This window comes from Arachis stenosperma, chromosome 9, assembly GCF_014773155.1.
Source record: "Arachis stenosperma cultivar V10309 chromosome 9, arast.V10309.gnm1.PFL2, whole genome shotgun sequence".
Lineage (NCBI taxonomy): Eukaryota > Viridiplantae > Streptophyta > Magnoliopsida > Fabales > Fabaceae > Arachis > Arachis stenosperma.
This window is the reverse complement of record NC_080385.1, coordinates 151,260,912-151,405,090: the sequence shown is the minus strand read 5'-3', so window position 1 is coordinate 151,405,090 and position 144,179 is coordinate 151,260,912. Positions and strand designations below refer to the sequence as shown.

General features: G+C 37.7%; 2 protein-coding genes and 1 pseudogene across 2 annotated transcripts in view; all 3 read left to right on the top strand.

Moving 5' to 3' along the window:
- Window positions 1–2,399, top strand: part of LOC130947354 (uncharacterized) — a 17,292-nt gene extending 14,893 nt beyond the window's left edge. The window contains exon 6 of the mRNA XM_057876032.1: window positions 2,309–2,399. Coding sequence (XP_057732015.1) covers window positions 2,309–2,323 — 15 coding nt within the window. The 3' untranslated portion in view covers window positions 2,324–2,399. The remainder of the gene's footprint in view (window positions 1–2,308) is intronic.
- A 27,344-nt stretch (window positions 2,400–29,743) lies between these two features.
- On the top strand, window positions 29,744–118,269 carry LOC130950103 (uncharacterized; annotated as a pseudogene).
- A 22,500-nt stretch (window positions 118,270–140,769) lies between these two features.
- Window positions 140,770–144,179, top strand: part of LOC130950102 (ankyrin repeat-containing protein ITN1-like) — a 4,189-nt gene continuing 779 nt past the window's right edge. Inside the window, exons 1-3 of the mRNA XM_057878652.1 lie at window positions 140,770–140,899; window positions 141,307–141,456; window positions 142,204–142,625. Coding sequence (XP_057734635.1) covers window positions 140,770–140,899; window positions 141,307–141,456; window positions 142,204–142,625 — 702 coding nt within the window. The remainder of the gene's footprint in view (window positions 140,900–141,306; window positions 141,457–142,203; window positions 142,626–144,179) is intronic.

The following is a 144,179-nucleotide window of genomic DNA, read 5'->3' as shown; positions in this document are numbered from 1 at the left end:
AGAGCCGCATACTCCCATCTTTCTTCTTTACTAGTAGCACTGGAGCACCCCACGGAGAGACACTTGGCCGTATAAAATTCTTTCCCAACAAATCCTCTAACTGAGACTTTAGCTCGTTCATCTCTAACGGTGACATCCTATAAGGAGCACTTGAGATTGGTCCCGCCCCGGGCACCAATTCAATAGCAAACTCAACCTCTCGGTTAGGTGGAAACTCATCAATATCATCGGGAAACACTTCCGGAAACTCACACACAACTGGAATCTGTTCCAACCTTTGATCATCACCCGAAACGCCCGCGGTTAACAACATGATACCCTGACATTCGGTTCCGGAACAGTTCACCATCATCGAATTCAAGTAATAATTATTCACCACGACCGGCCCTTCTGTATCTTCCGACATAAAGTACACCGACTTTGTAGAACAGTCTAGCAGAACATGGTTCTTAGATAACCAGTCCAATCCCAAGATAAGATCAAGACCAATCATCGGCAAGCAGACTAAATTATGAACAAAATCACGCTGCTTGAACTTAAAGGAAACTTCCGGGCATCCTAGCCTAGTTACCATGGCTTCATGGGTAGCATTGTACACTCTTAGATCATAACCTAAAGTTACAATCTTCAGTCCTAACTCATGGGCTTTCTCAAATGCAATGAATGAATGTGATGCTCCCGAATCAAATAAAGCATTTAAAGTTTGACCAGCCATTTCACAGTTACCTCGAATAAGTGTCTCGGATCCCTCAGCTCCTACAGCTGAAGTGGTGAACACCCGACCAGTCTGTTGTGCCTTCCCAGCACCTTGTTTCTGCCTCTCCGGACAACTTGCGGCTTTATGCCCCGCCTTTCCACAATTGTAGCACAAACCCCATCCGGCCTTGCATGGTGCTCCCGGATGGTGACTTCCACACCTAGTACAAGCTTGATCATTCTGAGGTTGCTTCCCAAACTTCTTCCCTTGGAAATTGTTGTTGTTATTGGGCCTCCTGAAAGAGCTTCCTCTCTTGAAAGACGGACCTCTAGGTGCAAAGCTCTTCCCTCGGTTCTGTGGGAATGATCCTTTGTGACTCCCTTTCTCGGCGGCTGCCCTCTTCACACACTCTTCAGCAACTCTACACTTCTTCACCAATTCGGAGAAAGTCCTGATCTCCATTGGTCCCACTGAACTGAAGATATCACTCCGGAGTCCTCCTTCATACTTAACACACTTCCATTCCTCATATTCCACCGGAGTCCCTTGGCACATACGAGAGAACCTGAACAGCTCCTCAAACTTGTCAGTATATTCTGATATGGACATAGTACCCTGCTTCAGCTGTAACAATTCAAGTTCCTTAGCCGTCCTAACAGAAGTCGGAAAGTACTTCTTATAGAACTCTTCTTGAAAAACATTCCAGGCGATATAGTCATCACCCTGCTGCAGAAGACGTCGGATACCCTGCCACCAATGGGACGCTTCACCTGTGAGCATATAGGTAGCAAACTCGACACACTGCCCTTCAGGTACCACTTGTGCTTGCAGTGCTCGCTCTATAGCCTGAAACCATGTATCAGCCTCAGTCGGGCTAGTAGTTCCCTTGAACTTAGGCGGATTAACCTTCAAAAAGTTTGCCAAGGTCATCGGACCCTGAACTCCACCTCCATCATTACCATGGTTGTTCATCTGTTGACCAAGAGCCTCAGCAGTGGCTTGCATAGCAGCAGCCATGTTCTCCAACGCAGCCATAAAGTTCACCGGGTCATTAGGGTTATTCTCCGGTGCACGAGCATTCGTACGACCTCTCCCACTACCTCTACCGCGTCCACGAGGCGCCACCTGGTTCCTATACACACCCAACAATCGATATTAAGTTGATCAGTCTCAATATCGGAAGTCTAGTGCTTCAAAGTCCCAAATGCATGCTCATGAACGTTTATGCCAATTATATCAAGCAGATATACTAATAGCACATAACACACACACAGAGAATGCACAGAAGCATAGTCAGTCCATCCCTCAGGCTCTACAGGAATGAACTGCTCTGATACCATAATGTAACACCCTACCATACAGAGTCTTATGCTTAAGTCATAATTCAGAGATGGCAAGGTATTACGACCTCTAAAATAAAAATTTTTAGGTACGTATAGTAGAATGAATGATTGATTATTGATGAGCGGATAATTTGTATACTTTTTGGCATTGTTTTTAGTATGTTTTTAGTATCTTTTAGTTAGTTTTTAGTATATTTTTATTAGTTTTTAATTAAAATTCACTTTTCTGGACTTTACTATGAGTTTGTGTGTTTTTCTGTGATTTCAGGTATTTTCTGACTGAAATTGAAGGTTCTGAGCAAAAATCTGATCCAGAGACTGAAAAGGACTGCAGATGCTGTTGGATTCTGACCTCCCTGCACTCGAAGTGGATTTTCTGGAGCTACAGAAGCCCAATTGGCGCGCTCTCAACGGCATTGGAAAGTAGACATCCAGGGCTTTCCAGCAATATATAATAGTCCATATTTTGTCCAAGATTTGATGGCCCAAACCCGCGTTGCAATCCGGCCTCAGAAATTCCAGCGTTAAACGCCGGAACAGGATTAAAAGTTGGAGTTAAACGCCCAAACTGGCACCAAAGCTGGCGTTTAACTCCAGAAAAGGTCTCTACACGAATTTCCTTGATTGCTCAGCCCAAGCACACACCAAGTGGGCCAGGAAGAGGATTTTTCTGTCATTTACTCATGTCTGTAAACCTTAGGAGACTAGTTTACTACATATAGGACCTTTTGACTTTGTAATCAGTACGGAATACTACTCTAAGACATTGTACACGTTTCTTCCACAGTATGAGTCTCTAAACCCATGGTTGGGGGTGAGGAGCTCTGCTGTGTCTTGATGGATTAATGCAATTACTACTGTTTCTTATTCAATCATGCTTGCTTCCATTCTAAGATAACACTTGTTCTTAATCCGGATGAATGTGATGATCCGTGACAATCATCATCATTCTCAACCATGAACACGTGCCTGACAAGCACCTCTGTTCTATCTTAGATTGAGTAGTTATCTCTTGGATTCTTCTGAGTCTTCGTGGTATAGGCAGGATCTGATGGCAGCATTCAAGAGAATCCGGAAGGTCTAAACCTTGTCTGTGGTATTCTGAGTAGGATTCAATGATTGAATGACTGTGACGTGCTTCAAACCTGTAATCTACTGGGCGTTAGTGACAGACGCAAAAGAGTGATTCTATTCCGGTAGAGGAGGGAACCAAACCGGTGATTGGCGGCACTGTGACAGAGTGCTCTGCATTAGCTTTCACTGCGCGGATGGGAGGTAGCTGCTGACAACAGTGAGACCCTACACGAGCTTGCCATGGAAGGAGACATGCGTGTTTGATGAAGAAGACAGTAGGAAAGCAGAGATTCGGAAGATGGAGCATCTCCAAACCTCAACCTATTCTCCATTACTGCAATACAAGTAATCATTACATGTTCTTTTGCTTTTCACAAACAATCCTGATAATTTCTGATCTCCTGACTAAGATTTACAAAATAACCATAGCTTGCTCCAAGCCGACAATCTCCGTGGGATCGACCCTTGCTCACGCAAGGTATTACTTGGACGACCCAGTGCACTTGCTGGTTAGTTGTGCGGGATTGCAAAAAGTGTTATTGCAATTTCGTGCACCAAGTTTTTGGCGCCGTTGCCGGGGATTGTTCGAGTTTGGACAACTAACGGTTTATTTTGTTGCTTAGATTAGGACTGTTTTCTTTTTGGTGGTTTAGAGTCTTTTAGTTGAGTCTAGTTCATATTCTAAGTTTGGTGTCAATTGCATGCTTTTTGTTTTTCTTTTAAATTTTCGGAATTTTCTTGTTCTTAGTCCCTTTTTGATTCTTAAAAGTTCTAAGTTTGGTGTCCTCTTTGTGTTTTTCTCTTTAAAATTTTCGAAAAAAAATTGTGTTTGATCTTCTAAAATTTTAAGTTTGGTGTTCTTTTGTGTTTTTCTCTTTCCTCTTTTTAAAAATCAAATCTTATTCATAAAAATTTTTCAATCATATCTCCTTAATTGCTGTTTTCAAAATCTTTTTCTTTACTAATTGATCCAGTTTTTAATTTGCTTTGATCTTATTTTATTTTTAAATTTTCGAAATTTATTCTATTTTTCTTTTATCTTATTTTATTTTATTTTTAAATTTTCTTTTTTTCGGTAATTTTAAAAAAAAAAAAAAAATTTATCTCTTTGCAATTATTCTCATTTCCCTTTTGTCCATGATGGACCTAAGTGGAATTAACCAGTCCAGAAGGACTCTGGGGTCCTATGCCAACCCCAGTACAGCTGCATATGGGAGTAGCATCTGTATACCTCCCATCAAAGCAAGCAGCTTTGAGCTAAACCCTCAACTCATTATCATAGTGCAGCAAAATTGCCAGTATTCCGGTCTTCCAGAGGAAGAACCTACTGAGTTTCTGGCACAGTTCTTACAAATTGCTGACACAATACATGATAAAGAGGTGGATCAGGATGTCTACAGACTGTTACTGTTTCCATTTGCTGTAAAAGATCAAGCAAAAAGGTGGTTAAATAACCAACCTACAGCAAGCATAAAGACATGGAAACAGTTATCAGAAAAATTCCTGAATCATTTTTACCCTCCAAAAAGGATGACACAGCTAAGGCTGGACATCCAAGGCTTTAAACAAGAGGATAATGAATCTCTTTATGATGCCTGGGAGAGGTATAGAGGTATGCTAAGAAAATGTCCCTCTGAAATGTTTTCAGAGTGGGTACAGTTAGACATTTTCTACTATGGGCTTACAGAAAAAGCTCAGATGTCTTTAGACCACTCAGCTGGTGGATCTATACACATGAGAAAGACAATTGAAGAAGCTCAAGAGCTTATAGACACTGTTGCTAGAAACCAATACTTGTATTCTAGCAATGAGTTTGTTCCAAAGGAGGAGGCCATGGCATTAGTCACTGATCCTAATCCTCAGGAACAGATGAATGAGCTCAATCAACAATTGCTCCTGATGACAGAACAGTTAGCAGAATTTAAAGAAATGCTCCATGATACTAAGGTTGCTAACAAGAGCATAGAACTGCAGTTGAATCAAGCAAAACAGCAAATATCTAAACAAATAACAGAAGAATGTCAAGCAGTTCAACTGAGGAGTGGGAAAACACTGAAAGCCACTGCTCAAAAGAGCAAGAAGTCAATTAAGGAACAGTTGACAGAGGATGACCAAGCCACTGTTCAAAATCCCTCTGAGGACATTGAGAGCCCAGAGAGGAATATTGGCGTTCAAACGCCAAAAAGGGAAGGGAACTTGGCGTTAAACGCCCATTCCTTGCCCAGTTCTGGCGTTCAAACGCCAGAAAAGGGGGAAAAGCTGGCGTTTAACGCCCAAATTCCTCCCAATCCTGGCGTTCAAACGCCCAAGGAGAATCAGGCACCTGAGGGTCCTGATGATTACTCCCCTAACAAGGCTTCTTCAACCATTTCTGTAAGGAATAAACCTACAGCATCTAAGGTTGAAGAATATCAAGCCAAGATGCCTTATCCTCAGAAACTCCGCAAAGCGGAACAGGATAAGCAATTTGCCCGCTTTGCAGACTATTTAAGGACTCTTGAAATAAAGATTCCTTTTGCAGAGGCACTTGAGCAAATACCTTCTTATGCTAAGTTCATGAAAGAGATCTTAAGTCATAAGAAGGATTGGAGAGAAACTGAAAAAGTGTTTCTCACTGAAGAATGCAGTGCAGTCATTCTAAAAAGCTTACCAGAAAAGCTTCAAGATCCTGGAAGCTTTCTGATACCATGCACATTGGAAGGCACTTACACCAGGGTGGCCTTATGTGATCTTGGAGCAAGTATTAATTTAATACCTGCATCCACTATCAGAAAGCTTGGGTTGATTGGAGAAGTCAAACCAACCAGGATATGCCTCCAACTTGCTGATGGCTCCATTAAACACCCATCAGGCATAATAGAGGACATGATTGTCAAGGTTGGGCCATTTGCCTTTCCAACTGACTTTGTGGTGCTGGAAATGGAGGAGCATAAAAATGCAACTCTCATTCTAGGAAGACCTTTCCTAGCAACTGGACGAACTCTCATTGATGTACAAAAGGGGGAAGTAACCTTGAGAGTCAATGAGGATGAGTTCAAGTTGAATGCTGTAAAAGCAATGCAGCATCCAGACACACCAGAGGACTGCATGGGCGCTGACATTATTGACTCTCTGGTAGAAGAGATCAATATGGCTGAAAGCCTAGAATCAGAGCTTGAGGACATCTTTAAAGATGCTCAAACTGATCAGGAAGCGCCAGAGGAGGCAATGGAATTTTCGAAAATTCCTCAGGAGGAAGATAAGCCTCCTAAGCCTGAACTCAAACCATTACCATCATCCCTGAAATATGCATTTCTGGGAGAGGATGACACTTTTCCAGTGATTATAAGCTCTGCCTTAAATTCACAGGAAGAGGAAGCACTAATTAAAGTGCTAAGGACACACAAGACAGCTCTTGGGTGGTCCATAAGTGATCTTAAGGGCATTAGCCCAGCCAGATGCATGCACAAGATCCTATTGGAGGATAATGCCAAACCAGTGGTTCAACCACAAAGGAGGCTAAATCCTGCCATGAAGGAGGTGGTGCAGAAAGAGGTCACTAAATTACTGGAGGCTGGGATTATTTATCCTATTTCTGATAGCCCCTGGGTGAGCCCTGTCCAAGTTGTTCCCAAAAAGGGAGGCATGACAGTGGTTCATAATGAAAAAAATGAACTGGTTCCTACAAGGACAGTCACAGGGTGGCGCATGTGTATTGACTACAGAAGACTCAATACAGCCACCAGAAAGGATCATTTTCCTTTACCATTCATAGACCAAATGCTAGAAAGACTAGCTGGTCATGATTACTACTGCTTTTTGGATGGCTATTCAGGCTACAACCAAATTGCAGTAGACCCTCAGGACCAAGAGAAAACAGCATTCACCTGCCCTTCAGGCGTGTTTGCCTACAGGAGAATGCCTTTTGGTCTGTGCAATGCACCTGCAACCTTTCAGAGGTGCATGCTCTCTATCTTCTCAGATATGGTAGAGAAATTTCTGGAAGTCTTCATGGATGACTTTTCAGTATATGGAGACTCATTTGGCTCCTGTCTTAACCACTTATCACTTGTCCTGAAAAGATGCCAAGAGACTAACCTGGTTTTAAACTGGGAGAAATGTCACTTTATGGTGACTGAAGGAATTGTCCTTGGGCACAAAATTTCAAGCAAGGGAATAGAGGTGGATAAGGCAAAGGTAGAGGTAATTGAAAAATTACCACCACCTGCCAATGTTAAGGCAATCAGAAGCTTTCTGGGGCATGCAGGATTCTACAGAAGGTTTATTAAGGATTTTTCGAAAATTGCTAAACCTCTGAGTAACCTGTTAGCTGCTGACACACCATTTGTGTTTGATACACAGTGTCTGCAGGCATTTGAGACCCTGAAAGCTAAGTTGGTCACAGCACCAGTAATCTCTGCACCAGATTGGGCATTACCATTTGAACTAATGTGTGATGCCAGTGATCATGCCATTGGTGCAGTGTTGGGGCAGAGGCATAATAAACTTCTGCATGTCATTTATTATGCTAGTCGTGTTCTAAATGATGCACAGAAGAACTACACAACCACAGAAAAAGAATTACTTGCAGTGGTCTATGCCATTGACAAGTTTAGATCCTACTTAGTGGGGTCAAAGGTGATTGTGTACACTGACCATGCTGCTCTTAAATACTTACTCACAAAGCAGGATTCAAAACCCAGGCTTATCAGATGGGTGTTGCTTCTGCAAGAGTTTGATATAGAAATAAGAGACAGAAAAGGGACAGAGAATCAGGTAGCTGATCATCTGTCCAGAATAGAGCCAGTAGTTGGGGCGTCCCTCCCTTCTACTGAGATCTCTGAGACTTTCCCAGATGAGCAACTCTTTGCCATTCAGGAAGCTCCATGGTTTGCAGATATTGCAAACTATAAAGCTGTGAGGTTCATACCCAAAGAGTACAGTCATGTGCAGAGAAAGAAACTAATTTCAGATGCCAAGTACTACCTTTGGGATGAGCCATATCTCTTTAAGAGATGTGCTGACGGAGTGATCCGCAGGTGTATACCCAGAGAGGAAGCACGAAAGATCCTATGGCACTGCCATGGATCACAGTATGGAGGACACTTTGGAAGTGAGCGAACAGCCACTAAAGTTCTCCAGTGCGGCTTCTACTGGCCTACTCTCTATAAAGATTCCCGAGAGTTTGTGCGTAACTGTGACAGTTGCCAAAGAGCTGGTAACCTGCCTCATGGATATGCCATGCCTCAACAAGGGATATTAGAGATAGAGCTGTTTGATGTATGGGGAATTGACTTCATGGGGCCATTCCCACCATCATACTCAAACACTTACATTCTGGTGGCAGTGGACTATGTATCTAAGTGGGTAGAAGCAATTGCTACACCCACTAATGATACCAAAACTGTGCTGAAATTCCTCCAGAAAAACATTTTCAGCAGGTTTGGCGTCCCCAGAGTGCTAATCAGTGATGGAGGCACTCATTTCATCAATAAACAGCTATACTCTGCTATGGTTAGATATGGAATCAGCCATAAAGTGGCAACTCCGTATCATCCACAGACAAATGGGCAAGCTGAAGTCTCTAACAGAGAGCTGAAACGAATCCTGGAACGGACTGTAATGTCCCGAAGAAAGGATTGGGCAAAGAGCTTGGATGATGCTCTGTGGGCATACAGAACAGCATTCAAGACTCCTATAGGCACCTCTCCATACCAATTGGTGTATGGGAAGGCCTGCCATTTGCCTGTGGAACTGGAACATAAAGCCTACTGGGCAACCAGATTCCTAAACATGGATGCACAGTTAGCTGGTGAGAAAAGACTGCTCCAGCTAAATGAGCTAGAGGAGTTCAGACTCAATGCCTTTGAAAATGCTAAAATCTATAAGGAAAAGGCAAAGAAATGGCATGACAAGAGATTGTCAACCAGAGTCTTTGAACCAGGACAAAAAGTTCTGCTCTTCAACTCTAGGCTCAGACTGTTTCCAGGAAAACTCAAATCCCGTTGGAGGGGTCCATATGTGATTACAAAAGTGTCACCATATGGATATGTTGAGCTTCAGGATATTGATTCTGACAGTAAGTTCATTGTTAATGGACAGAGGATCAAGCACTATCTTGAAGGAAATTTTGAGCAGGAATGCTCAACACTGAGACTTGAGTGATTCTCAGTGAAAGTCCAGCTAAAGACAGTAAAGAAGCGCTTGCTGGGAGGCAACCCAGTCATTAGGAAGGTGTATGAATTGTTCTTACAGAGGCAAGTATCAAAAATGAAGGAATTCACAGAGTTACAGAAGGATTCAGCTCAAAAAGCAGAGAAAATGAGCTTACTGGCGAAAAAACGCCAGTAAGGGGCATTTTGGGCGTTAAACGCCAGAATGGGCACCATTCTGGGCGTTTAACGCCAGGAATGGTACCTTTCTGGGCGTTAAACGCCAGAATGGGCACCATTCTGGGCGTTTAACGCCAGGTGTGCAGCATCACTGGGCGTTCAGAAAAACGCCCAGTGAGGAAGGTTTTCTGGCGTTTAACGCCAGCCAGGGTACCTGGCTGGGCGTTAAACGCCCAAAAGGGGTGCCAAGTGGGCGTTAAACGCCAGAATGGGTGCCATTCTGGGCGTTTAACGCCAGAAAGGTGGGGGACCACACTTTTGTTTTCAACTCAATTTTTTTTCAAACTTTCCTCTTTTTAACCATGCTCTTCTACATAAATGCACTTTAACCTTTCATCAATCAATTTCAAATCTTCACAAATCAAAACCTTTCTTCAAATCTATTTCAAAATAATCTCAAATCTTCTTCAAAAACTCACCCTTTTCTCAATTTCTTTTCATATTTTCAAATTTCCTTTCAAATCTCTCTTTTTTTTCGAAAATCTCTCCCCCCACTCTATAAAGGAACGTCCCTCACCCTTCCTTCCTCACACCATTCGAATTTTCTCTCTCTCTCTCTTCTCTTCTTTCTTTTCTTTTTGCTTGAGGACAAGCAAAACCTCTAAGTTTGGTGTGCTTTTCCGTGATCACTAAGCCAAGATCATGGCTCCTAAGGGAAAACAAACCAACTCAAGAGGAAAGAAAGAGACTAATCCAAAGAATATTTGGAATGAAGAGAAGTTCTTAACCAAAGAACATGAAGACCATTATCACAAAATAATGGGTCTGAGATCAGTGATCCCGGAAGTTAAATTTGATCTGAAGGAAGATGAATATCCGGAGATCCAAGAGCAAATTCGAAACAGGGGTTGGGAAGTTCTGACCAATCCTGAGACAAAGGTTGGAAGGAACATGGTTCAGGAATTCTACTCAAATCTGTGGCTGACAGATAAGCAAAGAATGACTGGAACCGCTTACCATACCCACAAAACCATGGTCAGAGGGAAAGTTATGTACTTCCATCTGGACCAAATAAGAGAAATCTTCAAACTACCTCAACTACAAGATGATCCTGACTCCTTCAAAAGGAGGATGGTGAGAGTAGATAAAGGGTTGGATCAAATCCTAGAGGACATATGCCTCCCTGGGACTAAGTGGATAACCAATTCAAAGGGTGTCCCAAACCAACTCAAGAGGGGAGACCTCAAGCCAATTGCAAGAGGTTGGCTAGATTTTATTGGGCGTTCCATATTGCCCACTAGCAACCGTTCTGAGGTCACCATCAAGAGAGCAGTGATGATTCATTGCATCATGCTTGGAAAAGAAGTGGAGGTTCATCATGTGATTGCTTGTGAGATCTACACAATAGCAAATAAGAACTCCACTGAGGCCAAACTAGCCTACCCAAGCTTGATTTCCAAGCTCTGTAAAGAGGCTGGGGTGAAGATGGGGGTAGATGAGTTCATACCCATTGAACACCCAATCACCAAGAAGTCAATGGAAGGACAAGTGCAAGACAACTCCATCAAGAGGAGGGCGCAGGAATTCCTCCCTGAATTCCCAAGAATTGACTACTGGTCCAGCCTAGAAGCATCTATTAACAAGCTGCAAGAGACTATGGAGCAACTGAAGGAAGAACAGCAGAATCAGAACTGCATGCTCTGCAAATTGCTAAAGGAGCAAGAGAAGCAGGGGCGTGAGATCCAAGAGATGAAACGCCAAAAGCTCTCCTCTCAAGCTGAGGGAGCATCCACTTCTCAAAATCAAGGTTGTTGAGTCCTAACTCTGTGAACACCTCTATCATTAGAAGCCTCTGTTTTTCGTTTTTCTTATTTTGTTTTCCATTCTTATTTTTATTTTTTTTATATATCTATATTTGAGTCTTGTTCTTAGTTAATAATTAATAAAATTTAATTTTATGTCTTAAAGTTATGAATGTCCTATGAATCCATCACCTCTCTTAAAAGAAAAATGCTTTAATCACAAAAGAACAAGAAGTACAGGATTTCGAAATTTATCTCTGAAACTAGTTGAATTAGTTTGATGTGGTGACAATACTTTTTGTTTTCTGAATGAATGCTTGAACAGTGCATATGTCTTTTGAATTTGTTGTTCTAAGAATGTTAAATTTGTTGGCTCTTGAAAGAATGAGGAGAAAGAGAACTGTTATTGAGGATCTGAAAAATCATCAATTTGATTCTTGAAGCAAGAAAAAGCAGTGAAAAAAAAAAAAAAAAATTTCGAAAAAAAAAAGAGAGAAAAAGAAAAAGAAAAGGAATAAAGTGGTGATCCAAAGCAATAAGAGTGTGCTTAAGAACCCTGGACACCTCTAATTGGGGACTTTAGCAAAGCTGAGTCACAATCCAAAAAGGTTCACCCAATTATGTGTCTGTGGCATGTATGTATCCGGTGGTAATACTGGAAGACAGAGTGCTTTGGGCCACAGCCAAGACTCATACACTGGCTATGTTCAAGAATCAATATACTTAACTAGGAGAATCAATAACATTATCTGAGTTCTGAGTTCTTATAGATGCTAATCATTCTGAACTTCAAAGGATAGAGTGAGATGCCAAAACTGTTCGGAGGCAAAAAGCTACTAGTCCCGCTCATCTAATTGGAGCTGTGTTTCTTTGATATTTTGGAGTCTATAGTATATTCTCTTCTTTTTATCCTATTTTGATTTTCAGTTGCTTGGGGACAAGCAACAATTTAAGTTTGGTGTTGTGATGAGCGGATAATTTGTATACTTTTTGGCATTGTTTTTAGTATGTTTTTAGTATCTTTTAGTTAGTTTTTAGTATATTTTTATTAGTTTTTAATTAAAATTCACTTTTCTGGACTTTACTATGAGTTTGTGTGTTTTTCTGGGATTTCAGGTATTTTCTGACTGAAATTGAAGGTTCTGAGCAAAAATCTGATCCAGAGACTGAAAAGGACTGCAGATGCTGTTGGATTCTGACCTCCCTGCACTCGAAGTGGATTTTCTGGAGCTACAGAAGCCCAATTGGCGCGCTCTCAACGGCATTGGAAAGTAGACATCCAGGGCTTTCCAGCAATATATAATAGTCCATATTTTGTCCAAGATTTGATGGCCCAAACCCGCGTTGCAATCCGGCCTCAGAAATTCCAGCGTTAAACGCCGGAACAGGATTAAAAGTTGGAGTTAAACGCCCAAACTGGCACCAAAGCTGGCGTTTAACTCCAGAAAAGGTCTCTACACGAATTTCCTTGATTGCTCAGCCCAAGCACACACCAAGTGGGCCAGGAAGAGGATTTTTCTGTCATTTACTCATGTCTGTAAACCTTAGGAGACTAGTTTACTACATATAGGACCTTTTGACTTTGTAATCAGTACGGAATACTACTCTAAGACATTGTACACATTTCTTCCACAGTATGAGTCTCTAAACCCCATGGTTGGGGGTGAGGAGCTCTGCTGTGTCTTGATGGATTAATGCAATTACTACTGTTTCTTATTCAATCATGCTTGCTTCCATTCTAAGATAACACTTGTTCTTAATCCGGATGAATGTGATGATCCGTGACAATCATCATCATTCTCAACCATGAACACGTGCCTGACAAGCACCTCTGTTCTATCTTAGATTGAGTAGTTATCTCTTGGATTCTTCTGAGTCTTCGTGGTATAGGCAGGATCTGATGGCAGCATTCAAGAGAATCCGGAAGGTCTAAACCTTGTCTGTGGTATTCTGAGTAGGATTCAATGATTGAATGACTGTGACGTGCTTCAAACCTGTAATCTACTGGGCGTTAGTGACAGACGCAAAAGAGTGATTCTATTCCGGTAGAGGAGGGAACCAAACCGGTGATTGGCGGCACTGTGACAGAGTGCTCTGCATTAGCTTTCACTGCGCGGATGGGAGGTAGCTGCTGACAACAGTGAGACCCTACACGAGCTTGCCATGGAAGGAGACATGCGTGTTTGATGAAGAAGACAGTAGGAAAGCAGAGATTCGGAAGATGGAGCATCTCCAAACCTCAACCTATTCTCCATTACTGCAATACAAGTAATCATTACATGTTCTTTTGCTTTTCACAAACAATCCTGATAATTTCTGATCTCCTGACTAAGATTTACAAAATAACCATAGCTTGCTCCAAGCCGACAATCTCCGTGGGATCGACCCTTGCTCACGCAAGGTATTACTTGGACGACCCAGTGCACTTGCTGGTTAGTTGTGCGGGATTGCAAAAAGTGTTATTGCAATTTCGTGCACCAATTATAACTAGGAGCCTTTGTAGAAAAAGGGGTAAACAGAAATCGCAACTCTAAAGCACAACACTCCGATCGATAACGTAACGAGCAAGGATAAACCAACGCGAGATTATATATATACAAAGGAGTGTCAAAAACAGGAATATCAAGACTCAGAATCCGGCTGCGAAGATAACCGGTCCGAGCATAGTAATATATACATATGATAAAATAATGAAAACCCCAAAGAAAACCCAAAGGGACACAAATACATAAAACCTATTCTCCAAAATCTCCCATAAGAGGAGTCATCACAGTTTGTATTATTTAATGGAGATAAAGGTATCTAAACAAAACGTATAAACCAAAACATAGCCCCGAGAACAAAGGATCTTCGCAAATCTAGAAGTCTCCAGCATGCCTCAGCGGGAAACCTCACGTCCTGCATCTGAAAACCACAAAATTCGCATGGGTGAGAACCAGAGGTCCCCAGCATGGTAACAGCTTCCACATATATAATACATAATAATAGAGGAAAGCCGAAGGCAGTCCTAGAACTTCCTCCAGATAATATCAAAGCTTATAAACAAGCTAAACCATAAAAGGGCATCTGACTAAAGATTCTTCAGTCTAACTAATACTTTCCTTTCCAATTCCTTCAGACCTCCCAACCACCAGCAGGAGTATAAAGTAGCAAACACAGTTATATCAAACAAGGAATATACAAATAGGAGCAGATAAGGCATTTAGACAATTAGCAAGTAATATGCAATTAAACAGGCAATCTCAAACAATTCACATAGTATGCATATGATGAATGCCTGTCCCTAGTGGCTGATGATATCATCTTGTCGGTTATAGAGCCAACCCGACAAGTCCTGGTCGCTAACCATTGGACTGTCCCTCTGTCGCGCATCCCCAACTCGAGTTATACTCGTTATAAACTTGATCATACCCATGATCTATATCCATCACCCTCACTGGTGAATATTTCGGGGGCGAGCTCATCCGGGTCTTTCACAGTGCCCGGCCACACTTACGACATAGGGTCAACAGAGTCTCGAGCCTCCACCTGGAGCACGTGGTGGCTAGCCACTGCTTCCTCCCAGGGATCTCGTGCCTCTGATAGTGGAAGTGCAAATCTCAATTATCAATAATTCAGCATAAACATGCATGAATTCTCATTCATGGATCAACATCCATATCAGCCATCCGGCTCACGGTTCAGTCCAGAACCAGCCAATATTCATATCATACACAGCCTTTCCGGCTCACGGTTAAATCCATAATCAGCCATCCGGCTCACGGTTAAATCCATAACCAGTCGTTTCATTAACAATTATAGCCCTTCGGCCTATGGCACAACAAGCACTTCCACCACCATCATCCGCATCTCACATAATCATCTTTGATCCTCATTGATCATTCATTTTTCCCTTGCTTCACTCGCAAGTTACCTCATTCACTAGCCCCTTTTTAATAGCTAGGCATGTCATAATGATTTAAGACAAAAATGGTGAGATCGGAGGCTTAGAAGTATGAGATTTGGCTTTGAAAACTCAAAAATCAACTTTGGGATGAAAAACAGGTCCACGCGTACGCGCACTCCACGCGCACGCGTGGATGGCCTCAAAAACTTATCGACGCGCAAGCGTCATGCACGCTAACGCGTGGATTAAAGATTTGCCAATCGACGCGCACGCGTCAACTACGCATACGCGTGGTTGTTCTCGTGCCCCATGCACAACACTGGCCCAGTTCTGGCATAACTCTCGGGAAAATGGCTGGGCATTGGGTGCAGCACAATCGGCGCGCCCGCGCACATCACGCGCACGCGTGGATGGCGCTTTCTGGAAGATCGGCGCGTAGGCGCCAGGTGCGCCCACGCGCAAGGGGTTATTCTGCTAAAAATTTTCTAAGTTAAAAGCTGCAGAATTCACAGATTTAAACCCCTATCTTCCAATGGACATAACTTCCTCATTTTAAATCGTTTTTCACCCGTTCTTCGAATGGCATGGACTTCCCGGATCCAATTTCATTTCTAAACAGATTTGGCACAAAACAGAGATCCGTAGTCCAAGTTATATCCCATCAAAGTATGCCCAAAAACCATATTTTCATATAAAACCACAATATGCCATTTTCAAAACAAGCCATTTCCAACTCTTTTCAAAATCTATCAAAACATGCCAATTTCATCCCTTTTCTTTGAAATCAATCAAAATATATCAAATTCAACACCAAGCCTCCTCAACTCACACATTGACACATTACCACAATTACCAAATCACTATCTCATCATTTTAACCCACTTCACCCAAGTGGCTCAAACTCAAACATATTGACATACCATATACTCTTTCTCATACCAATTCTCAACAACACCAATTCCAATAAATCATCATTGTACACAATCAACATCATACTCACCATCAACATGGTTCAACCCACAATTCAACCATAACCAATCATCAAGCATATATCACAACATGCATATTTCTCATACATCATACCACCAAGGCATCAATAATCATCATCACATATATGACCACATCGTATATCTCAATTATTCAACAACATCAACAATTCAATGCCTATCTTAGGGTCTCTAGCCTAAGTATTTCCTACCACATTACATATTAGATACGGGAAACCGAAACCATACCTTAGCCGACTTTTCCAAGCTCCACCGGAGCACTTCCAAACCATTTATCCACAAGCTCTCAAGGCCTCAACACCTCCAAGAACAGATTTTTCACCACCAAATCCCTTTTTCAAGCTTTTCAAAATCACCAATCAAGCTCCAATATCCACACATACACAACCTAAGCCACAATCATCATACCCATACACAACATCTCAATACCCAAACATCATAGAACAACAAAATACACTAGGGTTGAGAATCTTACCACACCCAAGGTCCAAGGAGACAAGATTAACCTTCTCCTTCAAGAGAGTTGGGTCCTATAACATCAAAGAACCCAAAATCTCAACATTTTACCCATGAAACTCGAAAATAAGGGCTGGAATTTCGAACAGAAACTTGTGGCTTACCTCAAGATTGATTGTATGGGTTTTGTAGAGCTCTCCGCGGTGAACGCGTGGCCGCAAACGGAGCAACAATCGGAGTTCTAGATCAAAAGTTATGGTGGTTTGAAGATCAACCAAGGGAGAGAACTTGAGAGAGTGTTCTTCCTCCCTTTCTCTCTAAGTTCAGCGTGTTTTTGAGTGTTGTGAGGAGAGAGAGTGCTGAAAACTAGGGTTTTGGTTAAGTTATGTTGGGCCAAGAGCCCACTTTGGGTTCGATTGGCCCGGTTTGGCCCGTTCGGTCCAATCTTGGTCCGAATTCTATAAAATTGGTACCGAAATTCTCGTCTCAATCTCCTCTATCACATTTAGCCATAAAAATCACATTTTAGGTTTTCTAGAATAAATTCTCATTTGTGGGTTAATTAGCCGTTAATTAACCGGGTTTTACATAGCTACCATCACTTTTGCTGCTGCTTTCACTATTCCAGGTGGCAATGACCAAAGCAAGGGATATCCAATTTTCTTGCATAAAAATTTATTTATGCTGTTTATAATATCAGATGCAGTGTCACTCTTCTCTTCCACAACTTCACTGCTTATGTTTTTGGGTCTCCTCACTTCTCGCTATGCAGAAGATGATTTTCTCAAGTCACTGCCCAAAAAGCTCATCATAGGCCTTTCCGCTATGTTCATCTCTCTTGCAACTATGATGGCAGCCTTTTGTACCGCTCTTTTCCTAATGCTCCAACACCGATCATGGATTGTTATTCCCATAACCTTGCTTGCTTTTATTCCGGTCACTTTATACATTTGGTTGCAGTTTCCATTGCTTGTGCTGATCTTTAAGTCAACTTATGCACCGAGCATATTTGATAGAAATATTAAACCTTGGCTTTGAGAATAAAAGCTAGAGCTAGTTAAGTAGCTATAGTGTACTGTTGAACTTTGATGAATTCTTATTTTGTTTGAGTATTTCAATGTAATTATCATTTGGTTTATAGTTTTCGCTTCTTCTTTACATTGCAATGTAATGGACCATATTCTTTACAAGCATTATGGGACAAAAATAAAAGGTAACCATTTTACTTGCTCTAATTTGTTGCATGTGTGGTTATGAATCGCCGTAATTGGTTGGTTTTTTCTTAGGCTATATATATATATATATATATATATATATATATATATATATAATTGTAGAGGTCAAGATGGTCCTAAATATATGTTGGTCTATTTTTTAGACACTAATCTAACCAAGAAAATTCATATACATTTGAATTACAATGATATCGGATAAAAATTAGATAAATACCAAACTTTTAATAATAATTTATAGAAAGAGATAAAATTTTACTTGGTAGGTGCTACCAAAAATTGGTAGTCAATATTAAACTTAAATCTCTTCATGAATCATAATTTTATGCATCTTTCTATCTTTTGTCTAATTTCACAATTTTTATTAAAAATAAATAAATTAATTTATAATTAATATTATACCATATTAATTAGAAAACACAAGTTCAAGACAAAACGTATTACCTTCTTGAATGTTAATATAGAAGAATCTCCAACAATTATTTCATACGATGAAATTCATTTAAAAAAATATAATACATACTAATCAAATTCTAAAATTAAAATATAACCACGAATTAATATTAATAACACTAAATATTTAAATCACATACAAATAACACAAAATATTATGTATTAGTCTAAAGTCTTAATCATTATTCTATAATTAAATTCATATTATATAGTTATAAAATATTTATTTCCTAATTTTTTTTTGTCTAAAAAAACATAATTATCTTCTATTATATTTTTATCATAATAATAAAGGACAAATAGAATTCACCCAGCTAATTTAAAAAAATATGAAACATTGATGTATAATTTAATTTGTGATTCAGTCTTTATCACTTAAATTTTTTCTTAATTTAGTCCATATAAGTATATATTAGGAAATTTATAAAGACTCATTTAGAAAGTAATAATTAGACTTTAGTTAATATAGTAAATACTTTACACTTCAACCATAAAAATTTTTATTCAAATATTAGAAATAATATATATATATATTGAACTTAGTCATTTGTCTGCAATGCAATCATATTATCTGTTCTCCAGATAATATTGCTAAACATGTTTTAATTGAATTTATGACATAATATTATGAAATATAAATTCGCGATTACGCTTTTGCTATCCTCTTTCATTTGGATTGATTCTAATTATTCTATTCAAACAATTATTGTAGTTAAATAAATCCCTAATTCCTAAATAGAATTTGGAAGAGATCATTATTTAGTTATTAATTTAATAAATATGAATAGAAAAGAAAGCAGAAGGGAGATATAACTAACAAACTGAAGAAAAGAGAAGGTTAGGATTCTTTATTGCTTCCTTAATTGCCTCCGGTAAGACAAAAAGATCGAGATTCTTTAATATACTTTCGTCACGAGTAATTCTATGAATCAAGTTGCTTCTGTAAAGAAAAAAGTGTTGAATAGTTCTTTTCTTATTATGTAAAAACTAGAATGATAAGATGATTTTTTCTCACCTCACTCAAGTGATGATGGAAATGGTAAATAAGAAGAGAGATGCTCTGAAAAATATGGAGGGAGCGAATCCAATTTCAAGTACGCAAGAAAGATCGTCAGAAAATTCAGGTTTATTCTTATCCATATAAATTTTCTTATTATAGCCAAGTTTGATTTGTATATATGTAACTGATCTTGCTAGCAAATGAAAATAAATTGTAGGAACTTGCTTAGCTTGAATGAGAGATAGAGTAACTATTTAGTATTGGTTATTAGTAATTTTGAGTTGACTTATTATTGTTGGTTTGAATTGGTTTTTTTTATTTAAAAAAAGAATTAAAAAAAAATATTATTATTCAATTTTAAATTTATTTAAAAAAAAGATGATCCGGAAGCATTGAATGCAAAGATCACGCCCGATAGGAAAAGACCACTTCATGTTGCAGCTTTATTTGGGCATGTGCACATTGTAGAGCATTTACTGGAATTGAATTCAAAAAATATCTTGAATTGCTAAATAATTTTGGTATGTCAGTATTGCTATTCGCTATTTACAGTTGGGATGTGTTACGGCTTGGCCCAGGCAATTCGCGGGTCGACCCAACCCATTGAGTACCCAACCCGAACGGTCGGCCACGCGTGATCCACTATGCGACCCGGACACGCGTCCTTAACAGCTCTCCATAGCAGCTGCAGGGAAGCTTCGAGGAAAGTGGGCCTGTCTTTGTAGGGCTCACCTCTGACACGATATAAATGGGGAAGGACCTGCCCTTCCCCCAAGGTACGTCACCTTTCCTCTTATCATTTTTCCCGCCTGCACATTATCTGACTAGGGCGTCGGAGTGTCTTTGCAGGTGGCATCCCCCTTTTTCCTTTCACAATGGGAGCTCGTCCACATGGTAAATCCGAGCCCAGTACGACCGCAATCGAGGCGTTCTCACCCCCTCCAATCACCAACCGACCTGTCCGGCAACCGACCACCGAACATTGGCGCCGTCTGTGGGGACGCCTTAATGGACGTTGTGCCGGGTTCCGGAGACCAAGGCCGAGGAGCCGGAGCAGAAGGGGCGGCCTCTGTCGCCTCACTAAGAGGACGACGAAGGTCCCCCCGACAACACATTGAACAGCACACAAGGACGCGACCCTTTGGAGGAACAAGCGGCGACAGCGCCATAATAATGCAAGAGCTACGCCACAGGGTCCAGAACCTGGAACGACAACTGGCCGAACAGGAGCGCGACGGGCGAACCACTGATCCCAGTACTTGAAAAAAGTCAAAAACTTAAGCCAAAAATTTGAGGAGGTCACGGTCCACCACGTTCCTAGAGAAAGGAACACACGGGCAGATCTCCTATCAAAGTTGGCCAGCACTAAACCGAGAGAAGGCAACCGGTCTCTCATCCAAGGCATGACGAAAGAGCCAGCGGTCACTTTGCACGTGTCAACGCTGGGCTCTTCGTGGCTAGACCCCATCACCAGCTTCCTAGAAAATGGCAAACTCCCTGACGACGAAAAGGACGCGGCGAAACTGAGAAGGGAAGCAGCCAAATACGCGGTCATCCAAGGACAGCTATTCAAGAAAGGACTCAACCAGCCCCTGCTGAAGTGCTTACACCCCGACCAGACGGACTACGTCCTTAGGGAAGTCCACGAAGGCTGCTGCGGACACCACATAGGAGGTAAGGCCCTGGCAAGAAAATTAATTCGAGCCGGATACTATTGGCCGTCAATGATGGCAGACTCCAAGGAGTTCGTAAAAAAATGTGTGAAGTGTCAAGAGAACGCCAATTTCCACAGGGCACCGGCCTCCGAGTTAAGCCTGTTAACGTCCTCCCGTCCATTCTCTCAATGGGGAGTTGACCTTTTGGGACCCTTCCCAGTCGGTCCCGGGCAAGTCAAATATCTCATAGTCGCCATTGATTACTACACCAAATGGATAGAAGCCGAACCGCTGGCTAGCATATCCTCATCCAATTGCAAGAAATTCATGTGGAGGCAGGTGATAACACGATTCGGGATTCCAGAAGTCGTCATCTCGGACAACGGCACGCAGTTTACCGACAAGAAGTTCACGGAATTCCTCACCGGCCTGGGTATAAGACAGAGGTTCTCCTCGGTAGAGCACCCCCAGACAAACGGACAGGTGGAGTCCGCGAACAAGATTATCCTTTTAGGGCTGAAGAAGCGATTGGATAATAAAAAGGGTGCTTGGGCCGACGAATTAGCCTCGGTCCTCTGGTCTTACCAAACTACCGAACAGTCCTCCACTAAGAAAACTCATTTCCGACTAACATATGGGTTAGATGCGGTAATACCCGTAGAGATCGGGGAACCGAGCCCCTGGTTACTTTTGAAAGGAGTGGAGGAAGCCATGGAAAAGGACCTGATGGATGAAGCCAGAGAAAGGGCCCATTTGACAGAGATAGCGCTAAAACAAAGAATGGCCCTACGCTACAACACCAAAGTGCTCAAAAGGGAATTCGAGCCGAACGATCTCGTCCTAAGGCGAAACGACATCGGCCCACCGACCCCCGGAACAGGCAAGCTGGCGGCAAACTGGGAAGGCCCTTATAGAATCAAAGAAGCAATGGGTAAAGGCGCTTTCAAGTTAGAGAGGCTAAATGGTAAGGAAGTCCCAAGAACATGGAACGCGAACAACTTGAGAAGGTTCTACTCCTGACACGCGGGGCGACACACCGACCAATCGAGCTAAGTGGTTAAGATGCGGATTTGAACTTTCCATTATGACCTATGGGTCCTTTATGCAATTACCGAATAAGATATACTTGCGCAAATTTTCTCTTTTGTTTTTCTCTTTTCCAGACAACACGCTCTATCACAACCCGACAACGATGCGCGGCCCCGGGACTGATCACCCCGGGAGCCCGTCAAATACCGCGATAACAAACGACTACGCAAAAAGGCCACGACTCGTTAATATAAACGGCAGCTATAAACCAATAACGGTTAATAGAAACGATAGCACAACCAGACGAATAAGAAAGAGTTAACTATGTTAAAACGGGCAAACGACTAAATAGTCAAATTGTTCACAAAAGCCAAAATAAAACGGCTAAACTACAAAAGTTTTAGACAGAGGGTTCATTTCTTGGGGACGTCAACAATTTTGCCGTCTTTAATGACCTTGAAAACACCGATCGCCGACATGTCGAACTCGGGAGCAACAATTTTAACCTGAGCTTTGAGGGCCTCCTCGGTCGCCAAAATCGCACCCTTCCCTTGCTTGACGACGTCTTTATACTTTGCTTTCCGTGTTGCCAGTTCGGCCTCCGCGATTTGCTTCTCTTTCTTGATTTCGGCCACCCGTTTCTGTGCCGCGCCGACCTGACTCTCCAAAGCCATTTCGCGCTCGACAAGGCGTGAAACCGTGGCGTCCGACTCTTCCAATTTCTTCTCAGCGGTAGTGGCCTTCTTTTCGGCAGCAGTAGCTTTCTTCTCGGCGGCGTCAAGCTTCTCTTCAGATTGGGTCAGCTGCTCCCGGAGAGTCTCAACTTCACTTTTAAGCTCGTTATTAGCCTTCCCAGCAGACTCCAACCTCCTGCGGAGGGACTCCATCCCAGACAGTTCGAACTCGGCTTTCCGAGCTATCACCGCGCCGCGTAAAAGGGTACGGTACATCCACCTCGCCTGCCCGGCAAGAGATGACTCATGAAAATACTCTTCAGTACCGGGAATCAGCTGGGAATCTATAAAGTTCCCGGCATCAAAATTCCTCTCCATGACAGTAAGGACCCCCTCAGGACTGGACGACGCCTTCCTCTTCCTCTTGAAGCTAGGGACCTCTTCCACCTCGTCATCGGCATCAGGGTTAGACGTCGAACCCCCAGTGCCGATCACCTCACGGAAAGGGGAAACATGAACCGCCTTGTCGCCTTCGATCGCGGCACCTTGAGCCGAGGTGCCGGTCTCGTCGACCGCAGCCCCTTGCTCGGAAGCAACCTTGTCCTCCGGAGGAGCAGCAGGCTTCTCAGCAGCAGATTTCTCATTACCTTCCTCGTCATCACTTGCACACAGGAAGGTTTGGAACAAGTTAGGGAGACCCGTTACCTCGGCAGACATCCCCACTGTAAAAAAGAGAGAGAGAGGAAGTGAAGTCGGTTAGTCACAACAAATTATTAACAAAAGCAAGAAGATAAGAGGCAAAACAAGCAGAGGCTTCTCACAAATATAATTATGACCGGCCTCCCGATCACACATAAGGAGGTGAGGAATCACATGATTCCTCCCAAAGACTGCCATCAACACGTCGGCAATCTTCCTATCCACCGCAGACATGCCCTTGTAAGTCACCTTGACGAAGGCATTGGACCCTGCCCCGAAGCTCCAATAGGTCGGGATAAGGCGTACCCCCTCCAACGACAACCAAAAGGCATGACGACCTTTGACAGGGCGGACCTTGAAATATTTGTCCTTAAATCCGTGATAGGAGTCCTCAAATAAACCAAAAATCCTCCGACCTTGGGCAGACCGGAAGGACATGAACCCCTTTTTATGTTTCCCCTCCTTCGAAGGGTTTGTAAGATTGAAGAAGAAAAGAAAAACATCTACAGACACCGGCAGATCAAGGTATTCACAAACCATCTAGAAACAGCGGATTGAGGCCCAGCTGTTCGAATGCAATTGCGACGGTGCCACGGAAACCCAACCTAAAAGCGCCATTTGGAAGGCGGAAAACGGAATGCGAACCCCAACTTGAGTAAACATGGATTTGTAGAACCAAATCCAGTCGGCAACTCGGGGATGGTTGAAATTGATCTCGTACAAACGCTCGTGAGGAGCCGGGACAAAGACGTCATAATTGGCTTGCTCATCGGTCCCTCCGCACAAGTACTCGGCTTGTCGGAACTCGGTGAGTTCCTCCTCACCCATTTGGTTAGGCGAGTCCTTCACATCAAAAACGACCCAAGCGTAGGGATCGTACGCCGCGGGAGAAGGGGAAGCCCGGGAGGTCGTGCGAGCCATACCTACATGGGGGACCATCCAATCAGTCTAAGAGATCGGTTGCTCAGGCCGAATGCAGACACTACCCCCACTACCCCCCTAACACATCTAACCACAATTGAAAGGCTACGCAACAACAACAAAAACCAAGCAACAAGCATGCAAGAACGAAGCATAAAAGGAAAAGAGTTCAAGAATTACCTGAATTAGTGGAAGGAGGATGAAACTGCAGATAAGAAAGGATGCAAGGGGGGATGTGCGAGGGCACCACAATGATGTTCTGAAATTTGGGAGCAAGAAAGAGGCAGAAATGGGAGGTATGAAGAAATGCAAAAGTATAAAACTGACTGTTTAAAAACGGTCTCCCAGGAAGCGCGAAAAACCTGGGGGCAGAATGGTCTTTGCAAATAGGGTTTTTCACCCCATTATGAGCATTCAATGCTTGGCGCAAGGAACGATGCGATGAAACGGTTGCTTAGGCAACCAAGGGACACGCGCGTTGGGGGCATATTCTTCCCACGAGCGGCTGACCTGACGAGAACAAATGAGATGCGAGACGACACGCCATTGGTAGCTCCCACGACTACCACTGGCGCGTCGGGGCACTGTTACGGCCTGGCCCAGGCAACTCGCGGGTCGACCCGACCCATTGAGTACCCGACCCGAACGGTCGGCCACGCGTGATCCACTATGCGACCTGGACACGCGTCCTTGACAGCTCTCCATAGCAGCTGCAGGGAAGCTTCGAGGAAAGTGGGCCTGTCTTTGTAGGGCCCACCTCTGACACGGTATAAATGGGGAAGGACCTACCCTTCCCCCAAGGTACGTCACCTTTCCTCCTATCATTTTCCCCGCCTGCACATTATCTGACTAGGGCGTCGGAGTGTCTTTGCAGGTGGCACCCCCCCTTTTTTCTTTCACAACGGGAGCTCGTCCACACGGTAAATCCGAGCCCAGTACGACCGCAATCGAGGCGTTCTCACCCCCTCCAATCACCAACCGACCTGTCCGGCAACCGACCACCGAACAGGATGAGAGTATCAACATTAAGATTACAAAATGCATGGTTGACAAGAACCAGCGGTTGCCTGCTATCGCTGCTGCCGGTGATTGGCTTCCGGTGACATGGGCTCTTCAATTGGGCCAAATTCAAACGTGTAAGTACTTTTACTCAGTCACACCTTTTGAAGCATTGCTGCCTGAAAACGGGGATCACGGTGCTGATCTTCTGGCGTTGTGCTACTACTCCAAGATGTTTGGTAAGTGTTAGATATGTGTCTCTTTATAACAGATTAAACTTTTTAGATAAATACTTTATAAAACTTTTATGATTAAAAAATTTAGAATTCAATCCTTATTCTTTTTTTCACGAATAGATTTGGCTTTGGACTTGGTGAGGCGTTGCCCAAGATTAGTAATGAGGAGCCGGCGGTTATCTGGGGATAACTTTTTGGTGATATTAGCAAAAACACCTTTCTCATATCTCCAGTTACCATTTTGGAAACGATGGTTGTATTCACGTAAGCAATTAACTTTTTCTTTCTTCTCTTCATACTTCACACTCATCAACTAAGCTATATATAATAAATTCATGATAGGTATCCAAGTGCACCTACAACCTCCATCTTCCCTGAATCAAGTTGTCATTCCCGTTTCAGAAACTAATCAAACAACACACCATCATAATAAAGGCAGCCTTGCATCTCTGCCAGGTGAGTAAATTTCTTGTGCTATTGCACAATTTTTTCTAAATTTGTTCTAGTTATATATGTTAAATAAATCCAAAAGTTTTATGGTACAACATTATCTTTTATAAAATGCAAAATAAAGAATTTTGTACTTTTCACTTTTGCACTTTTGAAAAGTACGAAAGACTTTTCAAAAATTTTTGAATAAAAGACAAATAGGTCCCTAATCTTTTTAAATGCGGACATTTTCGTCCCACAAGATTGAAAAATACATTTCGATTCCTCACCATGTAAAACGCGTGACAATTATGTCCTTCCGTCAAATTGATGCTCAAAACAGTAACAGAAATTATTGACATGGAGGAGTGGAGAGTGATGTGTCCGTTACGGTTGCTGAAGTAGATGGGGAACAAATTGTTGGAGGACAATTTGGTCCTTATTGGCCAAAACGACGCCGTATGCTGGAATGAGCCCTATTTCATCGAAATGGATCGACGAAGCAATAGCCATTGATGGAGCGATTGTCAATGATGAGTGAGGGAGGTTCTTCATGCACAAGACTTGGCAGGAGATCTTCATTCGTCGTGCCAGGAGGATACGAGCTCGAGCGTGATGGGGTTGCGCCAAAGTACTTATGCAGCGTATATGCCATTCTGTATAAGTCAAGAACATCAACGAACCCTAACAGAATGTTTTTTGGGTGTCCATTCTTTAAGGTAATTTACTAATTTGGCAATGGTTGGATGATATTATAATGTATTTAATTGGTTGAATTTTTGAAAATTTGCTCTAGGTTAAAGAACGTCACTGCCGGTTCTTTGTCTGACTTGATGAACACCTGAAAAAAATCGGAGCCATAGAGTGTGAAGCATTTGGTGTTGTGGATGATGTTGAGGGAATAGAAGTTGAAGAACAGGTGTTTCGAAGGCAAGCGGTGGAAAAAAACTGGAGGATTTGGAGAGAAAGCTGTCAGCCATGGAAAAGGAAAAATTCATGAATTTGTGGCATGTTACTGTGATTAGTGTAATTGTTGTTATTCTTGCTGTATATTTGTCAAAGGCTTGAAGATGATTGATGTACATGTATATTTGTTATTCTTGCACATTTCTATAGTCCACCTCTTTTTTTACCTCCACTTGACTCTGCCCTGTCCCTTCTTTCACACTACTCTTTTTCTTTGGCAGAACCTTGTCCTTTCTTTTCAGAATATATTTTTTCCTCTTTCCATCATCTTCCTCTTCAAAACTGGAATAATCCTCATCTGAAATAGTTTACGAGCCAGTTGGAGGAGGTTTATATAGTTCATCCTCCCCACTTTCATGCCCATCATCTTCTGTGGATGGTGATGATTGAAACTCCCTCATGATGCTGTCAACATCAATAGGATCATCAAATTCTTTCGTCCCCTTCTCTGCCGCAATATGTTCTTCCATTATCTATGGCTCATCAACGGGATGGTCGAAGTATATGTAAAATTCATCAGTGGTTGAATTCTTGATCTTGTTCTCTCGAAGTTCATTGATCCTTGCATCTTCTCTCAGAATGTGCAGTCCAGCCTCAAGATCACTGCTTGTTGGGTCAAACCAATACACTGTCCTATATGATGCATATCCCAGACCCTTGAATAATGTAACCAAATCCCCAAAATTCACGAAGTCTAAGTCAATCTTCGGAAATTTTTCAACCTTCCCACCAATATACTCAAGAGTTCCACTCGGTATTCTACCAAAATGGCCTCTGTGATGAAAAACAGGTACCACATACATATCATCCATCTGCATTATCCACAAGTACATAAATCGGAGATTAAACCCTAAATCAAGTGCCCAAAATTTTGAAATCAGTTAACTCCCTATAGCTTTTCATCATTCTTTTACCGAAAAAAAATATGCAATCACCCCATATCCCAAACCCATGCATTATATTATCACAAACTTTTAAACAACATACATAGTCTTCATTATTACTCTTACCTCTGTAGATGATGGCAGCTTCCTCTCCATACGAAACTTGCCGTAACCTTCAACAACCACCACGTCGACTGAGCACACCACCACTTTCAACTGTAGGAAGTTGTTTTTTTTTTTGAGGGAGAAGGGCATTTGTGTTCTGATAGGACTTTCTGTAATATATGGAATGACTTTTGGGTGTTATGGGGATTATGAAGCTTGAAATAAGGTGGGGGATGCATACGGCGTTGTTTTGGCCAATAAGGACCAAATTGTCCTCCAACAATTTGTTCTCCATCCACTTCAGCAACCGTAACAGACACATCACTCTCCACCCCTCCAGGTCAGCAATCTTTATTACCGTTTCGAGCACCAATTCGACGGAAGGACATAATTGTCACGCGTTTTACATGGTGAGGGATCGAAATGTATTTTCCAATCTTGAGGGACGAAAATGTCCACGTTTAAAAAGGTCAGGGACCTATTTGTCTTTTATTCAAAAAATTTACTAAATAAGGTTTAAGTGTTTGTTACTTTTTACTATTTCATTAAATTTTTAATTAAATTTTTTTAGTTTAAAAATATGTAATTAAATTTCTATATCAAATAAAAATTTATAATTAAATGTTTACTAGTATTAAAAAATGATAAATTAAACAATATATATTTATATATAAATATATAGTAATTGATTTTTAGTGTGCATATAATATTTTTGAAAGAACAATTATCTTAAAATATTTTGTTTTTTTAAGAGTACTTCACAATTCATCCTCTCTTAAACACAAAAATTCTTATCTTAAAAAATTATTTTTTAACAAAAAGAGTTAAAAAGGACTTAATTAAAAATTTTATTTAATATAAAAATTTAATTATAAATTTTTAAATTATAAAAATTTAATTAAAAATTTAACAAGATTATAGAAACTAATAAAATAATTAACTTTAAATATAATACTGTACAATTCAAGTAACTATTATTTATATTATAATTTTACTGGTGATGTTGCATTGCTTTATGAGAAGTGGTAAGAGTTAGTCGATTTTATGATTTGTAGTTATCAATTAATTATCATTAACAATTTTAATGGTGTGAGATTATATATAATTATGTGGGATTACTCATTTTTTTGTTGGTTAAGTGATGGCTGGGTTTTGTTAGGTAGATAATGATTTTTGTAAACAATGTGAACAATGGGTTTTAGAATGGACTAATAAAGTAAAAAATACTTCATCCCCAAATTACCTCCTAAACCTTAACATTAAGATAACTATATGCATACCAAGTAAATTGAACATCCAGCCATTGTTAACTATGCATGAGTAAATCGAATCAAAAGAAATAACCATCCAATTAAAAAATAGTCAAATTATAATATAAATTTTTTTACTATCTTTTTTTAAAACTTTTAACTTCAATAAAATTGTTCAAAATAATATTTATCAATAGAACCATCTTTATTTTAAAAAATAAGTCACATAATTTACATATATACAAAATTGTAAAATAAAATAAATAAAGTTAATAACTAAAAGAATAATAAAAATAAAAATGTTTAAAAATTATATAATTATTAATTTTGTAGTAGTAATCACTTTTTTATTTAATAAAAAAATAAAAATCATTGGCCCAGTGTAAACCCCGGTTAAATTAGTAGATAATTAGTCAATAAATTAGTTTTTAATAAGGAGGATTAGAAATGTGAATATTATATTAAATTAGGGTAGAGCTCATCGAAACGAGAATTTTGACACTAATTTCGAAGAAAACGGTCCAAAATTGAACTGAACGGGCCGAACCGGTTGAACCGGGCCCAAACCGGACCATCGGTCCAACCGGGCCATCACATTAAATGAGCCCAACAGCTCTTCTCTCCCACATTTCACCCGATAGCAGCGTGAAGCACCCAGGGAAGAGAAGTAGCGCCGAACCTTTACGGCAAACTTCCGTACGCCGTAACTTCTCCGTCCGAGCTCCGATCGCCGCACCGTTTGCAGCCACGCATCCACCGCGTCGAGCTCTACATCTCTACCGGAACAATTTTATAGGTAAGCCCTTAAATGTTCTCAGCCACTCTTTTTCCCCAATTTTCGAAATATAGGAAGGGAAGTTGAATTTCTTTGATTTCTTATGTTTTAGGATCCAATTAGCTTGAGGAAAACGTTCACTCTTGCTTATGTGAAGTTTGGGTAAGGTGAGGATACGATGATTCTATTTTAATTTCATTAAATTTGAGCTTTGAGTATTAAATTGGATATATGTATGTTATAAATATGTATTAGGTTGTGAATAAATAATTGGAGCTTGAAATTGTGAATATTGGAACTTGGGGGAAGCTGATTAGTTGAATTTTGAAGGGGCTGCCTTGGTTTTAAATAATTTGCTTTGGTCGTTACGTGGAAATCGGCCAAGGTATGGTTTAGGTTTCTTGCATTTAATATATAATGTTTTGTGAAAACTTAGGCTAGACGACCATAGGATCAGTTGGAATGCAGGTGTATGTTTAATGTTTAGTAATTTGTCGATGAATATATTTGGTTGAAGTTTATTGGATAATTAGTTATTAATTTTGGATGGTGAATGTTGTTATGTTAATTTGGAGAGAATCATGGTTGAATGTTATTGTTGATGAACATAGTTGGTTAGGTACTTGTTGATTAACTAATAATTTGGTGAATTATTGATTTGAGGTATTTTGTGTTAGAAGCCTAGGATTAGTGAACTATGATTCTTAGTTGAATTTTGGTTGTTGGATTTGAATATTGTATGAGTATAATTGTTGATCTAAGGTAGATTTATTGTGGTAATTGTTATGATGATGAGAAAGGGTATGTTGAATTGAAGAGAATGCAGGTTTGGACCCGAAAAGGGTGGCAAAGTTCGAGTTTTAGAGGAGATGCTGCCGAAATTTTATAAAAATTAGAGATTTTGTTTATATGATTATTTAAAAAGATCTAGATTCAAAGGTTATATGGTTTGATTTAGAGTTATTAAGAAAATGAGCATGCTTTAAATTTGATTCATTTAGAAAAGAATGAATTATGTTTTGAATTCAAACTACTGATGGACGAAATAGGAGGTGTGATAATGAAGGATAAGGATTGAATATGATTGACGTATAATGATGAATGAGATGCGATTGAGAATGATGTGGATGTTGATGAATTATAATTGAATTATTTATATGGCTTATGAATTTGAATAATCTGAGATACGAGATTCCCTGGATTAAGTGCCGTGGCTTGCCACCACGTGTACCAGGTTGAAAACTCAATACTCTGTTGACCCTGTGACGTAAGTGTGACCGGGCACTATATAAATTCCCGGGAATGTCACCCCCATTGAGCAATATTGATTATTTGAGAAAAATCTATGCATAGACTCTTGGGGATGCACGTCGGAGGACAGTCTAAGGACAATTCAGACTTGTCGGATTGGCTGGATAATCGACAGATGAGCCTCATCAGCCATAGGACAGGCATGCATCATATGCATATTACTTGAATTACTTGCATGTGCTTTAATTGGGTGTGCCTACATGTACTTGCCATGTTAAATGTGTATTTGTTACTTGCAATATTTGTAACCTTCTTGTGCTTGCCTTTATCTGTCAATTTGTCTGTAAAAATGCATGATAGAGTTGGAAGTATGGAGGAATGGTAGTATGGGACTTAGATTTAAGGTTAAGTTAAGTTAGGTTTAAATATTCTTAGAAAACCACCCTTTATGGCTTCTGTTTAATACTTTAAGCTCTATAATCTGAGTGTCGGTGTTCTAGGATTGCCTCTGGCATTCCCAGGACCTTATATATTATATGTGTGGCACCTTTACCATACTGAGAACCTCCGGTTCTCATTCCATACTATGTTGTTGTTTTTCAGATGCAGGTCGAGAGGCATCTTGTTAGGTGTCTGGTCTTTTGAAGCGAAGTGATTATTGGGTTACTTTGTTATGCTATGATGTATATATATGTATATATGTACTTGGCTTTCTCTCCGCATAACTTGTTCTTTTTTTTATCCTCTTAGAGGTTTATGGAGAGATAGGATTGTGTATATGTACTTTTGGGTTTTGGATATGTATGTATATATGTGTAAATATTCTCCGACCAGACTTGACTTCGCAAGCTGAGTTAGGAGCTTGTTATTTTGTATCCTTGGCACTCTATTCCTACTTCTGTTATCTGATGTTTAGTAGTTATGGTTTTTCTTAGCACGCAAGTTAACTCGTTCCTTGAGCGTTGCGCTTTTATTTCGCGATTTTTATTTTCCCTATTTTTCAAGGCTCCAAGCATATTATAATTCTTCTACTATTATACGTACTCATTTTATTTTAGAGGTCGTAATACCACACCACCTCTGTTTACGACTTAAGCGTAAAGCTTTGTGTGGTAGGGTGTTACATTATGGTATCAGAGCAGTTCGTTCCTATAGAGCCTGAAAGACGGACTGATTGTACTTCTGTGCATTCTCTGTATATGTGTTTATGTGCTATTAGGATATCTGACTGATATATATGGCATAAACGTCTGTGAGCATGCATTTGGAACTTAAAGCATTAGACCTGCGGTATTGAGGCTGATCAACTTAATATCACTTGTTTGGTGTGTATAAGGACCAGATGTCGACTCGCAGACGCGGTCGCGGTTGAGGTAGAGGTAGGATAGGCATCGTTACTCCTAGCCCGGTAGAGAATGATCCAGTAGACTTTATGGCTGTCCTGGGAAATATGGCTGCAGCTATGCAGGTGACAGCCGAGGCACTTGGTAATAAGATAAACCAGGGTAATCACGAGAACAATAATGATGAGGACGGTCCTATGACACTTGCTACATTTCTGAAAGTTCACCCTCCGACCTTCAGGGGAACCTCAATCCCACTGATACAGATAATTGGATTCAGGCTCTAGAAAAGGCGTTACAGCCACAGCAGGTTCCTGAGGAGTAATGGGTTGAATTTGGAACTTATCAGTTGCAAGGTGAAGTTTAGTATGGGTGACAGGGGACATGATGTATCCTGCAGGCAGGTGACGCTGTGATAGTCGGGAGATTGGTTATTTAAGAACCATGTTTTGCTTGATTGTTCTGAGAAGTCAGTACAGTTTATGCCGGAATGGTCAGAAGTGCCGGTTGTTGTGAATAGTTATTATTTGAATTCTATGATAGTAAACTGTTCTGGAACTGGATGTCAGGGTGTTATGTTATTAACTGTGGGAGTACCAGGTGATGATCAGAGTTTAGAGCAGATTCCGGTTGTATGTGAATTTCCAGATGTATTTCCGGATGATATTAATGAATTTCCATCAAACCTAGAGGTTGAATTTGCAATCGAGTTGGTACCTGGATCTGGTCCAATTTCAATTACTCCTTATAGGATGTCACCTTTAGAAATGGCTGAACTGAAGGCTCAGCTGGAAGATCTGTTAGGTAATCATTTCATCCGACCAAGTGTTTCTCCGTGGGGAGCACCAGTGTTACTAGTAAAGAAGAAGGATGGGAGTATGCGATTGTGTGTCGACTATCGGCAGTTGAATAAGATCACTGTGAAGAACAAATATCCATTGCTTAGAATCGATGATCTAATGGATCAGTTATAGGGTGCCGGTGTGGTTTCTAAGATTGATATGAGATCCGGATATCATCAGATAAGGGTTAGAGATGAGGATATTCCGAAGACTGCTTTCAGGACGCGTTATGGTCATTATGAGTATACAGTGATGTCTTTTGGGTTAACTAATGCCCCGGCAGTATTTATGGATTATATGAACAGAATTTTTCGACCGTATCTGGACAAGTTTGTTATTGTCTTCATTGATAACATTCTTGTTTATTCTAAGACTGAAGAGGAGCATGCTGATCACTTGCGAACTGTGCTGCAAATTCTGAGAGATAGGAAGTTGTAAGGTGAAGTTCGAGTTTTAGAGGAGATGCTGCCGAAATTTTATAAAAATTAGAGATTTTGTTTATATGATTATTTAAAAAGATCTAGATTCAAAGGTTATATGGTTTGATTTAGAGTTATTAAGAAAATGAGCATGCTTTAAATTTGATTCATTTAGAAAAGAATGAATTATGTTTTGAATTCGAACTACTGATGGACGAAATGGGAGGTGTGATAATGAAGGATAAGGATTGAATATGATTGATGTATGATGATGAACGAGATGCGATTGAGAATGATGTGGAGGTTGATGAATTATAATTGAATTATTTGTATGGCTTGAATAATTTAATGATCTGAGATACGAGGTTCTCTGGATTAAGTGCCGTGGCTTGCCACCACGTGTACTAGGTTAAAAACTCGATACTCTGTTGACCCTACGACGTAAGTGTGACCGGGCACTATATAAATTTCCGGGAATGTTACCCCCATTGAGCAATATTGATTATTTGAGAAAAAGCTATGCATGGACTCTTGGGGATGCACGTCGGAGGACAGTCTAAGGACAATTCAGACTTGTCGGGTTGGCTGGATAACCGACAGATGAGCCTCATCAGGCATAGGACAGGCATGCATCATATGCATATTAATTGAATTACTTGCTTGTGCTTTAATTGGGTGTGCCTACATGTACTTGCCATGTTAAATGTGTATTTGTTACTTGCAGTATTTGTAACCTTCTTGTGCTTGCCTTTATCTGTCTATTTGTCTGTGAAAATGCATGATGGAGTTGGAGGTATGGAGGAATGGCAGTATGGGACTTAGATTTAAGGTTAAGTTAAGTTAGGTTTAAATATTCTTAGAAAACCACCCTTTATGGCTTCTGTTTAATACTTTAAGCTCTATAATCTGAGTGTCGGTGTTCTAGGATTGCCTCTGGCATTCCCAGGACCTTATATATTATGTGTGTGGCACCTTTACCATACTGAGAACCTCCGGTTCTCATTCCATACTATGTTGTTGTTTTTCAGATGCAGGTCGAGAGGTATCTCGTTAGGCGTCTGGTCTCTTGAAGCGAAGTGATTATTGGGTTACTTTGTTATGCTATGATGTATATATATGTATATATGTACTTGGCTTTCTCTCCGCATAACTTGTTCTTTTTTTTATCCTCTTAGAGGTTTATGGAGAGATAGGATTGTGTATATGTACTTTTGGATTTTGGATATGTATGTATATATGTGTAAATATTCTTTGACCAGACTTGACTTCGTAGGCGGAGTTAGGAGCTTGTTATTTTGTATCCTTGGCACTCTATTCCTACTTCTATTATCTGATGTTTAGTAGTTATGGTTTTTCTTAGCACGCAAGTTAACTCGTTCCTTGAGCGTTGCGCTTTTATTTCGCGATTTTTATTTTCCCTATTTTTCAAGGCTCCTAGCATATTATAATTCTTCTACTATTATACGTACTCATTTTATTTTAGAGGTCGTAATACCACACCACCTCTGTTTACGACTTAAGCGTAAAGCTTTGTGTGGTAGGGTGTTACACCCGGCGGGTCGACCTGCTCCGCCCCGCCAAAACCTACAAATTTAGCGGTGCAGATTTAACAGATTTTTTTTATTTGACGGATTCCAAAATCTAACCCAATCCGCCTTTTTAGCGGGTTTGACGGGTTAGCCCGACGGGTTCGACCCGTTTTGTCAACCCTAGTTTTAAGTGTTTTGTTTGTCTCTTTATTTATTTATTTTTACTCATTGATACTATATTCTACTATGATAAATGGATAGTTTGTTTGTTTGTAAACCATAGGAATAATGAAGGAAATATATGAAGCAAAGTTAAGTGATGAGCAATCTCGTGTGTTGCTACGTGCTGCGTGCAATGCATTTTCTCTGGAAAATGAAGAAGAAATCTCAAAAAGTAGAATGTCGGAGGCGATACTTATGGCAGCACAACGAGGGAACGCCACATTTATTGTTGAAGCATTAAAGGCGCAATTTAGCCTTTTGTGGACATGGAACAAAGATGAAAGGCGCATATTTTCTGTTGCTGTTCAGTATCGCCAAGCAAGTATTTACAATCTTCTTCATGGTCTTACTCTCAAGCCTTTATTTCCAAGCTCCTATGACGCCTATGGCAATTATATGCTTCATATGGCAGGAATGCTAACTCCACCAGAACAGCTTAATCCTATTCCCGGGGCACTTTTACAAATGCAACGAGAACTTCAATGGTTCAAGGTATACTATAATCATATATTTATTTCAAATAAATGAAATAAAATTACTTCAACTCTCCGCATTATTTTTTTTCTGATTTACATAAAAGAATTTATCAAAATATTATAATAACTCTAAACCATAAAGAATGTTTTTGAAAATTTTAAATGTTTGACAAATATTTTAAAAAAAATCAAAATGATGAAAACATCGTCCTCAAAAAGTTAAAAATTTAAAATCATATTTTGATGTGGCGTTTTGTGATCTTTTATTAATGACTGGAATTTTTTCAAAAAATGAACAAAAAGTCTTGTGATTGAATTTTATTCAAACTTTACATAAATCTTCGAAATAGTTATCGAAATCATCTTACAAAAATAACAAACAAATATATAGATTGTTTTTCAAATATAAATATTATTTGAGACTTATACAAAAAAATATTTTTACTATTTTTTTCATATTTTTAAATTTTTTGAAGATATTTTTGTTCGTTTAATTTGTTTAGGAATAATAATTTTATCAATACCTAAATTTTTTTACAACAGGTTTTTGATAGCCTGCTCTCATAATAAATTTACCAATAATTGAGTAGCTTCCAATATAGCTAATGAATATTAGTTAGAATAAAATCAATTTGATTTATGCAAGTGTACCAAATTATTCCAATTACCCAATAGATTTTATTGAGTAGTTAACAATCGTGAAATAATAAATTTTAATACAAGTTCTTACTTTTGGTATTAAAAATATTTAATAACAAAAAAAAAATTAGTTATAATTTATTTTATTTAATATTTATTAATACAATCAATAATTAATGAAAATTAAATAAAACAAATTTTTACTGTTTTTTTTTTATCAATTTAACATTAGCGTACCTTAATTTCATGGGGTCGTGTATGTGTAGGAAGTGGAGAGTATCACGCCACCTAACGTAAAGCAACAATTGAACATAAGGAGTTAGTGAAAGAAGGTGAGAAATGGACCAAAGGAACGGCAGGTTCTTGTGGTGTTGTAGCAGCTTTTGTAGCTACCATCATTTTTGCTGCTGCTTTCACTGTTCTCGGTGGCAATGACCAAATCAAGGGATATCCAATTTTCTTGCATAAAAATCTATTTATGCTGTTTATAATATCAGATGCTGTGTCACTCTTCTCTTCCACAACTTCACTGCTTATGTTTCTGGGGCTCCTCACTTCTCGCTATGCAGAAGATGATTTTCTCAAGTCACTGCCCACGAAGCTCATTATAGGCCTTTCCGCTATGTTAATCTCTCTTGCAACTATGATGGCAGCCTTCTGTACCGCTCTTTTCCTTATGCTTCAAGAGAAATCAAGGATTGTTATTCCCGTAACCTTGCTTATTGTTTCCATTCCGATTACTTTATACATTTGGTTGCAGTTTTGATGAGCGGATAATTTATACGCTTTTTGGCATAGTTTTTACATAGTTTTTAATAAGTTTAAGCTACTTTTAGGGATGTTTTCCTTAGTTTTTATGATTAATTCATATTTCTGGACTTTACTATGAGTTTGTGTGTTTTTCTGTGATTTCAGGTAAATTCTGGCTGAAATTGAGGGATTTGAGCAAAACTCTGAAAGAGGCTGACAAAAGGACTGCTGATGCTGTTGGATTCTGACCTCCCTGCACTCGAAATGGATTTTCTGGAGCTACAGAACTCCAATTGGCGCGCACTCAACGGCGTTGGAAAGTAGACATCCAGGGCTTTCCAGCAATATATAATAGTCCATACTTTATTCGGAAACTGACGATGTAACTTGGCGTTAAACGCCAAGTTCATGCTGCTGTCTGGAGTTAAACGCCAGAAAAACGTCATGATCCGGAGTTGAACGCCCAAAACACGTCATAACTCAGAGTTCAACTCCAAGAGAAGCCTCAGCTCGTGGATAGATCAAGCTCAGCCCAAGCACACACCAAGTGGACCCCGGAAGTGGATTTATGCATCAATTACTTACTCATGTAAACCCTAGTAGCTAGTCTAGTATATATAGGAGACTTATCTATTGTATTAGACATCTTTGGTCTCAGTTTTATTTTATTCTTCATCCTAAGAGGCTATTGATCACGTTTTAGGGGGCTGGCCATTCGGCCATGCCTGAACCTTTTACTTATGTATTTTCAACGGTGGAGTTTCTGCACACCATAGATTAAGGGTGTGGAGCTCTGCTGTACCTCAAGTATCAATGCAATTCTATCTTCTTTTATTCGGTCTCTATCTTATTCTTATTCCAAGATATTCATTCGTACCCAAGAACATGATGAATGTGATGAGTTAGATAACCCTCATTATCATTCTCACTTATGAACGCGCGTGATTGACAACCACTTCCGTTCTACATGCAACAAGGCTTGAATGTGTATCTCTTAGATTCCCCAACAGAATCTTCGTGGTATAAGCTAGATAGATGGCGGCATTTATGAGGATCCGGAAAGTCCAACCTTGTCTGTGGTGTTCCGAGTAGGATCCTGGGAATCCGGAAAGTCTCACCTTGTCTGTGGTATTCCGAGTAGGATTCCGGTAATGAATGACTGTGACGTGCTTCAAACTTGCAACCTGCTGGGCGTTAGTGACAAACGCAAAAGAATCAAGGGATTCTATTCCAGTAGGAGCGGGAACCAACCGGTGATTAGCCGTACTGTGACAGAGTGCGTGAGCATTAGTTTTCACTGCGAGGATGGGATGTAGCCATCAACCATGGGTGATGCCTCCAGACTGGTTAGCTGTGCGAGTGACAGCCGCATAGGATATTTCCCCGAGAGGATTGAAAGTAGCCACAGCTGATGGTGAACCCCTATACAAAGCTTGCCATGGAAAGGAGTAAGAAGGATTGAGTAGAAGCAGTAGGAGAGCAGGCGTCCTTGGGCTCTACAGCATCTCCATCCGTTTATCTGAAATTCCCACCAATGAATCTGCATAAGTCTTCTATCCCTTTTATTATTTCTATTTTATTATTTGAATCTAATCAAGTATCATGTTTAATCTCCCTAACTGAGATTTACAAGGTGACCATAGCTTGCTTCATACCAACAATCTCTGTGGATTCGACCCTTACTCACGTAAGGTTTATTACTTGGACGACCCAGTACACTTGCTGGCTAGTTGAACGGAGTTGTGAAAATAAACAGTGCCCTAAGAGTAAACTCATCAAAGTATAAAGAACATGTGATCACAATTTCGTCCACCAAGTTTTTGGCGCCGTTGCCGGGGATTGTTCGAGTATGGACAACTGACGGTTCATCTTGTTGCTCAGATTAGGTAATTTTCTTTTCAAAAATCTTTTTCAAAATTTTTCTTTTATTTTTCGTTTTTCTAAATTTTATTTTCGAAAAAAAATTAATAAAAATACAAAACAAAATTAGAAAATCATAAAAAAAAATATTTTGTGTTCTTGATTGAGTCTTGAGTCAATTTTTAAGTTTGGTGTCAATTGCATGCTTTAAAAATTTTTTCTTGCATTTTTCGAAAATCCCATGCATTCATAGTGTTCTTCATGATCTTCAAGTTGTTCTTGATAAGTCCTCTTGTTTTGATCTTGATGTTTTCTTGTTTTGTATTGTTTGTTGTTTTTCATGTGCATTTTTGCATTCATATTTTCCATGCATTAAAGATTTCTAAGTTTGGTGTCTTGCATGTTTTCTTTGCATCAAAAAAAAATTTTTTTTTTCAAAATTGTGTTCTTGATGTTCATCATGATCTTCAAAGTGTTCTTGGTGTTCATCTTGACATTCATAGCATTCTTGCATGCATCTTGAGTCTTGATCCAAAATTTTCATGTTTTGGGTCATTTTTGTGTTTTTCTTTAAAAATTCAAAAATAAAAAAAATATCTTTTCCTTAATTCCCTCCAAAATTTCGAAATTTTGGTTTGACTTGGTCAAACATTTTTAAAATTAGTTGTTTCTTACAAGTCAAGTCAAAATTTCAATTTTAAAAATCTTATCTTTTCAAAATCTTTTTCAAAAATCATATCTTTCTCATTTTTTTTATTATTTTCGAAAATTTTCAAAATATTTTCAAAATCTTTTTCTTATCTTTATATCATATTTTCGAAAATTCACTAATAATTAATGTGATTGGTTCAAAAATTTGAAGTTTGTTACTTTCTTGTTAAGAAAGGTTCAATCTTTAAAGTTCTAGAATCTTATCTTGTAGTTTCTTGTTAGTTAAGTCTTTTTAAAAATTAAATCTTTTTCAAAATATCTTTTTCTTAAAACTTTTATTTTATCTTTATCTTATCTTTTTCAAAAATTTTATCTTTTTCAAAATTTGATTTCAAAATATCTTATCTAACTTCCTATCTTCTTATCTTTTTCAAAATTTGATTTCAAATCTTTTTCAATCAACTAACTAACTTGTTGTTTGTTTCTTATCTTTTTCAAAACCACCTAACCACTTTTTCCTCTCTAATTTTCGAAAATTCTCCCTCTCTTTTTCAAAAATTCTTTTTGTTTTGAATTTTAATTTTAATTATATTTTGTCTTTGATTTTCGAAAATTACTAACCTCTTTTTCAAAAATTATTTTCGAATTTTCTCCCTCTCTTCTCTTTTCTTCTTCTATTTAATTAATTAATTACTAACACTTATCTTCACCTCTCTTCATCTAAAAATCCGAATTCTCCATCTCCATTCTTCTACCCTTTTCTTCTTCTACTAACATAAAGGAATCTCTATACTGTGACATAGAGGATTCCTCCTTCTTTTCTTGTTCTCTTCTCCTTCATATGAGCAGGAACAGGGAAAAAGGCACTCTTGTTGAAATTGATCCAGAACCTGAAAGGACTCTGAAGAGAAAATTAAGAGAAGCTAAATTACAACAATCCAGAAGAGACCTTCTTGAAATTTTCGAACAAGAGAAAGAGATGGCAGCCGAAAATAATAATAATAATGCAAGGAGAATGCTTGGTGACTTCACTAAGCCAACGTCCAAGTTTGATGGAAGAAGCATCTCCATTCCTGCCATTGGAGCCAATAACTTTGAGCTTAAGCCTCAACTAGTTGCTTTAATGCAACAAAACTGCAAGTTTTATGGACTTCCATCTGAAGATCCTTACCAGTTTTTAACTGAGTTCTTGCAGATCTGTGACACTGTAAAGACAAATGGAGTTAATCCTGAAGTCTACAGACTCTTGCTTTTCCCTTTTGCTGTAAGAGACAGAGCTAGAGTATGGTTGGATTCACAACCCAAGGACAGCCTGGACTCATGGGATAAGCTTGTCACTGCATTCTTAGATAAGTTCTTTCCTCCTCAAAAGCTGAGCAAGCTGAGAGTGGATGTTCAAACCTTCAAACAAAAAGATGGTGAATCCCTCTATGAAGCTTGGGAAAGATACAAGCAGCTGACCAAAAGATGTCCATCTGACATGTTTTCAGAATGGACCATATTAGATATATTCTATTATGGTCTCTCTGAATTTTCGAAAATGTCATTGGACCATTCTGCAGGTGGATCTATTCACCTGAAGAAAACGCCTGAAGAGGCTCAAGAACTCATTGACATGGTTGCAAACAACCAATTCATGTACACTTCTGAGAGGAATTCCGTGAATAATGGGGTACCTCAGAAGAAAGGAGTTCTTGAAATTGATGCTCTGAATGCCATATTGGCTCAGAACAAAGTGTTGACTCAACAGGTCAACATGATCTCTGAAAATCTGAATGGATTGCAACATGCATCCAACAGTACTAGAGAGGTAGCTTCTGAAGAAGCTTATGATCCTGAGGACCCTGCCATGGCAGAGGTTAATTACTTAGGTGAACCTTATGGAAACACCTATAACTCATCATGGAGAAATCATCCAAATTTCTCCTGGAAGGATCAACAAAAACCTCAACAAGGTTTTAACAATGGTGGACGTAATAGGCTAGGCAATAGCAAGCCATATCCATCATCTTCTCAGCAACAGACAGAGAATTCTGAACAAAACAATTCTAATTTAGCAAATATAGTCTCTGATCTGTCAAAGGCCACTTTTAGTTTCATGAATGAAACAAGATCCTCTATTAGAAATCTGGAGGCACAAGTGGGCCAGCTAAGTAAGAAAGTCATTGACACTCCTCCCAGTACTCTCCCAAGCAATACAGAAGAAAATCCAAAAGGAGAGTGCAAGGCCATTGATTTAATCAAAGTAGCCGAATGCACAAAGGAGGAGGAGGACGAAAATCCCAGTGAGGAAGACCTCCTGGGACGTTCCTCAAGCAAGAAGGAGTTTCCTATTAAGGATCCAGAGGAATCTGAGGCTCATCTAGAGACCATAGAGATTCCTTTAAATCTCCTTCGGCCATTCATGAGCTCTGAAGAATATTCATCCTCTGAAGAGAATGAAGATGTGACTGGAGAGCAAGTTGCTCAATACTTAGGAGCTATCATGAAGCTGAATGCCAAGCTGTTTGGTAATGAGACCTGGGAAAGTGAACCTCCCTTGCTCATTAGTGAACTAGATACTTGGATTCAGAGGACTCTACCTCAAAAGAAACAAGATCCTGGCAAATTCTTAATACCTTGCACCATTGGAACCATGAGCTTTGAAAAAGCTCTATGTGATCTTGGGTCAGGAATAAATCTTATGCCACTCTCTGTGATGGAGAAGCTGGGAATCATTGAGGTACAACCTGCCTTGTTCTCATTACAATTGGCAGATAAGTCCATAAGACAAGCTTATGGAATAGTAGAGGACGTGCTAGTAAGGGTTGAAGGCCTTTACATCCCTACTGATTTCATAATCCTAGACACTAGGAAGGAAGATGATGAATGCATCATCCTAGGAAGACCTTTCCTAGCCACAGCAGGAGCTGTGATAGATGTCAACAGAGGTGAGTTAGTCCTTCAATTGAATGGGGACTACCTTGTGTTTCAGGCACATGACCATCCCTCTGTGACAAAAGAGAGTAAGCATGAAGAGCTTCTCTCAGTTCAGAGTCAAGAAGAGCCCACACAGTCAAACTCTAAGTTTGGTATTGTGAGGCCACAACCAAACTCTAAGTTTGGTGTACAAACCCCATATCCAAACTCTAAGTTTGGTGTTGGGAATACCACACTTAAGTTGACCTGATCACCTTGTGGCTCCATGAGAGCCACTGTCAAGCTACTGACATTAAAGAAGCGCTTGTTGGGAGGCAACCCAATTTTATTTATCTAATTTTATTTTAGTTTGTTTCTTGATTATTTTTGTGTTTTATTAGGTACATGATCATGAGGAGTCACGAAAAAAATAAAAAAAAAATTAAAAACAGAGTCAAAAACAGAAGAAAAAAAATTTTTCACCCTGGAGGTAGCGCAGACTGGCGTTCAACGCCAGAACAGAGCACCATTCTGGCGCGGAACGCCCAAAACAAGCAACAACCTGGCGTTAAACGCCAAGATGGTGCACGAAGAGGACAAGCTGGCGCTGAACGCCAGGAACAAGCATGAAACTGGCGTTCAACGCCAGAAACATGCATTACATGGGCGTTGAACGCCCAGAACATGCACAAATGGGCGTTTAAACTCCAGGATGATGCATGAAGGCATTTTACATGCCTATAGGGAGAAGGAATGGTATTTCTTTTCACCTCAGGATCTGTGGACCCCACAGGATCCCCACTTCAGGATCTGTGGACCCCACAGGATCCCCACTTACCATATTCCCACCTTACCTTTTAATCCTAATCACACTCTCCTAATCCAAATCTCATTTCACTCTTCCCCATATCACACTACCCAACATCTTCTTCATCAATCACCTCAATTCCTCTTCCCAATTACCCCATTCACCATTCATATCAACCTCCTCTTCCCCATAAACCCCACCTACCCTCATAAAATTCAAATTCAATTTCCCACCCATTCCCACCCAAAATGGCCGAACACTAACCCTCTCCCCTCCCTATAAATAACCTTCCTTTCTTCTTCATTTTCACACAACACAACCCCTTCTTCACCCACATAGCCGAAACCACTTCTCTCCCTCTCCATAATATTCTCTTCTTCTTCTTCTTCTACTTTTCTTTTCTTTTCTTGCTCGAGGACGAGCAAAGTTTAAGTTTGGTGTGGTAAAAGCATAAGCTTTTTTGTTTTTCCATTACCAATGGCACCTAAGGCCGGAGTTTCCTCAAGAAAAGGGAAAGGGAAAGCAAAAGCTTCCACCTCCGAGTCATGGGAGATGGAAAGATTCATCTCCAAGAGCCATCAAGACCACTTCTATGATGTTGTGGTAAAGAAGAAGGTGATCCCTGAGGTCCCTTTCAAGCTCAAAAAGAATGAGTATCCGGAAATCCGACATGAGATCCAAAGAAGAGGGTGGGAAGTCATAACCAACCCCATGCAACAAGTTGGAATTTTAATGGTTCAAGAGTTCTATGCCAATGCATGGATCACTAGGAACCATGACCAAGGTATGAACCCAAACCCGAAGAATTATCTCACAATGGTTAGGGGGAAATACTTGGATTTTAGTCCGGAAAATGTGAGGTTGGCGTTTCACTTACCCATGATGCAAGGTGATGAACGCCCCTACACAAGAAGGGTCAACTTTAATCAAAGGTTGGACCAAGTCCTAAGGGACATTTGTGTGGAAGGTGCCCAATGGAGAATAGACTCCAAAGGCAAGCCAGTCCAACTAAGAAGAGTGGACCTCAAGCCTGTAGCTAGAGGATGGTTGGAGTTCATCCAAAGATCCATCATCCCTACAAGCAACCGATCTGAAGTTACTGTGGATCGGGCCATCATGATTCATAGCATCATGATTGGAGAGGAAGTAGAGGTTCATGAAGTCATCTCCAATGAACTCTACAAAATAGCTGACAAGCCTTCACACATGGCACGGCTAGCCTTCCCCCACCTTATATGCCATCTATGCTACTCAGCTGGAGTTATCATAGAAGGAGATGTCTCCATTGAAGAAGACAAGCCCATCACCAAGAAAAGGATGGAGCAATCAAGAAAAGTTCCTCACGGCCCTCAAGGAGAACATGAGGAAGTTCATCATCAACAAATGCCTCAAGGAATGCACTTTCCTCCCAACAACTATTGGGAGCAACTCAGTACCTCTTTAGAAGATTTGAGCCATAATGTTGAACAATTAAGGGTGGAACATCATGAGCACTCCATCATTCTCCAAGAAATAAGAGAAGATCAAAGAGCAATGAGGGAGGAGCAACAAAGGCAAGGAAGGGACATAGAAGAGTTGAAGAACATCATGGGTCCTTCAAGAAGAAGACGTCACTAAAAGGTGGATTCATTCCTTGTTCTTTATTTTTTTCTGTTTTCGGTTTTTAATATTATGTTTATCTATGTTTTGTGTCTTTATTTCATGATCACTAGTATGTAACCATGCCTTAAAGCTATGAATAAAATCCATTAGTCCTTCACCTCTCTTAAAAGAAAAATGTTTTAATTCAAAAGAACAAGAAGTACATAATTTTCGAAATTATTACTGAATTTAATTTAATTATCTTGATGTGGTGACAATGATTTTTGTTTTCTGAATGAATGCTTGAACAGTGCATATGTCTTTGGATCTTGTTGTTTATGAGTGTTAAAATTGTTGGCTCTTGAAAGAATGATGAACAAAGAGAAATGTTATTGATGATCTGAAAAATCATGAATTTGATTCTTAAAGCAAGAAAAAGCAGTGAAAAAAAAAATAAAATAAAATAAAATTTGGCGAAAATTTTAAGCAAGGATCCAAGGCTTTGAGCATCAATGGATAGGAGGGCCCAAGGAAATTAAATCCAGGCCTAAGCGGCTAAATCAAGCTGTCCCTAACCATGTGCTTGTGTCATGAAGGTCCAAGTAAAAAGCTTGAGACTGAATGGTTAAAGTCGTGATCTAAAGCTAAAGAGTGTGCTTAAGAGCTCTGGACACCACTAACTGGGGACTCTAGCAAAGCTGAGTCACAATCTGAAAAGGTTCACCCAGTTATGTGTCTGTGGCATTTGTGTATCCGGTGGTAATACTGGAAAACAAAGTGCTTAGGGCCACAGCCAAGACTCATAAGTAGTAGCTGTGTTCAAGAATCAACATGCTTAAATTAGGAAATTCAATAACACAATCCAAAATTCTAAGTTCCTAGAGATGCCAATCACTCTGAGCTTCAAAGGAAAAAGTGAGATGCCAAAACTGTTCAGAAGCAAAAAGCTACAAGTCCCGCTCATTTAATTATAATTAATATTCATTGATATTTCAGAATTTATAGTATATTCTCTTCTTTTTATCCTATTTTATTTTCAGTTGCTTGGGGACAAGCAACAATTTAAGTTTGGTGTTGTGATGAGCGGATAATTTATACGCTTTTTGGCATAGTTTTTACATAGTTTTTAATAAGTTTAAGCTACTTTTAGGGATGTTTTCCTTAGTTTTTATGATTAATTCACATTTCTGGACTTTACTATGAGTTTGTGTGTTTTTCTGTGATTTCAGGTAAATTCTGGCTGAAATTGAGGGATTTGAGCAAAACTCTGAAAGAGGCTGACAAAAGGACTGCTGATGCTGTTGGATTCTGATCTCCCTGCACTCGAAATGGATTTTCTGGAGCTACAGAACTCCAATTGGCGCACTCTTAACGGCGTTGGAAAGTAGACATCCAGGGCTTTCCAGCAATATATAATAGTCCATACTTTATTCGGAAATTGATGACGTAACTTGGCGTTAAACGCCAAGTTCATGCTGCTGTCTGGAGTTAAACGCCAGAAAAACGTCATGATCCGGAGTTGAACGCCCAAAACACGTCATAACTCAGAGTTCAACTCCAAGAGAAGCCTCAGCTCGTGGATAGATCAAGCTCAGCCCAAGCACACACCAAGTGGGCCCCGGAAGTGGATTTATGCATCAATTACTTACTCATGTAAACCCTAGTAGCTAGTCTAGTATATATAGGACACTTATCTATTGTATTAGACATCTTTGATCTCAGTTTTATTTTATTCTTCATCCTAAGAGGCTATTGATCACGTTTTAGGGGGCTGGCCATTCGGCCATGCCTGAACCTTTTACTTATGTATTTTCAACGGTGGAGTTTCTGCACACCATAGATTAAGGGTGTGGAGCTCTGCTTTACCTCAAGTATCAATGCAATTCTATCTTCTTTTATTCGGTCTCTATCTTATTCTTATTCCAAGATATTCATTCGTATCCAAGAACATGATGAATGTGATGAGTTAGATAACCCTCATTATCATTCTCACTTATGAACGCGCGTGATTGACAACCACTTCCGTTCTACATGCAACAAGGCTTGAATGTGTATCTCTTAGATTCCCCAACAGAATCTTCGTGGTATAAGCTAGATAGATGGCGGCATTTATGAGGATCCGGAAAGTCCAACCTTGTCTGTGGTGTTCCGAGTAGGATCCTGGAAATCCGGAAAGTCTCACCTTGTCTGTGGTATTCCGAGTAGGATTCCGGTAATGAATGACTGTGACGTGCTTCAAACTTGCAACCTGCTGGGCGTTAGTGACAAACGCAAAAGAATCAAGGGATTCTATTCCAGTAGGAGCGGGAACTAACCGGTGATTAGCCGTACTGTGACAGAGTGCGTGAGCATTAGTTTTCACTGCGAGGATGGGATGTAGCCATCAACCATGGGTGATGCCTCCAGACTGGTTAGCTGTGCGAGTGACAGCCGCATAGGATATTTCCCCGAGAGGATTGAAAGTAGCCACAGCTGATGGTGAACCCCTATACAAAGCTTGCCATGGAAAGGAGTAAGAAGGATTGAGTAGAAGCAGTAGGAGAGCAGGCGTCCTTGGGCTCTACAGCATCTCCATCCGTTTATCTGAAATTCCCACCAATGAATCTGCATAAGTCTTCTATCCCTTTTATTATTTCTATTTTATTATTTGAATCTAATCAAGTATCATGTTTAATCTCCCTAACTGAGATTTACAAGGTGACCATAGCTTGCTTCATACCAACAATCTCTGTGGATTCGACCCTTACTCACGTAAGGTTTATTACTTGGACGACCCAGTACACTTGCTGGCTAGTTGAACGGAGTTGTGAAAATAAACAGTGCCCTAAGAGTAAACTCATCAAAGTATAAAGAACATGTGATCACAATTTCGTCCACCAAGTTTTTGGCGCCGTTGCCGGGGATTGTTCGAGTATGGACAACTGACGGTTCATCTTGTTGCTCAGATTAGGTAATTTTCTTTTCAAAAATCTTTTTCAAAATTTTTCTTTTATTTTTCGTTTTTCTAAATTTTATTTTCGAAAAAAAATTAATAAAAATACAAAACAAAATTAGAAAATCATAAAAAAAAATATTTTGTGTTCTTGATTGAGTCTTGAGTCAATTTTTAAGTTTGGTGTCAATTGCATGCTTTAAAAATTTTTTCTTGCATTTTTCGAAAATCCCATGCATTCATAGTGTTCTTCATGATCTTCAAGTTGTTCTTGATAAGTCCTCTTGTTTGATCTTGATGTTTTCTTGTTTTGTATTGTTTGTTGTTTTTCATGTGCATTTTTGCATTCATATTTTCCATGCATTAAAGATTTCTAAGTTTGGTGTCTTGAATGTTTTCTTTGCATCAAAAAAAATTTTTTTTTTTCAAAATTGTGTTCTTGATGTTCATCATGATCTTCAAAGTGTTCTTGGTGTTCATCTTGACATTCATAGCATTCTTGCATGCATCTTGAGTCTTGATCCAAAATTTTCATGTTTTGGGTCATTTTTGTGTTTTTCTTTAAAAATTCAAAAATAAAAAAAAATATCTTTTCCTTAATTCCCTCCAAAATTTCGAAATTTTGGTTTGACTTGGTCAAACATTTTTAAAATTAGTTGTTTCTTACAAGTCAAGTCAAAATTTCAATTTTAAAAATCTTATCTTTTCAAAATCTTTTTCAAAAATCATATCTTTCTCATTTTTTTTATTATTTTCGAAAATTTTCAAAATTTATTTTCAAAATATTTTCAAAATCTTTTTCTTATCTTTATATCATATTTTCGAAAATTCACTAATAATTAATGTGATTGGTTCAAAAATTTGAAGTTTGTTACTTTCTTGTTAAGAAAGGTTCAATCTTTAAAGTTCTAGAATCTTATCTTGTAGTTTCTTGTTAGTTAAGTCTTTTTAAAAATTAAATCTTTTTCAAAATATCTTTTTCTTAAATGGGGGTAACATTCCCGGGAATTTATATAGTGCCCGGTCACACTTACGTCGTAGGGTCAACAGAGTATCGAGTTTTCAACCTGGTACACGTGGTGGCAAGCCACGGCACTTAATCCAGGGAATCTCGTATCTCAGATTATTCAAATTCATAAGCCATATAAATAATTCAATTATAATTCATCAACATCCACATCATTCTCAATCGCATCTCATTCATCATTATACGTCAATCATATTCAATCCTTATCCTTCATTATCACACCTCCCATTCCGTCCATCAATAGTTCCAATTCAAAACATAATTCATTCTTTTCTAAATGAATCAAACTTAAAACATGCTCATTTTCTTAATAACTCTAAATCAAACCATATACCCTTTGAATCTAAATCTTTTAGATAATCATATAAACAAAATCTCTAATTTTTATAAAATTTCGGCAGCATCTCCTCTAAAACTCGGACTTTGCCACCCTTTTCGGGTCCAAACCTGTATTCTTTTCAATTCAACATACCCTTCGTTATCATCATAACAATCACCACAATAAATCTACCTCAGATCAACAATTAAACTCATACAATATTCAAATCCAACAACCAAAATTCAACTAAGAATCATAGTTCACAAATCCTAGGCTTTTAACACAAAATACCTCATTATCACAACAACCTCAACAATAGTTATACCTCAAATCAATAATTCACCAAATCATTAATTAATCAACAAGCACTAAACCAACCATGTTCATTAACAGTAACATTCAACCATAATTCTCTCCAAATTACATAACAACATTCACCATCCAAAATTAATAACTAATTATCCAATAAACTTCAACCAAATATATATTCATCGACAAATTACTAAACATTATACATACACCTGCATTCCAACTTATCCTATGGTCATCTAGCCTAAGTTTTCACAGAACATTATATATTAAATGCAAGAAACCTAAACCATACCTTGGCCAATTTCCAAGTAACGACCAAAGCTATTTATTCAAAACCAAGACAGCCCCTTAAAACTCAACTAATTCGCTTCCTCCAAGTTCCAGTATTCACAATTTCAAGCTTCAATTATTTATTCACAACCTAATACACATTCATAACACATATATATCCAATTTAATACTCAAAGCTCAAATTCAAAGAAAATAAAATAGAATTATCGTATCCTCACCTTACCCAAGCTTCACATAAGCAAGAGTGAACGTTTTTCTCAAGCTAATTGGATCCTAAAACATCAAAAATTAAAGAAATTCAATACCTCCACTCAAATTCCCAAAAATTGGGGAAGAAGAGGCTGAGAATTAAAAAACAAGTTACCTATGAAATTGTTCTGGTAGAAACGTAGAGCTCGATGCGGTGGTCGCATGGCCACAAACGGTGCGGCGATCGGAGCTCGGACGAAGGAGATACGGCGTTCGGAGTTCACCGTAAGGGTTCGGTGTTTCTTTCTTTCCTTCTCTGGAGCTGAATGCTTTCAACGTGATTCAGCTTAAATGAAGAGAAGAAGGAGCGTGGGTTCACTTATAGGTTGGCCCGGTTGGGCCCACGGCCCGGTTTGGGTCCGGTTCAACCAGTTCGGCCCGTTCGGTCCAATCTTGAACCGTTTTTTTCGAAATTGGTGTCAAAATTCTCGTTTTAATGAGCTCTATCCTAATTTAATATAATATTCACATTTCTAATCCTCCTTATTAAAAACTAATTTATTGACTAATTATTTACTAATTTAATCGGGGTTTACATCCTACCCACCTAATAAAGAATTTTGTCCTCAAAATTCAAATCTAGTTACCTGAAAAGAGATGTGGATAGTTCTTTCGCATATCTGATTCGAGCTCCCAGGTATGTTCCTCGATACCAGCTCGAATCCAATCCACTTTTACCAATGATACTTCCCTTCCTCGTAATCGTTTAACATTGGTGTCATCAATTCTTACTGGAGCTACTGGAAGTGTTAGATCTTCTCTCACTTGGATTGGTTCTGGTTCTAGAACATGACTTGCATCAGGAGTGTACTTCCTAAGCTGAGACACATGAAATACATCGTGCAAATTCGAAAGATATGGCGGTAAGGCAATTCTATAAGCCACTAGTCCAATTCTCTTCAGAATCTCAAACGGTCCAATATAACGGGGATTCAGTTTCTTGGTCTTAATAGCTCTTCCCACTCCAGTGGTTGGTGTAACTTTCAAAAAGACATGTTCTCCTTCTTCGAATTCCAAAGGCTTTCGCCTCTGGTCAGCATAGCTCTTTTGGCGGCTTTGGGCTATAAGCATTCGACTACGAATCTTCTTTATCTGTTCAGTAGTTTCAGCTATCATCTCAGGCCCTAATAAACTCCTTTCTGCAGTTTCATACCAACATAACGGAGACTGACATTTCTTGCCATATAGAGCCTCATATGGTGCCATTCCAATGCTCACATGATAGCTATTATTATAAGCAAATTCTATTAATGGCATATATCGATCCCAGCTCGCTGGCTGGTCCAAAACACAAGCTCTTAGCATATCCTCCAAGGTCTGAATAGTTCTCTCTGACTGACCATCTGTCTGAGGGTGATACGCAGTACTCAAACTTAGCTGAGTTCCAAATGCACACTGAAAAGCTTCTCAGAACCTTGATGTAAAGCGAGGATCCCTGTCAGATATAATGGTAGAAGGCACGCCATGCAACCTGACAATCTCTTTAATATACATTCGAGCTAATTCTTCCATTGTACAACTTATTCGGATAGGAAGAAAGTGAGCTGATTTTGTCAGTCGATCCACAACCACCCAAATAGCGTCACAACCTGATCGAGTTCTAGGCAAACCTATCACAAAATCCATTGCGATACTCTCCCATTTCCATTGTGGAATCTCCAAAGGCTGAAGGGTTCCTGATGGTCTCTGATGCTCAATCTTAACCTTCTGACATGTTAAACATTTAGATACATGTAATGCCACATCATTCTTCATCCCTAGCCACCAGAAAATCGCTTTCAGATCTTGATACATTTTAGTGCTCCCTGGGTGAATTGAAAACCCGCTCTTATGAGCTTCCTTCAAGATTCTCTGTCGCAGGTCTCCAATATCTGGCACAACAATCCGGTTCTTAAACTTCCACAAACCATCCTGTCCTTCTGACACTCTCCATTGTTTTCCCTGTTCAACTGCTGGTAATACCTTACGTAACGCTTCACTGTCTTGATGAGCCTTCAGAAGTTCTGATTTAAAATCACTAGAAATTTGCAACTGACTCAAACACAGGATTCCAGATTCTTCTCTAACTCCCAAATTCAAACCTTGGAATGCCTTCAGTAACTCTTCCTCCCGTAGCATCATCCAAGCTGCATATAAAGACTTCCGACTCAAAGCGTCCGCCACAACGTTCGCTTTTCCTGGATGATAATTCAATTCAAAATCATAATCTTTCAGAAGCTCCATCCACCTCCTCTGACGCATATTCAACTCTTTCTGCTCAAAAAGATACTTCAAACTCTTATGGTCTGAGAAAACAAGAAACTTAACGCCATAGAGGTAGTGCCTCCAAATCTTTAAAGCAAACACAACAGCAGCAAGTTCTAAATCATGTGTCGGGTAGTTCATCTCATGCGGCCTTAACTACCGTGAGGCGTATGCTACAACATTCTGGTGCTGCATCAGAACACACCCCAAACCTTTCAGAGATGCATCAGAATACACTTCAAACGGTTCACTTGGTTCAGGTAATACCAATACAGGTGCAGTGGCCAACCTGTGCTTCAATGCCTGGAAACTCTCTTCACATTCCGGAGTCCAGATAAAAGGTGTATCCTTCCTAGTCAATTTAATTAAAGGTAAGGCGAGCTGTGAAAATCCCTTAATGAATCTGCGATAATACCCCGCCAAACCTAAGAAACTCCTGATCTCTGTCACGGAAGTTGGTCGCTCCTAATTCATCACTGCTTTCACCTTAGCAGGATCCACAGCTATCCCCTGCTTACTCACCACGTGGCCGAGAAACTTCACTTCACTCTTCCAGAACTCGCATTTAGATAGCTTAGCATATAACTTCCTGTCTCTCAGAATTTGCAGCACAGTTCGCAAGTGTTCAGCATGTTCCTCTTCAGACTTAGAATAAACAAGAATGTCATCAATAAAGACAATAACAAACTTGTCCAGATACGATCAGAAAATCCTGTTCATATAATCCATAAATACGGCCGGAGCATTAGTTAATCCAAAAGACATCACCATATACTCATAATGACCATAACGTGTCCTAAAAGCAGTTTTCGGAATATCCTCGTCTCTAACCCTTATCTGATGATATCCGGATCGCAGGTCAATCTTAGAAAACACACCGGCACCCTGTAACTGATCCATTAGATCATCGATTCTAGGCAACGGATATTTATTCTTCCCAGTGATCTTATTCAATTGCCGATAATCGACACACAGCCGCATACTTCCATCCTTCTTCTTTACCAGTAACACTGGTGCTCCCCACGGAGAAACACTTGGTCAGATAAAATGCTTACCCAACAGATCTTCCAGCTAAGCCTTCAGTTCAGCCATTTTTAAAGGCGACATCCTATAAGGGGTAATTGAAATTGGACCGGATCCAGGTACCAATTCAATTGCAAATTCAACCTCTCGGTTAGGTGGGAATTCATTAATATCATCCGGAAACACATCTGGAAATTCACATACAACCGGAATTTGCTCTAAACTCTGATCATCACCTGATACTCCCGTAGTTAATAACATAATACCCTGACATTTAGTTCCAGAACAGTTTACTATCATAGAATTCAAATAGTAACTATTCACCACAACCGGTGCTTCTGACCCTTCCGGCATAAACTGTACTGACTTCTCAGAACAATCAAGCAAAACATAATTCTTGGATAACCAATCCAATCCCAAAATGAGATCAAAATCAATCATAGGCAAACAAATCAAATCATGCACAAATTCACGCTGTTGTACTCGAAAGGGAACTTGTGGACATCCTATCCTAGTCACCAAAGCTTCATGAGTAGCATTATATACTTTTAAATCATAACCTAAGACCACCATTCTCAATCCTAATTCATGGGTCTTTTCAAATGCAATAAATGAATGAGACGCTCCTGAATCAAATAAAGTATTTAAGATTTTACCAGCCATTTCACAATTACCTCTAATCAGTGTCTCAGATCCCTCAGCACCTATGGTAGAAGTAGTGTATACTCTCCCTGTCTGCTGCACCCTACTTGTCTCATATTTCTTCTTCTCCGGGCAACTACTGGCTATATGCCCGGGCTGTCCACAGGAATAGCATACTCCGAGTCCTAATTTGCACGGAACTACAGGATGATACTTTCCGCACCTCTGACAATTCAGATCCTGCTGTGGCTGTTTCCCAAACCTTTTTCCCTGATTGACATTAGTACTCGGCCTTCTGTAATTACCCTGGCCCTGAATCTGCTGCGGAATCGAGCCTCCACGCTTGAAATTCCTACCTCTCGGAGCAAAGTTCCTCCCAGAAGGTCTCTGAAAAGGCACCCTCAAACTTCCTTTCTCTGCTGCCGCCTTCTTCACACAGTCCTCAGCCACCCTACTCTTATTCACCAATTCAGAAAATACCCTGATCTCCATTGGAGCAACGAAGCCCAGAATATCGCTCTGAAGACCTCCCTCATATTTAATACACTTCCATTCAGTAAAATCTTCAGGCGCACCTTGACAGATACGAGAAAAGCGACATAACTCCTCAAATTTACTGGTATACTCAGCAACAGTCATCTGTCCCTGCTTTAACTACATTAATTCAAGTTCCTTGGCATTTCTGGCTGAATTAGGAAAATATTTCTTATAGAACTCTATCCGGAAAACCTCCCAAGGAATCGCAGCACCATCAGGCTGCAGGATACGTCGTGTTCCCTGCCACCAATACTGAGCTTCACCCTGCAACTGATAAGTTCCAAACTCAACCCATTGCTCTTCAGGAACCTGTTGGGCCTGTAACGCCCTTTTCATAGCCTGAATCCAATTATCTGCATCAGTGGGATTTGAGGTTCCCCTGAAAGTCGGAGGGTGAACTTTCAGAAATGTTGCAAGTGTCATTGGACCGCCCTCATCATTATTGTTCCCATGATTACCCTGATTTATCTGATTACCCAATGCCTCGGCTGTCGCCTGCATAGCTGTAGCCATATTTCCCAGGGCAGCCATAAAGTCTACTGGATCAGTCCCTATAGGGGCAGGAGTAACGGTGCCTGTCCTACCTCTACCTCGCCCGCGACCGCGTCCGCGAGTCGACATCTGGTCCCTATACACACCAAACAAGTGATATTAAGTTGATCAGTCTTAATATCGCAGGTCTAATGCTTTAAGTTCCAAATGCATTCTCACAAACGTTTATGCCATATATATCAATCAGATATCCTAATAGCACATAAACACATATACAGAGAATGCACAGAAGTACAATCAGTTCGTCTTTCAGGCTCTATAGGAACGAACTGCTCTGATACCATAATGTAACACCCTACCACACTAAGCTTTACGCTTAAGTCGTAAGACAGAGGTGGTGTGGTATTACGACCTCTAAAATAAAATGAGTACACATAATAGCAGAAGAATTATAATATGCTTGGAGCCTTGAAGAATAGAGGAAATAAAAATCTCGAATATAAAAGCGCAACGCTCGAGAAATGAGTTAACTTGCGTGCTAAGAAAGCTACAGCTGTCAAGTGTAAAGTAACCTAAAAATGGAACAGAGAGTCAAAGATACAAAATAACGAGCTCCTGACTCAGCCTGCGAAGTCAAGACTGGCCGGAGAATATACACACATATATACATATATATACATATCCAAAACCCAAATGTACATAAACAAAATCCTGCCTCTCCATATACCTCTAGGAGGATAAAAAAGAATAAGTTATGTGGAGAGAAAGCTAAGTACATATATATACATCATAGCATAACAAAATAACCCAGTAACCACTCCGCTTCAAGAGTCCAGACGCCTAACGAGATGCCTCTCGACCTGCATCTGAAAAATAACAACATAGTATGGAATGAGAACTGGAGGTTTGGTGGACGAAATTGTGATCCATGTTCTTTGTATTTGTATGAAATCATTATTATGGCACCAGTTGAATTCACAACTCCGTTCAACTAACCAGCAAGTGTACTGGGTCGTCCAAGTAATAAACCTTACGTGAGTAAGGGTCGATCCCACAGAGATTGTTGGTATGAAGCAAGCTATGGTCACCTTGTAAATCTCAGTTAGGCAGATTAAATTTGTTTATGGTTTCGAAAATAGAAATAATAAAAGGGATAGAATACTTATGCAGATTCATTGGTGGGAATTTTAGATAAGCGAATGGAGATACTGTATGGCTCAAGAACGCCTACTTTCCTACTACTTCAACTCAATCCTTCTTACTCCTTTCCATGGCAAGCTGTGGGTTCACCGTTCGACAATGGCTACTTTGTATCCTCTCTGGAAAATAGTCCTCTGCGGCTGTCACTCGCATGGCTAATCGTCTGGAGGCATCACACTGGCCGAAGGCTACATCCCATCCTCGCAGTGAAAACTACGCTCACGCGCTCTGCACAGCACGGCTAATCACTGGTTGGTTCCCGCTCCTGCTGGAATAGAATCCCTTGATTCTTTTGCGTCTATCACTAACGCCCAGCACTTGCGAGTCTGAAGCACGTCACAGTCATTCATTACCGGAATCCTACTCGGAATACCACAGACAAGGTTAGACTTTCCGGATTCCCAGGATCCTACTCGGAATACCACAGACAAGGTTAGACTTTTCGGATCCTCATGAATGCCGCCATCTATCTAGCTTATACCACGAAGATTCTGTTGGGAAATCTAAGAGATACACATTCAAGCTCGGTTGCATGTAGAACGGAGGTGGTTGTCAATCACGCGCGTTCATAGGTGAGAATGATGATGAGCGTCACATAATCATCACATTCATCATGTTTTTGGGTGCGAATGAATATCTTGGAATAAGAATAAGAGAGATTTGAATAAAAAGTAATAGTAATTGTATTGAAACTTGAGGTACAGCAGAGCTCCACACCCTTAATCTAGGGTGTGTAGAAACTCCACCGTTGAAAATACATAAGTAAAAGGTTTAGGCATGGCCGAATGGCCAGCCCTTTGAGTGATCAAGAGACCGAATAATCAAAGGCTAAACAGTCAAGAGATTAAACTGTCAAAAGATGTCTAATACAATAGTTAAATGTTCTATTTATAATAAACTAGCTCCTAGGGTTTACATGAGTAAGTAATTGATGCATAAATCCACTTCCGGGGCCCACTTGGTGTATGCTTGGGCTGAGCTTGATCAATCCACGAGCTGAGGCTTCTCTTGGAGTTGAACTCCGAGTTATGACGTGTTTTGGGCGTTCAACTCCGGATCATGACGTTTTTCTGGCGTTTAACTCCAGACAGCAGCATGTACTTGGCGTTCAACGCCAAGTTACGTCGTCAATTTCCGAATGAAGTATGGACTATTATATATTGCTGGAAAGCCCTGGATGTCTACTTTCCAACGCTGTTGAGAACGCGCCATTTGGAGTTCTGTAGCTCCAGAAAATCCATTTTGAGTGAAGGGAGGTCAGATTCCAACAGCATCAGCAGTCCTTTTGTCAGCCTTTTTCAGAGTTTTGCTCAAGTCCCTCAATTTCAGCCAGAAATTACCTGAAACCACAGAAAAACACAAACTCATAGTAAAGTCCAGAAATGTGAATTTAACATAAAAACTAGTGAAAACATCCCTAAAAGTAGCTTGAACTTACTAAAAACTACCTAAAAACAATGCCAAAAAGCGTATAAATTATCCGCTCATCACAACACCAAACTTAAATTGTTGCTTGTCCCCAAGCAACTGAAAATCAAATAGGATAAAAAGAAGAGAATATACTATAAATTCCAGAATATCAATGAATATTAATTATAATTAGATGAGCGAGACTTGTAGCTTTTTGCTTCTGAACAGTTTTGGCATCTCACTTTTTCCTTTGAAGTTTAGAATGATTGGCTTCTCTAGGAACTTAGAATTTCGGATAGTGTTATTGACTTTCCTAGTTAAGCATGTTGATTCTTGAACACAGCTACTTATGAGTCTTGGCTGTGGCCCCAAGCACTTTGTTTTCCAGTATTACCACCGGATACATAAATGCCACAGACACATAACTGGGTGAACCTTTTCAGATTGTGACTCAGCTTTGCTAGAGTCCCCAGTTAGTGGTGTCCAGAGCTCTTAAGCACACTCTTTTTGCTTTGGATCACGACTTTAACCACTTAGTCTCAAGCTTTTCACTTGGACCTTCATGACACAAGCACATGGTTAGGGACAGCTTGGTTTAGCCGCTTAGGCCTGGATTTTATTTCCTTGGGCCTTCCTATCCATTGATGCTCAAAGCCTTGGATCCTTTTTACCCTTGCCTTTTGGTTTTAAGGGCTATTGGCTTTTTCTGCTTGCTTTTTCTTTTTCTTTCTATAATTTATTTTTTGCCATTTTTTTTTCGCAAGCTTTTTACTTTTTCTTGCTTCAAGAATCAATTTCATGATTTTTCAGATCCTCAATAACATTTCTCTTTTGTTCATCATTCTTTCAAGAGCCAACAGTTTTAACATTCATAAACAACAAGATCAAAAGACATATGCACTGTTCAAGCATTCATTCAGAAAACAAAAATATTGTCACCACATCAATATAATTAAATTAAATTCAAGGATAAATTCGAAATTCATGTACTTCTTGTTCTTTTGAATTAAAACATTTTTCATTTAAGAGAGGTGGAGGATTAATGGATTTTATTCATAGCTTTAAAGCATGGTTACATACTAATGATCATGAAGTAGAGACACAAAACATAGATAAACACAACATTAAAAACCGAAAAACAGAAAGAAATAAAGAACAAGGAATGAATCCACCTCTAGTGGCGTCTTCTTCTTGAAGGTCCAACAATGTCCTTAAGCTCTTCTATGTCCCTTCCTTGCCTTTGTTGCTCCTCCCTCATTGCTCTTTGATCTTCTCTTATTTCTTGGAGAATGATGGAGTGCTCATGATGTTCCACCCTTAATTGTTCAACATTGTGGCTCAAGCCTTCTAAGGAAGTGTTGAGTTGTTCCCAATAGTTGTTTGGAGGAAAGTGCATCCCTTGAGGCATCTCAGGGATTTCTTGATGATGAGCTTCCTCATGCATCTCTTGAGAACCGTGAGGGGTCTCTCTTGCTTGCTCCATCCTCTTCTTGGTGATGGGCTTATCCTCTTTAATGAGGATGTCTCCTTCTATGATAACTCCAGCTGAGTAACATAGATGGCAAATAAGGTGAGGAAAAGCTAGCCTTGCCATGGGTGAGGGCTTGTCGGCTATTTTGTAGATTTCATTGGAGATGACCTCATGAACTTCTACTTCCTCTCCAATCATGATGCCATGAATCATGATGGCCCGATCCACAGTAACTTCAAATCGGTTGCTAGTAGGAATGATGCAGCGTTGAAAGAACTCCAACCATCCTCTAGCTATAGGCTTGAGGTCCAGTCTTCTTAGTTGGACTGGCTTGCCTTTGGAGTCTCTCTTCCATTGAGCTCCTTCCACAAAAATGTCCATAAGGACTTGGTCCAACCTTTGATCAAAGTTGACCCTTCTAGTGTAGGGGCGTTCATCTCCTTGCATCATGGGCAAGTGGAATGCCAACCTCACATTTTCCAGACTAAAATCCAAGTATTTCCCCCGAACCATTGTGAGATAATTCTTTGGACTCGGGTTCATACCTTGATCATGGTTTCTAGTGATCCATGCATTGGCATAGAACTCTTGAACCATTAAGATTCTGACTTGTTGCATGGGGTTGGTTAGGACTTCCCAACCTCTTCTTCGGACTTCATGTCGGATCTCCGGATACTCATTTTTCTTGAGCTTGAAAGGGACCTCAGGGATCACCTTCTTCTTTGCCACAACATCATAGAAGTGGTCTTGATGGCTCTTGGAGATGAATCTTTCCATCTCCCATGACTCGGAGGTGGAAGCTTTTGTCTTCTCTTTTCCTTTTCTAGAGGATACTCCGGCCTTAGGTGCCATTGATGGTAATGGAAAAACAAAAAGCTTATGCTTTTACCACACCAAACTTAAAATATTGCTCGCCCTCGAGTAAGAGAAGAAAGAAGAGAAGAAGAAGAAGAAGAAGAAAATATGGTAGAGAAGGGGAAGTGATGGTTCGGCCAAGGGTGAGAAGAGGGGGTTGTGTTGTGTGAAAATGAAGTAGAATGGAAGGGTATTTATAGGGAGAGTGGGGAAGGTGTGTTCGGCTATTTAGGGTGGGAATGGGAGGGAAATTGGTTTTGAATTTTTGAAGGTAGGTGGGGTTTATGGGGAAGAGTGGATGGATGTGAGTGGTGAATGGGGTAATTGGGAAGAGGAATTGAGGTGATTGGTGAAGAGTGTTGGGAAGTGTGGCATGGGGAATAGGAGAGTGTGATTAGGATTAAAAGGTAAGGTGGGAATATGTTAGGTGGGGATCCTGTGGGGTCCACAGATCCTGTGGGGTCCACAGATCCTGAGGTGATCCTGTAGGGTCCACAGATCCTGAGGTGTCAAGGAATTCCATCCCTGCACCAAATAGGCATGTAAAATGCCTTCGTGCATCATTCTGGCGTTTAAACTCCCATTGGTGCACATTCTGGGCGTTCAACGCCCATGTAAAGCATGTTTCTGGCGTTGAACGCCAGTTTCATGCTTGTTACTGGCGTTGAACGCCAGCCTGTGCGTCCTCCAGGGTGAAAATTTTTTCTTCTGCTGTTTTTGATTCTGTTTTTAATTTTTATGATTTTTTCGTGACTCCTCATGATCATGTACCTAATAAAACACAAAATAACAATAAAATAAAATAAAATAAAATTAGATAATTAAAATTGGGTTGCCTCCCAACAAGCGCTTCTTTAATATCAATAGCTTGACAGTGGCTCTCATCGAGCCACAAGGTGATCAGGTCAATGTTGTATAGTTGCCAACACCAAACTTAGAGTTTGGATATGGGGTCTTAACACCAAACTTAGAGTTTGGTTGTGGCCTCCCAACACCAAACTTAGAGTTTGACTATGGGGGCTCTTCTTGACTCTGAACTGAGAGAAGCTCTTCATGCTTACTCTCTTTTGTCACAGAGGGATGGCCATGTGCCTTAAATACAAGGTATTCCCCATTCAATTGAAGGACTAATTCTCCTCTGTTGACATCTATTACAGCTTCTGCTGTGGCTAGGAAAGGTCTTCCAAGGATGATGCATTCATCCTCTTCCTTCCTAGTGTCTAGGATTATGAAATCAGCAGGGATGTAAAGGCCTTCAACCTTTACTAGCACGTCCTCTACTAATCCATAAGCTTGTCTCAATGACTTGTCTGCCAATTGTAATGAGAACAAGGTAGGCTGTACCTCAATGATCCCCAGCTTCTCCATTACAGAGAGTGGCATAAGATTTATCCCTGACCCCAGATCACACAGAGCTTTTTCAAAGGTCATGGTGCCTATGGTACAAGGTATTAGGAACTTGCCAGGATCTTGTTTCTTTTGAGGTAGAGTTTTCTAAATCCAAGAATCCAGTTCACTAATGAGCAAGGGAGGTTCACTTTCCCAGGTCTCATTACCAAACAACTTGGCATTCAGCTTCATGATAGCTCCTAAGTATTGAGCAACTTACTCTCCAGTCACATCTTCATCCTCTTCAGAGGAAGAATAGTTTTCAGAGCTCATGAATGGCAGAAGGAAATTTAATGGAATCTCTATGGTCTCTATATGAGCCTCAGATTCCTTTGGATCCTTAATAGGAAACTCCTTCTTGCTTGAGGGACGTCCCAGGAGGTCTTCCTCACTAGGATTTTTGTCTTCCTCCTCCCTTGTGCATTCGGCCATATTGACTATGTCAATGGCCTTGCACTCTCCTTTTGGATTCTCTTCTGTATTGCTTGGGAGAATACTGGGAGGAGTTTCAATGATTTTCTTACTCAGCTGGCCCACTTGTGCCTCCAGGTTTCTAATGGAGGATCTTGTTTCACTCATGAAACTGAAAGTGGCCTTTGACAGATCAGAGACTACATTGGCTAAATTAGAGGTGTTTTGTTCAGAATTCTCTGTCTGTTGCTGAGAAGATGATGGATATGGCTTACTATTGCTCAGCCTATTGTGTCCACCATTGTTAAAACCTTGCTGAGGTTTTTGTTGATCCTTCCATGAGAAATTTGGATGATTTCTCCATGATGAGTTATAGGTGTTTCCATAAGGTTCACCCATGTAATCAACCTCTGCCATAGCAGGGTTCTCAGGATCATAAGCTTCTTCAGAAGCTGCCTCTCTAGTACTGTTGGATGCATGTTGCCATCCATTCAAATTTTGAGAGATCATGTTGACTTGTTGAGTCAACACTTTGTTCTGAGCCAATATGGCATTCAGAGCATCAATTTCAAGAACTCCTTTCTTCTGAGGTATCCCATTATTCACGAAATTCCTCTTAGAGGTGTACATAAACTGGTTGTTTGCAACCATGTCAATGAGTTCTTGAGCCTCTTCAGGCGTTTTCTTCAGGTGAATAGATCCACCTGCAGAATGGTCCAATGACATTTTTGAAAATTCAGAGAGACCATAATAGAATATATCTAATATGGTCCATTCTGAAAACATGTCAGATGGACATCTTTTGGTCAGCTGCTTGTATCTTTCCCAAGCTTCATAGAGGGATTCACCATCTTTTTGTTTGAAGGTTTGAACATCCACTCTCAGCTTGCTCAGCTTTTGAGGAGGAAATAATTTATCCAAGAAGGCAGTGACCAGCTTATCCCATGAGTCCAGGCTATCCTTGGGTTGTGAATCCAACCATACTCTAGCTCTGTCTCTTACAGCAAAAGGGAAAAGCATGAGTCTGTAGACTTCAGGATCAACCCCATTCGTCTTTACAGTCTCACAGATCTGCAAGAACTCAGTTAAAAACTGATAAGGATCTTCAGATGGAAGTCCATAAAACTTGCAGTTTTGTTGCATTAAGGCAACTAGCTGAGGTTTCAGCTTAAAGTTGTTGGCTCCAATGGCAGGAATGGAGATGCTTCTTCCATCAAACTTGGACGTTGGCTTTGTGAAGTCACCAAGCATTCTCCTTGCATTATTATTATTTTTGGCTGCCATCTCCTTCTCTTGTTCGAAAATTTCTGAAAGGTTGTTTCTGGATTGTTGTAATTTAGCTTCTCTTAATTTTCTCTTCAGAGTCCTTTCAGGTTCTGGATCAATTTCAACAAGAGTGCCTTTATCCTTGTTCCTGCTCATATGAAAGAGAAGAAAAGAAGAAAAGAAGAGGAATCCTCTATGTCACAGTATAGAGATTCCCTTGTGTTAGTAGAAGAAGAAAGGGGTAGAAGAATGAAGAAGGAGATTCGGATTTTTGGATGAAGAGAGGTGAAGAGAAGTGTTAGTAATCAAATAATTAAATAGAAGAAGAAATGAGAAAGAGAATTTCGAAAATAATTTTAAAAAAAAGGGTTAGAGATTTTCGAAAATTAGAGATAAATGTAATTGAAATTAAAATTTGAAACAATTAATTAATTAAAAAGAATTTTTGAAAAGAGAGAGATATTTTTCGAAAATATAAGAGGGAGAAGTAGTTAGGTGGTTTTGAAAAAGATAAGAAACAAACAAAAAGTTAGTTAGTTTGATTGAAAAAGATTTGAAATCAAATTTTAAAAAGATAAGAAGATAAGAAGTTAGATATTTTTGAAATCAAATTTCGAAAAAGATAAAATTTTGAAAAGGATAAGATGAAAAGATGAGATAAAAGTTTTAAAAAAAAAGATATTTTGAAAAAGGTTTAATTTTTAAAATGACTTAACTAACAAGAAACTACAAGATAAGATTCTAGAATTTAAAGATTGAACCTTTCTGAACAAGAAAGTAACAAACTTCAAATTTTTGAATCAATCACATTAATTGTTAGCATATTTTCAAAAATTTGATATAAAGATAAGAAAAAGATTTTGAAAATAATTTGAAAAGTAATTTTGAAATTTTCAAAAAATAGAAAAAAATGAAAAAGATATGATTTTTGAAAAAGATTTTAAAAAGATAAGATTTTTAAAATTGAAATTTTGACTTGACTTGTAAGAAACAACTAATTTTGAAAATTTTTGACCAAGTCAATCCCAAAATTTCGAAATTTTGGAGGGAAATAAGGAAAAGATATTTTTTTGATTTTTGAATTTTTAATTATGAGAGAGAAAAACAACAAAAATACTCAATGCATGAAATTTTTAGATCAAAACAATGAATGCATGCAAGAATGCTATGAATGTCAAGATGAACACCAAGAACACTTTGAAGATCATGATGAACATCAAGAACATATTTTTGAAAATTTTTTGATGCAAAGAAAACATGCAAGACACCAAACTTAAAAATCTTTAATGCATGGACTCTAACAAACAAAAAATGCATATGAAAAACAATAAACAACACAAAACAAGAAATCATCAAGATCAAACAAGAGGACTTATCAAGAACAACTTGAAGATCATGAAGAACACTATGAATGCATGGGATTTTCGAAAAATGCAAGAAAAATTTTTAAAGCATGCAATTGACACCAAACTTAAAAATTGACTTAATACTCAAACAAGAAACACAACATATTTTTGGTTTTTATGATTTTCTAAATATTTTTGGATTATTATTATTTTTTTTTTCGAAAATAAAGTTTAGAAAAACGAAAAATAAAAGAAAAATTTTGAAAAAGATTTTTGAAAAGAAAATTACCTAATCTGAGCAACAAGATGAACCGTCAGTTGTCCATACTCGAACAATCCCCGGCAACGGCGCCAAAAACTTGGTGTTGTTGCCGGATTAAAAATTTGGCACCATTGTGGGTTGGAAACAATTGTTTGAATTGTTGTTCGAAATTGATTGTTCCCCGGCAACGGCGCCAAAAACTTGGTGGACGAAATTGTGATCCATGTTCTTTGTATTTGTATGAAATCATTATTATGGCACCAGTTGAATTCACAACTCCGTTCAACTAACCAGCAAGTGTACTGGGTCGTCCAAGTAATAAACCTTACGTGAGTAAGGGTCGATCCCACAGAGATTGTTGGTATGAAGCAAGCTATGGTCACCTTGTAAATCTCAGTTAGGCAGATTAAATTTGTTTATGGTTTCGAAAATAGAAATAATAAAATAGAAATAATAAAAGGGATAGAATACTTATGCAGATTCATTGGTGGGAATTTCAGATAAGCGAATGGAGATACTGTATGGCTCAAGAACGCCTACTTTCCTACTGCTTCAACTCAATCCTTCTTACTCCTTTCCATGGCAAGCTGTGTATAGGGGTTCACCGTTCGACGATGGCTACTTTGTATCCTCTCTGGAAAATGGTCCTCTGCGGCTGTCACTCGCATGGCTAATCGTCTGGAGGCATCACACTGGCCGAAGGCTACATCCCATCCTCGCAGTGAAAACTACGCTCACGCGCTCTGTCACAGCACGGCTAATCACTGGTTGGTTCCCGCTCCTGCTGGAATAGAATCCCTTGATTCTTTTGCGTCTGTCACTAACGCCCAGCACTTGCGAGTCTGAAGCACGTCACAGTTATTCATTACCGGAATCCTACTCGGAATACCACAGACAAGGTTAGACTTTCCGGATTCCCAGGATCCTACTCGGAATACCACAGACAAGGTTAGACTTTCCGGATCCTCATGAATGCCGCCATCTATCTAGCTTATACCACGAAGATTCTGTTGGGGAATCTAAGAGATACACATTCAAGCTCGGTTGCATGTAGAACGGAGGTGGTTGTCAATCACGCGCGTTCATAGGTGAGAATGATGATGAGCGTCACATAATCATCACATTCATCATGTTCTTGGGTGCGAATGAATATCTTGGAATAAGAATAAGAGAGATTTGAATAAAAAGTAATAGTAATTGTATTGAAACTTGAGGTACAGCAGAGCTCCACACCCTTAATCTATGGTGTGCAGAAACTCCACCGTTGAAAATACATAAGTAAAAGGTTCAGGCATGGCCGAATGGCCAGCCCCCTGAGTGATCAAGAGACTGAATAATCAAAGGCTAAACATTCAAGAGATTAAACTGTCAAAAGATGTCTAATACAATAGTTAAATGTTCTATTTATAATAAACTAGCTCCTAGGGTTTACATGAGTAAGTAATTGATGCATAAATCCACTTCCGGGGCCCACTTGGTGTATTCTTGGGCTGAGCTTGATCAATCCACGAGCTGAGGCTTCTCTTGGAGTTGAACTCCGAGTTATAACGTGTTTTGGGCGTTCAACTCCGGATCATGACGTTTTTCTGGCGTTTAACTCCAGACAGCAGCATGTACTTGGCGTTCAACGCCAAGTTACGTCGTCAATTTCCGAATGAAGTATGGACTATTATATATTGCTGGAAAGCCCTGGATGTCTACTTTCCAACGCCGTTGAGAGCGCGCCATTTGGAGTTCTGTAGCTCTAGAAAATCCATTTTGAGTGCAGGGAGGTCAGATTCCAACAGCATCAGCAGTCCTTTTGTCAGCCTTTTTCAGAGTTTTGCTCAAGTCCCTCAATTTCAGCCAGAAATTACCTGAAATCACAGACAAACACACAAACTCATAGTAAAGTCCAGAAATGTGAATTTAACATAAAAACTAGTGAAAACATCCCTAAAAGTAGCTTGAACTTACTAAAAACTACCTAAAAACAATGCCAAAAAGTGTATAAATTATCCGCTCACCAAGGTTCTCAGTATGGTAAAGGTGCCACACACATAATATATAAGGTCCTGGGAATGCCAGAGGCAATCCTAGAACGCCGACACTCAGATTGTAGAGCTTAAAGTATTAAACAGAAGCCATAAAAGGTGGTTTACTAAGGATATTTAAACCTAACTTAACTTAACCTTAAATCTAAATCCCATTCTGCCATTCCTCCATATCTCCGACTCCATCATGCATTTTCACAGACAACTAAACAGACAAAGGCAAGCACAAGAAGGTTACAAGTACTGCAGATAACAAAAATACATTTAACATGGCAAGTACATTTAGGCACACCCAGTTAATACACAAGCAAGTAATTCAAGTAATATGCATATGATGCATGCCTGTCCTATGGCTGATGAGGCTCATCTGTCGGTTATCCAGCCAACCCGACAAGTCTGAATTATCCTTAGACTATCCCCCGACGTGCATCCCCAAGAGTCTATGCATAGATTTTTCTCAAATAATCAATATTTCTCAATGGGGGTAACATTCCCGGGAATTTATATAGTGCCCGGTCACACTTACGTCGTAGGGTCAACAGAGTATCGAGTTTTCAACCTGGTACACGTGGTGGCAAGCCACGGCACTTAATCCAGGGAATCTCGTATCTCAGATTATTCAAATTCATAAGCCATATAAATAATTCAATTATAATTCATCAACATCCACATCATTCTCAATCGCATCTCATTCATCATTATACGTCAATCATATTCAATCCTTATCCTTCATTATCACACCTCCCATTCCGTCCATCAATAGTTCCAATTCAAAACATAATTCATTCTTTTCTAAATGAATCAAACTTAAAACATGCTCATTTTCTTAATAACTCTAAATCAAACCATATACCCTTTGAATCTAAATCTTTTTAGATAATCATATAAACAAAATCTCTAATTTTTATAAAATTTCGGCAGCATCTCCTCTAAAACTCGGACTTTGCCACCCTTTTCGGGTCCAAACCTGTATTCTTTTCAATTCAACATACCCTTCCTTATCATCATAACAATCACCACAATAAATCTACCTCAGATCAACAATTAAACTCATACAATATTCAAATCCAACAACCAAAATTCAACTAAGAATCATAGTTCACAAATCCTAGGCTTTTAATACAAAATACCTCATTATCACAACAACCTCAACAATAGTTATACCTCAAATCAATAATTCACCAAATCATTAATTAATCAACAAGCACTAAACCAACCATGTTCATTAACAGTAACATTCAACCATAATTCTCTCCAAATTACATAACAACATTCACCATCCAAAATTAATAACTAATTATCCAATAAACTTCAACCAAATATATTCATCGACAAATTACTAAACATTATACATACACCTGCATTCCAACTTATCCTATGGTCATCTAGCCTAAGTTTTCACAGAACATTATATATTAAATGCAAGAAACCTAAACCATACCTTGGCCAATTTCCAAGTAACGACCAAAGCTATTTATTCAAAACCAAGACAGCCCCTCAAAACTCAACTAATTCGCTTCCTCCAAGTTCCAGTATTCACAATTTCAAGCTTCAATTATTTATTCACAACCTAATACACATTCATAACACATATATATCCAATTTAATACTCAAAGCTCAAATTCAAAGAAAATAAAATAGAATTATTGTATCCTCACCTTACCCAAGCTTCACATAAGCAAGAGTGAACGTTTTTCTCAAGCTAATTGGATCCTAAAACATCAAAAATTAAAGAAATTAAATACCTCCACTCAAATTCCCAAAAATTGGGGAAGAAGAGGCTGAGAATTAAAAAAACAAGTTACCTATGAAATTGTTCCAGTAGAAATGTAGAGCTCGATGCGGTGGTCGCATGGCCACAAACGGTGCGGCGATCGGAGCTCGGACGAAGGAGATACGGCATTTGGAGTTCACCGTAAGGGTTCGGTGTTTCTTTCTTTCCTTCTCTGGAGCTGAATGCTTTCAACGTGATTCAGCTTAAATGAAGAGAAGAAGGAGCGTGGGTTCACTTATAAGTTGGCCCGGTTGGGCCCACGGCCCGGTTTGGGCCCGGTTCAACCGGTTCGGCCTGTTCGGTCCAATCTTGAACCGTTTTTTCGAAATTGGTGTCAAAATTCTCGTTTCAATGAGCTCTATCCTAATTTAATATAATATTCACATTTCTAATCCTCCTTATTAAAAACTAATTTATTGACTAATTATTTACTAATTTAATCGGGGTTTACATCCTACCCACCTAATAAAGAATTTTGTCCTCAAAATTCAAATCTAGTTACCTGAAAAGAGATGTGGATAGTCCTTTCGCATATCTGATTCGAGCTCCCAGGTATGTTCCTCGATACCAGCTCGAATCCAAGCCACTTTTACCAATGATACTTCCCTTCCTCGTAATCGTTTAACGTTGGTGTCATCAATTCTTACTGGAGCTACTGGAAGTGTTAGATCTTCTCTCACTTGGATTGGTTCTGGTTCTAGAACATGGCTTGCATCAGGAGTGTACTTCCTAAGCTGAGACACATGAAACACATCGTGCAAATTCGAAAGATATGGCGGTAAGGCAATTCTATAAGCCACTGGTCCAATTCTCTTCAGAATCTCAAACGGTCCAATATAACGGGGATTCAGTTTCTTGGTCTTAATAGCTCTTCCCACTCCAGTGGTTGGTGTAACTTTCAAAAAGACATGTTCTCCTTCTTCGAATTCCAAAGGCTTTCGCCTTTGGTCAGCATAGCTCTTTTGGCGGCTTTGGGCTATAAGCATTCGACTACGAATCTTCTTTATCTGTTCAGTAGTTTCAGCTATCATCTCAGGCCCTAATAAACTCCTTTCTGCAGTTTCATACCAACATAACGGAGACTGACATTTCTTGCCATATAGAGCCTCATATGGATCCATTCCAATGCTCGCATGATAGCTATTATTATAAGCAAATTCTATTAATGGCATATATCGATCCCAGCTCGCTGGCTGGTCCAAAACACAAGCTCTTAGCATATCCTCCAAGGTCTGAATAGTTCTCTCTGACTGACCATCTGTCTGAGGGTGATACGCAGTACTCAAACTTAGCTGAGTTCCAAATGCACGCTGAAAAGCTCCTCAGAACCTTGATGTAAAGCGAGGATCCCTGTCAGATATAATGGTAGAAGGCACGCCATGCAACCTGACAATCTCTTTAATATACATTCGAGCTAATTCTTCCATTGTACAACTTATTCGTATAGGAAGAAAGTGAGCTGATTTTGTCAGTCGATCCACAACCACCCAAATAGCGTCACAACCAGATCGAGTTCTAGGCAAACCTATCACAAAATCCATTGCGATACTCTCCCATTTCCATTGTGGAATCTCCAAAGGCTGAAGGGTTCCTGATGGTCTCTGATGCTCAATCTTAACCTTCTGACACGTTAAACATTTAGATACATGTAATGCCACATCATTCTTCATCCCTAGCCACCAGAAAATCGCTTTCAGATCTTGATACATTTTAGTGCTCCCTGGGTGAATTGAAAACCCGCTCTTATGAGCTTCCTTCAAGATTCTCTGTCGCATGTCTCCAATATCTGGCACAACAATCCGGTTCTTAAACTTCCACAAACCATCCTGTCCTTCTGACACTCTCCATTGTTTTCCCTGTTCAACTGCTGGTAATACCTTACGTAACGCTTCACTGTCTTGATGAGCCTTCAGAAGTTCTGATTTAAAATCACTAGAAATTTGCAACTGACTCAAACACAGGATTCCAGATTCTTCTCTAACTCCCAAATTCAAACCTTGGAATGCCTTCAGTAACTCTTCCTCCCGTAGCATCATCCAAGCTGCATATAAAGACTTCCGACTCAAAGCGTCCGCCACAACGTTCGCTTTTCCTGGATGATAATTCAATTCAAAATCATAATCTTTCAGAAGCTCCATCCACCTCCTCTGACGCATATTCAACTCTTTCTGCTCAAAAAGATACTTCAAACTCTTATGGTCTGAGAAAACAAGAAACTTAACGCCATAGAGGTAGTGCCTCCAAATCTTTAAAGCAAACACAACAGCAGCAAGTTCTAAATCATGTGTCGGGTAGTTCATCTCATGCGGCCTTAACTACCGTGAGGCGTATGCTACAACATTCTGATGCTGCATCAGAACACACCCCAAACCTTTCAGAGATGCATCAGAATACACTTCAAACGGTTCACTTGGTTCAGGTAATACCAATACAGGTGCAGTGGCCAACCTGTGCTTCAATGCCTGGAAACTCTCTTCACATTCCGGAGTCCAGATAAAAGGTGTATCCTTCCTAGTCAATTTAATTAAAGGTAAGGCGAGCTGTGAAAATCCCTTAATGAATCTGCGATAATACCCCGCCAAACCTAAGAAACTCCTGATCTCTGTCACGGAAGTTGGTCGCTCCCAATTCATCACTGCTTCCACCTTAGCAGGATCCACAGCTATCCCCTGCTTACTCACCACGTGGCCGAGAAACTTCACTTCACTCTTCCAGAACTCGCATTTAGATAGCTTAGCATATAACTTCCTGTCTCTCAGAATTTGCAGCACAGTTCGTAAGTGTTCAGCATGTTCCTCTTCAGACTTAGAATAAACAAGAATGTCATCAATAAAGACAATAACAAACTTGTCCAGATACGATCGGAAAATCCTGTTCATATAATCCATAAATACGGCCGGAGCATTAGTTAATCCAAAAGACATCACCGTATACTCATAATGACCATAACGTGTCCTAAAAGCAGTTTTCGGAATATCCTCGTCTCTAACCCTTATCTGATGATATCTGGATCGCAGGTCAATCTTAGAAAACACACCGGCACCCTGTAACTGATCCATTAGATCATCGATTCTAGGCAACGGATATTTATTCTTCACAGTGATCTTATTCAATTGCCGATAATCGACACACAGCCGCATACTTCCATCCTTCTTCTTTACCAGTAACACTGGTGCTCCCCACGGAGAAACACTTGGTCGGATAAAATGCTTACCCAACAGATCTTCCAGCTAAGCCTTCAGTTCAGCCATTTTTAAAGGCGACATCCTATAAGGAGTAATTGAAATTGGACCGGATCCAGGTACCAATTCAATTGCAAATTCAACCTCTCGGTTAGGTGGGAATTCATTAATATCATCCGGAAACACATCTGAAAATTCACATACAACCGGAATTTGCTCTAAACTCTGATCATCACCTGATACTTTCGTAGTTAATAACATAATACCCTGACATTTAGTTCCAGAACAGTTTACTATCATAGAATTCAAATAGTAACTATTCACCACAACCGGTGCTTCTGACCCTTCCGGCATAAACTGTACTGACTTCTCAGAACAATCAAGCAAAACATGATTCTTGGATAACCAATCCAATCCCAAAATGAGATCAAAATCAATCATAGGCAAACAAATCAAATCATGCACAAATTCACGCTGTTGTACTCGAAAGGGAACTTGTGGACATCCTATCCTAGTCACCATAGCTTCATGAGTAGCATTATATACTTTTAAATCATAACCTAAGACCACCATTCTCAATCCTAATTCATGGGTCTTTTCAAATGCAATAAATGAATGAGACGCTCCTGAATCAAATAAAGCATTTAAGATTTTACCAGCCATTTCACAATTACCTCTAATCAGTGTCTCAGATCCCTCAGCACCTATGGTAGAAGTAGTGTATACTCTCCCTGTCTGCTGCACCCTACCTGTCTCATATTTCTTCTTCTCTGGGCAACTACTGGCTATATGCCCGGGCTGTCCACAGGAATAGCATACTCCGAGTCCTAATTTGCACGGAACTACAGGATGATACTTTCCGCACCTCTGACAATTCAGATCCTGCTGTGGCTGTTTCCCAAACCTTTTTCCCTGATTGACATTAGTACTCGGCCTTCTGTAATTACCCTGGCCCTGAATCTGCTGCGGAATCGAGCCTCCACGCTTGAAATTCCTACCTCTCGGAGCAAAGTTCCTCCCAGAAGGCCTCTGAAAAGGCACCCTCAAACTTCCTTTCTCTGCTGCCGCCTTCTTCACACAGTCCTCAGCCACCCTACTCTTATTCACCAATTTAGAAAATACCCTGATCTCCATTGGAGCAACGAAGCCCAGAATATCGCTCCGAAGACCCCCCTCATATTTAATACACTTCCATTCAGCAAAATCTTCAGGCGCACCTTGACAGATACAAGAAAAGCGACATAACTCCTCAAATTTACTGGTATACTCAGCAACAGTCATCTGTCCATGCTTTAACTACATTAATTCAAGTTCCTTGGCATTTCTGGCTGAATTAGGAAAATATTTCTTATAGAACTCTGTCCGGAAAACCTCCCAAGGAATCGCAGCACCATCAGGCTGCAGGATACGTCGTGTTCCCTGCCACCAATACTGAGCTTCACCCTGCAACTAATAAGTTCCAAACTCAACCCATTGCTCTTCAGGAACCTGTTGGGCCTGTAACGTCCTTTTCATAGCCTGAATCCAATTATCTGCATCAGTGGGATTTGAGGTTCCCCTGAAAGTCGGAGGGTGAACTTTCAGAAATGTTGCAAGTGTCATTGGACCGCCCTCATCATTATTGTTCCCATGATTACCCTGATTTATCTGATTACCCAATGCCTCGGCTGTCGCTTGCATAGCTGCAGCCATATTTCCCAGGGCAGCCATAAAGTCTACTGGATCAGTCCCTATAGGGGCAGGAGTAACGGTGCCTGTCCTACCTCTACCTCGCCCGCGACCGCGTCCGCGAGTCGACATCTGGTCCCTATACACACCAAACAAGTGATACTAAGTTGATTAGTCTTAATATCGCAGGTCTAATGTTTTAAGTTCCAAATGCATGCTCACAAAAGTTTATGCCATATATATCAATCAGATATCCTAATAGCACATAAACACATATACGGAGAATGCACAGAAGTACAATCAGTTCGTCTTTCAGGCTCTATAGGAATGAACTGCTCTGATACCATAATGTAACACCCTACCACACTAAGCTTTACGCTTAAGTCGTAAAACAGAGGTGGTGTGGTATTACGACCTCTAAAATAAAATAAGTACACATAATAGCAGAAGAATTATAATATGCTTGGAGCCTTGAAGAATAGAGGAAATAAAAATCTTGAATATAAAAGCGCAACGCTCGAGAAATGAGTTAACTTGCGTGCTAAGAAAGCTACAGCTGTCAAGTGTAAAGTAACCCAAAACAGGAACAGAGAGTCAAAGATACAAAATAACGAGCTCCTGACTCAGCCTGCAAAGTCAAGACTGGCCGGAGAATATACACACATATATACATATATATACATATCCAAAACCCAAATGTACATAAACAAAATCCTGCCTCTCCATACACCTCTAGGAGGATAAAAAGGAATAAGTTATGGGGAGAGAAAGCTAAGTACATATATATACATCATAGCATAACAAAATAACCCAGTAACCACTCCGCTTCAAGAGTCCAGACACCTAACGAGATGCCTCTCGACCTGCATCTGAAAAATAACAACATAGTATGGAATGAGAACCGGAGGTTCTCAGTATGGTAAAGGTGCCACACACATAATATATAAGGTCCTGGGAATGCCAGAGGCAATCCTAGAACGCCGACACTCAGATTGTAGAGCTTAAAGTATTAAACAGAAGCCATAAAAGGTGGTTTACTAAGGATATTTAAACCTAACTTAACTTAACCTTAAATCTAAATCCCATTCTGCCATTCCTCCATATCTCCGACTCCATCATGCATTTTCACAGACAACTAAACAGACAAAGGCAAGCACAAGAAGGTTACAAGTACTGCAGATAACAAAAATACATTTAACATGGCAAGTACATTTAGGCACACCCAGTTAATACACAAGCAAGTAATTCAAGTAATATGCATATGATGCATGCCTGTCCTATGGCTGATGAGGCTCATCTGTCGATTATCCAGCCAACCCAACAAGTCTGAATTATCCTTAGACTGTCCCCCGACGTGCATCCCCAAGAGTCTATGCATAGATTTTTCTCAAATAATCAATATTTCTCAATGGGGGTAACATTCCCGGGAATTTATATAGTGCCCGGTCACACTTACGTCGTAGGGTCAACAGAGTATCGAGTTTTCAACCTGGTACACGTGGTGGCAAGCCACGGCACTTAATCCAGGGAATCTCGTATCTCAGATTATTCAAATTCATAAGCCATATAAATAATTCAATTATAATTCATCAACATCCACATCATTCTCAATCGCATCTCATTCATCATTATACGTCAATCATATTCAATCCTTATCCTTCATTATCACACCTCCCATTCCGTCCATCAATAGTTCCAATTCAAAACATAATTCATTCTTTTCTAAATGAATCAAACTTAAAACATGCTCATTTTCTTAATAACTCTAAATCAAACCATATACCCTTTGAATCTAAATCTTTTTAGATAATCATATAAACAAAATCTCTAATTTTTATAAAATTTCGGCAGCATCTCCTCTAAAACTCGGACTTTGCCACCCTTTTCGGGTCCAAACCTGTATTCTTTTCAATTCAACATACCCTTCCTTATCATCATAACAATCACCACAATAAATCTACCTCAGATCAACAATTAAACTCATACAATATTCAAATCCAACAACCAAAATTCAACTAAGAATCATAGTTCACAAATCCTAGGCTTTTAACACAAAATACCTCATTATCACAACAACCTCAACAATAGTTATACCTCAAATCAATAATTCACCAAATCATTAATTAATCAACAAGCACTAAACCAACCATGTTCATTAACAGTAACATTCAACCATAATTCTCTCCAAATTACATAACAACATTCACCATCCAAAATTAATAACTAATTATCCAATAAACTTCAACCAAATATATATTCATCGACAAATTACTAAACATTATACATACACCTGCATTCCAACTTATCCTATGGTCATCTAGCCTAAGTTTTCACAGAACATTATATATTAAATGCAAGAAACCTAAACCATACCTTGGCCAATTTCTACGTAACGACCAAAGCTATTTATTCAAAACCAAGACAGCCCCTCAAAACTCAACTAATCCGCTTCCTCCAAGTTCCAGTATTCACAATTTCAAGCTTCAATTATTTATTCACAACCTAATACACATTCATAACACATATATATCCAATTTAATACTCAAAGCTCAAATTCAAAGAAAATAAAATAGAATTATCGTATCCTCACCTTACCCAAGCTTCACATAAGCAAGAGTGAACATTTTTTTCAAACTAATTGGATCCTAAAACATCAAAAATTAAAGAAGTTCAATACCTCCACTCAAATTCCCAAAAATTGGGGAAGAAGAGGCTGAGAATTAAAAAAACAAGTTACCTATGAAATTGTTCCGGTAGAAAAGTAGAGCTCGATGCGGTGGTCGCGTGGCCACAAATGGTGCGGCGATCGGTGCTCGGACGAAGGAGATACGGCGTTCGGAGTTCACCGTAAGGGTTCGGTGTTTCTTTCTTTCCTTCTCTGGAGCTGAATGCTTTCAACGTGATTCAGCTTAAATGAAGAGAAGAAGGAGCGTGGGTTCACTTATAGGTTGGCCCGGTCGGGCCCACGGCCCGGTTTGGGCCCGGTTCAACCGGTTCGGCCCGTTCGGTCCAATCTTGAACCGTTTTCTTCGAAATTGGTGTCAAAATTCTCGTTTCAATGAGCTCTATCCTAATTTAATATAATATTCATATTTCTAATCCTCCTTATTAAAAACTAATTTATTGACTAATTATTTACTAATTTAATCGGGGTTTACACACACCTTACAAACTTTTAAACACAGCTCTAATACCAAATATAAATACAATACCCACAACTTATTGATGGCAAGATTACTAACTCACATATAATATATATCACTTAAACTCACTAACAATCATAAGAGTATAAGAGAGAATTTTTGAAATAAACACTAAGAATTTTTAATTCACGGAGAGATAATTCAAATACATGATGAGTTTCAACTTTTATATAGGCAAAATATAAAGACATATTTAATTGTTAAGAAAGATTATTATTAGCTATGAACAACTAAGCATGAGTTGTAATGAAAGTGATGAAACTTGTTACATACACTAGTGATTTTTGATAAGTTTGATGACTCAATAAATATAATATATATTTTAGCCACTATTGTTGACTATTTTTTACTTGACTTTTAGCATGTGGTCAAATTTTGAAATTCATATTTGACTACTACATTCTAAACATTTCTAGCAACTTGTAACATTCTTGAATCTTCTAGGATTTTGTAGAAAATATTGCATGAGTTGTAAATTCTAAAATCTTCTAACAACTTGATAATGTGGAGTTTTCTAGTTTCTTATACTTTTATCTAATTTAGCAACTTGTCTATCTCATGATCATTTATGATGATTCTAATATAGAGGTAGATACAAGTTGATTTATTTTATCTAACATTTTATCCCTTAAATCAAACTTGTAGAATTTATCATTTCAAGTATCATCTTTAACTTGTAAAATAACTCAGTCTTTAATGGTTTGGTAAATATATCTATATCCTGTTCTTCAGTTGAATAGAATCGAGTATAATTATTCCGTTTCCAAGTCTGATGCCAGATCGAACAGATTTATTGATGTCACTGAATAGGCTTTGATCACTTGTCATGTGATTACTACAACCACTATCGAGATACCATATGTCATCTTTTTTCTTGCACTTTTCTTGTGATGATGCATAGAATAGACACTCTTCTCCCTCCTTTTCTTCAGAGAAGTCTGCGCGATGATTGATCTTCATCCTATAATCTTTCTCGATATGCCCAAACCTTTTATAATTGCGGCACTGTGGTTTCTCACGATGGCAACAATCCTTCCCTAGGTAGTTGATTTTCTTGCATATGCCACAAGGAGAGTATTGTTCTCTATCTTCAGTTTTATTTTCTATTTTTTTAGAAGTGTCTAAACTTCTAGAATTTGCTTGTTTTTTCTCCTCCTTTTTTATTTAGATTTGAGATTTTATATTGAGCTTAAGCTGAAATACATTTTCTATTGAATCTTCATCATCTTGACTTGCTAGTCTTTGTTCAAAAGTGTAGAGTAAGCTTATTAACTCTATTAGTGTTACGTTGATAAATCCTTAGTTTTTTCAATTGTAGACACTTTAGAATCGAATTTGGAAGGTAAATTAATGAGTATTTTCTCCACAATTTTTTTATCAAGCAAGTCCTCTCTATAAGGTTCCATTTTAGTTACTAAGCTCATTAATTTTGTATAGTAATTTTTTATTTTCTCGGAATCTTTCATTTTTATATTTGCATATGTACCTTAAAATTAGTTATTAATGTAAAATATATATTAAAATATAAAATACACATTATACATAAATTAAATTATATCTCTTTTTATACATAAATGTATAATAGTTAATTTTTATGACTGAATTTAGTATTTACATAATATTTTTGTTTTAAATAAAAAATGTTAAGAGTTCGCCAACTTATTTTCCTGATTATCTTCCAAACTTCTAAAAAAGTTTTGAATTTTTTTTTGTGTTTTCAAAAAATAATGTAATATTAAGACACTACAACAAAAGCGGCACTTAGCGGCGGTTTCTGGAGCCGTTTAGCGGCGGTTCAAAAAATAATGTAATATTAAGACACTACAACAAAAGCGGCACTTAGCGGCGGTTTCTGGAGCCGTTTAGTGGCGATTTTGAATTGCCGCAAAACGTTTTGCAGCGGTTTAATGAAATGCCGGAAGATGGGGCGCGGGTAAACAGACAGTGGCGGTTTTAACTAACCGCTGGAATAATCGCTGCTAAACTTCTATCAATTTGTGGTAGTTTACAACCGCCGCTAAATAGCAAATAAACGAAAATAGCATTTGTTTTGCGGCGGTTTAGAACTGCTGCCAAATTTTAGTATTTCTATTCATAGTTATTAGAATCGGACCGGACCGTCCGGTAGTTCAACCGACTCAATCATTAAACCCGCGCTTCCACTAATAGACACTACAAGAAAAAGCGTATTTTTTGACGCAAAAAATCGACGGCTATCTCTCCCGTCGATTTTTCGACGGCTTGCTGTCGATATTTTAAAAAAAGATAATTAAAAATAAAATAATAAAATCGACGGCTTAGTCGTCGATTTTTTTATGATGTATTAAATCTTTCTTCAACTATCGTCATATTGTCGATGGACCAGGGGACGGAAATAGTTTTATTTTAAAATCGACGGACATAGCATCTATTTTTATATTTAAAATATCGACAAGGTCTTCATCGATAAATTTAAACGATCTAGATTGCTTTTTAAAATCAAATAAATGGTGTGGATTTAATGTATAAAATAAACGCTAAAGACGTTGCTTTTTTTAAATTAAGATCAACAAAAAGTACTGTCGATTTTTATTGCTAAAATCTCCAACCCCGCGCCCACTTCCCACTCCAAGTTCAGAAACAAAATATTAGCCCAAATCTCCCATTTTCTTACCAATTCACCAACCCTCGGTCTAGCTAAAATTTCTCATTTTACCCCAAATTTACCAACCCTCATTCTCCGCTGTCGGTGTCACGGTTGCGCCGCCGCCACTCCGTTTGCTCGCGCCGCGGTCGCGCTTTGTTGCTGCCGTGCCGCTGTTGCTCCCCACATTCGCGCCACTGTCTCTCCTCTTGCTTGCGCCGCTTGTCGCTCCGCTGCTGCCGTGCCGCCATCACTCCTCCTACCTTGGTCCTTCTCCGCTCTCTCTTAATCGAGCTTACAAGAACTAAGTATCGTTTTCTGACTGTTACTGAACTCTTTTCAAAGCCAACTTCAATTTCATTTGGAAATCCCCTATTTCAGGTGTAAACTATGACCTAATCATACTCTTCTATTTTCTAAGCATCAATTGAGAATATAAATGTTTGTATTATTGATGCAGCTCAATGTCATCTGGCACTTGTTGATCTGTTACTCTAAATATTATTTCTTAATTATTGAGTACTATTCAAGATATGAAAAATTCACAAATGTGTGCTTTGAAGGTGGAATGTTGTTATGCCTACCATTGTTGCCAAATCAATATTAATTCTATCTGATGCAGGCCTTGGCATGACCATGTTTAGCCTTGGTATGATTTTCTTACTATGATTTTTCTTTTAAACTCATGACATTGTTTGATTTTCAGTTGTTGGATAATTGAATTCCTTGGTGGAATTTGCAGGGCTATTTATGGCATTGCAACCAAAGATCATTGCCTGTGGAAACACGGTCGCTTCATTCGCTATGGCGGTTTGTTTCCTCACCGGCCCTGCAGTAATGGCTGTAGCATCAATTGTGGTAGGACTAAGGGGAGTTTGTTGCACATTGCCATTGTACAGGTAAATAATAATAATTTAAACAAAAACTTGATTATGAATGTTTTGTTCTATAATTTTATAGTCTTATAATCAATTTAATTCTTCAATGTAATTTGCATATTTTTAGGCTGCCCTGCCTCAAGGAATTGTACCCTTTGTGTTTGCTAAGGAATACAACATTCATCCTGATATATTAAGCACAGGGTTTGAACTTTGTTCATCATCTTGTTCTTGTTAGTAATCTTGAAATGTGTTGAAAATCTGAAAGCTTTGTGTTTATTTTGTTGCAGGGTTATATTTGGGATGCTAATTGCTCTTCCTATTACTCTAGTTTATTATATTTTGTCGGGGCTGTGAAGAAGCTGAGGACGGAGGAGGAATGACTAATTGTAGTGGTGTTATATTTACATTTACACCCTTTTGTTATATTAATATTATTATAGGGTAATTTTTTTTACCATCCTCTAACAATGTAGAATTTGGAAGCTTACTTAGAGTTGGGAATGAATGAAGTGTGTTTGTAGAGAGGGCTTAATAGCTATAATTTAATTACTAATAAACAGGAAAAGCATCCAGAACATGCAAACAATTTTTATTTTGGTGACATCTAACAGGTCAATCATTTATGGAATAATGAAACTATTGGATATGTCTTCTTTGCCTCTTCAAGCTACTTCAATGCCTTCTCTGAATTCACGTTACATATTATTTCATTCTTATAAGATGTGAGAAAGTTTCATGCAAATTAAATTTTTATATATGGATTCTTGTTCTTAGTTAATCATCTCTAATATATGGATTCAGGTGAAATTTGTGGCTGGTACCAACTAGAGGCCGTACCTATAATCTTGACAACTGATTCAAACATTGGTAAAAATTTTTTTAGTAGTTATCTTAAGCTACTCAGCTTAAATTGCCATTCTTGGATTTATATTTAATCGAATTGTTATCGTAATACGCAATATATGTCCACATCTTGTAAGTAGTTACTCTGCATTTGATTGATATTTCCATTTACTAGTATTCTTTGGAGTTGAATGTTTATTGTTTTGCATAACTCGGTTTCAGGGGAGCTGAAAAAGGTGCAGATTTTGAAGACTCTTGGTGTTGATCATGTGGTGGACTTGGGCAGTGAAAATATTTTGCTATCATTACCATAAATTGATAGCCAATTCAGCCAATTCAGATTTTATTTACTTTCCAGCAACCAATTTAGGGAAGGAAAGAAGAAAAGATAACAAATCTCATTGGTTGATTATTTCAATTTAAACATGTTAATTTTAATTCCGTATATGTTCCATAATTCATGCTTCCTCGAATTAACTCCATTGATTTACTTAAAATTTATAGTGTGATTGTGGAAGCGTTGAAGGTGGATAGTCGGCAGAGACTTTGCTCATCTCTGGAACCTCTACTCAGAAAAATTGTGAGTTATAATCTCTTTCTTTATATTAAATCTAGCATATTTGTCAATATATATATATATAATCTGCAATTAATCACACCTACAAAAATATTTAATGTTGTGCGTTGCATACTACCCAAACCCGTCCCCATTAGATCACTCCCACTATGCATGAATACTTGTTTAAAATAGAATTGAGTTTATAATAGTTTTCAGAACAAATTGAGGCTAACACTCTTCACTTGATTTGATGCATTATTGGTTTTTCGTTTGATCTAAATAATTCAATATTAAATTTATTGTTTTATTTGGACGTAGCTATATATGGAAGAATCATTTAAAGGAAGTAATCAAGATCTTCAGGCCTTATGATGTTTTTTGTAAGGTACAATTTTTATTCTTCTAACCCTTATGAACTATATAGGTCATTGAAGAAGTGGAGCGTGCTTTGGCAAAACTAGGCCTTGCTAAACTGGCTGAAAGGTGTGTCCCAGCTGTAAGACCCAAAATTTTTGAAAAATCTTATTACGATCATATTTCAAATCATATAATTATTTATAGTCTGAATTTCAGAAATTATTTTATTAGAGATAATTAAAACAAGTTTTGATTAATTGAATTTGAAATAAGTTATGATTATTATCCAATTTCACAATTATTGGATTATTTTCTATATTTAAATTATAAAGTTGGTAGTTATGAAACAATAAGAATTTTATATGATTTGAACTAAATAATCAATATTTTAATATATTGATACTGCTGTTTTGGAAAATAGAGAAATTAATTATATTATTTCTGATTTTTGGATTTGAACACTTTATTGAAAATAATTTATAAAATTGATGAACAAATAGTGTTTTTATACATTATTATTGTTGGATTAAAATCTATTTCAATAACTATATTATTCCAAATTTTATTTGAAATTACCAATATGCCCCTAACCCTAATTTTACTCAAAACCCTAACCCTGAAACCCTACCCAGTTACCCGTTTTTCCCCCCATGTCCCAACAGCCACAACACACACGGTTTCCCCCAAAACACAAAGAAAGAAAGAAACACAGAGGGAAATAAACAAAGAATCAGGGAAGAGGGGAGAAGAGGGAGGCGGCGCGGTGGGTGTCACTGCCACCGTCGCCGCCGTCGCTAACAGAGAGGAGGGGAGATCTGAACCAGAAGAGAGAGCTCGCAAAACAGGGAGAGATGGACCCGCGCCCTGTTGTTGACCCATGTCTCGCCGCCGCGCCATCGTCCCTGTGCCGCCGTCATTCGGTCCATCTGTGAACTGCTGCTAGAACTGTGCGAGGAGGAGCGTCGCCGTCCTGTGGAGCCGTGTTGTCGCCGCTCAGCCCACTGCCAGAGAGAGACGCGAAGAGGGAGTGGGAGTCGCGAAGCCAGCTGCGTCCTCACCGCCGCGGGGAAAATCGTCGCTGTCAGCTTGGCACCGAGCTCCCATGGCCGCCGCCGTCACAATACCGTCGTCGTTCCTTCCGAGCCGCCATGTGTTGTCGCTGTTGCCTCGAACTGCTGCTGCCGTCGAGCTTCGATGAGAGAGGAGCAGGTTGCGAAAATGGTGAGGCGCGATGGTGGTGGGTTGTTCTGCCTCCCCTACTGCCGTCACTGATGATTAGATTTTTGACGGTTTAGAATTTCACAAATGAATTCTCGTTGCAAGTATAGTTCCTAAACCAACAATAATCCTTTCATACAAAAGATTGTTTGTCACAAGTAACAAACCCCTAAATTTATAAACTGAAGTATTGAACCTCGGGTCGTTCTCCCTAGGAATTGTAATGAAGTGTCTTGTTATTGGTTGTGAGTTATTTTGGGGTTTTTGAGATTTTAGACAAGAAATATAAATGGCAAAGAAAATAAACTAACAACTAACAAAGCTCTTGGCAAGATATGAGAACTAGAAGTCCTATCCTAGTTATCCTCTTCAATTGTGATAACAAATTGTCCATTACTCCCACTTAGTTAACCTCTAACCATGGAGGAAAGTCAAGTGGATGAATCAATTTGATTCCTCAAGTCCTAATCAACTCCTAAAGGAAAGACTAGCATTAGAGGCATTCAAATCAATTAGCAACTTCTAATTATCAATCAACAAGGGAATTAGATAACTCAAGAGTTACTAATTACTCTACCTAGGCCAAGAGGAACAAAACCTACACTAAAATCCAACCAAGCATTTCATCGAACACTTGGAAGGCACAAAAGAAAAGCATAGTGAATCAACAACAAGAACAAGATCTAACAACAATTATTGCAAAGAATTAACAACAACAATCAAGGAAATCACAATTATCATGAATTACCTCAAATTGCATTATTGAAAGAAAACAAAGGAACAACAATCTATCCAAAACAAAATGAAGAATTACAATTCTTAAAGCTCATAACTAGAAAGAGGAAGAGGAGAAAAGTAAGAATTGATAAAGGAGAAGTGAATTAAAGCATGAATTAAACCTAGATCTAAGAAGAGAGATTATCCTAAACCTAATCCTAATTCTAGAGAAAAGTGAGAGCTTCTCTCTCTAAAACTACTCTAAACTAAAACTAATGATGCTAAAATGATAGATTGATGCCTTCCCCCTCTATCCTTGGTCCTTTTAGTGCATTTTGGTGCCAAAGTTGGTTCAGAAACTCCCCAAGATCACCAGGCACGTGCTGCTTTAATGAAGTCATGTGCGGACTGCGACGCGTGCGCGCACGGTACGCGTGCGCGTGCTTGGCTGATTTCACTTCTTTGACTTTTTATGCTTCTCTCCACTTGTATGCTTCCTTTCTTGCTCCCTTTGATCCATGCCTAGCCTATTTCAATCCTGGAATTACTAGCAAACACATCAAGGCATCTTATGGAATCAAAGAGGAATTAGAATTCATCAAAATAAGGTTTAAAAGACATGTTTTTACACTTAAGCACAAATACGGGAGAGATTACAAAACCATGCTAATTCATAGGTTAAATGCGAGAAAAGGTCATCAAAATACTCTAAATTCAATACAAGATAAACCCTAAAAATGGGGTTTATCAACCTCCCCACACTTAAACCTTAGCATGTCCTCATGCTAAAATAAGAAGGAACTAAGGGGTATGACATTTATTAAATGTAACTAAACTATATGAGTCCTATCTAGATGTAATTATCTAAAGCAAATGGAAATGCTTAGTCCAAACATATCAATTCCCAAGAGACATGTATAAGCACAATAGCTAGGACAATAGGAATTAAGTCCAAACCACAATTGTATTGAAACTTATCAAAAGAAATTCAACCTTGCAAGAATATAGATAATATGGGTGAACACATGTAATTGAACTTTCGAACCCTCACCGGATGTGTATCCACTCTATTCACTCGAGTGTTTAAGGGTTAATTCACTCAATTCTCTTCTAATCATGCTTTCCAAAATTTGATTTTCTTCTAACAATCAACACCTATTCAATGCATGCAAACATTCATCATGAGGTCTTTCATTTAGGTTGTAATGGGGTTAGGGTCAAGGTAGGATCATTTATGGTTAGTGGACTAGAGTTTAGATCTTGGATTAGTATAGACTTCCCACCTAACTATATAATAATCTATACAAATTCAAACTACTCTAACTACCCATTCTTCACTTTTTCTTACATATTCATGCATCTTATTTCTTGATTCGTAACACTTATGCATTGATTCCCTTTTATTGTGCTCCACTTCGGGGCGTTTTGTCCCCTTTGGTTGCTTTCTTTTCATTTTCTTTTTTCTTTTTCTTCTTCTCTTCTTTTTTTTTCTATATTCCTCTTTTTTTTCTTTCATTTTATTTTTCTCTTCTCTCTTTTTTTTCTATATTCTTTTTATACTTTGTACAAGAACATCAATTGCATAAGGTCTTATACATTAAATCAATCAGTCACCGTTAAAAACTGCTTGATTCCCGGCTTTTATGAGCGTTCTTCTTGCAAGTCTACTTGAACTTCATTTTGATATTTAAATTGGTAGGACTCATGAATCGTTATATGATCTTAAGCCCTACTTGTGCATGTATGTCTTGGAGATTGATTTATTTTTAACCAAGTAGGTAGAATCATTTTGCATTTAGTGGCATGCATATAGTTTCTTTGCTTTGAATAAGTGTCATATCCCTTATTTCTCTCTTGGCTTAAGCATGAGGACATGCTTGGTTTAAGTGTAGGGAGGTTGACAAACCCCATTTTGACGGTTTATCTTGTATTGATTTTAGGGGATTTTATAACCTTTTACCCACATTTATCCATTGAAATAGCATGGTTTTGTATATTCTCCTTTAATTGTGCTTAAGAGTGAAAACATGCTTTTTAGGTCTTAAAATAGCTAAATCTAATTTTCCTTGATTCTATTAGATGCCTTGATATGTTTGTTAAGTGATTTAAGGTTTAGGAGGCAAAGATTGGATCAAGGGAATGAACAAAGAAGCATGAAAAGTTGGAGAACTCATGAAGAAATGAAAGAACCGGAAAGCTGTCAAGCCGACCTCTTCGCACTTAAACGACCATAACTTGAGCTACAGAGGTCCAAATGATGGGGTTCCAGTTGGGTTAGAAAGCTAACATCCGGGGCTTCGAAACGATATAAAATTTGCCATAGTTGCTACACGTATGGTGGCGCGCACGCGCACGCGCCGTTGCTGCCACCTAGTCCACTTAAAGCAAAACGTGGCCAGCGATTTTAGAAGCCTTGTGGGCCCAATCCAACTCATTTCTAATGCTATTTAAGCCAAGGATTGAAGAGGAATCAACTGGACTTTAACCAATTAGTTTTAGTTTAGTTCTAGAAGTTAGTTTCTAGAGAGAGAAGCTCTCACTTCTCTCTAGAATTAGGATTAGGATTAGGATTAGTTCTTAGATCTAGGTTTTAATCTTTGCTTTCTTCTACTTCTACCTTTCAATTCTTTGTTGTTAGATTCATCTTCTTCTACTCTTTTATTGTAATTTCCTTTATGTTGTTCTTGTACTTTGTTGTAGATCTACTATTGTTCCTTCCATTTCCTTTCAATTCAATAAGAGGTAATTCATAATAATTGTTCTTCTTTGCTTTTCCATTGTTAATCTCTTGCCTTTGTAGTTAGATATCTCTTTAATTTTTGCAATTTATGTTGTTTACTTTTGTTGCCTTTTATGTGTTTGTTGAAATACCTCTTCTAGATATAGTATAGATTTTGTTCCTCTTGGCCTAGGTAGAGTAATTAGTGACACTTGAGTTATCTAATCCCTTTGTTGATTGGTAATTGGAGAGATTGCTAATTGGTTTGGAGTGCACTAAAGCTAGTCTTTCCTTGGGAGTTGGCTAGGACTTGTGGCTCAAGTCAATTCATCCACTTGACTTTCCTTTCTTTAGTAAGGGTTAACTAAGTGGTAGCAATGAACAATTCTCATCACAATTGAGGAGGATAACTAGGATAGAACTTCTAATTTTCATACCTTGCCAAGAGCCTTTTATAGTTGTTAGTTTATTTTCATTGCCATTTACTTTCATGCCTCTTATCAATACCCCAAAACAACTCAAACCAATAACAAGACACTTTATTGTAATTCCTAGGGAGAACGACCCGAGGTTTGAATACTTCGGTTTATAAATTTAGGGGTTTGTTTTAGTGACAAACAACTTTTTGTATGAAAGGATTAGTGATTGGTTTAGAGACTATACTTGCAACGAGAATTCATTTGTGAATTCTAAACCGTCAAAAATCCATTCATCAGCTGCCGCAGTGGTTGTGGTCCACTGTATGGTCGCCAGAGAAAATCGTCGTGGCCGCTGAAACCGCTGCTGGTAAGGGTCCTTACGTTTGGTTTTCATTCTTCTCTGTTCCTGGATTTTTATGGTCAAGACGTTGTTGTGCAGTCGCGGTTGTCGGGGTTTTTCATCGCCGCTGTCGCTTGAGGTGACTGTCAGGGCCGCTGCCTAAGCTTATGGCTGAGCCTTTGCCGCTGGAGCTCCATGCCGCTGCTGCGGTCGCCGAAAACCGCCACTGAAGCCGATGTCGTTTGGTAAACACGAACCCGTCTTCAACTTCCTTATCCGTTAAAGTTCACCTTTACCATGAGAGTTGTGCTGAGGCTATTTGTGCTAGGAGTTATCGCGATTTGCCACCGCCGAAACCACACCAGAGCTATTGCCATTCAGTTCAGCCGTTCTTTCTTAGTTCCGAGTTGCTGTGGTTACTACAGAAGTGGCTTGGAGCTGAGAAGAAAAGAATCCTGTGAGGTGTTTGGGTTATGGTTTTGCGTTTTAAGGTAGGGACGCTTTCTGAAAACTATATTTTATATATTCGAATTATTACATATGGATACTGATGTGAGACAATGTATATTTGGTGATTGTATCAGTCTTGTGTATTGTTTGGTTGTCTTGAATGATTATGAATGTTTGTTTGACTGGACTGTTGTGCGGCTTTATGAAACGGAATGTTTTTCAAGTTGATTCTTTTAAAAATCTGAGATCGAGTTTAATCCATTGGAAAATTGATTTGAGTTGAGTTGATTTTCTTGATAATGTGAAAAATAGAATACACCTTGGGATTCAACCTGGTTTGCTTTAAATGATTTGCTTTTGATAAATGATTGTTGCTGAACCATTTCTTTAAAGCTTTGGAAATGAGTTAATCGGCTGATAATGATTTGATTTTAAAATGGTTTCCTTGAAATGTGAAATGAGGTGACTGTTGGATTTAGCTTACTTTTGAACTGATTTTGGATCTGGACTGTTGAAAAGGATTGTGGAACGGTTTAGTTGGGACCCGAACCGGGTGGCAAAGTCTAAGTTTTAGGGGAAGTGCTACCAAAATTTCTATAAAAATTCTAGACTTTGTTTGAAAAGTTATTTAGAAAGATTTGGATTCAAGAAATTGTATTATTTGAGTTATTAAGAAAATATTCATATTTTTTAGCTTAATTTATTTAAGTAAACTATATGTCTTGAGTTCGATTTATTTAGAAAAGAATGATTTTTTCATTTTGAATCACTGAAAGAAAGTATTATGTTCTAATATTGATCTTTAATATCAAAAGGATTGATGCCTTTAATTAGGCTTAAGAATTTTTGTCCAGAGAAATTTTTAATGTTTTTAAAGGAAATTGGACTTTTGATTGAACAACTGCGTTTGTGACATTTTGGAAGGGAGTCAGGAAATTGGTTTTAAGGAGGAACCTGAAAGTGATTTTGATTTGGATGGATTGACTCCGTTTCAAGTGAATTGATTTTGGATGGGATTGGAACTTGTGATTTTATATGAATCGGGTTCATAATAAATTCAGCTTTTATTTACTTGAACCAAGAATCTATGATTTTAAGAGTTTCAATGAATTTTAAGTGAATTTGAAGAAATGAGTTATGTTATTCTCCCCTAAAGACTTGAGACTCTGCCGAAGGGCTTTTGTTATAAAATCCCATTGTTGGATGTATGATTTTGAATATTTCAGGATAAATCCTTAACTTGCCATGGTTTTGGAAGTTTTGGAAATATGACGTCGAGAGTGGCTTTGTTTTTTAAAAAGGGTGAGTAAAAGTGGCTTATGAGCCTAAGATGATTTGAGGAATGAGAACTTTAAAGCCAAGGCTAAAAAGAGTTGAAATTTTATTTCAAAGTGAAATAAATTGAGAAAAAGTGATTTATGGCTTAAATGCCAATTTTATGAATTTGGTGATGTTGAATGGTAGAAGTGCTATTTTGTTATGAGCTGGAATGGCTGTGTATGATAATGAATTATGGCTTATTACGGACTATGTTATGAGCCGGATGGATGACTGGTGCACGAAAATTGCAATAACACTTTTGCAATCCCGCACAACTAACCAGCAAGTGCACTGGGTCGTCCAAGTAATACCTTGCGTGAGCAAGGGTCGATCCCACGGAGATTGTCGGCTTGAAGCAAGCTATGGTTATCTTGTAAATCTTAATCAGGATATCAGAAATTATCAGGATTGATTGTAAAAAGCAAAAGAACATGAAAAAGGTACTTGTTTTGCAGTAATGGAGAATAGGCTGAGGCTTTGGAGATGCTCCATCTTCCGAATCTCTGCTTTCCTACTGTCTTCTTCATCAAACACGCAAGGCTCCTTCCATGGCAAGCTGTATGTAGGGTTTCACCATTGTCAGTGGCTACCTCCCATCCTCTCAGTGAAAATACGTCCCTGATGCTCTGTCACAGCATAGGCTAATCATCTGTCGGTTCTCAATCAGGCCGGAGTAGAATCCAGTGATTCTTTTGCGTCTGTCACTAACGCCCCGCCTTCAGGAGTTTGAAGCACGTCACAGTCATCCAGTCATTGAATCCTACTCAGAATACCACAGACAAGGTTTAGACCTTCCGGATTCTCTTGAATGCCGCCATCAGTTCTAGCTTATACCACGAAGATTCCGATTAAAGAACCCAAGAGATATCTACTTAATCTAAGATAGAACGGAGGTGGTTGTCAGTCACACGTTCATAGTTGAGAATATGATGAGTGTCACGGATCATCACATTCATCCGGGTTAAGAGCAAGTGATATCTTAGAATGGAAGCAAGCTTGATTGAATAAGAAACAGTAGTAATTGCATTAATCCATCAAGACACAGCAGAGCTCCTCACCCTCAACCATGGGGTTTAGAGGCTCATGCTGTGGAAGGTACACAATGAAATGTCTAAAATGTTATGAGGTCATAAGGTACGGATACAATGTCAAAAGATCCTATTAATAGTAAACTAGTATCCTAAGGTTTACAGAAATGAGTAAATGACAGAAAAATCCACTTCCGGGCCCACTTGGTGTATGCTTGGGCTGAGCAATGAAGCAATTTCGTGTAGAGACCTTTTCTGGAGTTAAACGCCAGCTTTCATGCCAGTTTGGGCGTTTAACTCCAAGTTTTATGCCAGTTCCGGCGTTTAACGCTGGAATTTCTGATGCTGATTTACTACGCCAGTTTGGGCCATCAAATCTTGGGCAAAGTATGAACTATCATATATTGCTGGAAAGCCCAGGATGTCTACTTTCCAATGCCGTTGAGAGCGCGCCAATTGAGCTTCTGTAGCTCCAGAAAATCCACTTTGAGTGCAGGGAGGTCAGAATCCAACAGCATCTGCAGTCCTTTTCAGTCTCTGGATCAGATTTTTGCTCAGAACCTTCAATTTCAGTCAGAAAATACCTGAAATCACAGAAAAACACACAAACTCATAGTAAAGTCCAGAAAAGTGAATTTTAACTAAAAACTAATAAAAATATAATAAAAACTAACTAAAAGATACCAAAAACATACTAAAAACAATGCCAAAAAGCGTACAAATTATCCGCTCATCACAACACCAAACTTAAATTGTTGCTTGTCCCCAAGCAACTGAAAATCAAAATAGGATAAAAAGAAGAGAATATACTATAGACTCCAAAATATCAAAGAAACATAGCTCCAATTAGATGAGCGGGACTAGTAGCTTTTTGCCTCCGAACAGTTTTGGCATCTCACTCTATCCTTTGAAGTTCAGAATGATTGGCATCTATAAGAACTCAGAACTCAGATAGTGTTATTGATTCTCCTAGTTAAGTACACTGATTCTTGAACATAGCTAGTGTATGAGTCTTGGCTGTGGCCCAAAGCACTCTGTCTTCCAGTATTACCACCGGATACATACATGCCACAGACACATAATTGGGTGAACCTTTTTAGATTGTGACTCAGCTTTGCTAAAGTCCCCAATTAGAGGTGTCCAGGGTTCTTAAGCTCACTCTTATTGCTTTGGATCACCACTTTATTTCTTTCTTTTTCTTTTCTTCTCTTTTTTTTTCGAAATTTTTTTTTCACTGCTTTTTCTTGCTTCAAGAATCAATTTGATGATTTTTCAGATCCTCAATAACAGTTCTCTTTCTCCTCATTCTTTCAAGAGCCAACAATTTTAACATTCTCAAAGCAACAAATTCAAAAGACATATGCACTGTTCAAGCATTCATTCAGAAAACAAAAAGTATTGTCACCACATCAAACTAATTCAACTAGTTTCAGAGATAAATTTCGAAACCCTGTACTTCTTGTTCTTTTGTGATTAAAGCATTTTTCTTTTAAGAGAGGTGATGGATTCATAGGACATTCATAGCTTTAAGGCATAAACTTAAATTTTATTAATTATGAATTAAGAACAAGACTCAGAAATTAAATATAGGATGAAACTAAAAATAAAAAAAATGAAATAATATAAAAAACGAAAAAGAATAGGCTCCTAATGATAGAGGTTTTCACAGAGTTAGGACTCAACAACCTTGATTTTGAGAAGTGGATGCTCCCTCAGCTTGAGAGGAGAGCTTTTGGCGTTTCATCTCTTGAATTTCACGCCCCTGCTTCTCTTGTTCCTTCAGCAATTTGCAGAGCATGCAGTTTTGATTCTGCTGTTCTTCCTTCAGTTGCTCCATAGTCTCTTGCAACTTGTTAATAGATGCTTCTAGGTTGGCCCAGTAGCCAATTTCAGGGAATTCACGGAGGAACTCATGCGCCCTCCTTTTGATAGAGTTGTCTTGCACTTGTCCTTCCATTGACTTCTTGGTGATTGGATGCTCAATGGGTATGAACTCATCTACTCCCATCTTCACCCCAGCCTCTTTACAGAGCAAGGAGATCAAGCTTGGGTAAGCCAATTTGGCTTCAGTGGAATTCTTATTTGCAATTGTGTAGATCTCACAAGCAATCACATGATGCACCTCCACTTCTCTTCCAAGCATAATGCAATGAATCATCACTGCTCTCTTGATGGTGACCTCAGAACGGTTGCTAGTGGGCAATATGGAACGCCCAATAAAGTCTAGCCAACCTCTTGCAATTGGTTTGAGGTCTCCCCTCTTGAGTTGGTTTGGGACACCCTTAGAATTGGTTATCCACTTAGTTCCAGGGAGGCATATGTCCTCTAGAACTTGATCCAACCCCTTATCTACTCTCACCATCCTCCTATTAAAGGAATCAGGATCATCTTGCAGTTGAGGCAACTTGAAGATTTCTCTTATTTTGTCCAGATGGAAGTACATAACTTTCCCTCTGACCATGGTTCTATAGGTATGGTAAGCAGTTCCAGTCATTCTCTGCTTATCTGTTAGCCACAGATTTGAGTAGAATTCCTGAACCATGTTCCTTCCAACCTTTGTCTCAGGATTGGTTAGAACTTCCCATCCTCTGTTTCGAATTTGCTCTTGGATCCCCGGATATTCATCTTCTTTCAGATCAAATTTCACTTCCGGGATCACTGACCTCAGACCCATTATTTTGTGATAATGGTCTTCATGTTCTTTGGTTAAGAACTTCTCTTGATTCCAAAGATTCTTTGAATTATTCTCTTTCTTGCCTCTTAAATTGGTTTGTTTTCCCTTAGGAGCCATGATATTGATGAATCTTGGCTTAGTGATCACGGAAAAGCACACCAAACTTAGAGGTTTGCTTGTCCTCAAGCAAAAGAAAAGAAAGAAGAGAGAGAGAGAAAGAGGAAATTCGAATGGTGTGGGTAAAGGGGGTTCCAAACGTGAATTTATAAGGGGAGGGAGAAGAGATTTCGAACAAAAATAAGAATTTGAAAGAAAATTTGAGAAGATATGGAGAGAAATTGAGAAAAGGGTGAGTTTTTGAAGAAGATTTGGGATTAATTTGAAATAGATTTGAAGAATGGTTTTGATTTGTGAAGATTTGAAAGTGAATGATGAAAGGTTGAAGTGCATTTATGTAGAAGAGTATGGTTAAAAAGAGGAAAGTTTGAAAAAAATTGAGTTGAAAACAAAAATGTGGTTCCCCCACCTTTCTGGCGTTAAACGCCCAGAATGGCACCCATTCTGGCGTTTAACGCCCATTTGCTACCCCTTTTGGGCGTTTAACGCCCAGCCAGGTGCCCTGGCTGCCGTTAAACGCCAAAAATCCTTTGTCACTGGGCGTTTTTCAGAACGCCCAGGATGCTGCACACCTGGCGTTAAACGCCCAGAATGGTGCCCATTCTGGCGTTTAACGCCCAAAATGGCACCATTCCTGGCGTTAAACGCCCAGAATGGTACCCATTCTGGCGTTTAACGCCCAAAATGCCCCTTACTGGCGTTTTTTTCGCCAGTAAGCTCATTTTCTCTGCTTTTTGAGCTGAATCCTTCTGTAACTCTGTGAATTCCTTCATTTTTGATACTTGCCTCTGTAAGAACTAATCATATACCTTCCTAATGACTGGGTTGCCTCCCAGCAAGCGCTTCTTTACTGTCTTTAGCTGGACTTTCACTGAGAATCACTCAAGTCTCAGTTTTGAGCATTCCTGCTCGAAATTTCCTTCAAGATAGTGCTTGATTCTCGGTCCATTTACAATGAACTTTTTGTCAGAATCAGTATCCTGAAGCTCAACATATCCATATGGTGACACTCCTGTAATCACATACGGACCCCTCCACCGGGATTTGAGTTTTCCTAGAAACAGTTTGAGCCTAGAGTTGAAGAGCAGAACTTTTTGTCCTGGCTCAAAGACTCTGGTTGACAATTTCTTGTCATGCCATTTCTTTGCCTTTTCCTTATAAATTTTTGCATTTTCAAAGGCATTGAGTCTGAACTCCTCTAGCTCATTTAACTGGAGTAATCTTTTTTCACCAGCTAACTGTGCATCCATATTTAGGAATCTGGTTGCCCAGTAGACTTTATGTTCCAGTTCCACAGGCAAATGACAGGCCTTCCCATACACCAGTTGGTATGGAGAGGTGCCTATAGGAGTCTTGAATGCTGTTCTGTATGCCCACAGAGCATCATCCAAGCTCTTTGCCCAATCCTTTCTTCGGGCTATCACAGTCCGTTCTAGGATTCTTTTTAGCTCTCTGTTAGAGACTTCTGCTTGCCCATTTGTCTGTGGATGATACGGAGTTGCCACTTTATGGCTAATTCCATATCTAACCATAGCAGAGTATAGCTGTTTATTGCAGAAATGAGTGCCCCCGTCACTGATTATCACTCTGGGAACGCCAAACCTGCTGAAAATGTTTTTCTGGAGGAATTTCAGCACGGTCTTGGTATCATTAGTGGGTGTAGCAATTGCTTCTACCCACTTAGATACATAGTCCACTGCCACCAGAATGTAAGTGTTTGAGTATGATGGTGGGAATGGCCCCATGAAGTCAATTCCCCATACATCAAACAATTCTATCTCTAATATCCCTTGTTGAGGCATGGATATCCGTGAGGCAGGTTACCAGCTCTTTGGCAACTGTCACAGTTACGCACAAACTCTCGGGAATCTTTATAGAGAGTAGGCCAGTAGAATCCACACTAGAGGACTTTAGTGGCTGTTCGCTCACTTCCAAAATATCCTCCATAATGTGATCCATGGCAGTGCCATAGGATCCTTTGTGCTTCTTCTCTGGGTACACATCTGCGGATCACTCCGTCAGCACATCTCTTAAAGAGATATGGTTCATCCCAAAGGTAGTACTTGGCATCTGAAATTAATTTCTTTCTTTGCACACTGTTGTACTCCTTGGGTATGAACCTTACAGCTTTATAATTTGCAATGTCTGCAAACCATGGAGCTTCCTGGATGGCAAAGAGTTGCTCATCTGGGAAAGTCTCAGAGATCTCAGTAGAAGGGAGGGACGCCCCAGCTACTGGTTCTATTCTGGACAGATGATCAGCTACTTGATTCTCTGTCCCTTTTCTGTCTCTTATTTCTATATCAAACTCTTGCAGAAGCAATACCCATCTGATAAGCCTGGGTTTTGAATCCTGCTTTGTGAGTAGGTATTTAAGAGCAGCATGGTCAGTGTACACAATCACCTTTGATCCCACTAGGTAGGATCTAAACTTGTCAATGGCGTAAACCACTGCAAGTAACTCTTTCTCTGTGGTTGTGTAGTTCTTTTGTGCGTCATTTAGAACACGGCTAGCATAATAAATGACGTGCAAAAGCTTGTTATGCCTCTGTCCCAACACTGCACCAATAGCATGATCACTGGCATCACACATTAATTCAAATGGCAATGTCCAATCTGGTGCAGAGATGACTGGTGCTGTGACCAACTTAGCTTTCAGGGTCTCAAATGCCTGCAGACATTCATTGTCAAAGATGAATGGAGTGTCAGCAGCTAGCAGATTACTTAGAGGTTTAGCAACTTTTGAAAAATCTTTTATGAACCTTCTATAGAATCCTGCATGCCCAAGAAAGCTTCTGATTGCCTTAACATTGGCAGGTGGTGGTAATTTTTCAATTACCTCTACCTTTGCCTTATCCACCTCTATTCCCTTGCTTGAAATTTTATGCCCAAGGACAATTCCTTCAGTCACCATAAAGTGACATTTTTCCCAGTTTAAAACCAGGTTAGTCTCTTGGCATCTTTTCAGGACAAGTGATAGGTGGTTAAGACAGGAGCTGAATGAGTCTCCATATACTGAAAAGTCGTCCATGAAGACTTCCAGAAATTTCTCTACCATATCTGAGAAGATAGAGAGCATGCATCTCTGAAAGGTTGCAGGTGCATTGCACAGACCAAAAGGCATTCTCCTATAGGCAAACACGCCAGAAGGGCAGGTAAATGCTGTTTTCTTTTGGTCCTGGGGATCTACTGCAATTTGGTTGTAGCCTGAATAGCCATCCAAAAAGCAGTAATAGTCATGACCAGCTAATCTTTCTAGCATTTGGTCTATGAATGGTAAAGGAAAATGATCCTTTCTGGTGGCTGTATTGAGCCTTCTGTAGTCAATACACATGCGCCACCCTGTGACTGTCCTTGTAGGAACCAGTTCATTTTTTTCATTATGAACCACTGTCATGCCTCCCTTTTTGGGAACAACTTGGACAGGGCTCACCCAGGGGCTATCAGAAATAGGATAAATAATCCCAGCCTCTAGTAATTTAGTGACCTCTTTCTGCACCACCTCCTTCATGGCAGGATTTAGCCTCCTCTGTGGTTGGACTACTGGTTTGGCATTATCCTCCAACAGGATCTTGTGCATGCATCTAGCTGGGCTAATACCCTTGAGATCACTTATGGACCACCCAAGAGCTGTCTTGTGCGTTCTTAGCACTTGAATCAGTGCTTCCTCTTCCTGTGGATCCAAAGCAGAGCTTATAATCACTGGAAAAGTGTCACCCTCTCCTAGAAATGCATATTTCAGAGATGGTGGTAGAGGTTTGAGTTCAGGTTTGGGAGGTTTATCCTCCTCCTGAGGAATTTTTGAAAATTCCTTTACTTCCTCTAGTTCTTCTTGATCAGGTTGAACATCTTTGAAGATGTCCTCAAGCTCTGATTCCAGGCTTTCAGCCATATTGATCTCTTCAACCAGAGAATCAATAATGTCAACGTCCATGCATTCATCTGGTGTGTCTGGATGCTGCATAGCTTTTACAGCATTCAACTTGAACTCATCCTCATTGACTCTCAAGGTTACTTCCCCCTTTTGTACATCAATGAGAGTTCGTCCAGTTGCTAGGAAAGGTCTTCCTAGAATGAGAGTTGCACTCTTGTGCTTCTCCATTTCCAGCACCACAAAGTCAGTTGGAAAGGCAAATGGCCCAACCTTGACAATCATGTCCTCTATTATGCCTGATGGGTGTTTAATGGAGCCATCAGCAAGTTGGAGGCATATCCTGGTTGGTTTGACTTCTCCAATCAACCCAAGCTTTCTGATAGTGGATGCAGGTATTAGATTGATGCTTGCTCCAAGATCACATAAAGCTGTCTTGGTGCAAGTGCCTTCTAATGTGCATGGTATCAGAAAGCTTCCAGGATCTTGAAGCTTTTCTGGTAAGCTTTTTAGAATGACTGCACTGCATTCTTCAGTGAGAAACACTTTTTCAGTTTCTCTCCAATCCTTCTTATGACTTAAGATCTCTTTCATGAACTTAGCATAGGAAGGTATTTGCTCAAGTGCCTCTGCAAACGGAATCTTTATTTCAAGACTCCTTAGATAGTCTGCAAAGCGGGCAAATTGCTTATCCTGTTCCGCTTTGCGGAGTTTCTGAGGATAAGGCATCTTGGCTTGATATTCCTCAACCTTAGATGCTGCAGGTTTATTCCTTACAGAAGTGGTTGAAGAAGCCTTGTTAGAGGGATCACTGTCAGCACTCTTAGGTGCCTGATCCTCCTTGGGCGTTTGGACGCCAGGAATGGGCGAGGATTGGGCGTTAAACGCCAACTTCTCCCCCTTTTCTGGCGTTTGAACGCCAGAACTGGGCAAGGAATGGGCGTTTAACGCCAACTTTCCTTCCCTTTCTGGCGTTTGAACGCCAATAGTGTTCCTCTCTGAGCTCTTATTGTCCTCAGAGGGATTTTGAACAGTGGTTTGGTTATCCTCTGTCAATTGTTCTCTGTTTGGATTCTTGCTCCTTTGAGCAGTGGTATTCAGTGTTTTCCCACTCCTTAGTTGAACTGCTTGACATCCCTCTGTTATCTGTTTAGATATCTGCTGTTTTGCTTGATTCGACTGCAGTTCTATGTTCTTGTTAGCAACTTTAGTATCATGGAGCATTTCTTTAAATTCTGCTAACTGTTCTGCCATCAGGAGCAATTGTTGATTAAGCTCATTCATCTGTTCTTGAGGATTAGGATCAGTGGCTAATGCCATGATTTCCTCTTTTGGAATGAACTCATTGCTAGAATATAAATATTGGTTTCTAGCAACAGTGTCTATAAGCTCTTGAGCTTCTTCAATTGTCTTCCTCATGTGTATAGATCCACCAGCTGAGTGGTCTAAAGACATCTGAGCTTTTTCTGTAAGCCCATAGTAGAAAATGTCTAACTGTACCCACTCTGAAAACATTTCAGAGGGGCATTTTCTAAGCATACCTCTATACCTCTCCCAGGCATTATAAAGGGATTCATTATCCTCTTGTTTAAAGCCTTGGATGTTCAGCCTTAGCTGTGTCATCCTCTTTGGAGGGTAAAAATGATTCAGGAATTTGTCTGACAACTGTTTCCATGTCTTTATGCTTGCTATAGGTTGGTTATTCAACCACCTTTTTGCTTGATCTTTTACAGCAAATGGAAACAGTAATAGTCTGTAGACATCCTGATCTACCTCTTTATCATGTACTGTGTCAGCAATTTGTAAGAACTGTGCCAGAAACTCAGTAGGTTCTTCCTGTGGAAGACCGGAATACTGGCAATTTTGCTGCACTATGATAATGAGTTGAGGATTTAGCTCAAAGCTGCTTGCTTTGATGGGAGGTGTGCAGATGCTACTCCCATATGCAGCTGTAATGGGGTTAGCATAAGACCCCAGAGTCCTCTTGGACTGATTAATTCCACTTGAGTCCATAATGGACAAAAGGGAAATGATGATGATTGCAAAGAGATGAATTTTGTTTATTTTTTTTTTTGAAATAACCGAAAAAATTAAAATAAAATAAAATAAAACAAAAGGAAAATAAAATAGAGAATTTGAAAATCAAAAGGAAAATGAGATCAAGGCAAATTGAGAACTGAATCAATTAGTAAAAAAAAGATTTTGAAAACAGCAATTAAAAAGATATGATTGAAAAATTTTTATGAAAAAGATTTGGTTTTTAAAAAGAGGAAAGAGAAAAACACAAAAAGACACCAAACTTAAAATTTTTAGAAATCAAACACCAATTTTTCGAAAATTTTAAGAGAAAAACACAAAGAGGACACCAAACTTAGAATTTTTATGAATCAAAAAAGGAACTAAGAACATGCAAAAATCGAAAATTAAAAGAAAAACAAAAGCATGCAATTGACACCAAACTTAGAATATGAAACTAGACTCAACTAAAAGACTCTAAATCAACAAAAATAGTCCTAATCTAAGCAACAAGATAAGCCGTCAGTTGTCCAAACTCGAACAATCCCCGACAACGGCGCCAAAAACTTGGTGCACGAAAATTGCAATAACACTTTTGCAATCCCGCACAACTAACCAGCAAGTGCACTGGGTCGTCCAAGTAATACCTTGCGTGAGCAAGGGTCGATCCCACGGAGATTGTCGGCTTGAAGCAAGCTATGGTTATCTTGTAAATCTTAGTCAGGATATCAGAAATTATCAGGATTGATTGTAAAAAGCAAAAGAACATGAAAAAGGTACTTGTTTTGCAGTAATGGAGAATAGGCTGAGGCTTTGGAGATGCTCCATCTTCCGAATCTCTGCTTTCCTACTGTCTTCTTCATCAAACACGCAAGGCTCCTTCCATGGCAAGCTGTATGTAGGGTTTCACCATTGTCAGTGGCTACCTCCCATCCTCTCAGTGAAAATACGTCCCTGATGCTCTGTCACAGCATAGGCTAATCATCTGTCGGTTCTCAATCAGGCCGGAGTAGAATCCAGTGATTCTTTTGCGTCTGTCACTAACGCCCCGCCTTCAGGAGTTTGAAGCACGTCACAGTCATCCAGTCATTGAATCCTACTCAGAATACCACAGACAAGGTTTAGACCTTCCGGATTCTCTTGAATGCCGCCATCAGTTCTAGCTTATACCACGAAGATTCTGATTAAAGAACCCAAGAGATATCTACTTAATCTAAGATAGAACAGAGGTGGTTGTCAGTCACACGTTCATAGTTGAGAATATGATGAGTGTCACGGATCATCACATTCATCCGGGTTAAGAGCAAGTGATATCTTAGAATGGAAGCAAGCATGATTGAATAAGAAACAGTAGTAATTGCATTAATCCATCAAGACACAGCAGAGCTCCTTACCCCCAACCATGGGGTTTAGAGGCTCATGCTGTGGAAGGTACACAATGAAACGTCTAAAATGTTATGAGGTCATAAGGTACGGATACAATGTCAAAAGATCCTATTAATAGTAAACTAGTATCCTAAGGTTTACAGAAATGAGTAAATGACAGAAAAATCCACTTCCGGGCCCACTTGGTGTATGCTTGGGCTGAGCAATGAAGCAATTTCGTGTAGAGACCTTTTCTGGAGTTAAACGCCAGCTTTCATGCCAGTTTGGGCGTTTAACTCCAAGTTTTATGCCAGTTCCGGCGTTTAACGCTGGAATTTCTGATGCTGATTTGCTACGCCGGTTTGGGCCATCAAATCTTGGGCAAAGTATGGACTATCATATATTGCTGGAAAGCCCAGGATGTCTACTTTCCAATGCCGTTGAGAGCGTGCCAATTGGGCTTCTGTAGCTCCAGAAAATCCACTTTGAGTGCAGGGAGGTCAGAATCCAACAGCATCTGCAGTCCTTTTCAGTCTCTGGATCAGATTTTTGCTCAGAACCTTCAATTTCAGTCAGAAAATACCTGAAATCACAGAAAAACACACAAACTCATAGTAAAGTCCAGAAAAGTGAATTTTAACTAAAAACTAATAAAAATATAATAAAAACTAACTAAAAGATACCAAAAACATACTAAAAACAATGCCAAAAAGCGTACAAATTATCCGCTCATCAATGACTATAAATTATGAATTTAAGCTGGATGACTGAGATGAATGTTGATTCATAGCTGAGAATGAACGGATATATGCTAAGATATTGATATTGTGATTTTGCACTTCCACTATCGGAGACACGAGTTTCCCTGGAAGAAAGCAGTGGCTAGCCACTACGTGCTCCAGGTGAAGACTCGAGACTCTGCTGACCCTATGTCATAAGTGTGGTCGGGCACTGTGAAAGTCCCGGATGAGCTCGCCTCCGTGAATATACACCAGTGAGGGTGTTGGATATGGATTATGATTATGATCTTGATGATGATCGAGAATAACTCGAGTTGGGGATGCACGACAGAGGGACAGTCGAATGGTTAGCTACCAGGACTTGTTGGGTTGGCTATATAACCGACATATGATATCATCAGCCATTAGGATAGGCATGCATCATATGCATCTATATGACATTGTTTGGGTGTGCATATTGTACTTGGTTTGTCTTTGTGATTACTTGTGATTAACTACTAATTGTTCTACTTGCTGTAACTGCTTGTTTGTGCTTGAACTTTCCTAATTGTGTCTTTAACTGAGACTTTGTTGGACTGTGGTGATTGGTTGCTGTTTGGGTTGTTTGGGCCTAGAGCCGTGGTTGATTATGAGATGGGGCGGAGGCCATGTCTGGTTGATATTCTCGGTTTGGAAAAGAATGTGAATGACTATTTGGTTCAGCATAGATAAACCTTTTTGAAAGGCTTTTGAATTTTTAAGAATCGATCAATTCCTCTTTCAGAAAAGATTTTAGATTTCTCTATTATTGTAAACCGTTGTTTTTGAAAAGAGGCATAAGACAGTTATTAATCACTGGTACGGTTTACCTTCACGTATTCTATTACAGTAATTCCCAAAAACCCTCTATTGAGAACCCTTTCGAGGATGATGTTCTTACCTCCATACAATTTTCCCCTTTCAGGATTGGACGCAGAAGTCACGAAGAGTTTATCTAGTTGTTGTCGTGATGCTTTGTATTGCTTTAGTTATTATTTACTGTTCCCTCGCCTTTATCTTTATACTTTATGCAAGAAGGATAGGAATTGTACTGGTTAATACTTGTAAAGTTATTTAATATATATATACATATATGTATGTACTCTCTATGAGTTTTTGTAAGTTGTATTGGATGTATGGATGTATGTTACATAATAGAAGTACTTTGGAGTGGTGTTGCGGTTTAAAGGTTTAAACATGCTCATATTTTAGTATTAAATAGTATAAGAGTTGTCGTAATATCCGAGCTATCCGAGTAGCGCAGCTGAAAGCGTGAGCTTTGGTAGTTAGGGTGTTACATTATGGTATCAGAGCGGTCTTTCCTGTAGAGCCTGAGGAATGGACCGACTATGCTTCAGTTGCATACTCTGAGCGTTTGTCAAGTAATAGGTCTTGTCGAATGACAAGAATTAGAGCTTTATACACATGATGGTCTATTGATTAACGCTGTTAGTCCTGCATTGCATAATTCCTGGTATTAAGTTTGGCCGGCTTAATACTAGTGAATTATGTATATGAAAGCACTGATGGGTTATCATAGATGATATACGAGTTTTGAGTAAAGCGAATCGCGAGTTTTGGGAATGTTAGAAACTATTTCTCGAGGCTATTCAGTTGTGTGTCTTGAATTCTATTCGAGTCGACTTGTTCTTTCATAGCCTAACTTGAAGTTCTTGTTTGCTACTCCTCTTTAAAAGTAATTTGATGTTTCAACTCTATTCCTTTATTCATATGCATTCTTGTTGATTCTAATTGCATATGCTTATTTGACATGCTTGTTGTATCTATCTTTCTCTGTTTAAATTCTTCTTCTTGATTCATGTGTTCTTTGATATACCTTTAAACTGTCTTGATGCGCTGTACCTTTAAGTTCTTGTCCAAGTCCATTCTTAGAGAAATTGTTGATTCATTTTTTCTCTTATTTGACAGTGATTACAGCCAATTTTAAAATTTTTATGAAGATTGTTGTTGATTAGATATATATTTATCTTTATATGAAACTTTGAAGATTACTTATACAGTTTAACAACTATTTATTTCTAATACCTCGCCTGTGCTTTTACTGGTTTACAGAACTGCATTTACTTTAAATACAAATTGACCTTCTAGTAATTCTACTATAACTCCAATGTACATCTTCATTTGATTATGTATTTGGGTATTTTTCAAAATTCTGGAAAGAAAGGATTTTTCGCTTTTATTCCGGTTGATTTTCGTTCATAAAATTTACCTAAATTATTTTTGGCTTGAGTTTGGTTTAGCATACTACATTGTTTATGCCATTGTTGTTCTTTTGAAAATATTGGACTCATAGCTTTCTTCTTATGAACGGACTCATTCTCTTTTAAGCTTTTCATCTCCGTGAATGTCATACTTGATTCTGTTTAAATTATTCTTCTACCTCTTGTGATCACTACAATCAATCTCAGTTTCCCTTCTCTTGTGAATCGCATCCTTATATGAGTCAGCGTGATTTGTTTCAATTTCATGCATCGTTTATCCTCTCATTGTCTCTACCAGAGTTTTTAGTTAAAGATTTATCCTTTAGAAATTACTAATGATTGAGTTGTCTTCTCCTATGACTTTTGTATTCTTTCGAATCAATTGAAAGCTTGTTTGATGTCTCATGCCTAGTGGATCATGTTTAAACTATCTTGATTTAAGATCCTTTCTTGTATGGCTTGACTCCTTTTTAAGTACATCCTAATTTTCTTGAATATCCTTATAAGATGGTGATTTCAAGTATACTTCTGGAGTCTTGTTTCGGACCTTTTGAAGTTTTGAATTCTCTTTGAAGAAGTTCTAAACTAAATTTATTTTTCTGTTCTCTGATTGTAATTGAAACCATTGTTCAATTTTGACAAAGTTGATTTAAAGTTGGCATGCGCTATTTTAAATGAAGTTTTGAAAAGCTTCTTTGTTTAGTGGAAACCTATTCATTGTAACGCACCACTTATTTCCTTTACCAATTTATAAGCAAATTTTTACCTCGGATTTTCTTTTCTAAATAGAGTTTAACTTTCTCTCTCGACCTTGCTATAATTTTTGTACACGCTTGTTTGAATATGGACTTTGAGAATTTCTGAGCAAGCATTTGACTCTCTTCCGAGTTTTATGAACTACTTTTGGTTAAGCTGTGCACCTAACTATTTTTCTAAAATATTGGAGGAGATATTTAGCTCTTTGCTAAACTTGTGTGCATTTTGTTTTTAAAACTCTACATAATCTACTTCAACATGAATTTGCATTAAAGCAAAGCCACGATTACGCTTTTGTTACTCTCTTGAAGGATGTTTGTTACTTAACTTTTCTTTTAGACTGTGAAGTGATTTTTCTGCAAGTTTTTGACTCTTTTGTGGACAATGTATTCGGAAGTATTTTAATCGTGCTCTTGAGTTCTGTGAACTTTGTCTTGGGTTGAGATATTCTTTCCTGTAGACCTCATACTTCTTCAACTCAGCTTGAATTGTTTCGAAGTAATGCGCTGATTCTTCTTCTTATTAGTTCTATTGGATTTCTTTAACCCAAGGGTTATCTTTGAAGTTATCAATTGATTTATTTCTAGAAAACTTCATTACTTGAGCATCCTTGTTTACCTGGAATTGGATGCATTTTCTCAAATCTATGAGCACTATCCTTGACATTGTCTCTCCTTTCTAAGATCTTGTATTATTCTGAGTAGACTCAAGAATTGTTTTGGTGTCACGTGCGATCTATAGACGTAGTAATGCGATGCGTTAGTTCTTTAAGACGTGAATGTGTATATGGGAGGTGAAGCAGTAGGTGTGTAACGTTTTGAGGAGTTGTGGTAGTTTTGTCCCTTGCAAACAAGCTTGTGGGTGTTAGGCTTATAATTGGCTATGAGGATTGTAAAGTGTTTGATGGAGTTGGAAAGTTGAAGTTCTGAAGTGTGTACGAGATTTGTTAATGAACGTTATAGTCGTTGTTTTAATACCAGCATGCTTTGTAGCCTTCTTCCACATTAGCTACTGCTTTGCTTTGTGAACGCTTACCTTGATTTTCACCCTATTTTGCTACCTCAAGTTTTTGTAAAGTCTTGAGACCATATGATCTTTTGCATCGAGCCTATCTAGTATCTTCTGCTTTACACCATACTTTATCCCTATATTTAAATCTTATGATTATTCGGTATTTGAGCATTTATACATATATGCTAAGACTTCTTACTTTTCTAAAAGTATTTGAGAGGACTAAGACTATGTACTATCTTATGTACTACTTTAATTTCGAGGACAAAAATTTTTGTAAGGTGGGTAGAATGTAAGACCCAGAACTTTTGAAAAGTCTTATTACAATCAAGTCTCAAATCATATAGTTATTTATAGTCTAAATTTTAGAAATTATTTTATTAGAGATAATTAAAGCAAGTTTTGATTAATTGAATTTCAAATAAGTTATGATTATTATCCAATTTCACAATTATTGGATTACTTTCTATATTTAAATTATAAAGTTGGTAGTTATGAAATAATAAGAATTTTATATGATTTGGACTAAATAATCAATATTTCAATATATTGATACCGCTGTTTTGGAAAATAGAGAAAATAATTATATTATTTCTGATTTTTGGATTTGAACACTTTATTGAAAATAATTTGTAAAATTGATGAACAAATAGTATTTTTATACTTTATTATTGTTGGATTAAAATCTATTTCAATTAATATATTATTCCCAATTTTATTTGAAATTATCAATATGCCCTTAACCCTAATTTTTCTCAAAAACCGTAACCCTGAAACCCTACCCGGTTACCCGTTCCCCCCCATGTCCCGGCAGCCACAACACACATGGTTTCCACCAAAACACAATGAAAGAAAGAAATACAGAGGGAAACAAACGAAGAATCAGGGAAGAGGGGAGAAGAGGGAGGCGGCGCGGTGGGTGCCACTGCCACCGTCGTCGCCGTTGCTAACAGAGGGGAGGGAAGATCTGAACGAGAAGAAAGAGCTCACGAAATAGGGAGAGATGGACCCGCGCCCTGCCGTCGACCCACGTCTCGCCGCCGCGCCACCGTCCCTGTGCCGCCGTCATTCGGTCCATCCGCGAACTGCTGCCAGAACTGTGTGAGGAGGAGCGTCGTCGTCCTATGGAGCCATGTCGTCGTCGCTCAGCCCATTGCTGGAAAGAGACGCGAAGAGGGAGTGGGAATCGCGAAGTCAGCTGCATCCTCACCGCCACGGGGGAATCGTCACTGTCAGCTTGACACCGAGCTCCCATGGCCGCCGCCGTCGCAATACCGTCGCCGTTCCTTCTGAGCCGTCGTGTGCTGTCACTGTCGCCTCGGACTGCTGCCGCCATCGAGCTTCAAGGAGAAAGGAGCAGGTTGCAGAGAGGGTGAGGCGCGATGGTGGTGGGTTGTTCTGCCGCCTCTACTGCCGTCGCCGTTAAAAACTATCGCCAAGGGCGCCGCCCTCCTAGCTGCCGTAGTGGTTGTTGTCCACTGTATGGTCGCCGGAGAAAATCGTCGTGGCCGCTGAAACCGCCACCGGTAAGGGTCCTTGCATTTGGTTTTCATTCTTTTCTGTTCCTGGATTTTTATGGTCATGACGTTGTTGTGCAGTCGCGGTTGTCGGGGTTTTTCATCGCCGCTGCCGCTTGAGGTGACTGTCGGGGCTACTGCCTAAGCTTATGGCCGAGCCTCTGCCGCTGGAGCTCCACGCCGTTGCTACGGTTGCCGGAAACTGCCTCTGAAGCCGATGTCGTTTGGTAAGCACTAATCCGTCTTTAACTTTCTTATCCGTTAAAGTTCACCTTTACCATGAGAGTTGTGCTGAGGTTGTTTGTGCTAGGAGTTATCGCAAGTTGCCGCCGCTGGAACCACACCAGAGCTAATGTCGTTTAGTTCAGCCGTTCTTTCTTAGTTCCGAGTTACTGTGGTTACTACGGAAGTGGATTGGAGCTGAGGTTGCGGTTGTTGGGGATTTTGAGTTGAGACGAAAAGAATCCTGTGAGGCGTTTGGGTTATGGTTTTGCGTTTTAAGGTAGGGGCGCTTTCTGAAAACTATATTTATATATTGGAATTATTACATATGGATACTGATGTGAGACAATGTATATTTGGTGATTGTATCAGTCTTATGTATTGTTTGGTTGTCTTGAATGATTATGAATGTTTGTTTGACTGGACTATTGTGCGGCTTTGTGAAACGGAATGTTTTTCAAGTTGATTCTTCTAAAGATCTGAGATCGAGTTTAATCCATTGGAAAATTGATTTGAGTTGAGTTGATTTTCTTGATAATGTGAAAAATAGAATACACCTTTGGGATTCAGCCTGGTTTGCTTTAAATGATTTTGTTTTGATAAATGATTGTTGCTGAACCGTTTCTTTAAAGCTTTGGAAATGAGTTAATCAGCTGATAAGGATTTGATTTTGAAACGGTTTCCTTAAAATATGAAATGAGGTGACTGTTGGATTTAGCTTACTTTTGAACTGATTTTGGATCTGGACTGTTGAAAAAGATTGTGGAATGGTTTAGTTGGGACCCAAATCGGGTGGCAAAGTCCAAGTTTTAGAAAATTCCTAGACTTTGTTTGAAAAGTTATTTAGAAAGGTTTGGATTCGAGAAATTGTATTATTTGAGTTATTAAGAAAATATTTATATTTTCGAGCTTAATTTATTTAAGTAAACTATATGTCTTGAGTTCGATTTATTTAGAAAAGAATGATTTTTCCATTTTGAATCACTGAAAGAAAGCATTATGTTCTAATATTAATCTTTAATATCAAAAGGACTGATGCCTTTAATTAAGCTTAAGGATTTTCGTCCAGAGAAACTTTTAATGTTTTTAAAGGAAATTAGACTTTTGACTGAACAACTGCGTTCGTGAAATTTTGGAAGGGAGTCAGGAAATTGGTTTTAAGGAGGAACCTGAAAGTGATTTTGATTTGGATGGATTGACTCTATTTCAAGTGAATTGATTTTGGATGGGATTGGAACTTGTGATTTTATATGACTCGGGTTCATAATAAATTCAGCTTTTATTCTCCCCTAAAGACTTGAGACTCTGCCGAAGGGCTTTTGTTATACAATCCCGTTGTTGGATGTATGATTTTGAATATTTCAAAATAAATCCTTAACTTGCTATGGTTTTGGAAGTTTTGGAAATATGACGCCGAGAGTGGCTTTGTTTTTTAAAAAGGGAAATTTACTTTGAGTAAAAGTGGCTTATGAGCCTTAGATGATTTGAGGAATGAGAACTTTAAAGCCAAGGCTGAAAAGAGTTGAAATTTGATTTCAAAGTGAAATGAATTAATAAAAAGTGATTTATGGCTTAAATGCCGATTTTATGAAATTGATGATGTTGAATGGTGGAAGTGCTATTTTGTTATGAGCCGGAATGGCTGTGTATGATAATGAATTATGGCTGATTGCGGACTATGTTATGAGCCGGATGACTGACTATGAATTATAAATTTAAGTCAGATGGCTGAGATGAATGTTGATTCATGGCTGAGAATGAATGCATATATGCTGAGATATTGATATTTTGATTTTGCGCTTCCACTATCGGAGACGCGAATTTTCCTGGAAGAAAACAGTGGCTAGCCACTACGTGCTCCAGGTGGAGACTCGAGACTCTGCTGACCCTATGTCTTAAGTGTGGTCAGGCACTATGAAAGTCCCGGATGAGCTCACCCCTGTGAATATACACCAGTGAAGGTATTGGATATGGATTATGATTATGATCATGATGATGATCGAGAATAACTCGAGTTGTGGATGCACGATGGAGGGATAATCCAATGGTTAGCTATCAGGACTTGTCGGGTTGGCTTTATAACCGACATATGATATCATCAGTCACTAGGATAGGAATGCATCATATGCATCTATGTGACATTGTTTGGGTGTGCATATTGTACTTGGTTTGCCTTTGTGATTACTTGTGATTAACTGCTAATTGTTCTACTTGCTGTAACTGCTTGTTTGTGCTTGAACTTTCCTAATTGTGTTTGCAACTAAGACTTTGTTGGATTGTGGTGATTGGTTGCTGTTTGGGTTGTTTGGGCCTAGAGCCGTGGTTGATTATGAGATGGGCTGGAGCCATGTCTAGTTGATATTCCTAGTTTGGAAAACAATGTGAATGACTATTTGGTTCAGCATAGATAAACCTTTTTGAAAGGCTTTTGAATTTTTTAGAATCGAACAGTTCCTCTTTCAAAAAAGATTTCAGATTTCTCTTTTATTGTAAATCATTGTTTTTGAAAAGAGGCATAAGACAGTTATTAATCACTGGTAAGGTTTACTTTCACGTATCCTATTACAGTAATTCTTAAAAACCCTCTACTGAAAACCCTTTTGAGGATGATGTTCTCACCCCCCTACAATTTTTCCCTTTTAGGATTGGATGCAGAAGTCACGAAGAGTTTATCTAGTTGTTGTCGCGATGCTTTGTATTGCTTTAGTTATTATTTAGAGGAATGCTAGGGGGACAATGACTTTGTTGAACAATATGAACAACCACCAATCAAATAAAAACACAATACACTTTCAAATTAACCCTCTAAATTTTAATATTAAAATAACCATCCGTACACTAGTAAAATGAACATCCGATATATGTATTGTTTACATTGTTTAATATTTTCATTGTTCACCTATACTTTTCCTATTATTTATTGTTCCCTCACATTTATCTTTATACTTTATGTAAGAGGGATAGGAATTGTACTGGTTAATGCTCGTAAAGTTATTTAATATATATATATATATATATATATATATATATATATATGTACTCTCTATGAGTTTTTGTAAGTTGTATTAGATGTATGGATGTACGTTACATAATAGAAGTACTTTGGAGCGGTGTTGCTATTTAAAAGTTTAAACAGGCTCATATTTTAGTATTAAATAGTATAAGAATCGTCATAATGTCCGAGCTATAAGAATCGCACAGCCAAAAGCGTGAACTTTGATAGTTAGGGTGTTACACCAGCCTCGTATTCAAATTTCTAAGTCAAACTTCTCTACTTTTTGTAATGCTTTTCTGCAGGTTATGATAAGCAATTCATTTTCATGAATTTTCTGTTAAGCATGAATTACTTAATTTAGCTTGCATTAGATCTTTTCCATCAAGAATTTGAAGGTCCAAAGGCAAAGAATGAATATATTCAAATTTTTATCCAATTTAAACTAATTTGAGGCAATTGTGGTAAAACATCTTGCATTCTTAGGCAATTGGGCTATAGGGCTTATAAACTTGAATCCCCTAAAGATTTATACAATCCATTTATTTCCATGTACTTCGGTGCTGCCTATGTGACATGGTTATCCGAATATGAAGAGAGGTATGTTAAATTCAGCTATATACTTACATATTCTCTTTCAGTTGTATCAACTATGCATAATATTTTTAGTTTAAATAAATTAAAGTATATATACATATACGTTTGGAGAAATCTCCTTAATATATTAAAAGTATATCTTATTCCAAATTCTTTATAGTGAGATGTTATTTTTTCATTTATCATCTTTTACCTTAAAATAAAACCTGAAATAATTAATACTTTTCTTATTTCTTATTTATTTATTTACTTACCTAATTAATTTGTTTATATTATTAATTACCTAGAATTTCAATTCTTACCATTTTGGGTTTTGATAAACTGGTACGAATAAATCTAAAACTTTTGCAAATAGCCTAGTATTGTATATAGCAGTGATTTGAGGAGCCTCATCATTTGAAAACTTGGAATTTCTTCAGCCGGCAAGGAAGAAAAATTGTTATGCTATTTTTATATTCTTTAAATGTGCAAATCCTTTATTTTATCCTATTAAATAGAAGGATCATGTCCTTAAATTCTAAATCTTATACTAATAACTTTCAAAATTTAAAATTAGGTGTATTCTTGAAAACAGTTTCAAACACAATTGTTGTCTTACTAGATTTATTTTTAAAAATTTTAATATAATCTCATATATAAATAAATTTAATAAATTATTTTCAAAAAATAAAAATGGTATTCGAAAAAATTTAAGAAAATAAAAAACCTTAACAAAGGATAGAGTAGGGTTTTGATTTGCTAAATTGATGATAATCATTAATTGATGACATGTTTCAATTAAGTTTCTAAATTCTTGATTTCAATAGGATCATCAAATCATGCATTTGCTGCAGAAAATGTTGATTCTCCAATAGTTAACTCTGGAGATGAACTGAAAGAAACTATAGTTAACTTTGGGGATGAAAATCATGCACCAGGGTAAGTTCTTCGTTTCAATTCCCTTCATTTAATATGGATTTAGTCTCATTCTTTATGTGCAATACCTAGAAAAGAGTAGTAATACCAATTTGGAGAAATAATAATGAAATATTATTCTTTTTATGTTACTATTATTGCAGATATGCAATGAGTGAGAAATTGAATGCTAAGAGTGCTCTACATAGCTTGGGTGTTATTCTTCAGAAGCTTTTGGCAGATCATGCATTATCGAGTGGTTAGCAGAGCCTATTTTTTAGGGAGGATGATTCTCGGGATTTTAATGACTCGGATGATTATTTAGATGAGTATGAGTAGGTTATTTAATTACTTTACTTTAAATATTAAGTATTATTAGTAGATTACAATTTACACGAATATAAGTCTAAGTTTAGTTATTTATCTTGTCTTGAGTCTTTATGTTAGAGGATTATTTATTATTTTGATAAGTTTGTAAACTCATTATCTAATATTTAGTATAAATTTTATTTTTATATTTAAAAGTTTATTTGTCTTGTTATCTAATATTCTGTATAAATTTTATTTCTATATTTAAAAGTTTATTTGCATTAGTTGTTTACTATTTTTTATATAGAAAAAGTAATTAAAACATGTAACTATTAAAATAGATGGTAAAGTTGTCGCTTTTTAAAATTAAAATAGATAAAAAAATATAGACAAAGAATTTGTCAATATCTAAATAATTAAATTGACGGAAAATGTGTCGATTTTATTGAATCAAATATCGACGGCAACGTTGTCGATTTTATTAATCATATTATAGACAAGAATTTTGTCAATTTTATATAATAATATCGACGGCAAGGTTGTCGATTTTAATAATAATGTAAAATTCTCAAACTCATATTCTAGAGTGTCATGTTACCACCAAGCCAAATGTCTCTTCAATGTATATAGCGCTAATAATTATATATATCATATGAACACAATTGATTGCCACACAATTTTTTGTTGTATACTTTATATCTGATCATAGTTATTATAGGCACCTTATATATTGGGTAAAATACACAATTAAATCAAATAGATGACCAAATTACACAATTCTACCAAATTAAAAAACATTACCAGGATCTCTTAAAAGCACATTCTTATGTAATTTGAATCAGTCTCATTCGAATTTGAAAAACCAACACTAATTCAAATTAGTCCTATTCGAATTAGTAGTATTACTTATAATTCGAATTTGTCCAATTTGAATTATGCTTGCATATAGTCTTAGTGTAGTTCGAATCAGGATGATTCGAATTATGTACGCTAGGACGTCCCTAGTAATTCAAATGGGCCTGCTTCGAATTAATTTTGGACCATAATAGATCGAATTAATTTACATCTATTTATATATGATCCAAGCGTATATTAAAGAGTACAATAATAAAGAGTACATTCAATAATAAATAAAAAAAGAGTAAAGTATCGTTTTTATCCCCAACTTTTGGGGTAAGTTCCAAAATTGTCCCTAACGTTTCAATCGTCCTATTTAAGTTCCTAACGTTTCAAAATTGACTCAATGTTGTCCTGCCGTTAGTGATCCATTAACAGAATTGACGGCGGGACAAAATTGAGACGATTTTGAAACGTTAGGGACTTAAATAGGACGAAAACGTTGGGGACAAATTAAAAATGATACATAAAAATAAATTTTAATTTTATCCTTCAATAACATCAATTTTTTACTATACATAGCATTCAATTATTTTTTAATCACATCTAAATAAATTACACTTAATCATATTACTTTCATTCTAAATAAATTATTTTTTTTATAATTTTACTCTTAAGGATTTTTAGTTATCATGAAATGTTTGTAGAATGACTAGTATATAAACTTGTAGGAAAGAAAAAAAATAATATATATATAATAAAATATAAATTATACCTTTTGTTTCTCTAATGTATAAAAATTCTTTAAAATTATAAAAAAACAAATTTATTTAAAATGAAAGTAATGTAATTAAGTGTAATTTACTTAGATGTAATTAAAAAATAATTGAATACTATGTACCGTAAAAAATTAATATTATTGAAAGACAAAATTAAATTAAAATTTATTTTTATGTATCTTTTTTGTCCCCAACGTTTTCGTCCTATTTAAGTCCCTAATGTTTCAAAATTATCTCAATTTTGTCCCGCCGTCAATTCTGTTAATGGATCCCTAACGGCAGGACAACATTGAGTCAATTTTGAAACGTTAGGGACTTAAATAGGACGATTGAAACATTAGGGATAACTTTGGAATTTACCCTAAACGTTGGGGACAAAAACGATACTTTACTCTAAAAAAAATAATAATTATAAATATTTTTTATAAATTATTAAAAATAAAATATTTTCTAAAAATATTTATTAAGATTTAGAATTTAGTCTTTAATATTTAAAATTAGTGAAATATTTGCCAAAAACATTATATTTTGTTGGTCAGTTAGTATTATTGAATTTATTAACCATGATAATATGCAGATGATTGATTGATTTTCATATAAAAATATTTTTATTCTATTTAGTATTTAATTTTGATAAAACATTAATTAATTTTAAATTTTTTATTTTAATAAATGCTCAACAAATTATTAAAAAAATTAAAATTTAAAATTATAATTATAATTTTGGTAAAATTATAAAATTTTGAATTTTTAATGACTTGTAGAAATTATTTTTAATTATTATTTTTAATATTTTATAGAAAATATTTATAATTATTATTTTTAGAAAATGTTTGATTTTTAATTAGTTCAGAGTATGATTTTATTTTCCTTTTTTACATCCATGTTCTAATGCAAATTTAAATACCAATAAAGTAAACAAGAAAATCTTGTTGGTAAATTTGTTCACATGAGTTAACATATATAGCTTATTTAACTTGTGAATTTTTTTTTTTACGTAAAACGAATGTAGAAAAAGTGTTACGAGTTTAAGTAACAATGATTTAAACATATGTCGCTTAAGATAGTAGTGTTTACTTAACTAGATTATACCCATATGGTCATTAGTAAAGAAAACATTGCAATATGTGGTAATACGCATTTTGCGACGGTTCGGCGGTTTAAACAAAACCGCTGCAAAATGTAAAACAATAACTCACCCGACGGTACATATAGCGGCGGTTTTCGAAAAGACGCCGCTAAATACAAGCCTGATTGAAATATAGTGGTGGTTCGAGAAAAATCGCCGCTAAATGGTGTCTTGATTGCAGCCCCAACCAATAACCACCGCTATAAGTGTCGCAAAATTGCCGCCGCTATATACCAAAATTGTTGTAGTGAAATTTTACTTATTTAGGAGCTATATAGGAGAATGAACTAAAACTCTTAATCATTACTTGTTTCAAAAAATCAAAATGATGAAAGCATCTTTAAAAAAAAATTAAAGCATGACAAAAAAATTCAAGTATTATATATATTAAGAGGAATATAAATAGTGTTACAAATTGTATGGCTAAAACAGTTGTTTCTGGCACGGACATTTACTTGAATTGGAGTTAATTAACCATTGAGTGAGTTTCAATATCTAATAGATTTAGATATGAACCTAACCAATTAATTTAGTTTTGTCTTTGTTTTTTTCTTTCTTTTTTGTCTAGTCACCAATATATATATATATATATATATATATATATATATATATATATATTAAAGATCAAATTTTGACATAGTATTTTGTGATTTTTTTGTTAATAGCCAAAATTTCTTTAAAAATTAAAAAATGTCGTAGATCGAATTTTACTTTAATTTTTAAAAAATATTTTTATCAATATTTAAATCTTTGAGAATGTATTTGGTAGCCTGCCCTTGTAATAAATTTACCAATAACTGGGCAGCACATTACTTCCAATATAGCTAGTTAATATGAGTTAGAAATTTAGAATAGGGATAAGTATAATTTTGGTCCCTAACGTAGAGGTTGAAAATTTATTTCGTTTTCGACCTTTTTTTGCTACAAAATGGTCCCCAAAGTTTCAGTTTGTTTTAAAACCGTCCTTCAAACCAAAATTTCCCTATCCCTTCTTCCCCAAAATCATGCAAAGCACTAGCAGAAGCACCAGCAGAAACACAAGCAGAAGCACCAGTAGAAACAACAACAGTTATTAATTAAACAAAGCAGCAGCAAGACAACAACAACAACAACAACAATGAATCACCAATGAAACAATAATGGAATCAAGTAGAAACAGAAGAAGTAGGAGCAGAAACAGAGCAATAACAACAATAAAAATAAAACAATATAATCAATCAAGCAACCAAAAACAACAATAATAAAAAACCAACAACATAATCAAAGCAAAAGTAGAATGGAAGAAAGGCGGGCAGGCAGTTGCAGCATCACAGACGGTTAGGCAGCGGTATGGTGGTGCGGTGATATGGCAGTCCCCCTTCTCTCCCCCCTCCTCCCCCCTCCCCCTTTCTCACGGCCCCCTCTTTTTCTCTCCACCCACCCGCTTCTCTGTATCCCTTTCTTTCCTCTTTTTTTTATTTATTTTATATTTATTTTATTTTATAATTTTTTTAATGAGGGATAATTTAGTAATAAAAAATAAAATTGGTAAAAAGCACGATTTTAAAATAAACTGAAACCTTTGGGACCATTTTATAGCGAAAAAAGATCGGGGACGAAATAAATTTTCAACTTTTACGTTGGGGACCAAAATCATACTTATCCCTTTTGAATACAAATCAATTTGATTTATGCAACTTTACCAAATTAATTATTCCAATAACAAAATCCAATGGATCTTAATTATGTGAGTACTTAACATTTTGGATTAAGATTCTCTAAAATGGAAAAAGTTGATAAAGTAGTAAAGTAAAAAGTTAATTACTCTTAAATTAAGATAATTGAACACACATTTAATGATAGTGACAAAGTCAATAATAATTAACTTATCACTTTATTATTTTACTAACTTTCTCACTTTGGAAGATCTAAATTTTTTCATTTCAATTCATAATAAGTGTTTTTTATTTTATTTTTTAGATTAATTAGAATCGACAAATAAATTTGAACACAAGTTCTTGGTATTTTAATTTCTAGTGCAACTAGGTATCCATCATAATTCATCCTTTAATCAGCCATTATTTATTGTAATAATTATTTTTAGATATTATGTCTTAAATCTTTTCTCATATATTATTTAAATTCTAAAATTATACCTCTTTAAAGTTAAAATATTTAAATTTAAATTTAAACCTAACAAAACAAAAATAACAAACGAAAATCAAACTTTAACCAAACTGAAATTAAAGTAATACTATCAAAATTATTGTTTTTTTTTTCAAGACTAGAATATATGATTTTTTTTAATTCTAATTAACAAGAGTAATGAACATAATTATTTTTTGGATGAGTTTCAGATGTGTTAAGAAATTCTTTAGTGTTCAATTTTATAATTTTCGATGTGTTGTAAAATTATTTATATTAAAAAATATAAATATGGATTTGAACAAATTTTGGATGTGTTAAAAATTTATTTTTGTTAAGAAAAATTTAAGTACAAATTTAATAAATTTTTTATGTGTTCAAAAATATTTTACGTATTATTTTATTATTTTAGATGTGTTATGGACATATGTAAAATAATAAAAAAAAATACCACAAAAATATTCACCCAAGAAAGAAAAAAAAAATAATGTTTAAACACATATGGAATTAAAATATAGTTAGATACAGAAGAGAAGATGTGATATTATTTAGTTAATAAGTTAATCTTATTATTTGATATTTTAGATGTGTTGTAAACATATTTAAAATATTATATTAAATTTTCACAACACATCTAAAATAATATAATTGTATACTATCTAAATTATGAATATATCCAAAATTGAAGTCACATTTTTAAAATATATATATAATTAAACTAGATTTATTATAATAGAACAAAGATAAAAATATCAAAAGAAAAAAGTTAAAAAGGGCACTAGAGTAAAAGAAAATATAAATTACTCAAAATATTTCGATTTTTTTGATAAATTTACTCAAACAAATTAAAATATAAATTATTTTATTTTAATTGTAGCAACTCTATTATTAAAATTTCAAGGTACCTGATGACACTAACTTTGAGCAACTCAAGGCCAATATGCACAACGTGGTTCTGCTTATCACTGTTTCCAAGTATCAACAACAACAACGTAACAAACCTCCAACATTAGGGTCGTTGAGATTGAAGGTTCTGATTGATTCTCTGTTTGCTTGCTTACCCTACTACTATATTGTTTCTGTTTCACTTTCACTAATGCAGTGTGTTTGTTATCGCTGTTAAAAATGTAATGTAAAAGAAGAAAGAAGAAACCGTATTTTTTATATGAAGTAACGTAAAAGAAGGAAGGAAATAATAAGTTAATAACTAACTATTAAGTGGATAGAAAGTTAGAGAAATTTTAGTTTTTAATATTTAAATTAAGTTTAATTATAAATATATATCTAAAAAATAAGAATATATTTTAATAAAAAAATTAAATAATATTAAAAGCTAACTAAAAGTTAAATTTTGTTATACAAGTAGCATTTTCTTTTAATTTCATGGAGGTGTTTGTGTATGTAGGAAGTGGAGAGTATCACGCCACCTAAGGTAAAGGAACAATTGAACTCAAACAATTTGACACCTAGAGAATTGTTCACAAAGCAACATAGGGATTTGGTGAAGGAAGGTGAGAAATGGACCAAAGAAACGGCAAGTTCTTGTGCTCTTGTAGCTATGTTGTTTATAATATCAGATGCAGTGTCACTCTTCTCTTCTACAACTTCCCTGCTTGTGTTTCTGGGGCTCCTCACTTCTCGCTATGCAGAGGATGATTTTCTCGAGTCACTGCCCAAAAAGCTCATCATAGGCCTTTCCGCTATGTTCATCTCTCTTGCAACTATGATAGCTGCCTTTTGTGCTGCTCTTTTTCTTATGCTACATAGCCGATCATGGATTGTCACTTCCATCATTCTGCTTGCTTCTGTTCCAGTTGCTTTATACATTTGGTTGCAGTTTTTATTGCTTGTTCTGATCTTTAAGTTAACCTATGGACCAGGCATCTTTGATAGAATTATTAAGCCTTGGCTTTGAGACTAAAAGCTAGTTAAGTAGCTATAGTGTGGTGTTAAACTTTGATGAATCCTTATTTTATTTGAGCATTTCAATATAATTATCATTTGATTTATAGTTTTCACTTCTTCTTTGCATTGCAATGTAATGTATCATACTATCATACTACCATATTCTTTACAAGCATTATGGGTAAAAAATAAAAGATAACCATTCTCAGTGGCTCTAATATTTTACGTGGGCGGTTACAAATTGCTATATAAATTATAAGGGAAAGTATGAGAAGACAATAGCCTTATTGTACAATGTATACAATGGGGTTTAATTGAAATTAAAATTAAATTATGGGTTATTAATTAATTTTGAATTCTTTCTAATTTAAAATTTGAAATAAATTAGGGTTTTCATATTGGTGAATTGAGGCTCTGCAACTAGCCTCTCAGCTTATCTTTCTTTCGCTGGACCCTCTCACCTACTGGACGCCAGCAATTGCCGTGCATCCACAGCCGACGCCGCCCCCCCCTACGGCAATCTTCGAGCACCCGCCGTCCCCTGAAAATCTTTTTCCCACATGAAATTGATCGGCGCAACGTGCAGCCCACCGCGACTTCTTTCTTTGCTGCGACTCCCCCACCCGTGAGGCGAGACATCCGCGGCTTCTTCCATGCACAAAGCCACCCCCAACACCACCGCGATTCCCCCACTCACGATGAAGAAACCCAACCCCAAAATGGCACTCGAAAGTCGTGCCACTGCGCCGCAAGCCGCAACGCCTCTGATCCCCTGCGTCACCTTCCCGACGATGAAGAAGATTGCCCTCTACTCTGATGCGCCACGCATTCCCAACGAAGAAGGCTGCCCTCTGCTCCCCTGCGTCGCGTCTGTTGAAAGGGGAACATAATTTGAGCATGTGAGCATTTAACTAATTAACCTGAGTCTCTTTCCCTTTTTGGCTTAGATTTGGTTGCAATTGGAGCTTTCTTATTTGTATTTTTATTGTATTTTGAGGTTGAATAATAAATGAATAATTGCTTTTTTTTCCTCTCTGTATTTATATTGAGGGATGCCAGGGCTTTAGATAAGCAGTTTTTCATGCTTCAAATGGAACTAGCAGCTGCTATGAGTTCTCATGAAGCCAGGATCTCAGACTCGAATAGCACGGCCACTACCATGGGGATATCCGGGGAAGGTGCTCCTAGGAAGAAGGCCTTTGTAGTGATTGGAATAAACACAGCTTTCAACAGCAGGAAGAGGCGTGATTCGGTCCGAGAGACTTGGATGCTTCAGGGTATATTATATTTTTCCTAGAAATTGTTTCTGCTAAGAGTCAATGTTGGTATCTACCTTTAAAAAATGGAATAAAATATTAGAGGAAAAGTTTTATGCTGATAGATGTTTATATGGATCCTAACATTGAGAGGACATTGAATTAGAATGGCATGGCCAACTTTAATATATATCTAATACCTGTTTGAATAGGAAAACAACTTCTTCAGTTAGAGCGCGAGAAGGAAATTGTTATTAGATTCATTATTGGTCACAGGTAATTGGTAGGAACAATTCTAGTTTAGTGTGACTGGAAATTATCTTGACAATATAAGTTGTTAAAGTTATCCTTTCCTTTGAGGTTTTAATGTATGTTATTGTGTTTTTGTGTAATTTTTTAATCCTAAATACTTACTAGGATAATAGTATACTCAAACTTATCTTCACTATTTATTTTTGCCAATTCTATTTCTTCTATATGCCTATGTTGTGCAAATAAATTATGTGTTTAGTTGTTTGAAGTTATCCTTTCCTTTGAAGTTTTAATGGATGATTAATTTCATTATTAATTATTTAGTTGTTTGGATTGGATTCAAGTAAATACAAATAAATTATGTTGGATGTGATGAAACTGAGGCATGAGGTTCAAATTTTAACTTATTGTTGATTTAACAATAAGTAGATTTTACAATCTAGTAATATTCATATGTGATATTGAGCGATGTTTGTTGTGAATTGATACATAGTTACCGAATCACAGTGGCCTCCATAAAGAAGAAATACCAAGAGTTGGATTGCGGTTTGATCTTTGCAACTGGAACAGGATTTTTATGCGAACTATATAATGAAAGTCAGTTTCGTAAGTAAGATTAGGATTCATAAACTAAGTGATGTTTAATTTTTTGTATTGGATTCAAGTAGACCAAATTAAGTTATGATGTATGTTCATTTTGCTAGGTCTGTAGATGGCCAATTTCATTATTAAGTGTTTAGTTGTTCGGATTGGATTCAAGTAAATACATTTAAATTATGTTAGATATTCATTTTACTAGATATACGGATGGTTATTTTCATTGTTCAGTGGATGTTTGGTTGTTAGTATTAGATTCAAATAAATACAATTAAATTATGTTGGATGTTCATTATACTAAGTGTACAGATGGTTATTTTCACTGTTACGTGGATGTTTGGTTGTTAGTATTAGATTCAAGTAGATACAATTAAATTATGCTAGATGTTTAGTTTAATAGGTATGCGAATTGTTATTTTCATTTTCAAGTAGATATTTGATTGTTTGTATTAATTAGTTATTATGTATCTTATGTGAATACATAAAAAAGCAAAATTTTCTTATAACTTTAAGGAATTTAATTTTCATGCACTGATTGTGTAAAACATTTTACCTAATTGACTAATCACACCTATCTTTTTAGATGATTATTCACGTAATCAAAGTAAATAGTACTAACAAAAATTGCATAAAACTAATTTACACTGACAATGTATTAAAATTAAATTAAGTTTTTAGTCGTTAGAAAGAGTTACTAGAAAATTTTATCATTCTCAATATATATAAATTTTATTGATAGTGGTATAAATTAAATTGTGACCAAGATTAGATAAGAGTGAATTCTCCCTTGATTTTAATGTTTTTCTAAATTAACCTACATCTATGTATGTGGTTTATGCATTTGCCTCATTCAGATGATTGCAATCCTTTTTAAAGTATGATATATTCGTGTCATCAATGCATGAAAAGTAACAATAATGAAAAAAAGAAAGGTTAAGTAATTAATTTTTACCCTTTAGAACCCAAAGAAATAATAGAATAATAAAATGCATGAAACAAAAAGAGTGAGTCAGTTTTGTCACAAAATAGTTACCTTGCTATTGCTGGCTAACTGCAGTACATGATCATTGATCACTAGTAAAATGGCCAATTCCAAATCATAATTTTTAATTACGATATGATGGATGTTCAATTCACTAGGTATGCGGATAGTTATTTTTATTCTTAACTGGATGTTTATTCGATTGAGACAAGCAAAATAAAAAAAAGGAATATCTATACATTTGTGACTAAAAAACATCATACTGTCTTATAACTAAACTTTAACTATTCAACAAATAAACAATATCAAAGAGGATTGTACTATTTTCACTTTTATTCGACTTACTTTTTCTTCTTTTGTCCGTCTTTTTCTTGGATAATTCTTCAATCTATTGTGTAATGGTCCTCTTCATGGGTAAGCAACATATAAAATCACGTAATATGTCCTCTGCAATCCAATGCAAACATCTTTTCAGTTTATACACAAGTAAAAAAAATTTAATAACGTAGCAAATAAACCTTGTAATCATTCTAACCTTGTATTCTTAGATTTATAAAGCAGACAAATTTTCATATCAAGAAATGTAAAATTATGAGTTTTATTTTCCTTTTCTAAAGTAACATGCAATACCTGAAGGTTATGAACAGTATTACAATAAAACCATAAGCCAGGATCCTTTTTCATATGATTATGCCTATCATGAATATCATGGAGAAAATAATCAGCCTTTGAACTTTCAAATTGAAATTACACAAGTTAGTCATAATAAGTCTCACATTAATAATGATGTTCAAATAAATGATGACACTGCACAAAACAATATACGTGATGATACTGCACATAATGATATAAATAACACACATATACAAATAGTGACAACTCTTGTACCCTTAACTCAAACACACAAAAACCAATCCATGCACTCACATGCCCTGTACCAAGAAGGTCTAATAGAATTAGACAACCTTCATCCAATCTTAAAGACTATAAGTGCTAGAATCTCACCACCAACAACAATAGCTCAACCATGAATCACTTCAGTAGGTATTATTTATCTAACACCAAATCAATTGCAACCATCTACACCCATAATTTATTCTACACGTTCCAATATACTGAAATTGCAACAATGGAGTTCTTCACTAGGAACAACCAAGCATCTAAGCAAGATTCATTGCATCTAAAATTAGAAGGAACAGAAACAGTAAACCATCTATAATTAGGATGAAAAACTAATTCATCAATACATATATCAGCAGATACACAATACAACTGACCATTCACACACTTAACTAACAATCAAAATAACTATGGGTCATGTCAAATATCACTAACAATTGAATACCAAGAGCACATCTTTCAACTACAAGCATACCAAACATCAAGGAAAACTAGTTTCACACAATTCATCAAGTAGAGAGCTCCAGATATTGTTTTCTTCCTTCACTAGAGGGCATGCCAATAAATGATTCACAAAAAAACTATTCACTTCAGGCAAGTCTGACATGAGCATATAGAATTGAAATTTTTATTTAACAATCAATAATCATACAAAAACCAAAAGATAAAATAAGCGTGTTCATTATAAACTGTTGAATGACATAATAAACAAGACCGTTTAGAAATTATAAGATGCACCAAAGACACAATTATGGTTTCAGTCCTCTTCCTAGCACAAGATTCAGCGATGGCACTTAGTTGTTCATCAGTAGGTTGGAACAAAGATGATAGATACATGTTTCAGGCGGAATCTTAGAAGCCATCCAACAACGCAACAAATACAAACATATAGAAAGCGGACATCGTGATATCAAGTTGTATAAACCAACATGCATGTTGTGAGAATTATTATATAAGGAAAACTAAACAAAGGGGGTTCACCTAATAGTAGGTTAACACGCTTGATTTGTTGAGAGCCTGAACTTGAGATAGAATGGTTGTTTTACGGCTTCCTGCGGCACAAAAAAAAAATTAATACTATGTATTTATCCGGCTCATGTAGCTGGAAGCAGGATTTAAGTATATTAATGCATATAAAGTCAAGGTTGTTTTGCACAAAACAGCATGATACAAAGATGCCTCGCAAAGCCACCAACACATTCCTTTGTCCATGTAGCAAACATTACCTTGTTAGAGCATACTAACTTTAATTTCTTCGCTCAGGTCTAAAAATCAGGGGTCCAGGCTTGAGAACAAAATTCTTTTAGTGTTACTACATATCAATATCATAAAGAGAGGTTAATTATTTGGTTACAGTGACAAGAGAAACATATTTGGTAGCGAAAACTGACCAATCTTTATCATACTAAAGTAACCATCCGTGATAATGTCAACAAAGATTCAACAATGGTCAACCAAGAAAACATCAAATTAGATGCACATGGTCCACACATATACACACCAAAAAAAGGAAAAAAAAATTAATTTAAAATGATATGAAACCAAAAGGAACAAACTTTTTCATACTTTTCCTGCGCTAAAGTTAAATCAACATGAATTGTAACAACGTAAATAAACTACCTAGCCCACAATCTCCGGGATGCTACCATGGCACCCAAAGCTTTCTCACGATGGTTAAACGCTCATATAATCAACAAAATCTATCTCTAACACAACATGCAACAGCAATAAGCATTCAAAAAATGAACAACTACAGATACTAACAGATACTTCGAGAACGCGGCTGATTACCTCGGATCGGATGTTCAGCTGGTTGGCGATGGTGTTGTCCACGCGAGTAAAACTGCTAGAATGCTCCTTTCGGTCGTGAGCGCTCCTCTACCTTCAGCTCTGACCGAAGGCACAGCGCGGACGGTTTCCGGGTTGGTGACGGCGGGGTGTTCAGCCGCCGCTCTCCCTTCGGCGCTGATCAGAGGCGGGGCATGGACTTCCTCGAGCAATGAAGGCAGACTGTTCTCCACGTCCTCGGGCGGTCACGGCGTGGTTCTCTCGACGGCCTCGGACGGTGACGGTGGGGTCTTTTCGACGGCCACGGTTGGTTGGCGTTCGCGGCGCTGTGGAGTCTTCCTTGCAAAACGGCGCTGAGGGGTCTTCTTGGTTCTGTTCAACAAATGCAAGGTTAATTGATTGGGAGTGAAACGGCCTCAATCTCCTTTATTAAGATTTTGGAGAAAAATGTAATTAATTATAATTTTGTGGTATGGTTAACTAAACATCTATAAAAGATTAGGGTTATTAATGGATTAATTTATCCTATTAAACTAAATTAGGCTTTATATAACGGTCCATTATAGCCATTGTAGACATATTTCATTGTCTCCCTAACATGACCCAAATTATAATTGGTTGCTTTGTACGTCTTCTAGTGATTTCTTAATTGCTCTTACATCATAGAGATTATTTATCCAAGTTTCATGGTATAATTGTTCTCGTATCATTTTCTTTTTCATCATATTCCAAGGTTCATACTATAATTGTCCACGGTGATTAAATGTTAGATTTAGTGTTAAGTGGCGTGATGAATATTAGGTAAAATATTTCTGATTCAAAGATAAATAAAATTATTATATGCACATAAAAAATTAACTATAAAATCACTTATTATATTTTTATATATAAATATATATAATTTATACTGAACTTAATTTTTTTAGAGTAATTATTTAAATTAGTTTTTAAAAATTTAAAAATAGATATTTTAGTCTTTAAAAAAAATTAATATACAAAAATAACTTTAAAATTTTACTCCGACAGAAAAATTAGTACCCAGTTCATTTTTCAGTAGAGTAATTGCTCAAATTAGTCCCAAAGATTTGAAAAACAGACATTTTAGTCTTCAAATTAAAAAAATAAATACACAGATCAATCCCAACATTTTTTTCGTCAGACATAACAGTTCCCCATACTCAAAAAATATAAAATAAAATAAAATTCTTATTATTATCATTAATTGTATAATAATACTGTAGCATAATTTTTTATATTTTTTGGACAAAAATAATGATAAATTTATTCATTAGATTCTTATGTATGTATTTATAATATAAAAAGAGTTTATATATATATATATATATATATATATATATATATATATATATTCACTCAATAAAAACAATAATAAAAACAATAATGATGTCTAGTAAAATTATTAGAGATTATTCTAAAAAAATTTAAAATTAAAATTATTTGATATTTTTGTGTTTAATATAATTAAAAGATATCCTATTTTAAAAAACATGTTTGTAATTTGGATTTTATAGCATTATTATTCACTTTGTTTGTTTTCGATGAAAAGATATCAATATATTAGTGTCATCGTCTACATGCACAAAACTAAGATAATAATAATAATGGTTGACATAGTAAAAATAAAATGGATGGGAGATTGATATGTTTGACAAAGAAAAACGTTAAGAATTAGCCTATGTATTAATTTTTTTTGGAGATTAAAATGTTCGTTTTTAATATTCTTGAAAACTAATTTAAAAAATTATTCTGCTAGAAAATAAACTGAAATTAATTTATCTGTTAGGATAAAATTTTAAAAATTAATTTATATATTAATTTTTTAAGAACTAAAATATTTATTTTTACAATTTTTGAAGACTAATTTAATTAATTTTTTTAACAGGTAATGTAATTAATTTTTTAATTATTGAACTGTAATAACGACTTATTTAATCCAAATTGGCCTATGGACTAAAATCAAATAAGATTTAGGGAACGAAAATTAGTTTAAACTAAGCACAATTAATTTACAGGAGAAAATTTTGAAAATACGTTGGATTGGCCTCCACCCAATGAAGCTGCAGCCAAGGATCAGCTGCCACGTGGCTTTCATCTCTAATACTAACACTAACTAACTCTTATTTTGTCTTTTCTGCCTCTTTGCTGATCCCGCTTTCCACCTTGCATTAGCTGATTTGTTTGTTTTATAAAGCAATGAGATCTTGCTTCTTTAATTTTCTTCCAATCTAGAGGGTGGTTAAGAAGTAATAAAGATTAAAATAAAAAATGGCTAACTTATATAAAATAAAAAGCTGGTGGCCGTAGGTATTAGATTCTTTGAGGCGTCAGCAAAGCAAAGTGCATAATGCTGCTTCCGCTACACAAACGACCATATATATATATATATATATATATATAATTTTGATATATGCAAATTAATTTTATACGTTTATTTAATTACGTAATGTCATACAATAAAAATAATTATTTTTTATATTAACTGCATAAATAATTATTTAAAAAATAATGTGATTACACAATTTATATCTTTTTTTACTTTTTTGAATTTTGAGTTATAAGATACACAATCTTTCTTTTTCTAATTACGTTTCTTCTTTTGGTTACAACACATATATACATAATCTATGAGCTTTAATTAGAAAAAGTATAAAAAATCAACTATAAAATAAGGTAATTAAACTAATTATTTTTGTTTTTTATTTTAAAATTTAAAACATTAAAATAGTAAATTTTTTTTGGTAACAAACCTAATTTTTTAATTAGTTATCTAGAGTTGATTTCACTCCTAATTAATTTTCTAAAAAAATCGAATTAATATTTAAAAGCAACAAGAACTTAGCCACCACGCTACTACGTACTAGATTAGTGTAGTGTGTAGAGCAACGAAGAAGACGCAACCGTGACTGATTTTATATATATAGCTATAAAATAATTTCATCCTCCACATTATAGGAAACAACCTAATTCTGTGATTGTTTTAGTGAGTGAACACATACATAACAAGTGCAGGTGTTGCCAATGGACAATCAACAACATTCTGATTGTGACAAGGACATTCCAAACCCATCACATTCACACGCTAGAAAAATTCCCGAAGGAATCACATCATCGAACCAAGGTTTTTTTTTTTTTAATTTCCTCACGTTGCTTTCCTTTTTGTTTTTATTTTTTCAAATTCATCTCTCCAGCAAACTAGCTAATGATACGGACTTACGGAGTATTTGGAGACTATATACGAAGAGTGTTAGGAGACCAGTAACTTTTGTGATTTGTAATCATCAAGTTGTTATCAATGATGTTTTTAATGGTGTGAGATTTTATTCAATAGTGTGATATTACTCACTTTTCTTTTGTTGATTACATGCTGGCCAAAATTTAATAAAATTGCTAGTTCCTAAACTTTTTCTATCTTTTAATCTCCATATTTTTTTCAATCTATATTGTTATATGTTTATTTGTTGTTATCTGCTAGTACTCAATTTTCTTTTAGGTATTAACATTTACCAAATATTTGAAATATGTACTCTTTGTCCCTGTATTCTAAAAATACATTAGCTAAACATAAATTAATAGTTCTGTACTTAACCAGTATTTTATTTTACCTGTGATTCATGTTTTTTAAGCCTTTTAATTTCTCGAAAATAATCAGGGCTAACAAGTTTTATTCGGGAATATCGTCCGTTACACGAAGCACTGAGAAAAGGTGATTTAGCCGAGATTGAAAAATATCTCATCAAAGACCATCCAGGATCACTTTGTGCAAAAATCACTTCTAATCACGAAACAGCACTTCACATTGCAATCATGTTTGGCCATCTAGACATCGCTAAGAGACTGGTGGAGTTGATGTCAGAAGAAGATCTTGCGTTGAAGAGCAGAAATGGCACCACCGCGCTTCACCTTGTTACTCTTCTCATTGAGGACAAAGACAAGATCATCGATGTTGCAAAGTGCATGGTTGAAAAGAACAAGAGATTAGTTACTTTGAGCGATGCACATGATTGGTTGCCGGTGACTCTGGCCCTTGACCTCGGCCACACTGAAATGGCTCGCTACCTTTACTCCCAAACCCCGTTTGAATTTTTCCAACCTCGACTTGGGAAACATGGTGTTGTGTTCCTCGTCCAATGCTACTACACCAACTTGTTTGGTAAGAGTTACACTACTATTATAAAAAATATTTTTAATGATAATTTATTTTATTTTTAGCAATAATAATTAGGTATTAGTTGTCTTATATTTGTCACTAAAAAATTTTAGCGATAATTTTTTAATTGTCGATATTTTTTTAATAGCCACAAAAAATATATAATTGTCATTATAATATATAATAATAATAATAACAAAATTATAATATATAATAATAATAATAACAAAATATAATTATCGCAAAAAAATATTAATAAAATAAAATATACAATGATCATTATATTATTATCACTAAAATTTTATTACTAAAAATGATTTTTATTAATGTATTAGTTGGTTTACTTACATTCTTTTTTAAATTGGAATTGAAATTTTTCGTTCTTCCGTACAAAACTTAATATATTTAATTAAACTATTTAATATAATACATATATATTAATATTTAATTATTATTTTAATAGGAAAACAATTTTACATGGTAGTTCCCTTCTCATAATTAACACTGTAATATATTAAGAGAAATGTTAGAAGGCTATTAAATTTATTATTTTTAGTTATTAGTTAGTTATTAATATTTAAAAATATAAAATAAAACATGTTGTTAGATTATTAAAATAAAAAAATTAAACTAAAAGAATTAAATAATAATAATTAAATGATAACTAAAAATAAAAAATTTTAATGATTCCTAATATTTTTCGTATATTAATATTGCAACTACAATTGAGATCAATAATTAAGATTGTATGATCGATCGAAATTCAAAAAAATGTTGTATCCCCTTTCAATGATGGATCGTTTGGTTTATATATAAATTTACACTAATTTAATTTTGTCAGCCAATCAATAATACTATGGAAATAAAAGTAATAATAAAAACTTATTTAGTATTTATTAAATATTATAATAATTAATAAACATTAAATAAAAATAAATTTTAGTTGTTTTTATCTAATTTTTTTTGTTATCAAATATTTTTGTTGATCTATATATCCATGCATGATTATTCCATGTAAAAAGTTTAAGATAACATTATATTTATTATTTTTAATACAATGACGGGAATAGATATAGCCCTGGATTTGATCGACCGTTGTCCAAAATTAGTAGTAACTGATGGTAGAAGGGGGTTAAACTTTTTGGAGATGTTAGCAAACATGCCTTCGGAATTATTGCTAAAGAAAAACGTACCATTCTGGAAACGATGGCTAAACCCAGGTAAGTAATATCTTATTATTTATTTATTTTTTTTAATTATTTTCTTTTTCTTTATACTAAATTCGACTAAATTTTTAAAGTAGTTTTTAGATTCGGCTCGTGCACTAATTTGATCCTGCAATTCTAATTGCACTAATTTAAATCTACAGATTGAACTCCAAAAAACATATTAGTTCCTTAACTTATTTTCGACGTGAGTCACTTTCTGTTGTAAGTTCCTCTGCCACCGCACTATATATTTCTTCCAATATCCTCTTCTCTTTCTCCACTTCTACGGCCACAAATTAGGAACACCTCTGCACAGAAAATACACACACACATTGAAAAGAAAATTTCTAGTTACAACAATATACAGTATCAAACATGTTCACCAATAACATAATTAGTCCACTAATTTGATCGCTAAACATGACAATCACAGTTCATAACAATTCTCAACAATGACAGTTCATAACAACTCCCAATCAGAGAGAGAGAAAGAGAGAGAGAGAAAGAGAGAGAAAGAGAAAAAGAGCTACAATTTTAACGCCGTAGAGAGCTTGAACGATGAGCTGATTTCTGGCGGATGTAACGGTGACGTCGACACGCCGGAGTGTCGTAGCACATCGATGGTGATGACGGCCTCCATAAACTTGGTGCGATTAGCAATTGGAACTAAGACCTAACAATTTCAAATTTAAACATCACATGAATAAGTTAAGGAAGTCAGTAAGTATAATGCTTTATTTGGATTGTTATAATTATTTTGTTACCTTTCGAGAGGTTGAAGTCATTATTAGAAAACATCATTGGAGAGAATGGGAGTGGCGGCAGGTGTTGTGACAATGGAAGTGGAAGAAGAAGAAAAATCAAAAGAGATAGTATAGTGGTAGAGGGACTTGCAGCAAGAAGTGATAGAGGATGGGAAGGAAAGAGAGAGGAGAAGAAAATGGAGAGATGTGGAGGGTGAAAAAAGAAGAGAAAGAGAGCTAGAGATAGAGATAGGAATGAGCGAGAAAGAGGATAATGATGATCTAGGATGAGTGATGATACTATGTGGCAGTAATGGTGTCACATCAGCAATCCAATTATTGATTTACATTGGAAATAAGTTGAGAGATTAGTATGTCAGTCCGAAGTTCAATCTAAAAATTAAAATTAGTATAATTAAAATTTCAAGAATAAAATTAATGCACAAATTGAATTTAGGAAGCCACTTTAAAAATTTAGTCTCTTAAATTCAGATACAGATATATAGTTAATTCTTCATTAATCCAAGTGTCATAAATATATTGGTGGTACATGTATCAGCACATATTTGTGACAAACTCACTATTACATAATATATATTGCAAACTAAAATGTTTCTTGAACTTAAAATTTTTTTTTTTTGACAGAAAGAAACGTTTCTCAATTATAGGAAAGAAATCTAAAAGGCACTTACAAATTTTAAAGAAATATCAATTCTACATAGATAATAAGAAGACAGATATCCTATGTATTGAACTAAAATCTGATAGCAAGCCCAACATTCGATTCCTAAAAATCTTAAAAAGAAGAAACAGAGATCAACCAGAATCTCTTTTGTTTCTAAATCTACACATATGTGCTGCAAGCCAATAAGATACATCTTCTTCTTCTCCATATAAATCTGAATATTTTTTGAATCTGAAAGTTTTCCTGTAAACGAAACCATTTCTTCAACGAAATTTCCTTCAAGATCTGTATCATCAGAACACCACCATCAACCATATCAGGAACCAAAACACCACCACAAACAAGGGGGAAAACCACAGATGGGTTATACAAACAGGAACACAGAGCTAAGCTCAGGTCCGAAGAAAATTATTTTAGATCTAGATCTGGATCTCAGATCTAAATCTCTACAAGAAAAGCAGAATTGTGTGTTATGCATAATTGTGGAGATGTGTGTTATGCATAATTGATAATGGATTGGAGATGTGTGTTATGCATAATTGTGGAGAGTTGTTGTATTTTTTATGGATATGGAGATAATTATTTTTTTAAAATTAAAACTACAAATCGAAGGCTTAAATTTGGATAAGGGTAGAAAACTGAGGATCAGATTTTGGGTAGAGTAAAAAACTGAGCCTCAGTTTTAAAAAGGGATAGAAAACTGAGGATAAATTTTGAGTAAAAAAACAAAAAAAAAATCAAAATTTTCCAGATTAGAGAGTCCGATTTACATGTTTTAAAATTTTTTAATATTAAAGTATAAATCTAAAGGTCAGATTTGTGATCATCCAAACGAAAAAAAACACATCAACTCTCCACATATATTATTTAAAAATACCACCAAAATCTCAATAATAAAAATAAAAAATGGTGTTGCGTAAGCATAGATAAATTTGCATAAATTGAGTACAAACATTTATTCTTTTGTTTTTTATTTTTAATTTCTAAAGAGGATCATTCTGAATTTTTATTTACAAATAAAATAAATATTTTAATTACTAATGTGCGCATTATTGAGTGTATCTATTTTTATTTTAATTTAAATAATTTACACGTAAATATTTTACACGTTGTATATTTCAATAAATAACATATTTAAATAATTTAAATAAAAAATCTTAGATAATTCTCTGTTTTTAAAAATAAATTAATGAGTGTATCTAACTTTACCTTGATTTGCAAACACATCAAATTAAATTAAAAGTAGAAATTCATTAACTAGATAAGTAGATATAGTTCTCAACTTCACTCTCTTACATACTGATGTGACAAACTGACAATGTGGATGGATTCTAAGCATTCTTCAATTATTACAAAGAAAGCTCCATGCAATAATATTTCAGGGAGTCAATTGCAAGTTCTCGTTGAGATACCAGGATCAGCTCAAAAAAGAGATGATTTTGGGACGAATGCAAGTTCTGGTTAGTTTCTTCTTTGCCCTTAGGCAGTAATAATTTCTAGAAGATAAGAATGTAATACACTAATTAGATGAATTATTTGAGTAGAAAATGTAATTTATGAGAGTGTATAAAATAGAATCTATTTTTTATATATTAATATTGTAAATATACACAGATCTTCAATAGTATATTGCTACATTAATAAAAATACAAATTTATTACTTAATTAAATAATCATCTAAATATATGAAAATGATTAGATAACCAAAAATAGATAAAAATTAATTACAACATTTAAATTTCTTTTAATTTAGAATTCTCTAAATTTTAAAATATTTTATCCAAATACATTCTGAATTAATAATTTTAACATTTGTTTTTCAACGTATGTGAACTTTGGTAATTTGTTATGATACCTTCTTTATATAAAAGTATTCATATTTTAATCAAATCAATGTAGTTTATGATTTCAAAATTTAATTTTAATTAAATCACACACCCCATGAAAATATTGATACATTGTGTACTAGAAATCATTGGTACGGATTGTGAAATGAATTAAGGACTTGTGAGTCGGGGCAGTCGTCAGATTATCTGATTGGAAAAATAAGACAGAATGGATTTGAGAGGTATAAAGTGTGTAGAATGAATGACATACCTGAGAGGGCCTCCCCTTTATATAGCTAGTGATAGTTATCTTTATCTTATCTTATCTAGTTAAGATAAGGGAGGTATTTGAATTTAAACATTGGTTAGAGGATGTGGAGCCGGTTTGAGCCCGTTAGAGATGAAAAAAGGAGGGTCGACCCAGGTATCCAGGTCGGAGGCCATTCCAAAGCGGGACCCAAGGGTCGGGTCCGTAACAGTTGCCTCCGTAGCGAGAGAGTGATGAGCAAGGTCGGTCTCATCGTTGGAGGTTTTTTTACCCGCCGTTGTGGCTTTACTAGAGTTTTAGGCTACTAAATAGAGGCCCGAGTCCGGGTAGCCGGTTCGGGGCTGTTCCAATGGGGGACTCGGCAGCAAAGTCCGTGAGTGTACTTAGTGTATCATTTTTCATTGTCGCGATTGTGAGAGGCTCGTGATCTGGATTCATTGGTCAAGGTCGGGAGCCGTGAGAGTTTCCTGGCTACGACATGTTTCGGATTTTGGTCGGTTTGGGTATCTTATAATATGCCTGTTGTTCTTCCTGAAGAAAAATCTATCGGTCAAGCTTTCAAGGCGTCATAATGGTATTTAATGTGAGGGGACATTTCGATCTTTTCCTCTTTTTTTCCTTTTGTCTTTTTATGTTTTCAAAAACGCTTGGTAACTCTTTTCATTTCTTCTTCATATTTTCCTCGCTTTTGGGTCTTTTTTTCTTCTTCTCTATCACAAACCGTTTCGCATTCTTTTGTTGGTTGCTTCGAATTTTCAAAGTTCGTTCGTGCGTCTACGTTTTGAGTTGCTTTGATCTTCGGCTTACTTCAATCTTTATCAGGTTGGTGTTTTCCTCATTTTATGTTCTGATTATTTGCTTTTTTTCCTTTTGTCTAGTTTGTGTTTCTGCATTTCTTCATGTTGGGGTTGTGTTCTGTGTAGGAGTAGTGAGTTATTAGAGGGGATGAGCACCACTGTCTTAGGTTTCGTTTTAGTTTATGCTAGATAGTAGATTTGGTGTTTGCATGATTTTCCACGGTGTGGCTCTGTTGGGTTGACGGTGGTTCTCCTCTCCTTTTTTAGGTATGTCTCGGCGGAGGAGTGAGGGTATTGGGGTTCCGGTGATCTCGACCGGTGGCGTTCCCTTGACGTATTATTAGGTGACTTCTGACGTTTGGGGAACGCCATCTCGGATGACGGAAGCATATATTCAGCAGCTTCTCGACCAAGGAGTGATTTATGGGGACGGTGATGTGGAGCGTTAGTATGAGCTCGCGCTCTCCAGAGCTGACGAGAGGGTTTGTTATATAAATTTCGACTCGCCCACCGTGCCGGACTGGATGTGGGTATACGAGTCGATGTCTACACGATTGGGGGTGCGACTTCCTTTCTTGGACTTCGTTCAGACGCTGTTAAATCGTTGTTCCATGGCGCCGTCTCAACTATGCCCAAAAAACTAGGCAGCCATCTAGACATTCAAGCTCATTTGCGAGTACTTGGAGCTCCCGGTTTCGGTTGATGTATTTTTGTTCTATTTTCTGTGCACCCTATCGACCAAGAAAGGGAAGCACAAGAAAGGATATGTGTCATTCAGGGCTCAGCCTAACCGACACATTCGGCCTGTTTGAGGACTGCTTTCATGAATTCAAGAGGGAGTATTTCAAGGTGCGCCTTGCTCGAGAGCACCATCATTTTTGGTTAACCCTGGAAGGAGAGCGCCGATTCGCGAAGTATTGGAACTTCGGGGCCGGAGCATCGTATTTGACGCGGGTTACTTATGAGGGATTGCCCTCAAAGAACAAGGACGTCGTCGATGTCCTTTGGTTGATTTTTGGGGAGCGTCTGTTGAACCCTTGGGATGTTATGAGAGTTCCGACGACCTGCTAGACTTGGTGTGTGGCTTTCCTTTGTCTTTTTTTGTTTTTCCTGGGTTTGTGACTTATGTTTTTTCTTTCAATTTTCAGTTCAAATGGTCGGCGGCTTGACTACCCTGGCAAGGTTGAAGGCCGCCATTACTCAGGAGGAGGGTGGGGGATCGCCATCGACGCCTCAGTCCCAGCCTCAAGCGGACTCTCGGACAGTTTCACAGGAGCTGGTTTTGGCCGGGGCGGGTGGTGTCACTTCGTTGGGGCCAACTGTCGTTGGGATTGAGGATGAGGTTGTGGAGGTGTCACCCAAGGCGGCTAGGAAGCAGAGGAGGGTGACGGAAGGGAGTAGTGTTGATAACATAGAACGTGAGGGGGTGGTGCCCTCTGTGATGGACCGGAGTTTCGACGCACTTTGACCTTCATTGATAAGCACCTCCTCTATGGTACAGAAGAGTTTTTTCATGATTGTGATGTCGCTGGTCAGGCAAAGTCGGTGTATCGCTCCTTTCTCCGTTCTGTCGTGATAGTCTAGAAGGCAAAGCTGGTGCTGGCCTAGGTGGGTTTGCTGGATGGGAAGCTGCGCTAGTCCCAGACTGATGTGGGCAAGTTGAAGGAGAACCTGGAAGCGGCGGAGACAGCTCGACTGAAGGCCGTTAAGGATGCCGAGCACACTGGGGCCAAGCTGCTCCGTCTTTCTGAGGTAGAGACTTCACTTCTGTCCTACCTGGGGAGCAAGCGTAAACGTGGCTTTGACATTGAATCCCAGGCCGTAGTTTTTCTTGCCGAGGCAGAGGCTTTGCGGGCCAAGGTGGCGGGTTTGAAGAGGAAAAATGGGGTGTTGTTGGCAGATGTGAAGGGCGCGATTGCCGCTACTGAGGAGAGGATGAGGGCCCAGTCCTTGGTTCTTGCTCCGAGCATGGACGTATCTGTGATGGGAGTGTTCAAGACCGTTAAGGACGGCCAAATCATTGATTTAGAGTAATTTCTTTTATGTAATTTTTTCTAAGTTTGGTAGGCCATTTTGTGGTTTTGTGGGCCGTGTGTTTGGCCGATATCGATACTTTATTCTTTTTAAAACTTTCAGATCGTTATCTCGGTATAACAGTTTTTATTAGCCATTTTTATGACTTTGTTTAATATGGTGGGGCTGTTTGAGGTTGTTTTATTGGATACCTTTGAGGTCTCTTGGTGGACTGTTTGAGAATAGTGGGCCTTTGGCAGGCCGTGTTAGTTTTGTTTTTGTTTTGGATATCAATGTTTTGTTTTGGCCTCGGGGATGATCGGTCCCCGAGGGTAGCCATGTTTAGCTTGTGCCGTCAGATAGGGTAGTGTTTTTTAGGGAACAAAAATAAAAGAAATGAACTTTATTAAAATAAAGGAAAAGTGGGAAAAAAGTTTTTCTTTTTTGGCCTCGTTGAAACTGCCCGATGCGGGTAGGAAAGAGTACTCGATAAGAGTAAAATATGAGAACAAGTAATAATTAAAATAAAGAAAAAAAGGGAAATAAAGTAAAAGCTATCTTGAACAAACTAGATACGTTGCTTGAGATGGTGTTCCTAAGTATAGTAACGTCAAAGATTGGCTGTATTCCAGAATCTCGGGATCTCGATTTCGTCTAATTATTTGAGCTTGTAAGATCCTTTTCTGATTACCGTCTTGATTCGGTAGGGGCACTCCTAGTTGGGTGTGAGCTTCCCTTCTCTGGGAGTGGGGGGACCGATGTCGTTCCATTATAAAATGAGGTCTTCTAGCCTGAAGTCCCGCCGTATCATGCCGTGGTTATACCTTAGGCTTATTCTCTGTTTTAGGACTATTTCTCATAGGTGGGCTATGCTTCTGACCTCGTCTGTGAGGTCTCATTCTGCTCTTATTCGTTTTGTCCCACGGTTCTCCCGGGACTGGGGTCCACGACTTCTATCGGAATGACAACGTCTAGGCCGTATGTCAACCGGAAGGGGGTTTCTCCAGTCAAAATCTAAGGGGACGTTCTGTACAACCAGAGGACGGATCCGAGCTCGTCAGCCTAGAGTCCTTTGACTTCAATAAGCTGCTTCTTGAGGCCTTTCACCATTATTCTGTTAGCCGCTTCTACCTGTCCGTTTGTCTATGGGTGTTCTGCTGAGCTAAACCGTTGGGAGATGTCAAGTCCATCCAAAAATTCTTTGAATCACTTGTCCATGAAATAGGTTCTGTTGTCCGAGATCACGACCTCAAGGATACCAAATCGGGTCATGACATGTCTTTAGAGGAACTTTCGGCATTGGCTGGCCGTGATGGAAGCTAGAGGCTCGGCTTCGACCCACTTAGTGTAGTAGTTGATGGCGACGACGATGTATCGGAGCTGTCCGGGAGCCATGGAGAAGGGACCTACGAGGTTAATTCTTCAGGTTCTGAAAGGCTGATCTGCCACTATGATACTCAGCTGATGCAGGGTGACCTAATAGAAGTCGGTGTGGATTTGGTATTTTTCACAACTTTTGACTAGTTGGAGGGAGTCCTTGATAATGGAAGGCCAAAAATATCCTGCTCGGATAACCTTTTGAGCTAGGGCTTTTCCTCCTACATGGTGGCCACAACATCCCTCATGGATTTCACGGAGTATGTAGTCAGTGTCACCGGTTTCTACGTATTTGAGGAGGGGTTGTGAGAGTCCGCACCTATATAGCTGCCTCACTATTGTGGTGTAGTTCGCAGCTTCTTATTTTAAGTGCTTTACTTCCTGGGGGGTCCTCGGGTAAGGTCCCATTTGTTAGGTATTAGAGGAGTGGAAAGGTCTAAGAGTGCTAGTTCGTGATGGGGAGGTCGACCGAGGCTGGGACTGTTCTGATTACCTCTTGGACTAGCGATCAGTTACCTTGGATGGGTTTGGTGCTTGCTAGTTTTGAGAGTAAGTCGGCCCTCGCGTTCTGTTCCATGGGAATATTTTGGACGATTACGTCGTCGAATTCGGCCGTCAGTTCTTTTACCTTGGCTAGGTATTGTTGTAGTAGAGGGTCCCGTGTTTGGTAGTCTCTATTAATTTAGGAGCTGACTACCTGGGAGTCACTGCAAACTTCTACCACTATTGCACCAACTTCTTTGGATAACGTCAGTCCGGCTAGGAGGGCTTCATATTTGACTTAGTTATTGGATATCGGGAATTCGTACTGGATGGACTGTTCAATGACGATTCCATTCTTGTTTTCCAATATTATTCCTGCTCCTCCTGAGCTGGTGTTCGATGAGCCGTCCACATGGGGGGTTCTAAAAACACTTTTTTACAGTGTTGGAAGGCTTCCTTACACTCGGATTCCCACTTAAAATTTATGCCATTTTTCATGAGTTTGAAGAAAAAGATGACTTTCTGGACCCAGGCTCCGAGGAAGTGGAAAAGGGCAGCAAGTCGACCGTTCAGCCTTTGCACATCCTTGAGATTTGTCGGGCTTCTCAAGAATGGCCTTGTATTTTTTCGGGTTGGCCTCTACCCCCCGTTGAGTAATCATGAAGCCTAGGAATTTTCCAGCATCTATTTCGAAAGCGCACTTAGTTGGATTAAGCCGCATTCGGTGTTTCCTTAAGGTGCCTAGTACAATCTCGAGGTCATTGATGAGCTCCCCACCGATTTGGGTTTTCGCGAGCATGTCATCAATGTAGACCTTTAGCTTGGTCCCGGAGAGGTCTTCAAAGATTTTGGTGACCAGCCTCTGGTAAGTTGCTCCGGCATTCTTCAACTCGAATGGCATGACTGTGTAGCAGTATGTGCCGTCTTACAAAGGTGATTTTCTCCTTCGTACAGTTAGTGCATGGGTATTTGATTGTACTTGGAATAGGCATCCATGAAGCTGAGGTATTCATAACCCGATACAGTGTTGACTAGCCCGTCAATCTTCGGAAGGGGAAAGATGTGTTTAGGATAAGCTCTGTTTAAGTCCATGTAATCCACGCACATTCGCCACTTTCCGTTTGCCTTCTTGACTAGTATGATGTTGGCCAGCCAAATCGTGTAAGGGAGTTCCCAGATGAAGCTTGCTTTGAGCAAGGCCTTGACTTGTTTCCTGACTTTGGATGCTCGGTCAGGTGACATTTTCCTTCTTCTTTGTGTAACCGATTTGGCCTTTGGGTCTACGGCCAGGCAGTGGGACATTAGATTGGGGTCTATGCCTGGCATGTCAGTCGGGTTGAATGCGAACAGGTCCCTGTTCCGTTTTAGGAGCTCAATCAGATTGCCCTTCAGGTTGTAGGACATGTTCTTGTTAATGAATATATATTTCTATTTGGTCTGTCCTATCTGCAATTTTTTCATATCCCTTTCTGGTTCTGGTCGTGGCTGATCGTCTTGGCGTGCATCAAGGTTAGCCAGAAAGATGCCGGCCGCATCTCGAGATATTTCGCAGAGGGCTAGACTGGTATTGTCGCATTCTACCGCGACTTCTTGGTCTCCTTGTATTGTTCCGATGGTGCCGTTCTCGTCCTGGAACTTCATGATGAGGAACTTGGAAAAGATGACGGTGGATAGGTCGTTGATCATCTTCCTCCCGAGGATGATGTTATAGGCGGTGGAGTCTTTGAGAACCACGAACTCGGAGAAGATAGTTTTCCTCTGGCTTCCAGTTCCAATGGTTAGTGGTAGCACTATGTAACCGTTTGATTTGAGGAAGTTGTCTCCGAGTCTGCTAACTCCGTTATGGTGGGTTTGTAGATTTTTGTTACACAGACCCAGCTTGTCAAAGACTCATCTGAAGAGGATATTAGAATCTGCTCCGGTATTGACCAGTATTCTTTTCACGAGTCCAGTTCTGACTTTTGCCGAGATGACAAATGGGGAGTCTTCCACATGTGCCGTGTTGGCAGTCATTGGGAAAAATTGTGATTGCTTCTTGAACCGGGGAGGTTGGTGGCTGATTTTTTACGGCTAGGATTTTGAGATCCTTTTTTAACGCTGATTTTGACTTTTCTAGCGCGTCCTTTCCGGTGATGACGTTCACAATTATGCTGGGGTCGGTTTTCGGGCTTTCTTGGGGAGCTTGTGGTACCCTCCTTGGTTGCGCCCCTAGCCTTCTGACGATCTTTCTCTTTCAGTTCTTTTAAGTTCTCGAATGATCTTGGCAAATTCTGGGAGTTTGCTATCGCGGATGGCCTGCTCAAGGAAATCTTTCAGGTTGAAGCAGTATTGAGTTTTGTGCCCAACGGTAGTTGCAGTATAAGCTCTTGTTGCTGCCAGTTCGTTCCTTAAGTTGTCGGGCATTCAGTAGAACGCCATGGTCTGCTATTTGGAGATAGATTTCCATAATGGGAGCGGGTAAGGGGTGTAGTTCATGAATTTTCCTACCCGGGGTGGTCAGGGCGGAGCAGTGGGTTTTGGGTGTTCTTTTGGTGGTGGGTTATTACGAGGCGCCATGTTACCGTGCTGCCGTTTATTGGCGGCTACGACTTGACTTACCTCTTCGTCATTTATATACTCCCTTGCGATGGTTTGAATTTCGTGCATAGTCCAGACTGACTTGGTGGTGAGGTGTCTCTGAAAGTTTTCATTTATGAGGCCGTTGGTCAGACACAAACTGCGACCGACTCCATAAATCCGTCGACCATCAGGCATTCATCGTTGAACCTGTCGAGGTACTTTCTTGTGGGCTCATCTTGCTTTCGGGTGATTTCGAATAGGTTGATGGGATGCTTGACTTTGGTGATCCTAGTGGTGAATTGGGCCATAAACTTTCTAGAGATATCATGGAAGCTGGCTATGGAGCCGTTAGGGAGGGCGCTGAACCATTTGATCACAAGGCCGGTTAAGGTTACCAGGAAGGCCCTGCATCGAACCGTGTCGGCGGCTCCTTCCAGGTCCATCTTGGCCTCGAAGTTCGTCAAATGCTCCAAGAGGTCTTTGGTCCCGTCGTATTTCATATTAGTCGGCTTGTCGAAGCCATTCGGGAGTTTGGTTATGAAGATTTTCTTTGTGAATGGGGTGGCTCCCATTATCATGTGCTCGCTCCGTGCCCGTTTGGCCTCTCGATGGTGTCTTCAGTCATCCTTGTCATGTCGGCGTTTCGGGTTCCAAAAAATGCTGCGGTTGTGTCTTTTGTTGTATTGTCGCTAAAGCGACTTGTTGTTCCTGGTTTCGCGGCGAAATCGGGTCCTCGAGGTCACATGGCTTGCGTGCTCGGGTTGGTATTGCACTTTGGACGTGACTCGGCCTTCGAGGTTTTGTACTTTGAGGCATAGTTCTTGGATTATTTGGACCGCCTTTTCTCCCAGGCCGTCGGGTGCTCGTGCTTCAATAGGAGGATGGTTGTCCTCATTTGGTTCTTGCATTGTTGGGCTGGGGTCGGTTGGCGGTGTACAGGGCTTGGTATCCTCTCGTGGGTGGGAGGAATGTTATTCTAGGGTTCGGAGTTGGGCTCCATGTGTGTGAGTCGTGGTGGTGACCGGAAGATTGTTTTGCGGGATTTTCCGTCATGCCACCACGATTTGGCAGTCCCCACAAACAGCGCTAATGTACTAGAAGTCTCTAGTACGGTTTATGAGATGGATTGGGGACTTGTGATTCAGGGCGGTCGTCGGATTATTCGATTGGAGCAATGAGGGTGGTACCTACAAAGACACTCCAACGCTCAAGTCAGAATAGGTCTGAGAGGTATAAGATGTGTAGAATGAATGACGTACTTGAGGGGCCTCTGATTCCCCTTTATATAGCTAGTAGTAATTATCTTTATCTTATCTTATCTGGCTAAGATAAGGAAGGTATTTAAATTTGATATTAGTTAGAGGATGTGGGGTCAGTTTGAGCCCATTAGAAAGGAAAAAAAGGTGTGGGAGGGGGAGGGCGGATTCAGATATTCGGGTTGGAGACTGTTTCGGTACGGGATTCGAGGGTCAAGTCCGTAACACATAATAAATTTCATAAAATACCAACACTTTTTTATTAAAATAACACGTGAATTATTCATCTTATTTAATATATATATTAAAACCTGGTATTTGGTAGATAATAAATTTTATTAGTTGACAAAAAATAAAAAATTGTTAAAATAATATTACTCTTATTTATCTCCTTTATTTTGTTCGGTGGTGCTCTTGGTCTAGGCCTATTGCATCAATCGGTCAGGCGTATCTTGCATTTAATAGGTATGGAAGTTCTACTACTACTCCTTAATTCCTTCTGGCTGCTACTATTTTATACTAACAGTTTTCAATGAATCAATGAATCTCAAAGTAAATTAAAGTGCTATAGAACGACACAAAACTTAGGTCTTATTAGTTTTTATTTTTAGTTTTAGTATTTTTTTTCTTCGTACAAGATTTATTTTCTTACACTGTATATATGTATGAATTAGTAAAAGAAAAGAATGACGTTATTAAAATATAAATAGTAATATCCATTTCATGATTATTATTATTAGGCTAGTAGTTGGAATGATATATAGTTTATTTGTGAATGGACTGTAGGAATCAAAAAGGCAAAAGCAGTTGAAAATGATAAGGAGTTTCCTCTACAAGCTGCGTTTAGTGCAATTTATAAGTTAAACGAAAGAGAGATTACAGCGGGTAGAATACGTGAAGCGATTCTTAAAGCAGCAAAACGAGGAAATCCTGAATTCATAGTGGAAGCAATAAGGATCCATTATCCTTTCTTGTGGAACACAAATGATGAGAATGGAAGGAACATATTCTTTTTGGCTGTTGAATTTCGCCAAGCAGCAGTTCTTAATCTCATCCATGGCCTTGCTATGAAGCATGTATTTGCAAACATGAGAGACAAAGGTGCCAACTGTTTGCTACACATGGCAGGCTTGCCTCCTCCATCATCACATCTTAATCGTATCTCTGGTGCACTTTTACAAATGCAAAGAGAAATGCAATGGTTTAAGGTAGGTATGCTATCTCTTTCAAGGCCAATACAATTCTCTTTCAAAGATACTAAATTCCTGTTCATAATTTTTGAATCATGCTAAAGAAATAATAAGAAAATGTTATCTTATTTAACTTATTATATTTAAAATTATTTATTTATTTTAATAAAGGGTAAGTATTGTTTTGGTCCCTAAAATTTAGAGTTGAAATCAAATTCGTTCCCAACATTATTTTTTATTTAAAATCGTCCCAAACGTTTTATTTCGTATTAAAATCGTTCTTTTAACTTTTTACGGACAAAAATACTCTCTACCACCACCTCCCTTACTCTCACCAAATACTAATAATCAGATTCAAAAATACTAACAATAACACATTATTCAAATTCAGAAACAACATCAAATTCAATAACAAAATCAACACACAACAACAATAAAATCAAAAAACAACAAATCAAAATCAGAATTAGAAACAAAAATAGAAGCAAAAATAGATACAAAAGCAGAAGAAGCAGAAGCAGAAGTTCAAGCAGAAGCCGAAGCAAGAAGCAGAAGCCAAAACAGAAAGCAGAAGCAGAAGCAGAAACGGAGAGATGCAGCGACGAGGCAGCGAGGTGCAGCAGCGAGAACGCAAAGTGGTGGCGAGGTCGGTAACAGCAGCGGCAGTGGCGGAACGCGACGGCGAGATCTCTCCCTGACTCACGTCTCCTTTCTCCCTCGCGAGCTCTGATTCCCAATGACGACGGCTACTCCAAACTTCACCGGTGCCGTCCCCCCTCCCCCCCTTCTCCTTCCCCTTCCTCTTTTTCTTTTTTCCTTGGCGTTCTTTTTTTTTTAAAAAAAAATTATAATTTTTTTATTAAAGTAGGAGTAATTTAGTAATAAAATTAAAAAATTTATTAAAAAATAATTTTAATACGAAATAAACCATTTGTGACGATTTTAAATAAAAAATAACGTTGGGGACGAATTTAATTTTGACCCTAAACTTTAGAAACCAAAACAAGGTAATTACTCCCATGAAGATGCCAAAACATCTTCTCATGATGATCTTTGTTTAAAAGGTGTAACTTATTTATTTTGCAACACTTTAAATAAAAGTAACACTTTTACTTCAAATAAAATCAAATCCTACAATCTATCATTCAATGGTCAAAATGATATATCTTCACATGATGACAATCATTAGATTTTCATTGGAGTAGCCACCCCAAAACAATACTTACCCTTTTATTAATAATTAAATAATACAAAATAAAAAAAATAAATATATTAAAAGTAATAAAAATATTAAATTTATTTAAAAAAAATATTTAAAAATACATAAAAATTTGGAACAAAAATTTTTTCAATTGTCAAAAAAAAAAAAAAGAATAATTCATTACAGAAAAATTTTTTGACGTAAAATTTTTAAATTTTAAGGATCAAAATTTTTATTTTCTTAATCATGCTTTTAAAATACTCCATCAAATTTGATTTCTAAATTACTTTTTTTTAGAAAATATATATTTAATATTTAATTATTTTTGTTATATATATTTTAAATTTATTTGTCATTACTAGAAGAAGTTG